The 141,644-nt window shown below is 46.3% G+C and overlaps 3 protein-coding genes across 9 annotated transcripts; 2 read left to right on the top strand and 1 right to left on the bottom strand.

The window, feature by feature from the left end:
• Positions 1-222: 222 nt before the first annotated feature.
• NF2 (NF2, moesin-ezrin-radixin like (MERLIN) tumor suppressor) lies at positions 223-76,197 on the bottom strand. 4 transcript variants are annotated; one of them, XM_078060797.1, is made up of 17 exons: positions 75,614-76,196; positions 51,447-51,572; positions 49,405-49,527; positions 47,320-47,403; positions 38,456-38,524; positions 37,531-37,613; positions 35,560-35,635; positions 31,799-31,933; positions 27,973-28,047; positions 25,310-25,423; positions 22,677-22,799; positions 21,725-21,942; positions 20,252-20,357; positions 17,010-17,137; positions 15,109-15,274; positions 13,428-13,487; positions 223-3,013 (listed from the first exon to the last, which is right to left on the bottom strand). In XM_078060797.1, exons 1-16 carry the CDS (start codon positions 75,725-75,727, stop codon positions 13,452-13,454), a joined length of 1,776 nt encoding a protein of 591 aa, XP_077916923.1. In that variant the 5' UTR covers positions 75,728-76,196; the 3' UTR covers positions 223-3,013; positions 13,428-13,451. The 4 variants fall into 4 exon arrangements, with proteins under 4 accessions (XP_077916923.1, XP_035979043.1, XP_035979041.1 ...); XM_036123150.2 differs by having other exon boundaries at positions 13,443-13,487; positions 75,614-76,195; XM_036123148.2 differs by lacking the exon at positions 13,428-13,487 and having other exon boundaries at positions 75,614-76,195.
• A 12,733-nt stretch (positions 76,198-88,930) lies between these two features.
• On the top strand, positions 88,931-103,284 carry NIPSNAP1 (nipsnap homolog 1). The gene is made up of 10 exons (XM_036123154.2): positions 88,931-89,081; positions 95,718-95,845; positions 96,040-96,085; positions 96,347-96,441; positions 98,400-98,470; positions 98,618-98,758; positions 99,071-99,102; positions 99,466-99,560; positions 100,714-100,797; positions 102,097-103,284. The coding sequence occupies exons 1-10, from the start codon at positions 88,990-88,992 to the stop codon at positions 102,159-102,161; spliced, it is 849 nt and encodes a 282-aa protein (XP_035979047.1). The 5' UTR covers positions 88,931-88,989; the 3' UTR covers positions 102,162-103,284.
• Positions 103,285-104,072: 788 nt separating this feature from the next.
• Positions 104,073-141,220, top strand: THOC5 (THO complex subunit 5). Of its 4 annotated transcripts, XM_078060800.1 has the most exons (22): positions 104,080-104,136; positions 105,066-105,181; positions 106,670-106,800; positions 111,404-111,547; positions 112,456-112,569; positions 112,711-112,808; positions 115,061-115,207; positions 116,624-116,738; positions 120,628-120,760; positions 121,477-121,509; positions 122,767-122,844; positions 123,520-123,560; positions 123,797-123,896; positions 125,293-125,401; positions 129,936-130,037; positions 130,624-130,720; positions 131,300-131,414; positions 132,678-132,781; positions 132,908-132,995; positions 136,517-136,632; positions 137,289-137,479; positions 141,012-141,220. In XM_078060800.1, exons 3-22 carry the CDS (start codon positions 106,705-106,707, stop codon positions 141,073-141,075), a joined length of 2,085 nt encoding a protein of 694 aa, XP_077916926.1. In that variant the 5' UTR covers positions 104,080-104,136; positions 105,066-105,181; positions 106,670-106,704; the 3' UTR covers positions 141,076-141,220. The 4 variants fall into 4 exon arrangements, with proteins under 4 accessions (XP_077916924.1, XP_077916925.1, XP_077916926.1 ...); XM_078060798.1 differs by lacking the exon at positions 105,066-105,181 and having other exon boundaries at positions 104,073-104,136; XM_078060801.1 differs by lacking the exons at positions 104,080-104,136; positions 105,066-105,181 and adding an exon at positions 104,234-104,307.
• The last annotated feature ends 424 nt before the right edge of the window (positions 141,221-141,644 follow it).

A 141,644-nucleotide genomic window follows, 5' to 3' on the forward strand; every position in this document is an offset into this window, starting at 1 on the left:
GGAAGGGCGTTCCCAGGGGAAAGTGTAGTAAGGGGTGCTGTCATCGGCCTGGAAAAGGTGATCCTTCTGTTACTGGTGACATGGGGCTGGAGTTGAGGTCCCGGGGCAGTTAGGGAGGGCGGAGGCCCCGTCTCCTCAGCGCCCGCAAGAGTGAGCCCTACCACCCAGCCCATCCTGCTGCCTCCCTGGCTGGGGCAGCAAGCAAACCAAAGAAGCCCGAGATACTCTTGACGGCTTAGAATTTTTATTAAAACAATCATTTAAATTACAACAATCCCCCGGAATAGAAAATAGCCTTGGAACAAATGCGGTTTGACATCTTGGAAAGGGATGGAGCTTCCCTGGAAGCCCACGAGGGGCCGGCCTGGCCCCCAGGCAGCCGGGAGGGGCTGTCTCCCCACTGAGGCGGCCCCTCCGGGGGCTGCAAGGCCCCAGCCCTGTCAGCGAGCAGCACTCCGTCCCCGTCCTGGTTGTCAGCCTCTGGATTTGCTGTTTTGATTTGTAAGAGAAAAGAGAGGGAGAGAGAAGCCTGTCCCCAAGATTACAAAACACAGTCACCTAAGAAGTGTTACGTAATGCCACGGGGTGTTGTCTAGCGTGGCCTGGCAGGTACATGGATAACTGAGCAGACGCCACAGGTCAGAGCGTGGCTGGGGCTGAGGCAGGGCCCCAGTCAGGATGAACGAGGTGGTCTGTGCGCCACAGCGAAGGGCCAACAGCGCGGCCGCACGGGGTGTCACCAGCTGGGCAGCCCGAGAACCCTCAGAAGTGCCCGTAATGAAATCGCTGTGGCTAGGGCCCTGCTCTCAGGGGGGCACAGAGGCTTCCTTACCTAATAAGCTCCCGTGCCCCCAAAATGTTCACTTGAAAAGAGCACGGTCACCTGAGCCACAGGCACGAGTCCCTGAAAACTGAGCTCCTCTTTCATTCCTTTTCCTTCCACTGTGGCTCAAGGCCTTTCTGAGGGCCACCACCCTCTCCAGCCTCCAAGGAGAGCTGAAGTGTTCCTGGGTGAGCGAGGCTCTGCTGCCCCCCTCCGAGTCTGCTCTCGGGCCCCAGGGTGCTCCTGCCACAGCTCAGATGCTAGCTGGCTCCCTTGTGGCCACATGGCTCGGCAGTTCCCGGACTTGGAACACACACACAGCAGTTAAATAATAAAAACAACAAAGCCCGACAACATTTATATAAACCACTACCATGCTCCTGTGCCCACAGCCACTGTTACAGATTCAATTTACAGGTCAGGAGAGTAACTCGTCATGGAAATTCAGGGATGACTGGTGAGCCTGGGGAGACAGAGCCTCAGCACAAGAGCCAGGCCCTACATTACAAACGCCTCCCTGGGACCACATCTCGGGGAAAGAAGCTTTTGAGGGACGGGGAGACACAAGGAAGCTCTTTCAGCCACAGCCATCCCACCCTGCATGCTCTAAGGGGCCCTAAGGGGCTTGGGTACCCACAGGGCTGCCTTCCTCAGGGCAAGGTGGCCCCAAATAGCAGGGTGGCCAGCCTGGGACACTGTCAGGTCGGCCTGAGTGTGGAAAGAAGGCAGGATCTTTATGAGTTTCTCAAAACCACACAGGACAGCCAGAGCCACCCCCACTCTCAGGAAATCTCCAGGCCTTCACATGTCTTCACTTAGTAAGCCTCTTTTCGCTGGTTCAGACTTAACTCCTGCTCTGTATACCAGCCCCGTTGGAAGGATCTGAATGGCCAGTGGGTCACAGAAGCACCACCAAACCACAGAGCAAACAAAGTAGCCCAAACTAAGGCGGCTGGTGCCATGGGGGTGGCTCTGTGGCCTGCTGCTGCCCGAGTGGCAGAGCACCAACAGGGAGGGGACACCTGGCTTGTGCCGGGAGGGGCACGAGGGACCCCACGTGGGCCAAGGGGGCATATAAAATAAAGGGCCGGCTGGGGTACAAGGGCAACACCAGGAGGAGGCCCAATACAATCAAGGCTTAGGAAGGGCTTGCTGGCACGTGGCCAGAGGGAGAGGGGATTCAGGTCAGCCACACAGACGGAAGCCTCAGCAAGAAGAAGTACCTGAGGGGCCTCAGAGCCCTAACAGAGCCTGGCGGGGCTCAGGTGCTGACTACAGGAGCCCGGGGAGTTCCCCAGCCCGCCACAGGCAGGAAAGACTAAGGCTGAGGGGGTGAGGAAGACGCAGCTCCTGCCTGCCACTTGGACCCTGGTCTGAGGCAGCAGAAGAAGGGGAGTGAGCGTTCTGTGTGGAGCAGATTCCTACACAGCTCTGCTGGCCTCCCTGCCCCTCTGCTGGCAGCCAGCCCGTCATCACAGCTTCTGCCTAGAGTCTTCCCCCTTCACAGCTGCCTTTCCCATTCCCCACCAGCCGGCAGCCAGCGCGCGGCCTCGGGGGCGCCTGGGCTGAAGACCCATCGCGTGGCCTGTCATGAGCCACAGGCCAGCTCAGCAATGATGTGCAGCAGGCAGGCCGGCAGGCAGGCCGCTCCGGGCCTGGGCTTGGGTGGGCCACACTTCTTCGCATGCCAGTTCCTCACCAGTGGAGATGAATGTTCTGGGACCCAGCGTAGGGCGGGGGCAGTGGCGCCAGCCTCCCTGTCTCCAGGGCTCCTGTGCACTTCACTCCCTACAACCACTTCCCTGGGCTGGGAAGGTCAGCACTGGACAGTGAGACACACACCCCAGGGGTGCCTTTGACAAAGGAAGTATGAAACCCCACGTCAGATGAGGAAAGACAAATACTTCTTTTAAAAATTTTAAAAAGAACTAGAACCCCACGAGAGAGCTCTCTGCAGGTCACAGTTCAAGGCAATTGCACATGAAGGGGGTTGGGCTCTCCACTCAGCTGGGGAAAGTTCCAGAGCTCCCACGGAAGCTCCCAGCCAGCCCACCTACGATGACTCCCACGGTGTCTGACCCATCCCTCTGGTGCCAGGAAGCAGCAGATGTGACAGATCCTGGGGTGGCTGGGCACCTGCTAGAGCTCTTCAAAGAAGGCCACTCGGGACTTGGCGCTCTGCAAGGTGAGCTGCAAAGAAGCAGAGAAGAAGTTAAAAGGGGGCTGGATTTCTGCTTTCGCGACAGGTGCCGTCCTGCCTTGGGAACTAACCTCAGGGCTGGTTTGGAGTGGAAGGGAAGACTGCTCAGACAGATGCTGAAGAAGCTGGCGGCCAATCCTAAGTAAGTTTCCAGATTTGCCCAGGAACTCAAATTAGGAAGTGACAAATGAGGATATGCCAGGAGGGATGGCTGGTGGACAGAAGCATGTCAGCAGGAAAATGTCATCAATGTCATCTTTTCGAAGAGGGCAGGAGATCCCCAGACACTGTAATAGAGTCTCACATTCCCATCTACAAGAGTCTCTAATGTGCCTCTGTAGGGCCCTGCCTGTGGTCGAGTCAGCCTGGGATGCTCATCCTCTCCAGGGCTCAGAGGACCAGCTTGGTAGTACAAGCCCCAGGCAAGGCAGGCCTGTGTCGGACGAGGAGGAGTGTGTCCCTTCCACTACTGGTTCTCCCGGTGGCCCCAAAGCAGACTTGCCGGTGACCTGGCAGCTCAGAGGGGGTTTCCATCTACAAGCTGGGAGGCAATGAGCTTTCTAGTTGGGGCCGGCTCGGGCAAGGAGGATGGTGCCGGCGGGGCAGTGCTCTGTCTGGAAACAACCAGGCCTTCCCAGGAAGGCTGCTCCCCTGAGAAGCACAGGGCGGGGAAGCAGTAGAAGGGAGGGCAGAGGATCAGGGGTTGAGCTCCTGGCGTGGTGGCAAAGGCACTAGAATTTGTGATGCCCTGAACTGCTGAGCCCCAATCCCCTGACTCAGGAGGCCACTTCCCAGGATCTCCCCCAACAGAAGCATCCGGCTCGGGCCTCTTGCAGTGCCCTGCTCCCGGCTCCCCTCCTGACATCACCCACTTGGGGGAGACTGTGTGTTCTAAATCCAGCTCCTGGACTTCGCAAAGGAGGGTCTTCAGGGAAGGGGGACACAGGGTACATACCGTCCATCTTCATATCCCCCAAACCCACTTAGCTTACTGCTTCATACCTAGTAGCAGCTCTGACAATGTTTGTTGAGTGAATCAGATGTAGGCTAGAGAGAAATGGTGGGATGCATGGAAAAGGCAGGAGCTCCACATGGGGCTGAGAAGGTCCAGGCACTAATTCTGCTCTCACCAGCTTGCTGTGTGGCTTCAGTGGACACCCTTGACCTCTCTGAGCCTCTTCCCTCTGGAGTTAAACCACGGAAGCCGGCTGGACGGTCCAGCTCATTTCCTCGACCCCCTGGCAGTCTCTAAATGTAAAAAGCCCTTGGTACTATCTCAGCTCCCTAAAGGGTGGGGGAGGGAGGCTGGAAACCCATCGCTTCTCCATCAAACACAAGCAGCGGCAGTGTGCTCAAATGAGACAGCTTGAGAGCCGGCTCTTTAAACCCTGCCAAGTCTCGTGGCCTTGAAGTTCCTCACTAACAAGCTGAGTGTAGGGAGGCGTCTGAGCTGTCTTCTTCAGTGGAACCAATTTCAGAAGCCCTCTGGAAGACCCAGCTCTAATAGGAATGGAGAGAGCTTTCATTTCTTTGCTTAAATGGAACTCCCTCTAGAAGGGAGCCAAGTTTGGATGGGTTTCTCCCTAAATGCAGTCAGAGGAGAACATCCAGGAGTTATGTGCTCTGTGATAATGGGACTCACAATGGTAACCGGGAAAGAAGAAAGAGAACCCGAGAATCACTGGGACAAAATCCTTTTGGGGGAGAATTTAAATCAAAAGCTGTGAAACCCAGGGGCACCTGGATAGCACAGTTGGTGAAGAGTCCAACTTGGTTTCAGCCTGGGTCATGATCTGTGTCCTGGGATCAAGCCCCGTGTTAGACTCTGCTTGAGATTCTCTCTCCCTCTGCCTCTGCCCCCCCACCCCCACTCATGTTCGCTAACACGCGCTCTCTCTCTCAAATAAATAATTTCTCTAAAATAAATAAATAAATCTTTTTTTTTTTTAGAAAGGTCTTCACTCAGGTTTCCTCCACGCTCCCAGGGAAGACCTAGGTGGGCTCCTCAGGGGGGCAGGGAGATGCCCACAGCCCTTCCCCACACTGAGTCACACACAGGCACAGCCAGGCTGCCTGATCCAAAGCCACTGACCGGCTGGGTGGCCCTGGGCAGGTCATTTACTCGCTGTGGCCCCAGCTGCCCACCGTGAAGTGGGGGTGGTGGCACCCCTTCCTCACAGGGGGACACGCAGAGTTACTGGGAAGCACTGTGAGGCACTCAGCACCATGCGTGATGTGCGCGGAGAACTCAACAGCTGTTATTAGTAATCACAGCACCATGTTCTCCCCCCTGGCCCCAGCTCTGGCTCCTCTCCTTCCAGTGGGGGAGTGGGCAGAATGCAGGTTAGAGGCAGTGCAGGAGAAGGCAGGGTCACGCGCCGTGCTGGCCTTCACGGCCTCCGAGGCAGGGCAAGAGGATGCCCCCGAGAGGCCTGGCCACTTCCCCAGGCAGGAAGCCCAGGCTGTGGGGGCCTCCGAGAGCCTTCCGCCCATTTGTACAATGTTGGCTCCAAGAATTCCTGGATCCTCTACCCGAGCTGCGTGCTGGCTGTCCCCTCGAGGTGCCAGAGGAAGGTTTGGCAGCTCCGGCAGCGCCAGATTCCAGTTACTCAAGCATGTGTTTGTTGGGATGCAAAGCCCTCTTCGGGTGGGCAAGATGCTTCCCTGGATCCCCACCCGACACTGCACGCCTGAGGAAAGGTTCAGAGCAGAGTCCAATCCTCTGGCCAGACAGAAGTAGGAAAGCACTGTAGACACGTGGCCCCGGCAAGAGGAGAGTGCACCACGGTCTCCCATAAGGCACTAGGCTGCTACAGGGACAGGCGGACCCGCCAGACGGAGGCGGCTGACAGGACTGCTGCCACTGAGGACACTGGGAGCCTCCAGCATCGGCCCACAGGCAGACCTGACTGTTGTGTGATTCCTGGCGGCCCTAATTCCATTAGGGACCCCGCCGTCTGAGGAAATTACCTCCACAAGCGCACTTATCTGCTGCTGGAACCCGTCCAGTCACCACCCCGGCCTCTGCCTGCTCCCCCTTCAGCAGCAGCCTTTAGCTTAGACATCAGAATGTCCTCCTCCGGAGCCAGGCAGCTCTCCCTGTGCTCGTGCAGGAAAGCAGGTGATGAGAGGAGGGTCTGCAAGGAGAAGCCTTGGGCTTCTTTCCTCTGGGCGGGGACTCAGACGCCCAGGGGCAGAGGTCAGGAGGGCCTCCCGGGCACCGCCAACAGCAGCTCCCAGCTGCGCTCCGGCCTGGTTCCTCTCACCTGGGATCTGTCACCACCTGCTGTTTCTAGAAAGCTCACTGCCTGTCACGTTCACTGTTAGGCTACAGGCAGGAGGTATTCATAAGAGAGGAGGGGAGGGCTCAGAGGGTCATGGCACAAAGCAAGCCCTTCAGAAAACAGACTGCCTCTGTGGATCTTTGTGTGCTCATGAGAACTGGCGACCAAGCGTCCTGGTTCCCCGCCACCCGCCCACGCCCTAAGGTGTCCGAGCCCATGTCAGTATTCGGTCGGCCTTCACGCTCAGCGACTGGCCCGGCTCTCTCCTCACAGTGCCACGGAAATGGCCTGAAGAAGGCCCTCACCTCCCTCTCGCGGGTCACACTGTGAGAACTGAAGCCAGTCTCGCGAGCCCCCCACTGCCACCCTGCACTCTCTTTGCGGCCCAGCAATACCCCTCCTCGCCCTCCAGCCTGACCTGCTGGGGGAGGGGGGCCACTGCCTCTAGGAGCAAGGGGACTCCCCAAGTCCTCGGGGTGTGGGCTCAATGACCACACTGCCATGGCTTATCTCCGCGCTTGACCAGGAAGAGGTCTCCTCCGAACTTCAGTAGGTGGTGAAGCAGAAAAGCCTCAGGATGCCTCAAGGCCAACGGCTGCATCATTCTGGGACCTGCTGAATCTGGTCCGCCTTCTCAGAGTCCTTCTGAGGACAAGCGGCTAGAGCTCTGCCTGAACACAACTAGTGACCGTGTCTGCCACGCACCGTTCAAAAGTCACATTGAATCCAGACAAGGGCCAGCCCTGGGGCTCCCAGAGGTCATTCCCAGCTCCTTTGGGAAGCTGTAAACCACAGAGGCCCTGCACAAGGCCCCCAACCCGCAGTGCTCTTGCCAGTTCCCTAAAGATGACTAAAAGAACATGAAGGTTCCTCACCAGGCACTGGGCTGACCCGCTTCTCTCTTCCAGCTGTCTCTTCACATCTGATTAAAATCAGCCGCGTGAATAATACAGGAGGAATTAAGTTCTCTCTTGACTGAACCGGCTGTTCAAGTCTGTCACTAATCCAATTCCATTCTGAGGAGACAAAGTTCCTTTGCTTTCCCTGCTGCAGATCTATACGGCTTGGTTTTTATCTTACAGGGGCTCTGATCCACCTGTTGGGCCTGGACCCTTCTTCCTGCTCAGCCTCGACAGCCTGGCAGAGTCCCCTCTCCTCCTGCCCATTTGTCCGTCAAACTGCCAGTTGTCTGTGCCAGCCACCAGGCTGTGAAAGGGCAGGAGAAGGAGCCACTTGGAGAGCTACACCTCTTCAAGCAATCACAACCGTGTGTGGTATCACCACATGGACACATCCATCTAATCTCAACAACTTCAGATTCGGGAGACATATATGTCTCCTGAAAAAGACAGAGGAGGCTGGCTCCTCTCAAGCCTCAGCAGGACCAGGTGCCCAGCAGGTTCTCCCTAACCCAGGCATGCACGTCAGATGCAGACTCAACTGGTTCCTGCTCACTGGGTAAGCATTTCAGGCAGCCCATCAAGATACAGTGATCTGGCACTTGCCCACTTCTGAGAAATGGCTCCGGGGTCTGGGGACAGCAAGCCTGGAAAGGCACCTGTGACAAGCACCAGGCTCACCAACCCTTCCCAGCCTGCCCCACCCCCCCACCCCCCCCCACCCTGGAAGGCGGCCTGCTACAAAGGATCCTCTGGCATCATTCCCAAGAGTGCCCCCTGCTGGAAAAACACAACATGAGGCGGGCTGCCAACTCTCCTTCCAGCTCTCCTCTAAAAGTCCTTTTGGGGGAATCATTTCCCAAAGTGATGGGAGGGTAACGAAATGTATTCCGGCACGGAGCCTGCAGCAGCAAGGCTGCTTGATTAAGAATGAATTACACTTTCATCAGCACATGGAGAAAATTGATTCACAAGGCCACATTGTGATAATCTTGTTCCTAAAGCAAAAAGGGGTGGCGTGCGGGTGGGCAGGACACAGAGCCACTTCGGCTATCAGTGACGAGAGAAAGGAAGCTCTACAATTAAGCTGGGAGAACAAAACTAATCAGAGCGCCAGGATTCCTCCAACTAGTCTCTGGAGGCCTTGCCTCGATCCACTCATCCCCAGGGAGGAGAGAGGAAGGTGGGAGGGGGACCGTCTAATTCATTTTAAACAATAAGACAATAAAACTAAAATGAACCCATTTTAGATACTAACCTAATAACTCTAGGCTCAGAGACTCTGCTTGTCCCATAAAAATGCAGTGGAATTGAAATGCAAGCCCTAAAATCATGTTATACTTCCTCTCCGCCACTACATATTGAAAAGGAAGGAGTGGGGGAAGGCACAGATTCAAAAGGACATGCAGATTCTCTGGCGCTGGGATCTACCAGGAGAAAGCCAACTCTGGAGCAGAAAGGTGACAGCCAAATCCAGCAGCGGCAATTCCAACATCATCTTTGGTTTTGGGTGTAATCAACATTCCCCCTTCCAAATCAGAGGCGAGGGGGCAGGGCCAGGGAAGGGGGACAGTTGCTGTAAAGTGGCCAGATTAAGCATTTCTGCCATCTTGCTAGTGACGGCTTGCACCCAAATGCCATCTGGTGATGTACGCGGGGAGAGAGCTGTGCGCACATTTATCCCTAAGCAGAGGTGGGATGAAAGGCCAAGTCCATCCCAATTAACACATTCATTCTTTATCTGCTCTTGAAATAAAATGGCCAGGGAAAACCCAGAGGGTCTCTTTCGTAACATTAATCCTTCAGGGACCTAAAGCAGGAAGATGCCTGGAAACTGATGTGTGCCTGTGTCTTGAGGTGCCCGTGTGATGCTGGAAGGGCCCTTTGCTACCCCGTTCCTCCGCCTGGAAAATGGACTAATCAGCCTGATTCACCCCACTGGGCAGGTAGAAGCTAACTCACAGCTACGGCGTGCTCTGAGCGCCGAGGACCTCAGCAAAAAGGTGCAGATATACTGATGTTATTTTCAAATTACCAATATCAGAAGGGAAATCACAGCAAGGACCGTAAGAACAGAACCTCCAGCCCGCAGAATGAGTTTGCATCTCGTCTCTTCCCTCCCACTGTTGCAGTAACAAATCAGGTGCCGGAGGAAAGCTGCACTGAAACACATCTTCAGTGCTGAGGGACCAAATGGGATGTTTTACTGCATCAAATAAGGCCCGATAATGTCCTCAGGCACTTCCAAATGGTTGTAAAATATCCTAGGAGGGCAAAGCAGCTTTCGGAGGCTCCTCAACGCCTCCCCAAAGGGCAACTGCTTGACTGGGTAAAGTCTCCCAACCAAAAAGAGGAACTAGGTCGTGGTCTTTCGGAAAAGAGGCTGACAGAACCTCCTATCTAGAGAGCTACCAGAAACAAGCAAGAGAACAGTAAGCCCTCCCCAGTGGAGAGGCCCGTGGCGTATGGGAGGTAGGAGTGGCCTTCGGGGATGAGCCCAGGCGTCAGGTCCAGGAAGACCACGCTCCCTGAGACCAGCCTCCCAACGCCTTCCCTGGGCTTCCCACAGAGCGGGGAAGAGTTCGCCACTGCCCTCTCTCTCTTCCCTGTGTTTTCTAGCCACACCTGCCTTGCTGTCGTTCCTTGCTAATCCTTGCTCCCACCCTGTGCCCATCCCCCTTTCTTCTCTGGCCCCCCTCCGGCCTCTGCCACCTTTCAACAACAACAAAAGAAAGGTTCTGGAGCTGGGGAGCCAGAGGATGCTGCACCAGGCAGCGCCCAGTTTCCAAAGCAGACTGAGCCACTCGGATCGAGCAACCGGGGTCACCAAAGGCTGAACACATGAACCACACACAAGCGACAGAAATTGTTCAGAGGCAGAGGACCAGAGGTCACCAGGGAGGCTCTGGCCGTTTGTTTTAATTGTGGGAGACGCCTTTCACGCATATTCAATCTCGCCTGGTGATTTATCACTCCCCCGGGTGTTTTAAGTGTTCTACTTCACTTCGCCAGCCCTGCATCTCCAACGGGAGTCTGCACAAAATTGAAGATGACATTGGACTTTTATGTCTTCCTGATCCAAGAGGCGGCTACGGCTTCAGAGAACTGTCAAGACTCCATTCCTATTCCTCCACCAGCGTAAACCACAGCTGGACCTTGATGGCTCAAACCATTTACTAATAAAACAAGCTCTCTAAGCTCTACGACCCCCATGATTTCTCATCTGTCGATTTCCTTTGAAATCCCGTGCTTCCTTGGAGATCAGGGGTACTCAGACCAGCTCAGGATTGGGGAGTGAAACCTGTCCCTTGAGAGGGGATGAAAGCAAGACCCTGAAATGTGCAAGCTCCCAGACTGGATTTTCACCTCCCAAGTGTGCGGCACAGCTGGCCACTGCTCCCCTCATCAGCACTACGGCTCTGAAGCCCAGGACACCCCAGCCTCACTGTCGGACCTCACGCCCTCACTCGAAAGACTCAGAGGCCAGGAGTATGTGTCACTGTCGCTCTCCCTGAGAATGAAATGAATCTAGGTTCTTAGGGGCGGCTTTTGATCACTAGGTGCCACTCTGAGTCAGTACAAATGCCAATCCAGTTGCACTGATTATCAATTGGGGGGAAAAATGTGGGGAGCTAAGATTAGCAGGAGCAAAATATACCCTTGCAAACTCAAATCAGATAGTAAAAGAACCAGGGAAGTTAATTCTGGCTTTTTCAGTTTTAAACTCCAAACACATGGAAATTAATTGCTGAGCTCTTACGGTGAACTATTTCCTGTGTATTACCTCATTTAATCCTCATAACAATCCTGGGGGTTAAGGACTGTTTTATTCACTTTTTACAGGTGAGGACACTGGGCTTTAAGAGAAAGTAAGAATTATGGAGAAAGTAAGTGGCAGAGCAGTGGTAAACTCAGTTAACCAGACCAGACAGCCTCTTGGCATTTCCAAGGGAATATGGTAACCCCTAAACCGAAGGGTAAACCCCCGGAATTAGCTTAAGTGCTCCTCAGCCTCCAAGGGTACTATGTAGACAGTGTCAGGCGCAGAGGCCTCACGGTCAGGCAGAAGAGTACCAAAGGCGAGGAGGAGAAGGAACACGCCCGGGTCATGGTAGGTAGGTAGACCCATTCTTTTCTTGAAGAAATCTATGATCAGAAAATATTAAAAACAAAATAAAAAGCAGGGCAGGCTGGTTTGAACCAAGACTAATGAGTGAAACTGTCCAGTTCACCATCAGCCTTCCCATATCTCGTCCGGGACTTTGTAGATGGAGCTCTGCCCTTCACATTCTGGGTGGCCACACTTGCAAAGCCCACCGTGGTGTTTCTCTTCAGTTAGGCTGACGTTGGCCCAGACAGGAGCAGGCACAACCCCAGAGCGACCCCCACACAGGCAGGTGGCTGCCTGGCAAGCGTGGTCACTGGCCCCAGCGACCACACAAAGTCCAGACAATGCAAAGGGTATCAAACTTCATGTGTAGCAAAAACTCCATGATTTCATCTAGTGATCCTGGGATGAGTCCAGCTATATTAAAAGCCAAGTCCATGCTTTTATTAAACCTCCAGTAATCAGAATTCTTGATTAACTGGAACATGGCAGCCTGCTTTGAGAACAAGTTCACATCAAGATGCTTAAAAAAAAAAAAAAAAGGCTTCTGTGAATGTCCTAGGAGCAGTACAAATTTGACTACAAATCAAACCTCATTTGTCTATAATAAGAGCTCAGTGAGAACTGACGGTCAAAATCAGGCCCCCGAAGAACCTAAACATTCTGAATCATTACAGAAAGAAGAAAGATGAAATCCTCTTGAGGTGGAATGGTATGGTCATATGCAGGCAGAGCTGAGAGGGCAGGCTGAGACAAAAAGGGACTTTCTGCTGGACCCTGTGCTGGCCACAAAGTCCAGGAACCCACAATGGATCCACCCCACAGTCTTCTGGGCACCCTGGGGTCACTACTTGAACAGATGATCCACCTGGCCTGCCCAATTCTGGGGTTGGTCATACTGCCCTGCTCAGAACGTGCACTGCTTGGTGTTGGGCCATTCGATGCCAACGTGTGGTATGAAAACTGAAGAAATAGGAGCCTGCTAACTCAAACACACAAATCGGGGTTCATGCTATGGGTTCTTGGAACCACTGACAGATAGAATCCATCTTGTAATGAGACCCATCTGGGACTTTAATAGCTAACCTCTCTTGCTTGGATAATAACTGCAAATAAGATCTATCTTATGCCAGATCTCACTTTTTGGTAGAGGGCTTCCAATGAGCTTATTTTATTCTAATAGCAGAAACTGTGCTGAGGACACCAAAGGACACATCCCACATGACCGTCAGGTGTCGGTGGGCTCACTGGCTTGTGTACCACTGGGGATCAGCTGAGGAGCAGAGGGAGGATGCTGTTATTACTGGGCATAATAAATTCTCCCCACTGCCGAGGCATGTTGGGAGGATGATGAACTGTTGCAGAAGGAAAGCAGCAATCATTCCATTAATTCACTCAACAACCACTGACTGCTCCTCTACCGGGTGCCGGCGACTGTCCCAATGTGAGTTCACGCTGACCACAACTCTGCCCCAGGCTGTGACAGAGCTTAAGCAATAGACAGCCTTTAGAGCGCCAACGGACAGACGGTGCACTTAGACGGACTACAAATCAGACCGCTGTGCTAGTGGTTTGCTTTACTTGGAAAGAAAACGGATGTGTACAGAAAGGGGAGGATCTAAAGGAAAACAAGGGAGTGCGGGCAGCCCCTTCATTCCACCAGCAGAAGTGGCTGGGTATGACCATGGGTCTTCAGAGGCTGTCACCACATGAAAGGTCTTGATCTTGAGTTAAGGACACCCAAATTTATCCCGTTTCCATGCTAGGGCTATTTATCTAAGGACTACACCACTGAGACAAAGGACTTTTAGACAGACTTCACTGGACAAGAAGCCATGACCATCCCCAGCCCAACAATGACACAAGATGTGAAGGACAGCCGGTCCTACAGCCCCATGACATGCTCTTCAGAACGAGGCAGGCTTCTGGACCCCTGGAGGCTGGTCTGGCCCCACAGGGTGGACGCCTGCTCTCAGACTCAAAGCATGCTGCGGCCAGTCCCCAGGCTCCACCTGCCCTCGGGAGGGCTCAGCATGGCCCAGGGACAGAGACAGGCAAGCTCATGCATGGGTTAGTATCACAGAGGGTAGTACCATCACCACAGACAGAGTACCTGGGAATAACCTACTTTCAGGGCTCAAATGCAGATAGGTCTTCTGCCTTGGGCTTGAGGCTAAACCAGCAAAATAAAATGAAGAAAAACAAAAACATACCCTGTGATATCAACAATGCCACATGTGCCATTTGCAAAATGCTCAGACAGGCCTGAAATTGTGACAAGTGACTTCATTTGTTTGTTTTTATGGCTTGGAAACAGGTCTCTCCGGCTCTCAGCACTCCAGGTTCCCGTGGCTGAGGGCCCAGCTCACCGCAGCAGCTGCAAAGATGAGACTGCTTCGGGTGCCCAGATGAGGAACTGGGGGCCGGGGTGGGGGGGTGGTGGGAGGAGGCCTGAGGCAGCTCCTTCAAGGGCTGACTGGCTCACTAGCCCAGTTGTCATTTTACGTCTTGGCTCCTGGCTGAGGCCTCACTTTACCTCCCCTTTTGCTAACGGTTTAGTAATTTCATTTTGGAAGGGAAACCCAGTAAATGACAGGAGCCAGAGGAAAGAAGAATGTGGAATGGGGAAAGGCCTTTCCTCTTCGGTTATGCTAGTAAAAGGAATTCTCTACCGGCTGCCAATACTAAACTGGAGTATGGAGAGAGAGTTTAGGGCTCCCGACTGTACCCATCAACAATGGCAAGGAGCTACGGAGCCCTTGGAGAGCTCAACTACTGAAAACAGATACTCCCGAGGCGCCTGGGTGGCTCAGTCAGTTAAGCGTCTGCCTTCGGCTCAGGTCTTGATCCCAGGGTCCTGGGATTGAGTCCCACGGCGGGATCCCTGCTCAGCGGGGGGCCTGCTTCTCCCTCTTCCCACCCCCTGCTCATGCTCTCTCTCACTCTCTCTCTAATAAATAAATAAAAATTTTTTTAAATAAAATCTTTTAAAAAAAAAAAAGAACAGATACTCTTTAACCTGGAACACCACTTTAAAGACTAAGGTAAAGAATAAAAAATTAAACCTATCTAAACCATCATGATCAAAACTCAATGAACAGTCTAATTTTAATGACACCTCTTTTACAGGTATGAGCCTGACCCTGGGCTATCAGTCAGGAGCAGATGACTGGCGGGACAGGCCATTTCTGCTTTGCCGGACGTGAGAGAAGCGCACTCTTGGGCTGACACGTATATGGGATATAACCTTCTTTAAAATCCTGAAAGCTCAAAATATCAGCAGAGAACGATCTGAAACTGCTAGCAACATAAATGAAATCTCACTTTTTAAAACATTAAGGTTCTTCTAGACACTTCTATGTAAGTATGAAAAAACGTTAAAAATTCAGAATTTGGGTTTCTTTAAAGCAAGAACAGAATTTTTTTTTATAGTCCTTGCCGCTTAAAAACCCAAAAAGACTAGAGGGAGAGTCCATTCTCAACAGCCTCCATTTCATTTTGCTTTCTCATGAAGTAAGGCAGCTCCCTGGGCAGAACTCCCCTTGGCTTAAAAGACAGAATCGCTTTACTGCTAAATGATGGATCAAAACCCATCTTGTAACAGTGATTCATTTCATCAGAGCTTTTAACACAGGCTCCCTTTCTATCAAGCCAGTGGGTTCACAGTCATTTCCTCAACTGAGTACACATAAAAATGTTAACAGTCTAACAACTCAGCTACTCAGGAAACCAGATCCCACCCTCACATTTCATTAATGACTGTCCTGATCAGCGAAGGACAGGAGACTCGGTACCTTTTTGATGGTATTGTGCTTGCTGCTCGTGCCACCCCGGTCGGAGTTTTCGTTGTGCAGAATATCCAAGGCTGTCTCCCTCTCTTTGAGTTTCAGGGCCTCGATCTCAGTCTTGAGTTCATTAAGCTGCTCCTGCAAATGCTTGCTCTTCTCCATGTACTCCACTCTGCCGGCAAGAGGACATCGTGCATCACGGCTATGGCGAAAGTGAGACATGGGATCCAGGGTCTGCAGCCTAGGGTCCACGTCTCTGCCTGGGAGCCTGGGTCTGTCACCTAACAGGTCTGAATCTGTTTCCTCGGGATAACGCTCACAGAGCTATGGTCAGAATTTAGTAAAATAAAGCGTAGGAAAGGCCCCCGGTAAACTCTCATAAAGTGCTCTACAAATACCCATTACCGCAGATAGCTTTTAGTTCTGCACAAGTAATGACATATGAATCAAGACTCCTGGCATCCAAAACAATCTCCTTGTCTCAACCCTTCTTGGATAAGTGATTCTATTCAAGTGACCTCTTCTGCTAGGCCCTGGCCACATCCCTACGCGATGTCATCTCCTAAAGAGGGTGGAAGTTCGCGCAGCCAACACCAGGAAGAAAAAGATCCCCACCATTGCCTGCAAATAGATACTCTGTATCTATGACAGTGAAAATCTGGAAATCATCCTCAAAGTGTCCACCTCTAAGGGCATCAGGCGAACCACGCAACACAAACACCAGGAACATTCTGTAGTGATGCCCATGGCTGCTGGTATGTGGAGTCTGTCACGTGCACAGGTACTAGGAAAACACAAACTAAGAAAACAGGACCCAGATACATACATAACACAAACATAAAAAAGCAGGACCCAGAAACAGGATGTAGCCTCACCCCTGTCACAACCATGAAATGCTCACATGCCTGGTCAATGGAGAAAGGCTGGAAGGGCAACTCGGACAGCAGACACCATAGATAAAGAGGCTCATGGTTGCTCACCCTGGACCCCAAGGAGACACTGTCCCAAGAGAGCTATCCCAAGGATATTGGACAAGGTGAGAGCACAGGGCCTCACATGGGCTTGGAGCTGAATCCTCATTCTGCTCCTCATCAGCCGTGTGATGCTGGGTGAGTCCATCAAACGCTGTAGATTTCATTTATAAATGGCACACTAAAACCCACCTCTGATGTCAGCCTGATGTTAGTTAGTTAGTGGGAATGAAATGAGACAAAGCTAGAAAGCCCTGCCACCCAGGCACTCAGTATATGGTTCTCCATCAAGCCGTGGCACAAGTGGCCAATTTACCTACGGCTGGGAACTGGGGGGACTGCAGTCAGATTTCTTCTGCAGTGAGACTCCCTGCCGCCTCGGTTCCACCAACCATGAAAGGAAGGAGGAGCGCACAGCAGAAGCTGCTATGAACAGGGCATGCGGGGCTCAGCTCAGGGCTGCCCCATGCAGCAGGGCTAGCCTGACCCAGACATTTGCTTTCCACGGCCTTGAGCCCGAGTCTCTCCCTTTACCCTTGCTCTAGACATGGGAAGTGCTGCGGGTCTCAACCGCCAGAGAACACAACCAGGAAACCTGTTCTGTTACTGTGTTTGGACATTATCACAGGCTCTATCCCCATGTGAACCACAGTCTGACTGATTTGGAGATCCCTGACAACCAGTCCTAGACTATAGATGAGGTTTTGAGCCACCGTAAACTCCAGGTCACCAATCAAGAATCATTGTTATCCTGCAAGACTGATTGCCCGTGTCCTTCACTTCTGATGAGGAAATTCTTTCTCCGGAGGGTGGGAACAGAGCAACCCCTGCAGGAGCTAGTGACAGGCTCCCGCGGTGACCCTCCAGTTTCCCCAGGCCCAGATGGCCCCACTCTAGCTCGCCGACTGGGAGCACAAGGTCAGGGGGACTACGTACTTTTCTTTCTCTATCTCCATGGAAAGCCGCTTCATGTCAGTATCCTTGAAGTCGAAAGACAGGCTGTCACCAATGAGGTTGAAGCTTGGTATGTCGGGAGGCAACGGTGCTGGAATTGGGTTCATGGGCTATGAATGAGAAATCTCCAGTTAGGGGGGCCAGGTTCTGTGAGAACGGGGGCACTGCTGTGTTAACCACCCACCCTCCAGCAGCCATAGAGGCAACAGGCACAGCTCGGGCCCTGCCTCCCTCCCAGCACCACCATGGCCTCACGTCACAGCTGTCAGCCCTCTCTCTCCTCCTCCAATCTACCTACGTTGGCTGCTGCCAGATGATCGACCCCAAAGATCTCAAATCCAGGTAAATCATTTCTCTCCCCTCAAACCTTTACTCTTCATGCTCGCCAAATTAAACACAGACCCCCACTCACTTCTTCGTTGAGGAAGCCCTCCGGCTCTGGGCTAGGAGCTGGAGATGCAGAGAACAAGGCAGAGTCCCTAGCTCTGAACAGCTGAAAGTATTATTCAGTAAACAGAGGTGCTCACAGATCATCATGGCTACGTAAGGTAGACACTGTAGCCAGAGAGTAAACAGTGGCCGAGGATGCTGGGAAAGGCATGCTAGAAGGGATGCTGCTTCTGCCGGCATCAGAGGATGTGCCAGAGAAAAAGGCTTGCCAGGCAAGAGGCATGGTACTGGGCAGGGCAGGGCAGAGAAGGCTCAGCGAGAAAGCTGAGGGAGGGGGGTGGGAGACCGGGACCAGACCATAAAGAGCTCTCCTGCATGCTGAGGGGTCTGGATTCAGAAGATGGAGCCAAAGCAGGGCTTGAAGCAGAAGATGAAGAGATTAGATTTGAGGACTTTCTCATCCCAGAACAAAGGGTCACCTAAAATATGGTCCCAATCTAGTCTAGCTTCTCCTACCGTTTGCCCTAACAAATTGTGAACAGTACCATTCCTGTTCCTTTGCTTCAGCCATTCCTCTCCCTATAGGCCATCTCTCTTTCAAGGCCCTTCTCAAATACTAGGATTTCTCACCAAAGCCTTTCTAGATCCCTCTTGGCCAGATGGCAACTCTTTTCTTTGCTATGCATTAACATGGTGTTTCTGGTTCTGTTACGGCACTTCCCTAACTCCACCCTGTAAAAACTCCTTTCTGGCTGTGTCTTCTTTTCCTATTGGCAAGTTTCCTAAGGGCAGGATCTGCCTCTCTTTCACCCTTGGATCCTTGGCTGAGTCTGGGACGGTGTCTGGGAAAGGGGAGAGGCCCAGAGCATTCATCTGACATGACGACAAGGCCTGAGGCAGACTGTCTGCGTGGGCGTTAGAAGGTGGCACTGAGAGGGGGCTTCTGGGGTACTGGAACGTTCTGTTTTCTGATTTGGGTGCTGGGTGCATGGGTGTGTTGAGTTTGTGAGAATTCATCAAGCTGTACAGTTATAGTCTGGGCACTTCTCTGTACGTATGTTATACCTCATCAAAATTTCTGAAAAGATGGGCGCTGAGTGCCGTGCTGCGGGTGAGAACAGATACTGGTACGACCTCTGTGGAGAGCATCTCGATGGAAAACCTGACCCCACGGCTCTATTTATGAGAATTTATTCTACCAGTACATTCACCGTATGTGCGAAGATTTGTGCTCAGGGATATTTTCCACAGTTTTGTTCACAACTGCAGATGAAAGCAGACTAAATACCCATCCATAGGGGACTGCTTAAATGAATTACAATCCATCCATACCACGAAATAGGATTAAAAGGCTGATACGGATGATCTCCTCCAGGACTTATTTATTTATTTACTGTCTGAAGAGCATATAAAGTTTGCTCCAGTGTTATGTTTTATTTTACTTATTTCTATTTTTTTTTTTTTTAAGATTTTATTTATTTATTTGAGAGAGAGAGAATGAGAGACAGAGAGCATGAGAGGGGGGAGGGTCAGAGGGAGAAGCAGACTCCCTGCCAAGCAGGGAGCCCGATGCGGGACTCGATCCCGGGACTCCAGGATCATGACCTGAGCCAAAGGCAGTCGCTTAACCAACTGAGCCACCCAGGCGCCCTATTTTACTTATTTCTATATTTTTAAGGATCTTATTTTTGAGTGATCGCTACACCCAACACGTGACTCGAACCCGCAATCGCGAGATCAAGAGTTGCATGCTCTACCGACTGAGCCAGCCAGGAACCCCGCTCCAGTGTATGTTTTAAAACCACACACATCTCCGGTGCCCAACCCAGATGAGCCCCCAGACGACTCCAGTCCCGGCTGCTCTGCGACCACCGCAGAGATCCTCAGGCAGGACCATCGGCCCACTCAGCCCACCGAGCCATGAGAGAGAAGGAATGGCTGTTTTGAGCTACACGGCTGGCTTGGGGTGGCCTGTCACACAGTCACAGAGGACCGGCACAGATGACGATAGCAAACTGCTCACATTTCCCTCCACCTCAAACCCTGGGCTGCTTCTGTCTCTGTGCCCCGTGCACCTCTTAGCTGCCTCTGCTGTACGAGTGGGCGCTGCGTGTGTTTGCACCAGGCGCACATCTGTGGGTTGGCTGAAAATACCCCACAGTCTCTTTCCCACCTAGCTAGTTCCGACTTACCCTTTAAGAGCCAGCTCAGGTGCCATCCTATGCCTCTCTTGCCCCTGCAGGCTGGGCTACATTCTCCTCTAGGCCCCTGTGCACCCTCTCTGAATACAGACTCTGCATCTGCCTGGTATTACATGGACCAGAACGGTTTGCTGAACTGAATGCACAGAGGAAGGGAAGGAAAGAGACTTTTCTATTCACTGTGTGACCCTATGTAATTGAAGTCTGCCTCCTCGTCCCAAAATTGAGTGTGGAAGCTGGTTCTTCCGTGGCAATAGTTCACTCTAAGGGACACGGGGTACCCCTGCCAGAACTATAATGACGGTATATGGTATACACAGGTAGTTGAAGATTACATTCAGCTTGGCATCAAGAGGCTATCCTCTCTTGAGGATAATTTGGGACTATTATTACTTAGAATAAGAAAAACATTTCAGAGCTGGGAAAGGCCCTGCTGTCTATTATCTAGGCAACCAGAGAAGTGACTTGTCCGAGGCCAAATGGCAGACCAGCATTCTATCCAGTCCCCAGCCGCAGGCCCTAAGCAGCACTCACTCTGCCGTGGCACCACCAAGGGAACGGAAGGGCTGGGAGGGAAGGGAAGGCTATGAGGTCTGAAGCAGCTGCAGGCCAGCAGCCCCCAGCCAGGCTCACCGGGTATGTGGGCTTGGTGGTGATTTCCAGGAGCTTTTGCTTGGCTCTTCGCTCTGCCTCACGGGCTTCCTGCAGGTCCTGCTTCAGCTGATCTGCCTCCTTGGCCCTGCAAGGAAAGGAGGAGCCAGTTAGCTCCACGAAGGTGACAGGTGGAGGAAAGACAGCCCTCTTCCCCACTATCCCCCTAGACAGGAGGGACGTGGGTTAACCCTGAGGATGGCACCAGATCAGGCAAACAAGGCCAGTGGCTGGGGGAGGAATTTATGTGAAAATCAGAACTTCCAAAGCAAGGACACATTCCTGAGTGCTGTTCATTGCAATGGTAAATCTAAACCGGAAGAGCAGGGAAGCCAGTGGGCAGGAGTCAAGTTCAAACCTTTGCAGTTGGTAGATGGGGAGGAGAAGTGGGGGAGGGGCTGGCAGCTTCCTCTGCTTCACTTCTGGGTGAGAGTGGGCTGGGCAGAGGTACAGTACGGTGGATCAAAGGTCTTATATTGGATCATGAAGGGCAGGATGTGAGAGAACTGATTCTTCACAGCCCCCAAGTAAAACAACTGCAGGCCTGGGGCCAACCTCAGGCAAGAAGACCAGCACCAACGCTGAGGGCCTCGCACTTCACCCTGCAAGACACAGGACCCAGGGGGCCTGGCCCAACATGCATCAGTCAGCAGGGGAAGTGACCTGCACACAGAAAGAAAGGGGCCCGAGACAGGGCAGGAAACAAAGAACCATATTTCCAGAATGACATGCAAAAAGCGGAGAGGAAACTATAGTGAATGCACCTTGGTAGCAAAAAGCAAATTCAAGTGTTCTAAATCAACAGAGCCAAATGCTGTGGGGAATGTGCCAGTGTTTATCTGAAGGCTGCAGGACCAGAACAATCCCAAGCCTAGAATAGTCTTTCGAAAGTATAGCCTACAGTTCCATCCTTCAACCTGGTCGTGAGCTGGCCACAAAGAGGATCCTGGCCCTCCCCTCCTATCTGCCTCAGGAGCCTTAGCGCCAAAAAGGACTGCAGGGAAACGGTTCCTCCTTACTTCGTTAAAGGTAAATAGCTGCTGTCTCCCCACATGTCCCCTAAATGAAAAGGGAAAAGAACCATATTTTTTAAACGTAAGAAGAGTCTCCTTATAGCTCCTCAGCTAAGAGCAGTCTGCGGCCGGGCTTGATGGCTTTCCTGCAAACACGGCTATCAGAGGGACGGCGGTTTATCACAGGCACAAGCATGACCAGAGGTCCACTCAACAAGAGAATTGTGTTCCTGAGCTTTTCCACTAATTCCAGCCCCCAAACCCCACACTGGCTTAAGTACCAGTCCTCACCACCAACCTGTCAAAGGAAGAGCCTCCCCGCTGCCCCAGAAGATGGAGAAGAAGCTTGCGGACACATGCAGTCAAGCTCTGCCTCGGAGCCAGGTTACGACTGAACGGCCCCTCGCCTGAGCCCCAGTGCCCAGGACTCCCCACCTCTAACCTCCTCTCTGACTCCTCCGCCATCTTCAGCGCCAGCACCTCGGCCTCCAGCACCTTCTGCTCCATCAGGCGCTTCTCTTCCTCTGTCCGAATGGCTGTGGCCTTGATGCGCTGCATTTCCTGTTCAGCCTCTGCGGCCTTCTGTGCCAGGAGTTTTGCCTCCTCCTCCGTGATTTGGGCCTTTTCTGCCAACAGGTCAGCCGTCTCCTCAGACCGCATCTGCAGAAGAGCGCTGTCAGCTGGGATGGGGATCACATGCCCATCTTCCCACCCAGATCTGGCCTCAGACACTCAGGTCAGCGAGAACCAGAATCTCGGACTCCCTGGGGCCCTGAATGTCCCGTCGGATGACACTCGGGCAAGGGATGACAAGCCACACCCTCAACTTTTTGGAAAGGCCCTTTGGGTTCTGCCCAGGGGAAGCAAGAAGAAAGCACTTTTCTGACTATCCACTTGAGCTGAGGCGAATGCTTTATGAGGGAGAAAACCAACTTTACCTTCTTTCCTTTTAAATCAGTGGTTTAAACCAGCGGAGACTTTGCCCCCCTGGGAGACAGGTAACAATGTCTGGAGACATTTTTGATTGTCACAAATGAGGGGGGAGGTGGTGCTACTGGCATCTAGAGGGTAGGGGTCAGGGACACTGCTAAACATCCTCCGATGCACAGCATGGCTCCCACCACAAAGGGTGATCTGGCCCCAGTGCCAGCTGAGAAGTCCTGCTTTAAAGGCGAGCCCCCGTGAAAGTGGGGCTTGGCTGCACATGAACTCCACCACAGCCTGCCTCCACCAACACAGGTGGAAAGAAAAGGCACTGATTTTTTTTTTTTTTAAGCTGAAATGTCAAAGCATATGTTACTAATCTGAGGTTGTCGGGAGGCCTAAGTCCTGAAACCCATGCGAGTGCCCGTGTAGCCTCAGGGGTCCAGCACCGCCCCCCCCCCAGCAATCACCAGAGCTTCATTGGCCATTGTCGCTTCTTCTTTCATCTGCAGCAGCCTCCTCTCCAGCTCATCCCTCGTGCGCTCTGCCTCCTCCCTCATCTGCTTCTCTCGAGCAAGGCGCTGTCGCTCCATCTGGGGGCAACAACAGCGGCCACTGAGTCATGGGGCCCACGACCTACAGTGCCACGGGAGCCCGAGAACGCCCAGTGTCCTGAGTCCCCCAAGGAGACCCTCTTTTCTCCCCTTTACTTTAGGTTGCCAGTGTCATTCTTGTCACCCGCCTCCCTCTGCCCTTCGAAACCAGCTGTGTCCCGTGAAAAAACATCTAGAGGTGAGGTAACAAACAAAACAACAAAAAAGCAAGCCCTGCCAAGTCTACCTGGATCGAAGGAGGCGTTCTTATACACTGTGTGCTGAAATGGCCACCCTGCCAATAACCCTTTGCGTTGCAAGACCTCACGTGCCTCTGCCCTGCGGCTGACCGCACACAATGCAGGTTCCTTCTCCCTGAGACGCAGCCCCAGAAACAGACAGCTCTCTTCTGCTTGGACGAGCCACCTTGCCATTTCTCATCCACACGGACCCCTCCCACATCTCTACTTTCCTCCACAATTGCTCCTGCCTCTGACCCACGGAGATAGATGGAACGGCTCTCTGCGAGGCATCGGGAGTTCACACATTGTGTATCACGGGGAGGGGGGCTGCAGCACCACTGCACGGGGACCCAGCCTCATGCAGAGGCAACTCCCGGCCAGGCCAGTGACAGGAGGGAGCTGAGCAGGGAACGCAGCCCCCTCCTCCTCCCGTCCTTAAGGCACCAGTACAGAGCCGCCGCCGCCGCCTGCCGTGCCTTCTGGATCACTGTATTAATTGGGCCACATGCAGAGCTTAATAAGGGGAACAAGCATAGGACAAGTGCTATTCTCTGTGATCTTCAGGTATTAACTTAGTTCAGAGAGCAGAAGCCAGAAGTGACCACTGCACTATTTTCTTCCTTAAATAGAGCACATTTAATTACTTCTTGCTTCAATATTCTCCCAAACACAAGATTTTTAAGACTGCTGCCTTTTCTAAATACTGAGCCAAAAAAAAAAAAAAAAAAAAAAGGCATTGGGCCTCGAAGGAATAATGCAAAGACAAGCAATAAAATACTGTAAATTCTTCTCCAATTTTCCTCTTACAGGTCAGTGAAAAGCTTGGCCAATTTGTTCTCTAATTTCCACTGCATTACAATTTCCATTAAGAAGATTACTGTATCTCCATTATTCTCCACTTGAAAAAAGCCCAGGCAACCACCTTCTGTTCCCAGCACTACACTTTCCCCGAGACCTCCACCCACTAAATAAGGGGCCTCCTGTTTGCAAGGTGGTTTCAGTTCACAAAGGCTTTCAGGGCCGATGTGTCCTTTGATCTGAGACAGAGAAGACATACCTATTAGCTCCACTGGACAGATGAGAAAACTGAGGTCTGGAAGGTAAGTCATTTACTAATGTCACATACTAAGTTTCACATCTGGCTCTGAGGTCAGTGTCTGTACTACTGGGCCATGAAGCCACCGGCCTGCCAGATGCCAGGGACACGTCTCCGCTGCCCTACGGGCAGTGCAGGTCTGGGGTGCACGCATGCCATTCTCTGCCACAGCCCCGAGGCTGACGCGCTCATTGCCGTTTTCAGATCTCTCACGTCTAAGTTTTGCTCGGCTGAAAAGAGGTCAAAGAAGGCTCTTCTTGAAGTTGCCACTTAGACTTGTGCTGGCTCAGGAGTATTTCTTTGTCCAAGAAAACCCATTCCATCACCGTGGCCCCCAAAGCAGCCCAAAGAGTCTGCTGTCTCAGAGAGCAAAGGGACAGAACGCTGAAAGCATGCTGGATCAAACGGCATTTCATTCCAAATCTCAGGGAGTCCCCACATCAGAGAGCTGCACACAGACTAATGATTACACCTCTGAGCCTGCAAGTCCTGAGGGCAACTGCTGCTACTCCGTCTAGGAGTAGGTCCAAAACCACAGTGGATAGTCTCAGCAGCGAGGCTCAGATTAGTTGTGTGGGTTTTGGTGAGTCGACATGGTTTATGAGTAGAAAACAACGATGCGGACTGTCCAGTCTGCTGATGAGCGCACGCGGCACCTCCCACCGCAGGCACTGTGCCGCCTGGGCTGACCTGTGCCGGGGAAGTGCGGCCAGAGTCTAATTAGCATTCCCACAGCAAGCACGAGACGCTGCCGTGCATTCTATCACCATCTAATTAGGAAAAGGACAAGGCCAGGCAAAGGAGACAGGCAGGCAAAAAGAAAGCGAGCTAGCTAGGTAGACAGACGGATGGATGGATGGACAGACGGACGGACAGATGGATGGACACAGGCTTGCCTATCTCTTCCCAAGCCTGAATTAATCACACTTCACTTACTTAGATGGGGAAATAACTAGAGATGTTTCTTTTACATATGCTATTGGAGTTTATTACTCATTTCCAGAGCAGACACCCCACCGGCTGGGCATCAGCCAGTAAAGATCCAACGGAGATAAAATAAGAGAAGGTGTATCCATAGCCAAACGACACCTGTCAGCCCACGATCGCTGCTTACCTCCAAGGCCAAGACCACGACTCAGCGACAACGGTGGTTCTGACATGGTCTTGCTCACCTGCTTTCTAGCCTTCTCCTCCCTGGCTTGGGCTTTCATCTGCTGAACTTCCAAAGAATCAGCCTTCCTTCTCCTCATAAAAAGGTCATGGTTCCCGATACAGAGCTGGAGAATCTGTGGTCGGAAGCAGTGGAAATGTTAAACCCACAAATTTACTTCACTGCCTACCAGCTCACCAGCACTACGGCATCTTGGTCTCAGGGCTCTTGGGGGCAGCAGGAAACCTGAGAAGTAAAGCACAGTGTGAAACACCAAGGCCCTCCCTACTAACATCCTCCAGTGCTCCCCCAGAAACAGGCAAAACGAGGTGCCTCAAGTGTGCCGGGGGGCAAAAATTACACGTGAGGAGAGAAACAGATGACACTTCGGCATGTCTTCTGGATGCATCTCATTCTCCTAAGTTAAGATGTGGCTCTGCAGATCAGAGAGGCTAGGAAAGCTCGTTCAATAGGTTAGGCTGGGACGACAGGTTATTCACATGGAAAAAAAGAAACTGAATCCCTCCCTTACACCGTACACAAAAATCAGAAGGATTAAAGATTTAAATGCGAAGATTCAACCCTTGAAATTTTTAGAAGAGAATATAGAAGAATATCTTTATGATCATAGGATTAAAAAAAATGCCAAACAAGACACAAACCGTACAAATGATTAAGGAAAAGATGTATATATTTGCCTATATTAAAATCAAACATTCTTTAAGGCATTAAAAAGGGAGGAAAAATAAGCCACAAGCTGGGAGAAGATATAACCAATAAAGAATACAAACCACCCAGAAAATACTAACCAAAGGAAATGAAACAAGTGTTTGACAAAAGAGACAATAAGTTTCGGGAGGGTATGTGTTGTAATGAGCACTGGGTATTATATAAGACTGATGAATCACAGACCTGTACCCCTGAAACAAATAATACATTTTATGTTAATTAATTGAATTTAAGTTAAAAAAAAAAGAGAGACAATAAGCTTGGTCAAAAATATTCAAAAAGATGTTCAACTTCATTAGTAAATATAAAGATGCACATTAATATGACACTGAGATACCATTTCTTTTTTTTTTAATAAAGATTTTATTTATTTATTTGACAGAGAAAGACACAGCGAGAGAGGGAACACAAGCAGGGGGAGTGGGGGAGGGAGAAGCAGGCTTCCTGTGGAGCAGGGAGCCCGATGCAGGGCTCGATCCCAGGACCCTGGGATCATGACCTGAGCTGAAGGCAGATGCTTAACGACTGAGCCACCCAGGCACCCCGACATACCATTTCATATGCACGAGAGTGACAAAAAATTTTAAAGGCTGATAATAAAAGCGTGGAAGATATCAAACAAAAGGAAGCTGCACCCACTGCGTTGGCTCTGTCAATTAACTTACCTTTTTTTTGGAAAACAACATGGTGTAATCTTGAATCTGGACATACACTACAGCCCTGCACCTGTACTCCTAAGCAGATACTCTCTAGAGAACCTATTACATGTGTGCAGCCGGAGGCAGGTACAAGAATGTTCACAACAGCCTTGTTAAAATGGCAGAGAAGTAGAAAGCACTTAATTATTCATTAATAGGAAAATGACAAGTACACATATACACACACACATATATATCCACAAAAGGAATACTATACAGCAATAAAAATAAAGGGATCATATCTTGAAGCATCAACATAGCTACATCTCAGAAAATAATGTTGTCCTGGGGCGCCTGGATGGCTCAGTCGTTAAGCGTCTGCCTTCGGCTCAGGTCATGATCCCAGGGTCCTGGGATTGAGCTTTCGTTGGGCTCCCTGCTCGGCGGGAACCCTGCTTCTACCTCTCCCACTCCCCCTGCTTGTGTTCCCTCTCTCACTGTGTCTCTCTCTGTCAAATAAATAAATAAAATCTTAAAAAAAAAAAAGAAAAAGAGGGCGCCTGGGTGGCTCAGTTGGTTAAGTGACTGCCTTCGGCTCAGGTCATGATCCTGGAGTCCCAGGATCGAGTCCCGCATCGGGCTCCCTGCTCAGCGGGGAGTCTGCTTCTCCCTCTGACCCTCCCCCCCTCGTGCTCTCTCTCTATCTCATTCTCTCTCTCAAATAAATAAATAAAATCTTTAAAAAAAAAAAGAAAGAAAAAGAAAATAATGTCTTAAAAAAAAAAGAACACAGACAGTTGACAGCACTTGGTAAATTCCAAAAGTTCACAAAACTTAATAGTATATTCATTTTGCTATATATGAAGTCAAGTTCTGAGGAAAAGCAAAGGAATTATAGGCACACAGCTCAGAATGGTGATCACCCTTGGGGAGGCGGGTGGGGGAAGCCAGCAGAATGCTAACATGAGGGGTTCTAATAGTATTGGAAGTGTGCTCTTTCTTAAAGCTGGGTAGTGGGTACGTAGATGTTTATTTTTGCCCTTCTTTATACCTAATACACATTATCCTTATCCTTTTGTATGTATAAGGTACCTCCATAAAAATAATTTTTTTTTAATTCCACATCACAAAATTTAGGTTTGACTCGCTAGGTTAAGCTAAAGGGAAGAGTCTTTCAAGGTCTATTGGCAAAGCGTGTAGCAGGTGAGCTATCATTCTACACCTCACAAGAAATTACTCTGCTACTCTCTCAAAAAAGGCGCTCAGTTTCTCAGGAAAACTACAGTTATCAGTTACAAAAATCAGGATCTCAACTTACCAGCTTATTAACACGAAGCTTTGAAGAGTTGAATTTGAAGACGTCGATTTTCTTATCCAATGGTTTAATAGTAAACTGAAAGAAGGAAGCAGAAAACAGTTTCAGTCTGACAGCCTAGAGTGTGAGCACCAGCTGGGAAATTCCACAAAAGCAGCAACCACACTGACAAAGATCCAGCACGAGGCTGTGCCTTGTCCTGGCTTCCTGGTGCCCGGGCACTAAACCACAGTGAATTATAAGTGGCTGAGAGCGCCAAGTCTCGGGCTGTGGAGGTTCAGGATCCAGGAAGGTGTGTTGTCAGCACCATCTTAGGCTTGGAAACCTGAAATGCCAGCCTTCAATGGGCCCCACAGTGAGGCCAACACTGGGAAGCCCGCTGCAAAGACGCAGGCCCAGTTCTGCCTTCAGGAAGCTCACCAACTAGCCGGAACTAGATTAATGACAGTCAGTTACTTGAGAAATTACATCATCTATTAGTGCCTCACTGGGCGGAACAAATCACAAATGTCATGAGGGTTCAGCATCGATCTACCGTAAGTAGGAGGGGAACTTCAGCTGGTCATAGACAAAGAGTACGACGGGGAAGCTAAAAGGTTGGACGGAGGGCCATTCCGGAGGGCAAGCAACAGAAATGAGCGGGTGTGTGTGTGTGTGTGTGTGTGTGTGACGTTATTAACCCTCTGATTCAGGACAGGGCAAGCAACAGAAATGGGTGTGTGTGTGTGTGTGTGTGTGTGTGTGTGTGTGTGTATTTGACGTTATTAACCCTCTGACGACTAAGATGATATCATGGGCTCAGACTGGGAGGAAGGCAGGGGTGGGCTGGGGGTGGACAGTCAGAGGGGCTGGGGTTTGATGTGGCAGCATATAGATCATCACTCCGGGTTCTGAACATGGGGATTATCAGCTGAAAGCTGTTAATAAAAGGAATAAAGTGTGAAGAAGAACAGACTGTGGTAGAAGAGGGAAACAGTTCCTGAAATCAAAGGGGAGAGAAAGCTGAATAAGGACAGGGTGGTAGCGAAGCAGGAGATCCCAGGGCCAGACCGCTAGGCAGGGAAGCATATAAAGAGCAAATGGAAACTGCTGTTCTCAACCATTCCTGATCAGACCAGACAGATCCTCCATTTCAAAGATGCACTTAAAAAATGGGGTACCCATTCCCGAGAAAGACGTGCTAAGCAGATAAATACATCTGGGAAGATAAATTCTTGGGTATTTCTTTTGCATGTTATCTTGTCCGAGGAGGAGTTAGCACAATGAGGAAAATGATCCTTCGGTTAGCTTTTGGTCAAGCTAACTAAGAAGCACTATTGCTCTTGTGTAGGCTGCTATTTGTGAATTTCATGAACTTATTTTTGGCTCTTAAGTCAAACCCTGGAGCTGTCAGTGGGAAACCACAAGTAGTGGGGAAACCACAAGTAGTGGGGAAACCATAGGCTCTGTGCTGTGCCGGGACGCGCACAAAGAATCAATGGATCACTTAAAATAAACCAACATTTCTGGCTGTCATGCATAACTACTAAGACTACTTCCTATTATGTCAAGTCAGCTTGAGGTCCTCTTACTGCATGAGTTATTGACATGATGGAACATGATGGTGCCCTGCCCCTGGAGAGGGTATATTAAGAGTTTATTGTGTCAGGCCATACTAGGGGAGACTTTAATCCTTGAGTTCTGTGAAAAATGAATGTTTGGGGAGCCTTTAGCACACAAAAATACGCGAATATGCAGTAAACAGACTTTATGAAATTAAAGATGACAAACTACCATGCCACAGCACACCTACTGCTTTAAGTCATGTGGAGCTTTCAACTGAAGTACTTTAAAAAAGAAATACCTAAGTGCTCCTCTTCTGGGCTATAGAAACTTTGAGAGCCAGAATGTTTTGAATTAAGAAGCTCAATCTGTCTCATCAAGCATAGCCAAGGAGATCTCAACCACGTTATTGGAAACCAGGAGCTTGGGGTTCCCTTTCTCAAGCTGCTATTTGGGAAGGGAAAACAGGAAATCTGCTCCAGGTGGGGGCTCTGCAGGCAATCACATGAGCTGTCACTGTTCCTTACTCGACACTCAGCATCCCAACTTTGCGGGCACCAGTACGTCACTGAGCGCCGTCTGGGCCCGCTGCCCTCTGCCCTCTGCCCAGTGCCCTGTGCTCTCAGGACTCACCCTGTGTACCTGCTACCGGAAAAGCTCCCCCCGCCCCACGCCCCAGCTATGACTTCAGGGAACATGGAGCTCCCCTCACCGATCACAGCTAACCTGATTCCTCTGCATCTCCACTTCCTGATGTGGCACAGATACCCCAAACGTGGCCCCTACTCTTGCTGCATGTTCTCGGGAGGAGGGAATCAGAGTTGGGGTGAGAGCACTCGGTAAGTGGAAAAGCGGAAATGCAATGGGTCATCATCACGTGCATCATCAGTCCCTTGCACTGTAGGCTTGTCTTACAGCAGTCGGGGCCTTGCTTGACTATAACTTCCCGGAGGGGTGAGACTGGATTTTCTACATCTTTGTTTCCCCCACGAAACCTAACACAAAGCAGATGCTTGATAATTCCTTTAAAATTAATAAAGAACAGGGGTGCCTGGGTGGCTCAGTCGTTAAGCGTCTGCCTTCGGCTCAGGTCGTGGTCCCAGGGTCCTGGGATCGAGCCCCGCATCGGGCTCCCTGCTCGGCGGGAAGTCTGCTTCTCCCTCTCCCACTCCCCCTGCTTGTGTTCCCTCTCTCACTGTGTCTCTATCAAATAAATAAAATCTTAAAAAAAAAAAAATTAACAAAGAACAAACGAGTGAACGAATGAACATAAGATTAGTGTTTGGGAAAGGTCACCATCCTGTATAGAAATATCTGACTACTTCTTCTTTTTTTTTTTTTAAGATTTTATTTATTTATTTGTCAGAGAGAGAGAGCAAGCACAAGCAGGGGGAGCGGCAGGCAGAGGGAGAAGCAGGCTCCCCCTGGAGCAAGGAGCCCGACGCGGGACTCGATCCCAGGACCCTGGGATCATGACCTGAGCCAAAGGCAGATGCTTAACCGACTGAGCCACCCAGGCATCCCTAGAAATACCTGACTTCTAACTTAGAGTGTTCAGCTAAGTTATTCAAACTTAGTTATTCTCAAATTCTCCCAAGTAGTTAGTTCTGATATCCTTATTTATATCATCACTGTGAGACACACACACACACACACACAGGGAGATAAATAGATAGATATCCCCACCACATGTATCAAGCACTGGATACTGAGAGAGGGCTTAATGTCCACCACACTTAAAAATACAAAGAGAGGGGTGCCTGGGTGGCTCAGTCGTTAGGCATCTGCCTTCGGCTCAGGTCATGATCCCAGGGTCCTGGGATCGAGCCCCACATCGGGCTCCCTGCTCAGCGGGAAGCCTGCTTCTCCCTCTCCCACTCCCCCTGCTTGTGTTCCCTCTCTCGCTGTCTTGCTCTCTCTGTCAAATAAATAAAATCTTTAAAAAAAAAAATACAAAGAGAATTTCTCACTAGAAATAGAAAGGCAAGTAACAGGAAAAGGTTACTTTCTGGTTTGTTTACTATTCTTTGGAGGTTCGTCTGGACAAGCTGAGCTCCCCAGCCTCTTGTTAGTCAGCAGGGGGGGGTTTAGCGATGCCATCTGAAAATAGGCTGCCAATACTGTTCTATAAACAGAAAACAACAACCCCAAACCCAAAGCCTGGGGATTAAAGGATTTTACTGGTAACAAGGAGCAGTCTGGCTGGGGACCACTACAGCAAGGAGGAGAGACAGGGAAAGCCCATAAGCTGCGCTGCTGGTGGGTCTGCATGCGAAGCACGTCCTACCTCCTTGTCGCTGTATGAGATGTTTCGGATTTCATTCCACGGGAAGGAGATCTTGGGGGTCAGCCTGTTCTCAGGGTCATAGATGTGAAGGCCCAGAGCATCCACTCCAAGCAGCAACTCTGTGCCCTTTTTATTCTGTAGATTCAACAAAGATCAGCCACCGTCAGCTCCAGCGGAGGTTTGAGATTTTATTCAACTTCCCAAAGAACCTGGCACACACTATTACATGTGACAAGTTCCAGTAGGTCCCAACAGAAGTCACAGTGGCTATGGAACCCAGGGGGCCTCCAGCTTCCTGAATTGGGGCAGGCAGAGGCAAAATACCATTCTCATGACTCGTGTCCCAGAGGGATCACTGGGGCTTTCTGTTACTGGCTCGATGGCTAAAGTAGCAGCAATCTAAGCACTGTTACCTCCAATTAAATACAGTAGTCGTCCCCCACCCCCCTTATCTGTGGTTTTGCTTTCTATGGTTTCAGTTACCAAGGTCTGGGAGCAGACGATCCTCCTTCTGAACTACTGTCAGGTCCCTAGTGTAGCCTAACCCTACATCACAACACCTAAGTGATTCACCTCACTTCATCTCATCATATAGACATTTTATCATCTCACATCGTTCTAAGAAGGGTGAGTAGTACAATAAGATGTTTTGAGAGAGAAAGAACATGTTCACATGACTCTTATACTGTTACAACTTCTTTTTAATTGTTATTGTTAATCTCTTACAGTGTGCCTAATTTATAAATTAAACGTATCACAGGTACACATATATAAGAAAAAAAACATAGCATATATAGGGTTTGGTACTATTCATGGTTTCAGGCATCCATGGGGGGCCTTGGAAAGGTACTCCTGCAGATAAGAGTTATCATACACGTAGAAAAAAGACCTGTAGAATTAGGGCGCCTGAGTGGCTCAGTCATTAAGCGTCTGCCTTCGGCTCAGGTCATGATCCTAGGGTCCTGGGATCGAGTCCCACATCAGACTCCCTGCTCAGCGGGAAGCCTGCTTCTCCCTCTCCCACTCCCACTGCTTGTGTTCCTGCTCTCGCTCTCTGTCTCTGTCAAATAAATAAATAAAAATCTTAAAAAAAAAAAAAAGAAAGAAAAAAGACCTGTAGAATTAAACATCTCTTACATTAAAAGAAAATGTAGTTGTACTACCAGAAAGTTTTTTTTTTTTTTTTAAGTAGGCTCCACGCCCAGAGTGGAGCCCAACACGGGGCTTGTAACTCATAACCCTGAAATCAAGACCTGAGCTGAGATCAAGAGTCAGATGCTTAACCGACTGAGCCACCAGGTACCCCACCAGAAAGAAAATTCCAAATGCTGCGATCAAATGGTTTTATTTTATGTTAAAATGTATTCTCAGTGTGATAAAGCAAATATAGTAAAATGTTAATTATAGAACTTAGACAGTGGGTATATATGGATATTCACTGTGAAATTCAACTTTCTTATATGTTTGAAATTATTATAATAGGATGTTGGAAAAAATATACCAAAATGAATTGTATATAAATTATAGCTAGGAGTGCCTGGGTGGCTCAGTCAGTTAAGTATCCGACTCTTGGTTTCAGCTCAGGTCATGATCTCAGGGTCCTGGGATCAAGCCACAGTTCGGGCTCTGTGCTCAGTGGGGAGCTGCTTGAGATTCTCTCCCTCTCCCTCTGCCCTCCCCACCCCCCCCCACTCTCTCTCTAATAAATAATCTTTAAAAAAATAAATTATACCTCAATAAAACTGTTTGAAAATTTAATTGATTGCACATATGTTGGTTGGCAGTCAGAGTAGACAGAGGGCAAAGTGCCCTTGGCCCTCAGGTCACTGACCCAGCTAAGGGCCTAGAGCTACATCCTCAGGCTGGAGGCCCATGCACCTGCGCTTGTGTAGTGGTGGAAGGAAACTCCCTGCACAAGGACCTAAAGCACCTGACCCGTTGCTGACAACTAGGAAATCGAACCAGATTCAAGGGCAGCAAAACAGGTCTGCAAACCGAGAAGGTGTTCAGACTGTGATGAGAAGGACCAATCTAACAGCAGGTGTCAGGTGGACAAGTGAGTGCTCCAAGATAAATCTTTTTAGTCCTTTGAACACTTCCCAAGTCAGGCGCTATTACCAAACCCTGAGAGAGATTCCTCTGTCTGCAAAGCTCTTAAAATTACTGCATTAACATAAGTGAGGCTTTGTACTTTTAAGTGCTACAGTACATTTTGGAAAACGAGATATTTCATTATGTTTGTGACTAGTTTAAATTAAAAAAAAAAAAAGAAAGGATTCTACCCTCTGCTTCCTATCATGACTTCTAGAGAATAAACAGAGAGCGGCGGGACTCAAGCAGTCTCTTTTAAATTGTTTTAAGCACATAATTTCCTTAGCTGATGGAACTCGAACACAAAAGACACTAAAATATCCATTATCTGTGTCTACTGTGTAACACAAAACACACACACAATTGTGTATTTTAGTCTGACTGCTGCAGAAATATTTCCTAGTAAGAAACTGTTTTTTAAGGACTGTAAAATACTACTTTTCTAGAATCTAGATGGTGGGCATATGGGCCAAGAGGAGTTATGTTGCCAAAACCACAGAAATGTGTTAAACTAGCCTGACCTTAAACAAACCAGACAATTAGCAAATAGAAATTAATAAAACTTAAGAAAATAACCTTTTGAATTATTATAGAAAATCTTTTTGTTTTTAAAGATTTTATTTATTTGTCAGAGAGAGAGATAGCACAAGCAGGGGGAGCAACAGGAAGAGGGAGAGGGAGAAGCAGGCTCCCAGCTGAGCAGGGAGCTCAATGTAGGGCTTGATCCCAGGACCCTGGGATCATGACCTGGACTGAAGGCAGATGCTTAACCAAATGAGCCACCCAGGTGCCCCTCATACAAAATTTATAGGAACCCAAAAAAGGAAAGCAAACCGTGAAAGGTGGACCACTGAGGCACCTGGGTGGCTCAGTTGGTTAAGCGTCTGACTTTTGTTTTTGGCTCAGGTCATGATCTCAGGGTCCTGGGATCAAGCTCCCCCCTCCCCCCTGTGTCTCTACGCTGGGCGTGGAGTCTGCTTAAGATTCTCTCTCCCCCTCCCACCCCCCCCAAAAAAAGTTGGGCCACTGTGGGTATTGTTTAACATCTACCTATCTGCAGTTTGGAACCAGCAGTGGAATGGCATGAATTCCTTTGGATGGAGCTCCTAGGTGCGGCATCTAGCCGCAGAACCTCAGGAGAAAGATGCTCAAGAGGCCCACCCAGCCAAGACTGAAAACAGAAGCCTCTGGTGCAGAAGCAGTGGGTTCCCAGAGGACAGTGGGACTATTAATGGTCTGAATAGAAAACCAATTAGCCTGCTAGTGAGAACAAGAGACCCAACCAAACAAATCAGGAATCTATAAAAGTAGCTTTATTCTCCTTGTGCCCTGGGGGAAGAGTATTTACATGCACTCCCTGTGGGCCAGATCTCATAGAGCCAGAAATAATCAAACATTACACTCAGAGTATTCGAACAGATTTCTGCTGAGCACAGAACCAGGCCCAAGTCCCCCTGGGGGCTCAACTGACACTTCATTACCAAGGATCTAATTGAAGTCCAAAAATAGAAAATGAGGCTATAAGACCCTCTCCCCTTCCTCTTCTCTTCTCCTCCACTGAACCATTAAAGAGACTGCCAATCTGGAATAAGGAAGTAACCCATTTTAGCAGTCTGCCTCTGATTCAGTCTCTGTTTATACACAGGGAACTCAAAGAGGATTCAACACACCCGGATTGCAAAGTAGTTCACACCGTACATCTCCAGGTCCTGAGCTATCTTCAAATATTCCATTTCAGCTTCATCCCTGTGAGGAGAATGAAAGACACTGTCACCAGAGCTAAGTGAGAAAACAGAGGGCGGGCGCACACCCACCTGCATGTACGAACCCGCCGGAAGTCACCAGCCAGGCAAGATACCAACACGGATCTTCCCAGCCTTGAGTCTATGAAACACTCCGAGGTCAAGCAGAATTTCCCATCCCCACAAAAGCCAGAGAATAGATTCATTACAGTGTATCTTGGCTTCAATTTCACGCTTTGCCCTTGGTAAATAATGACACCCAGCTCAGGGAATTCAAGAAAAGGATGTGATATGTTATCTTCTCCCCTCAAATGGATTTGGATATGCAGATTTAAGTTGTTGCTTTATCTGATTGTGAACTTTCTTCACCTAGGTTTTGGTATTGAAACAATTCTCTCTGCAAGCTACCTGAGAGCTCTACCTTCCTGATTTTATTTCTTTGGGTGTTGTCCGGGGGTTAGGCCAAGAGCTATCTGGGCTGTAAAACCCAAGCCAGGTCACCTACTTCTAAGCTGTGAGTCAAATTTAAAGTAAGCTCTTAAAGCAGCAATGACTTGCAGAAAACTCCCAAATAGATATACTATTGAAATATTTTAACTCGATCTCCCTATGACCTTGCCTCTTCCCTCTCTCCAATCTCAAAATGCTCTCAAATGAATTTTAAAAAATTCAACCTGAGAGAACACACAGTGTTGGCAAGCATGTGGAGTAACTAGAAAACACACACCCTGCTGATGTAAACTAGTACAATTACTCTGAAAAATTGACATTATTTGTAATAGCAAAAACCAAGAGACACCCCGATGCCCTCAATGTCCATCAACAGTGTAATGGATAATTCATGCTTTATTAATATAGTGGAGTTCTGCACAGCAATGAAAATGAAAATTTCACTGCTGTTACATACCACAAACCCCAATCTCACAATATGATGCTGAGTAAAAGAAGTGAGACACAAAAACTAGAGACTGTCGCACTGCATTTATGTAAAGCTTAAAACCGGCACCACTACTCTATGGAATTGGGGATCAGAAGAGTGGTTAGCTTTGGGGAGGAAGGATGGGGAGTTGTGGCAGGCGGGAGTCACATGCTATCTTGTCACCTGGTGTTACACGGTGTTTTCACTTTGTGATAATTCATCGAGCGGTACGTTTATGACTTGTCCACTTTTCAGTATACATATTATTTAAATTTTTAAAAAGCACATGATAGGAAGTTGATGTGAAGAAGAGGACAATATTTTAAAGACTAACGAAAAGATGATTAATTCCTACAGTGATCAGGAAAATGCTAACAAATACTTAAGACACAATATTTCATCTTTTAGATTACAAAAATCAGACTGATAAAAATGAGTGTTGGGGAGAGAAATGGGGGGGAAGACATGTGCATACACTGCTGGTAGGCAGGTAGATAGGTACAACCCTTATGGAGGGCGCTTTAGTGGCACCTGTCAACGCAAAATGCTCACATCCTTTGACTCAGCAACTCTTGCAAAGAATGAATCCTCAGAACTACTCATGTAATTACATAACAATATTAGACTGTATCCTGCAGGAAGCGAAAATCCATAGCTACTCCAAATGTCATCAGTAGAGGAATGGACACAAAAGCTATGGGATATCCATACACTCTAATCCTTAACATGAAACTGAATTACCAATGAATGCAGTGGGGCTGTACATCCGGACAGGCTGGCTCCTGCCTACCTTATACTGCATGCACTGGAAGAAGGATACACGCAAAACTGAAGACCAGCTACTCCCAGCTCTCCCTTTTCCTTCTATCTACCTCAGTACTGCCTTTTGTTCAACAAGCATGTCCTAATTTGTAGTTCTTGAAAAAAAAAAAAAAAAAAAGCCCATACGGAAATGTAAACCGATAATAAAGCAGCCTCACCTGGCTCGGCCCCGGTGCTCTGCGTACCAGGCTGTAATTCTCTCCTCCCACATTTCTGGAGTCATTTGATACAGATTTATTACCTACCAAAAAATAGAGCAAAATAAAAAACCCACACACAAAGAAAGTTTGGATATTGTTTGCCATTTTTATAATTACGCCTCATTTTTACAAAACAGCAAAGCTTAGCTTCCGAGATCAGACTAAAACAACAAAGCTATTTTTAAAAAGTCACATACAGGGAGAGCCAGTCACATTGCAGGGGTTGGCGTGTAAACAAGCACCATTCCATTTGAGTCACAACTTAGAAGGGTGCACCCCTTGCCCAGCTGCGGCCCCTCTTTCCTGGGCTGCATGTCCCAGCGGGAGGAGCTCGGCCAAGCTGCGTGTGCTGCTGCTTCCTCCTGCACAAAAGCCATCAAAGGAGCAGGGGAAGTCAGGCAAAGGTGAGAAGCAGACCTTTATTACACATGACAGATGAGTGGAGCTATAAAATCGGGAGCAGCCAAAGGGAGGGAAGGCCTGCTTCTGTGGCTAATGAACAAGATGAACACCACCAAGGATTAAAAACTACAATGTCCACCCCAATTCATCTCTATCCACCCTGCCCCGCTGCAAACAGCTCAGCTTCCCGGGCTGAACACATGTTGCTCCACACTCTCCTGGGACTCACTGGCGCTCACCCACCTTGAAGGAAACAAACATTCAAGGCCATGCTAGCTCTGGCAACCGCGAACGAATTCCACGTACCTTTGCTTTCTAATATGTTTAACAGAGATTCTACATTCTTTACTCAAGATTGATTACAAATATTTATTCAAATGATTTCACCGTGTACGTCCAATATTCCTTCAAGTCCCTCAGTTAGCTTTTTCGTAGACCACATCTCTGCTGTGTTTTCCCAAACAGGGGATTGATTTCTTACCCTTTTTGGAAGCAATTCCTCTTGGGCCAAAAATCCACGCTTGTGAACAGAGGGGTCGTAGTCACCGTACTGGAAGGAGAAGAAAGGGAGGGCAAGCGATTGAGATTCTAGAGACAACTGCCATTTCTGAACAGAGCTTGACTCTGTCTTCTCCCCTCCCAGCTTGGGGAGCAATTCAGTTCCAATTCAGTTCCGATGACAAGTCAAGATTTCAACCTTGCTAGTTCGTTATCCTTGAATGAAAATACAAAGCTGATTATATCTATGAACAGAGCTGCATAATCCCGTGAGGGATGGATGGGTGATGTGCTAATAAGAATGTGACGTTTGTGGGCACCTAGGTGGCTCAGTCGTTAGGCGTCTGCCTTCGGCTCAGGTCACGGTCCCGGGGTCCTGGCATCGAGCCCCGCGTCGGGCTCCCTGCTCAGCGGGAAGCCTGCTTCTCCCTCTTCCACTCCCCCTGCCTGTGTTCCCTCTCTCGCTGTGTCTCTCTCGGTCAAATAAATGGATAGAATCTTTAAAAAAAAAAAAAGAATGTGACGTTTGTATGGAAACGTAGCTGTGTTTTCTAACCCGCAAAGAAAGCAGTCACTACCAAAACATTAGCTTTTGAAAAGAAATAACAAAACACAACTGTGAAAGTTGTAATTAGCAATGTGTGATAAGAGTCTTACCTACAAATCCTTCTAAGTGGCTGGTAATTGGAGCCAATTGCTAGGTTGGGAGCTGGGAATAATGCAGGCAATAGTTTTAATACCTTTCATTCAGGCTCTGAAAAGTACTTTGGAGAAATCTGATGCCAACGTTGCCATTCCCATTGCACAGACAAAGAAACGAGTAAAAGGTTAACGGATTTTTGCTACAGAGCAAGTGACTAGTGGGGCCAGAAATGGGCCCTGTATTTTAATGTATCCGTTCATGGATAGTAACTTGGAAATTCATTTTCTGATTTAAGAAAAAAATATCCCTTTCTTTCCGAGAAAACTTAAGTCTGACCAGGAAATAATAAAAAATGAAGGCATTTTTATATCTTTTTTTTTTTTCTCAGAGAGAGAATGTGTGCATGAGCGCGAGGTGAGGAGGGGCAGAGGGAGAGGGAGGGAATCTTATGCAGGCTCCACGCCCAGCACTGAGCCCAACACGGGGCTCAATCTAACGACCCTGAGACCATGACCTGAGCCAAAATTCAGAGTCAGATGCTTAACCGACTTAGCTTCCCAGGCACCCCCAAAAATGAAGGCATTTTTTAGAAGAAACTATAAACATATAAAATCAAAGCCTCTCTTGGGATTGAACAATGTTCATCAGCAACTTTAAACTGTGCCTCATTTCCGTACCACCCTACTAAAAAAGTACTATGAATTAATGTTTTTTAAGAATCTCATCATTAGGGGCACCTGGGTGGCTCAGTCGGTTAAGCATCTGCCTTTGGCTCAGGTCATGATCCCGGGGTTCCGGGATGGAGCCCCGTATGGGGTTCCCTGCTCAGCAGGGAGTCTGCTTCTCCCTCTGCCTGCCACTCCCCCTGCTTGTGCTCTCCTGCTCTCTCTGTCTCTGACAAATAAATAAAATCTTTATAATATTTAAAAAAAAATCTCATCATTATTTTTCAAATGGCGGAACTGTACCACATCATTTTTTGTGTTAAAGCAATTAATTCATCAAATTTAAATATTTAAAATATGCCACAGTTTCTATACCCCTGTCTAGGCATGTCTTCATTTAAAAAAGTCTGAAGGAGGGGCGCCTGAGTGGCTCAGTTGGTTAAGCGACTGCCTTCAGCTCAGGTCATGATCCCAGAGTTCTGGGATCGAGCCCCGCATCGGGCTCTCTGCTCAGCCGGAAGCCTGCTTCTTCCTCTCCCACTCTGCCTGCTTGTGTTCCCTCTCACGCTGTCTCTCTCTCTCTCTCTCTCCCTGTCAATTAAATAAATAAATAAATTCTTAAAAAAAAAAAAAATCTGAAGGAACCTGGCCTCTCTTGATCTCCCAAAGGCCTGAGGATGTGAAGAGTCAGTAACTGGACTGAGTTTTTTGGGTTTTTTTAAAGATTTTATTTATTTACTTGAGAGACAGAGCACAAGCAGGGAGAGGGGCAAAAGGAGAGGGAGAAGCAGACTCCCTGCTGAGCAGGGAGCCCTACGACGTGGGGTTCAATCCCAGGACCCTGAGATCATGACCTGAGCCCAAGGCAGACGCTTAACCATCTAAGCCACCCAGGTGCCCCTGGACTGAGTTTTATGGGCACTCTCTCAGGAGGTAGCTGCAGAACACAGGTAGGAGCCTGAGTCTGGAACAGGCTGCTAAAGGTTCAGTCCCAGCTCTTCCACTTATTAGCTGTGACCTTGGAAATTTTTGTGTCTCGGTTTTCTCATCTGTTAAATGGGGGATAATAACAGCATTTGTCTTACAGGACTTTTGGGGGATTAAATGAAATATCCATAAAACCTGTAAAAGTATGCTTGACACATAGCACTCAATACAACCTGATACCAAAAGACAAAAACTCAGATTGTATTACCTCTGAGTCTGTTTCCTAATTTGTCACATGAGAACTTTGGTCTTAGAGGATTTTGAATGGGGGGCCTGCTCTGGTATCCCTCTGAGGCCTTGAGTAAGGATTCCTCTCTCTCAACTTCAGCTTTCTCATCTGGAAAGCCAGGGTCATAAAAGTGCCTGCCTCGTAAGGGGGTGACAAGGATGAAGATGATCTGGAGAAGCATTTTACGTACTGCCTGGCTTACTGTAAATGTCAGTATTAGTGTTATCCTCTGCATTATTTATGACACTGGTTACTGTTTGCATCTGTGATTTCTGAAGGGGTAGGACGCTAAAGCAAGCCCTGTTAGTTGCATTTGCAAACCTCTTAATGGTGCTGACCAAACTCTAAATGCAGAAGTAAGCAGATATGCAAAGTTAAAGTTGTAAATTCAGGTTTCAAAGGCTTAGGAGATTAACGACCCACATTATCATACTGAGCTCCCAGCTACTCCAGTGATCAAATGTTACACATCTGAGCAATGCAGAGGCAGCAAAGACCCTGCTTAAAGAACTTTGCCACTGGACTAACTCCACTTACAACTTTAAAGCCACCTTGTTGTGTGTGTCTGCTCTCAAATGTCTCTTTAAAAAACAAAAGAAGGAGAAAATCCTTTTTTTTTTTTTAAAGATTTTATTTATTTATTTGACAGAGAGAGACACAGCGAGAGAGGGAACACAAGCAGGGGGGAGAGGGAGAGGGAGAAGCAGGCTTCCCGCAGAGCAGGGAGCCTGATGTGGGGCTCGATCCCAGGACCCTGGGATCATGACCTGAGCCGAAGGCAGACGCCCAACGGCTGAACCACCCAGGTGCCCCAAGAAGGAGAAAATCCTTGAGGGGTGGCAGTTGGTTAATATAAAAGAAAGTCATACCACTCCATAGATGGAGATGACTGCTCCTCATCCTCTATGTACAGACGCAGTCTGATAACATAACCAGCACTGAATCTACTTTGAAGCTAACGAAGTTCGGGTTTAGGTCTCTGCACCTGCATGGGCTTGACCCTAATTTTATATTCACAATTTGGTATTCTTGCATTGAAAAGAAGCCCCCTAAGTTATATCAACTTCAGGTCCCACAAAACCTGGATCCACCCCTGATATAAACCAATTGAATTTAAATTCAAGAAGGGAGTTCACCATTTAAAGGATTCTTGAAGTCAATTCTTAGGTTAAACAGAGGCTCTTTCTGGATATGAAATACTATCCTCCGCCAACTACGAGGAAAATTAGACCAAATGCTCTGAACAGGATTTCTCAAAACTTAAAAGATTTGATCAATACATACATAGAATAAATAGATTCCTACTTACACACCAGTCCACTAAATTCCAGGTGGGATTAAAAATTCAAACCTATAAATGAAAATCCACAAAAATACCAGAACAAAATATAGGACATGTGTATAACAACAGTTGGTGAAGCCATTCTAAAATCACTCAAAACATAAAAAGATTGACAAGTCTGGTATGTGTAACAAAAGATAAAAGGTTAACACCCATACTACATGGAGCTCCTATAAATCAATTAGAAAAAGATAAACAATACAGTAGAAAAATGGGCAAGCTGTAAACACTTGATCCACAGAGGAAAGAAATACAAATCACCAGTAAATCTGTGAAAAGATTCTCAGCCGGCACAGTAGTCAGGAAATGAAAACTTAAAAAAACAACAAAAAAAAACCTCTTTTTCTGTCAGATTAGCAAAAATTTTGAAGGACTGATAGCATCCACTGTTGATGAGGATATAGTAAAACAGGTATTCTCACATGTTGTTAAATTAGGACAAAACTTTCAGAGGACAATTTGGCCAAACATAATGTTTTTTATTCCGATAAATTAAAAAATTCACCGTTTTAAGCATACAATTCCGTGGTTTTTAGGATATTCAAAATGTTGTACAACCATCAACACTATCTAATTCCAGAATATTTCCATCACCCCAAAAAGAAATCCCATACCCCTTAACAGTTAAGTCCTGATTTCCTCCTCCTTCCAGCCCCTAGCAACCACTAAATCTACTTTCTGTCTCTATGGATTTGCCTATTCTGGACATTTCATGTAAGTGGAATCACACAATAGGCAGCCTTTTGTGCCTGGCTTCTTTCACTCGGCATTATTTAAATTTTAAAGGTTCTTATCCTTCAGCCCAATTATGCCATTTCTTGGTATTTATCACAACAGAAAGACTGTTCATATGTGCCCAAAGAGGCATATTCAGATGTGCACTGCATTCGTTTAAATAATAGAAAAAAAAAAAACAAACCTACATATCTACCGATAAAGAGACATTTATTTTTTTTTTTTTTAATTTTTTTATTGTTATGTTAATCCCCATACCGATAAAGAGACATTTAAATAATCCACAGTCCCTCCTTTTCAGGAAATACGGTTCGGTAGTTTAAAAATGAAGTGGGACGATCTGTTCTGATAGTTTTAAGTAAAACAGACACGCCGTATGGGAGTTCCTCTGGAGTAACCACCTAGAAGTGGAATTTCGGGGACTCGGGGATGGGGTGTCCCCTCACCTGACGGGCTCTTACCGCATCCATCGCTCTACAAAGGTCATGCCAGTTCATAGTCCTTTTCCACCAGCACATGAACTCAAACAACGCTTCTCTCCTATTTACTACTAATCCTTGTCAACCTTATGGGTTTGAAATGGTACGTCGGTGTTGCTTTAATTTTTCTTTTTCTTGAGCACCAGTGAGATTGAACATCTTTTTGTATTTATTGACCATTCTCACGTTCTCTTCTATAAAGTGCCTGTTATGCATGCCCTTTGTACCCACTTTTTTTTGCTGTCTTTTTCTCATATACTCAAGAGATCTTTATATTCAGGGATATATCCGCAATGCTGCTCATAGAAATCCACCTTAAGTAGAAAAATATTTTGCACATGTACACAAGGACTCACATAAAAGGATTTTCGGTAAAGCACTGTTTCTGATAGGAGGAAAAAGGAGAAACTAAACTTACCTCTCCCTTAAAAGGGGGATGGATCAGTAAATTAGGTTTACTCATCAATGGCCATCACATAGCAATTAGGATCAATGAGCGACATCTACACATACAACATGATACATCTCAAAATCGATGTTGAGTGGGAAAAAATATCAATGTCTAAAAGTATAAGCCAAAAATGGGGGGGTATGCAAAGTACAGCACCATTTATATTCAACTTTTACCCCCTGGATATTTTCAAGTTGGTCTCCTCCCATCCAAATGACCAATGCCCAAGGTGTAACCCTCAGAGCCTCTCACCAAGACTACCACATAGCCCTCAACAGGTCTCCCTGCTTCCAAACCTGCCTCACTCCAATCTGTCCTTCACACAGCCACCAAAGGATCTGTCTAAAATATAAACCCTTCACTGGCTCTGCACCACCCACACAATAAAGTTAAGACCCTTTATGATCTGGCCCCTTATAGACCTCTCCAGCCTCAACACTTGCCACTCTTCACCTATACTTTACATATACCCAACTTCTTAATTGCTTTTTAGCACTCTGTCCCTAACTTGCATCAAAGAGCACCAAGAAACACTAAGCCTCTTCTCCCACCATTCGTTTCTCTCTCTGAAAACTAGGAGTCTATAGGCCAGTGCTGCAAGACTGGTAAATTACATAGCATTCTCTCCCAAAGTCACTTTTAATAAGAACACATTTCAAACACCAAAATCCAACAGGTGGTTTAAAACATTGCAAGATGGTTTGGTATGTCATGTGACTGGACTAAAAAAAAAAAAAACCACCAAACTCAGCTCAGACTTTTGATTCAAACATTCAAACATAACTCAAACTCTAACCAAGAAATATGGTTCTTGTTAACTGAACCATGTGATTAATATTTGTATTTATACTTTGAGGGTAATTGTTTCTTTATGCTTTGGAATTAGCTGTGTCTGTATCATTCGAACAGCTGAAATACTGTAATGAATACATTTGTGCATAATTACATTCCATGTGTTAATGAGCCTGAGTCCCTTTCCATAACCACTCTTCTAAAGTTCCTTTCTGTTTCAGAAGGGTTGTGGAAGAAAACAAACTGAATATGACGGAAGGAAACCAGTATGGTTTGCTGAAAAGTCTGGACTTATGTGACCCTATAAATGAATCTGGAATTTGGTGAAAGGCAGTGCATGCTACCCAGAGATCTCCCTCACACGCTACACAGGGAGGGCAAGAGCAGAGTACTGAGTTAGGCAACCCAGACCCTAGGGTTCTCATCCTGGCTCTACTCTCTCATTCCGTTCTGCTCAAATCCTGTCCATCAAGAAGTGGGCTATAGATTCCATTAAAAAAGAATTAACATAAAGTATTTACGACTTTAGACAAATTACTAATCCTTTCTGAGCCTTAAATTCCTCATCTGCAAAACGGGCATAACAGTCTCAAGCTGTGGCTCATGGAAAAGACTATACTGAGTACCGCACGAAATGTTCATGTGTAACACTTTGTGAAACTGTAAAACATCACCGGTGTGTAAGATCTTATTAATACCGTAATCAGAGATACCCTTTTAATATTAACCAACAGTCCTAGAAACTGGAAGCATGTTATAATAATCCTTAGTTTCTCCAATGCAGACCTGAAGCCATAGATTACCTTTATTTGTAAGATTCTGAAAATTTACACCGGAAAAAACAGTTAGAACATCCTCCTCCATATGAACCACATATGCTGTCTGTGAATCACTTTCATCTCTAAATTTGTAGGATCCAAATTAGTAGGGCTTTCCTACAGTGAAATCTGTTTAAGCAAACATCTGCTGGTTCCCTGAAAAGTTGTTTTTTTTTCCACAGGTGGCCTTTGAATTTGTGGCCCAAAATCCATGCAAAGGAAATGTAGCCTTTGAGACTGAAGCCCTTCAAAGGGAGGTAATGTCCTTGAGAGCTTGGGTCTCCTCTCAGCTGGGGAGAAAGCCTGCTAAAAAGGAACTCGGTTCTGGGCCAGGAAGTGCTCGGATTTGATGAGAGTGACAATGACCGCTTCATCACTGTCAGGGCAATACTGACTGAAAGGACACATTTTTCCTGTTATTAATATTCTTAATCAAGGCATAAAAGGAAGCATATGTTTAGTTGAATCAAGGCCCATTTTCTGTTTTTTTCAATTACTCATTTTTCTGGGCAGTGGAATAGGGGAGGCACAAAACACAATCCCAAAGCCATGAATTCTGCCCTTAGCTTTACCCAAGATTGTCCAAATGACCTTGGGCAAATTGCTAAGAGCAGATACTCACTTTTGTGTCTGTATCTGTGACAGAGTCAACAATCCCTCCTCAGGCCTGATGGATACTCAGCAAATATTAGACGAGTCATCAAATGATAGAATTGATTCTGGTGCTTCTGTTAGTCTAACCAGCATGAACAGACTTTTTCTCCGCCGCCCCCCCCCCCTGCCAAGTGACAGGCCAGTCATTTCCTGGCTTTGATCTGAAATTGTATTAAGCTACCCAAAAAAAGTGGGCTAAGAAGTTCAGAGTATCTTACTAATTTTTATAACACCACAGGGAAATGGCTTTGTGGACACCTCTAACAAAAAGGAAAATAAAAATGGAAAAGATTATGCAAAATCACAAAAGTAAGGAAAGTGCCCCAATTCTGGGGACTTTTCCTTATGCTGCCGTGGGAGGTAGGAAGCAGCAGGACCAAATACAGGGGGGATATCTGAGGGACACGAAGCACCCCTGACTGACCCTGTAGTTGGTCTTTTTTTTTTTATGTTTTATTTACTTTTTTTTTTTTTTAGTTGGTCTTACGAAAACAGAGAGGACAAAACACAAGAGCGGTGGTCTCCTTCACCACCACTCCTAATCCGCAGTGACTTCTCTATGAATGACTCACCGGCAGCTCAACTGGGCTCAGGGTGCCAAAGGGCCTGCCGTACCCAGCCATGAGCACAGCAAGCATGCCCATCAGGGGTGGATGAAGGAAGGCATGCTCTAGGTAGCAATGTGGTTCCCACACACAGGGTGGCTGGTCCTCAGAAGATGAGTTTGGGGCCTTTTTGACCTAAAGGCTATAGTCTGGCTCAAACTGGAGACCATAAGTTCATTTTCCTGGGTTAATAAAAAGTCCAGTGACTGTAATTAACCACATGTGTGTAATGAGATTACAAAGACAGACAATTCACCATAATTCTCACAAGATTATACAGAATCTGGGACAGTGATTATGGTTTCCCCAGCCCACAAGTCCTAAATATCTCCCTCCTGGGGAAAGTCTCTCTGAAGCCTAGAAAACCCAAAGAAACCAAAGACTGGAGTGATTCCCGTGACACACATTAATGCCAAGGAGGAAGGCACTCTCCTTCTTTGAGCTTACCTTGGCCTGGACGGCGTAAGAAGCCAGGAGCACAGAAGCCTCGGGAGGGCAGTAGATCTTTTCATCTAAAATCTGCTTCTTTACCTAAAAGGGGCAACAAGGGAGACATGACACTGTGTGCGCGGAAGTGAGCTGTGCATGCTGGTCACAGCAGATGGCTGCAGGGTGTTCTAATGAGGGCTGCCAAACCAGCCTGTTAATAATTTTCTGACAAAGGGTACAATTTTTTTTATTGTTGCAGACAGGTTGGGAGTACAGGGGCTGAGAAGTTATTGGTAAGATGACTACGCATTAAAAAAAAACCCTTATCTGTTCTGTTCACGATCCTTTTCCTGAAGGGGAAAAACACTTTTCGTGGTTAAAACAGAGACTGCTATCTGGACTGTGACAGAGGGGAGCTGTGAATTCCGGAAGTGTGAGGAGCAGCTCTGCTGGTGATTGGGGCCTCAGCCCCTGCTGAGCACACACAGCACTAGAGGAAATGGAGTCTACTTTAAAGTCTTTACACAAGACAAAAGTCAGCAAGGCCACTGAGTTATGACTGCAGGAAAAAAACCCATCACATTCAAAATGCCTGCTCTAAGGGAAAAGGAAGCAATAAAGTTTGATCGATTAAACTTTTAAGTACATGTGAGGTCCAGGAAATATAATTCTTAAGCCATAATGTCGAATTAACATATCTCATTGCATTTAACTTCTTAGAATGGTGCAGCGTGTGATGTTGCAGACACAGAGGCAAGAGGGCCTCACCAAGCAGGGCACACTGAAATAAACAGAACAGGAAAGCCAACTTTCTTTTCACAGATGTCAACACTGACCAGATTCATAGACGTAGTAAACGTTGCCTTGCTCAGCCACGAAACACTCTAATTTTTCAGTATGAGGGAAAATTAAGCCAAAGTCACATGAGGGATGGGCACTGCTTCTAAGCGCCATCTCGATAACGCTAGCACATTCTGGGGCCTCGGAGATCATTATGCGGTTTTATTCAAAGCAGCGCAACTTTCTAATCCCTTGGTTTCTTTTCAAAGGGGGAAAAAATCCACACTACAGAAAAACTGAGGGGGTTTCCCTTTGAAGGAAAATGTTAGGGATGGGGATGTATACATATATATATATGTAAATATATACATACACTTTTTTGTAAAGTAAATTATTTGGGGGTTTTACTACATTTAACTTAGTATTTACTGAACATACCAATCTGAAGCTCAAACTAATTAGACGAGGACTATGTGACAACATACATACAACTACTTCCGGGAAATCACGTCACTAATGCCCCTGTGCAATCTTCTCTGTTACTGACAGTAAGCACCACTGGGCACACAAGCAGCTCCCGCGCCAGTCACTGCAACTACCCACAAAACTGGGGCAGAACTCTGATCAAGCAATAAGAACACCAGCAAAATTGACCCCGACTCACTGTGCCCCCAGACAGCCAACTAGCGGTCTTTGAACCCACAATTACAGAGCTCCTCATTTCTTCAATTCGGTTGAGCAGTTACTTTTGGAATGCCGACTGGGCACTCAGTGAGCCTTGCCTGTAAGGGGCTTACACTCTAATGAAGGAGCGGGAGATGAATAAGACATTTATAGACAATGGGCAGCATGAAGCACCATGTTTGAAGTTCCACATGTGTAGGATTAGCCACATGGAGTTAAACTCCAACTCACTGGAGTTCTGAAGTCCTGTCTTAATGACAGCAGGTTTCAAACTTTTGGAATAAGTACTCTTTCTAAGACTCTCTCTTTGGACTTCCTTTGTAACTACTAGGTACTTTCCACTCAGCGACAAGAAAACAGGATCCATCTTCAAAGAGGCTTCAAGTCAGGTACCCCTTCTTACACTACCAAAGTTTTGCCATTTCATATGACACCAATTCACATCTCTCAAGTACGGTTCTATTCTGAAGATTTTTCCCCTTCATTACGGGACCAAAGGGACTGACTTCCCAGAGGCAGAACATTTTCACAATGCAAAGGCATCTGTGGTCAACTCCAAGGGGGTCATCCAGGCTGCCTTGGCAACCAGGCCTGGGTGAGTTCTCTCAGAACAAGCGGGGCTAGCACGGACTGGTGTACCTGCAAGAAGAATAAATGTTGCGTGATCTCCTGAACCAGCTCCTCCTCGGCATTCTCAGGGTAAAATTTGGCCAGGAAGTGAAAGGTGACTGGCTCTTCCTTTGAAACATCATGATCCAGCACCTGCACAATTACAGAGCAAAAGAACAAGCTATGTTGGCACCTGTTCCTCCCCTGCCACCATCAAAGAACCTTTTTCAGGGACATATAAATATTTTTCCCTCTCCAAATCCATCACATTTCCCAAAGGTTATGATCTTACAGTTTGAAGCATTCACAAAGCCATCTATAACAAGGGGTAATGTTCACCTCACATGGCGTTTCTGAACCAAATTAATCAATATCCTCAAGGGGTGAGTGGAGCTAAGATTATTAAGGCACAGATGTTCTCAAGGCCACAGAGATAGTTAAAAACTAGAAATTTATAGCTCAAAGGTCTTGGGCACTATCCTTTACAGTAGGCTGAGGTTTTTTTAATTTTCTGAACTTGTGGGAATCCTCCTTTATTCTTTTTTCTTCCTGTCAACCCCCAACGTTTAGGTCCATATTGGGAGGGAGCTTAGAGATGATGAACCTCATCTTTGTGAAATCCTCTAAATATTAATTGAGCAACAAAAGTGAAATGTGTCCATGGTGGCAACCCTTTGTTTCAAGGAACCTCCAGAGATGCCTACAAGATACTTGAGCACAGTCCGTAAACCACACTGTCTTTAATCTTCGAACAATTTCATCCACCCACTGAAAAGCCTGAACCATCTGCTCTCCAGAATGAATTTCATTTCAGGACATAAACATGCCATGTGACAGGCTACAAGGCTCCATTAACATGTGTCATAATTTATTTCCTTTGAGCAGCAAGGTTCCATGGCTCCTGATGCCCCCAATCTAATATCCATTTGGCCAATACTCAGGTATGATTTAAAATTTACTTTGCGGAGAATCACAAAAAGATACAGAAAGTTTTGCTGTCTTAGGCAGATAATTCTTCGTGCTCCTGCCCAAATTCCAGGTGGCAATGTCCAGGAGACCCAAAATAAACCAGATCTAGGACTCTCTCACTGATAACGGCACATGGTGGCACTCTGATGTTCATGACCATTGGGAATTACCATACGAAATTTATAACCAGCGGAGATTCCAACATGAAGATTCAGATTACTGTGTACAGATGGAAACACAATTTGAACACTTGAGCTTAGAGTCAAACTTATAAAAAAAAAAAAAACAGGAGGCGTTCATTGTCTATCACGCCATGCAGCAGATGATAAAATCAATTGCAGAGGGTATTGACTTACTTTGAGATCTAGGGGTCTTTTAGGGGCTACTAACAAAAAAAAATGGCCCTGTTCCCAAACGTCTTCATGGTTAGGTAGGCAGGTAAGTAGGTAAGTGTGCCTTCGTGTGTGTGCACACATAAATCCGTGCAGACAGCAGTTTCCTTAGGTAATATCCATTTCTAAGCCACATTAGAACTGCCGGGAGCCCCAACTTGTCTTCCAAACCTCAGAAGGCCCAGAGAATCATAAAAAAAAAACAGACATTGTTTGTTCACCAAAGGAAGTGGGGCACTCTCTATTCCTTGGATCATGTTAATGACTAAATTGAATTGGGCCACAGTGTTTCTCAAAAAAGACTTAAACATTCCCTAAAGAACATGAGTCCCAGGCAAATCTTTCAAAGACATAAACTATTTAAAAAAAAAAAAAAAGGATAATAATGTAATAGTAATTTTTATTCATAAAGCCTGACTAGTGGTTCAATAAATTGAACAGCATAAAGCCAGAAGCAATCAGCCTGGTGACGATGAGTAAAGAAGCCAGGGAGGGCAACAGCTTCATCCTGGTTGGTTCTGCTGGCCTAGGAGGAGCAGAAAGCCTGTGGCATCTCCGGGACCTGTTCTCTACACGACTTACTTCAGGACTTGCCCCCTTCTCTACTGGGTGTCCCTAGTGCCCCATGATGAGCAAAGTAGCTAGGCACATGCTCAGGGAAAAACCAGAGCACACACCAGCCTCACTGGTCTCATCAAGTTCCAGCCCAACCTTCTTGTCCATTTTGAGCCAGGCCACGGTGTCCTTGATCGTGTACTGCAGTCCAAAGAACCAAGTTTCCCGAAGCCCCAGGGTCCGGCACACCAAGTCAAACAGGTCCTTCCCTTTCCACTTCATCTGCAATATAACAGACCAACAGGGAGGGTATTGTGAGCAAAAGTCATAATCCGCTTGAACAAAAACCTTTTCTTTGCACTTCCTGCTCTCAGGTTCTAAAATGTGGGGATGACACTAAGATGGCTGATGAGCACAGAATTCCTAAATAATTTTAAAGCTTCCTACACAAACCGTGAGTGGGAAAATACCAATTAGAGCTTAATGGCTTAATCACTGCAAAGCATACACAATACCTCCCTTGGACAGTTCCTTACAGATCTTAATATCCCCAAAGCTGCTAATTTAGGAAAGCTGGTAAATAAGCATCCTCATTTAGGAGAGTCTAGCCTCTTGAGTTAACCCAGGGAGATGGCTAGCTTCTAGGACATTAATTTCTTTGAGACTTTGTCGTTGATTTTTTTTTTTTTTTAATCATGACACTGTCCTTTGATAAAAAGCTACTGGGTTTTTGTTTTGTTTTGTTTTGTTTTAAAGACTAGTTTTACTGGAAGTTTTTTTTAAAAAGCAACAGAGGGGAGTAACTTGTAACTGAAGTCATAAATCACGCACAAAAAGAACCATTAGCTACCAGTCAGCCCAACCACACATCTCTCCTATCCTGATGCGTAACTGAGGCCAAAGGAGAGGTGACTCAGCCACAGTCACACGGAGCAATTTCAAACTCTTGGTATCTAAACCCAGGGGATGAACAGACACCAATATACGGCAGCACACTTATCCTACAGTTTCACTTTCTGAAAGGACCTAAAGCAATGGCTGCTAAACCCTTTTCTCAGCTTTTCAATCTGAGAAAATGGAAAAGCAAGTTCAACATCTTAATGAGAGAAGAAAATGCCCAGCCGCTTAGTAAATGTTGCCACCTTGTGGCTTCCAATTTAAATCACTCAGGATGTCCCACACTAGCCCCCTTGCTGGGCTCACCCCCCAGCCTCATCACCCCCCCCAATCTGGTGGACATTCAGATATACACCGGGTACAGCTGTGAGCACATGAGACACATCCCAGAGATGGAGGTCAAAGTAAGAATAATTTGGGGATTCAAATGCAAAGTCGCCAAACACAGGAAGGGCAAGACCACTCGACTGCAGAAGCATCTGTCCTTCTCCTGCCCTCATTAGAAATCTTCTCCCAATGTCCTGGCACACGGAAGATGCATAATGAAAAGGAAAAGGAGAAAATTTAGGGTTCAGAGACATGTTATAAAAGCAAGAAGGAAAAAATAAGTTAGACCTCTGATAACTGATTGGCTTTTGCTAAAACCTGATTGTACAGAGGATTTTTCAACTAGGCCTTCTATTTTTAATATATATGAATGAACAGTGTGTTCTCTACGAGGTACTCAACAGGAAAGCCCAACCCTTCTCTGTGTTTACAGTCAAAGAGCAAAGTAGCAAGCTAGATGGAAGGGCACCAAAACTGCAGCAGACAAGTGGCTGAGATATGAATTGGCTTTTGTCCTTTACTGGGGCCATTTCTTCTGTCTACCCTTCCAGCTCTGCCCCATCACCTCTCCGGGACTTTAGTGAGGCCCCTGGAACACTCCAAAGGTTGAGGTCTTCAGAAAGGATTTTGAGTAGAATAAAATTAAATGACAAGTTTTATTAAAAAAAAAAAAAACAAAAAAAAAACATGATGATCTTCCCCTTCTGTAAGGCTTACTAAATGTTTGTCGGCACACGCATTTCTCCAGTCTGACAATAGCATAAAGGGTTTTTTATTTTATTTTTTTTTAAGATTTTATTTATTTATTTGAGAGAGAGAGACACAGTGAGAGAGGGAACACAAGCAGGGGGAGTGGGAGAGGGAGAAGCAGGCCTCCCGCGGAGCAGGGAGCCCGATGCGGGGCTCGATCCCTGGACCCTGGGATCATGACCTGAGCCGAAGGCAGACGCTTAACAACTGAGCCACCCAGGCGCCCCACAAAGGGTTTTTTAATTCAAGGCAGGTTTTTAATTCCTACAGGCAGACTTCACTGAAGAAATATTACTTTGGAAAACTAGAAGCTTCGGGATGCTGATTATCCTCTTGTCTCTATTTTAAGCCAGTACACAGTATATAAATTATAAATGACTACCTTTCTACGAGATAATGTAACGCTAAAGAACAGATATTAACTTGGAGAAGTGAAATACCCAAGGGCCAGGAAGATCACAGCATCGATTCCCAGGCTGCCATAACTCCCGGCCACAGTGGGGCTGGGCCCGGCCACGGAGGGGCCGTCCACAAGCTGGATGTGCAGTGCATCTGAACCAAAGCTGCGAAGAGGATGATGAGCGAATTTCTTGACTTTGGGGGAGTTTAAATTCTCAAGCATAGTATCATATTAATGCAGTTTTCCTGTATTCCTTTCTACTTCTTTGTTTTTAAAATGCAAAACGATCCTTGCCAAATGGGAATAGACAATGTCTTTGTTCCCAAGAAGCTTGCAATAAAGTGGGGGGGGGGGGAAAGTCTCACACCAATTCAGAATGCCCTATTCAAGATTCTTAACTTTGACTGTAAGGATCATAGAATGTCAGAGTCAGATGTGAGCCAGAGTAACTACCTACTGTAGACCCTTCCCTTTAAGTATAAATAAGGAAACTGAGTCACAGATTCTTTGGCAGCTTTCTGAATCAGACACTGGCCTTTTTCCTGGTGATCTAAGGTAGGAAACCCCTTCAGTTCCTCAATGGCCTCTTCTCCTGCTCTGAGGTCTTCCATTTGTCTTGCTCTATACCAGCACTCCCCAACCAACTTTTCCAGTAAGAAACTGATGTCATAATACTTCTCTTGCCCTGAAACCAAACCCATTCTTGGAAGAGCCAGATATTGCTCCTTTACAGCTCAATGTGAATTAAAGCCTCTGCTCCCTCTCTTTCAATAAGCACTACAGAGCACATCCTATGTGCCCAATGTCAGACACGGAGAATGCAAAATGGTGGACTCGTGGTCCCTGTGGGAGACACAAGCAAGGACCTAAGTCAGAAAAGGCTTTAGGGGCGCCTGGGTGGCTCAGTCGTTAAGCGTCTGCCTTCGGCTCAGGTCATGATCCCAGGGTCCTGGGATCGAGCCCCGCATCGGGCTCCCTGCTCAGTGGGGAGCCTGCTTCTCCCTCTCCCACTCCCCCTGCTTGTGTTCCCTCTGTGTCTCTCTCTGTCAAATAAATAAATAAAATCTTAAAAAAAAAAGAAAAGGCTTTAGAGAACAAGTGAGAGTTAGATGAAGGAGGGAAAGAAAGAATTCTAAAAAAGAAAATCATGGGCGCCTGGGTGGCTCAGTCGTTGAGCGTCTGCCTTCAGCTCAGGTCATGATCCCAGGGTCCTGGGATCGAGTCCCGCATCGGTCTCCCTGCTTGGCGGGAGGCCTGCTTCTCCCTCTCCCACTCCCCCTGCTTGTGTTCCTGCTCTCACTCTCTCTCTCTGTCAAATAAATAAACAAAATCTTTAAAAAAAAAAAAAAAATCATGATATCTACAGTGAAATGCAAGTCATCTGGTAGAGCTGAGACAAACACCCTGAACTCAAGATGGGGTGTGGTGGGAATGTGGCATCATGTGGGGGCCAGGGGGCTCGCCATGGAGTCCTTGAAGACTCTTGGGAAGAGGAGTGATGGGATCAGATCAATATTCTAGAATATGTTTCCATCAACAGGGCAGAGAATGGGTTGGAGAAAAGGAGCCTGGAATCAAGAAAAGCAGAAAGGAGGCCAACTCCCGCCTTGAAGAAGGCAGTGGGAGAGAGAGAAGACAGCCTGAGAATTGGAAAAGAGGCAGTCGCAGAGCTGACTCCTGAGTGCTGGTAGGGACTGAGGGAGCAAGAATGAAGAGTGCCACCTGCATTTCTGGCTTGAGCACCAGGTGGTTCCACTAGAGGAGAGATGGCAGACAGGAGGAATAGATGAGCAACTAAGTGTTAGGATAAGTTAAAGTGCTGGAGGAAACCAAGTAGAGATGTTCTAAATACATTTGATTTAAACTCTTATTAGCTCTATTTATAAAAGAAGATGCTCTATCATTAAGTAATTAAGAAGTTTTTCTTTTTTTTTTTTTTTTTTATTTTTTTTTTAAGATTTTATTTTATTTATTTGAGAGAGAGAGAGAGAGAGTGAGAGAGAGCGCAAGAGGGGGTAGGGTTAGAGGGAGAAGCAGACTCCCCGCCGAGCAGGGAGCCCGATGTGAGACTCGATCCCGGGACTCCAGGATCATGACCTGAGCCGAAGGCAGTCGCTTAACCAACTGAGCCACCCAGGCGCCCCAAGAAGTTTTTCTTTTGGGTTAAATCTAACCTCCAGCATGTTGTGTACCTACATGAGGTTCTATTTTTCAACATGCCCTTCCCCAAGTGTATGAGGCTTGCTTAGTCCTCCTAATTTGGGCCTCTACTTCTTTACAAACAAGAACCACGGGTCACAGCTGCTCCAGGTGGTTCCCATGACACTCTGTGAAGGGAGGCTTCTCTGGTGCCAGCTGACTCACCAGAATGTGACCGTGCCCATCTTTACAGTTTTATCAGTGACCCACTGCATTGTGCTGATGCTGTGACGTGACCTGAACATCTGAATGTCTCCCAAGATTGTAGGCGCCGCAGAGCAAGAGCGATATCGGTCATCTCTGTTGCCCACAGTGCCCAGGTGACTTTGTACATACAAGACACAGCAAACAATGGCCGTCTAACAGAAGACTTGCCTACTTCAAAAACCCAAGTCTCAAAAACTTTAAGCAAAATTAGCCCCCATTATGGGCGCCTGGGTGATGTAGTCGGTTAGGTGTCCAACTCTTGATTTTGGCTCAGGTCTTGATTTCAGGGTCATGAGATTGAGCCCTATATCGGGCCCCATGCTGGGCGTGGACCTGCTTAGGATTCTCTCTCTCCCTCTCCCCTTGCCCCTCCCCCCCATTCCCCTCCTTCCCAGCTCGCACACGGTCTTGCTCTCAAAAAAAATAATCCGGGACAGGGTGCCTGGGTGGCTCAGCCGTTAACCATCTGCCTTCGGCTCAGGTCATGATCCCAGGGTCCTGGGACCGAGCCCCGCATCGGGCTCCCAGCTCAGCGTGAAGCCTGCTTCTCCCTCACACTCTCCCTGCTTGTGTTCCCTATCTCTCTCTGTCAAATAAATAAATAAAAGCTTTAAAATAATAATAATAATAATCTGGGGCGCCTGGGTGGCTCAGTCGGTTAAGTGTCGCCTTCGGCTCAGGTCATGATCCCAGGGTCCTAGGATCAAGCCCCACATCAGGCTCCCTGCTCAGTGGGGGGCCTGCCTCTCCCTCTCCCTCTGCCCTTCCCCCTGCTTGTGCTGTCAAATAAATAAATAAAATCTTTTTTAAAAAAATGATTTTAAAAAAAATCCTTCAACAAATACTTGGTGAACACACATTGTGTCCAAGCACCACCCAAGGTGCAGGAGATAAAGAGAGAAAGAAGACGGTTTCTGCTCTTACAGAACAGGACTAGGGCATTAGTCAATCAGGAACAGATAATCACCTCCCTCACCCTACACACAATAATCAACTCCAGGTGTGGTTCCAGTGCTACAACACTTGTGAGTGCCACACAGGGACCCTCAGAGGCTGTAGGGACCCCTCAGAAGGGACCCTCTATCCTGGAGGGGTGGGAAATGGTATCTAAATCTACTCTTATGGTGGGAAAGAGGAGCCAAGTGAAGACCAGGCTTGGGGAAGGAGCGAGCAGGGTAGTGTGTTCCAGGCACAGGCAATAGTGTATGCAAAGGTCTAGAGGCAAAAAAGCTCAGATGGGGGTGCCTGGCTGGCTCAGTCAGTGGAGCATGCGACTCTTGATCTCAGGGTTGTGAGTTTGAGCCCCACGTTGGGTGCAGAGATCACTTAAATAAAGGAAAAAAACAACTTAGATGGTCCTTGTAGGAAATGAAAGCATTTATAGTTCAGTTTGGTGAATATCGCCGTGCTTCCAAAAGGACCAAAACTACCACCTAAAACCAATTCTTTGTCAACAAACTCCACCTCTCTCATTTTAACCACAGAAAGTAGTTATCTACCAAAAGGTTATTCAGGTGATTGTTTTCTCCTTTTTTCTTCCCAAGGATGGAATATAACCATATCTATTCTAGATACAAGGGAGAGAAGTTAAATAATTACCTAAGGTGGCTACCTCTGTACACTAGGGTTTAATTCTTTCCAGGAACCAGTCTAAGAGGCATAGGTAGGTGACAGTTACCTAAACATCAGTATGAATCTCAGCACTGTCACTGTGTGACCTTGGGCAAGTTATTGAATTTCCTTGTGCTTTGCAAAGGGGATGATAAACAGACCCTGTCTTAGCAGACTGATCTAAGGATTAAGTGCATTAATATATTTTAAAAGCCTAAATACAGGGCGCCTAGGTGGCTCAGTTGGTTAGGCGACTGCCTTCGGCTCAGGTCATGATCCTGGAGTCCCGGGATCAAGTCCCACGTCGGGCTCCCTGCTCAGCAGGGCGTCTGCTTCTCCCTCTGACCCTCTCATGCTCTCTATCATTCTCTCTCTCTCAATAAATAAAAATCTTTAATAAAAATAAAATAAAATAAAATCCTAAATACTTTAGTAAATATAGTGCCCAGCCCACGGTAAATACTCAATAAAGGGTGGTTATTATTCATTCGAACCCCTCCTCCTCTCCTTACATTCTCAAGTGGTGCCGTGTAAAGCCTCCCGGTCCTGTTTCACTCCATGGATGATGGATGACAGATCAGAAAGGACACCATCAATTCTCATCGAGCTAACCATGCTATCACTCATTTGACAAACATTTATTGAGCACCCACTACGTCCTAGTCATTGTGCTCGGCACAAGAGATAAATGATGAGTTCAGGACAAGACACTGTCCCCATTCATGTCTGACAGGGAAGACAGGTAGGTAAATGGATCACGAAAACGCACCCTGGTAAATGCTAACAGAATAGAGTGCTGCAGGAACACAGCTCAGGCCTGGGGGGTGGGGTCAGGGGCTTCATAGAGGAGACACTGTCTGAGCCGGGTTTTGGGAGCCAGGCAGCAGTTGGTACCCTGGTGAAGGGGCTAAAGAAAGGGAGGTCATGCCAGCCGGAGGGAACAGCATGTCTGCCGCTTGGGTCCAAGCTGTTGCAAAGTGAAGGAATGTTCTTTGCACTTTTCTAGTATCTGACAAGCAGCATAATTACCCTATCTGCAATACTGAATGTTCAATGCGGTACTGAAAACGCAGCTTCAGCCCGATGCATGTGACGCTTCGGACTCTCCACAAGTTGATGGGGAACCACGCCGCTCGGTCCCAGCTTCCGAGCGGTCATGCATCCCCTGACAACACCTGCCAGATCTCCAAGGAGCCAGGCCAGGGGGATGAGTCTCATGTTTATTTTTTTATTAAAATATTTCCTTTTCTGATACCTGTTAGCACGTAAGCCTTTCGGGCTTGGCACTTAAACTACTTAAAGGCCTTTTTGTTAGGGTTTGTCATTTTTCCTGAACAGACTGCCAAAAATAGAACCACTCCTGGTTCTGCTTAAGTGTCACTGAGGCCCATGTCTCTCCACCTGGCCCGAGTGTTCAAACTGCTCCGTGCACACCACCACGGCTCCGCGCCTCATCTCAACCTACTGGAGAGGAGGGATGCTCACAGGCAGATGATCATTTTGCAGACAGGAAAAGAGAGGTGCCGGGAGTGAGAAAGGTGATTTGTGGGAAGAAGAAAAGCAGGAGGGGGCGCAAATCTGGACTCCACGGTGTGTAAGCTCCTGCTCTGCAGGCCTCGTCCTCGAGGTGCCCTTCAAGCGGGAGGGGGCTAATGGTGGGGAGCCTGGAAGTACAATGCTTCTCGCTTTGTGGCTCTTACTTTTAACAGGCTGCAGTGCCATTTCATAGATACATACTCGAGCCTCTATCAAAGATAGATGCGTCTGAACTTTATAAACAGGACTAAGTGTTGTCAGCTTGTTATTTTTCGTAGGGGCTGGATTTATGAGCTTTACCCAAAGTGAAGTGCTTGTAATTTATCAACCTAGAATGTTTTAAGTAAATAGCACTAAGGACTCACCGTCCGCGGCAGGAACAGAGCACTTTTCTGTTGTAGGAAGCAACTGGCACCAATAAACTAGAGCGCTGATTGGGGTCTATTAACCGGGGAAACGTTATGAATAACATCCACAACAGTCATCTTACAGTTGGCCACGTTTAGACTCACAGCCCTAAAACTACCATTTGTTTTTTTTTTTTACTTCCGAGCCTTCACACTGCAGTTCTCCCACTGCTTTCCTTGGGCCATGCAGCCATCAACAATCGAATCCCTCTCCCTTACTGATAGAACCAGGGAGGGTCAGTAGGAAACCAGCCAGCCACATGACGGGAAAAGGCCATAGCTAGAACAACTAGACTAAATGACAACGTTCTTGAAAAAAGAGAATCACCTTTGGCCACCATATGTGAAATGCCCACGAATTAGACCACAGAGAAACTTCGACTTTACAGAGGAGACTCAAATCTGGAAAAAGCTACCAGAGAAACAACATTCCATTTCATAGAGGTCTGGGGGACTAGATTTTTCAGCCACACAAGGAATGCTATTCGATTAGCTGTCTACTCCACAGAAGATGAAAGAGAACAGACAAACCCAGCATTCACTTATTAGCATTTAGCTCACAAGCTGCCCTAGCATTTGCCATAAAAATTGTCAAGAGGTTAGCCCCCTTACAGATACAGCAATGAAGGAACAGTGTCTCTCTGGGCTCAGGACATGTGCCACGTGTTTACCACTATGTCAGAAACGGAAAACCAAGGATGACTGTGATTTCCCTTCTCAATATTTATCCCTGACTGACTTCTACAGTCATGGCTGGCCTACAAGAACCGGTTTACAAAAGTCTAGAAAATTTAAGATGTTAACCTAAATACAACTTTTATTTAACCATTTTGGGGAAAAAAACAAAAAACAAAAAACCTAGATGCCAAATACTTCTATTTACAAGATAAACACAATGGAAAAAGTTACAAAAAGGATTTTGCTGTGCAGTAAGTGAATAATGAGCTCCATTAAAATCTATTCTGGTAATCAAAGAGGATAAAAAAGTATAGTAACGCAGGGGTAAAACCGACACGCCCCAACTCAGGGTGTGGTATCCCCACACCACAGAAGTGGGGTCTTATGTCTCATGAGCCAAAATTGCAAAACTATCAAGCCGTGTCCTGTCACAGGTAAAGGACACCCCAAGCCTAGTCAGCCATTATTTCCCAACACAGGGGAAAAGGGGATCCTCCAAAAAAAGAGATTAACTTTTCTACTCTACCAATCACAACCCCTACATCCCTCATCTAAATCTGGGCAAAAACCTTCTCTTTGCAAAAAACCCCACCTCCAACCTCTTGCCTGTCAGTTTCTGCCTTAATCAACCACAGCCAGTAAATTTCCTCTCCCAGTCCTCCAATCATCTGTTGTTTGCCAAATCTATTTAAATTACTGGTTTCAAGGCCCTCCACCAATTACTTCCTCCCTCCAACCAATTACCCTGCTTGTCACAACCCAGCCTGTGCCCTCCCAAGTCAGCAAACCATCGTGCTTCCATTTATCCAGAACCAGATCCTTCTAAAGTCCGTTCCTTTACCTCACCACTGTCCCCTTCCCCCGTCCAAATCCAGGTAAGTGAGTCAATAGGTACTTTACATACACAGGAAATGTGTTTGTCTTTCCCCAAGATTCCTGTCTTTCCTCCAATCTTGCAGATCACAAACTCCTTGAAGGCAAGGATTACTACGCACACACCACACAGACACACACACTTTTAAGTCTCCCAGAATCCGAGCAGGTGCTGCATAACCTGTGGCCACTCTGTAAGTGCTTCTGGTTGGCTGATGATGTTGATGGTGATGATGATGATGATGATGACCAGATGAGGATTCTGAGTAGCTTCTAGTCTTCTAAGTAACGATTGCAATGAAGAAGGAAGAATATATGACACTCCGTATTAAAATTCTAATTGCATAATTGGGTCTTAAGGTATGTATTTTCCCCCTTTGGTGACACACACTGATTTTTTCTCTCTAAAAATTCCTTGGCAAGGAAATCCAAATCTCAGGGAACCAACCAAGAAAAACTTCCACAGAACAAAAGAAACTAGTAAGAAACAAATCACAACACCTCAGGAAGCCACAAAATGGAGGTTTTAAACTCTCAGTCTTTCAAAACTAAATGAATGATAGTTTTCTAGGGGGAAAAAAGAAGTCCTTATTTTTGTAGCTTCTGGCATGTTTTCTGCCACAGTGGAGAGAGCAGTGAATCCAGAGAGGGGATCTGGATCCTAAACTCCCTCCCTCTACCGCACACACAAGCCTATATATAACCCTGAGTGAGCCACACAACTCCACTGGGCCTCGGTTTCTTCTTCTGTCAATCTCTTATGCCCCGTGCAAGGCCCCGATTTTATGATGCTATGAAAAAAGATAAGGCGTTTCAAAATCAGCTGACAGATGACAGAGCAAAAAGAAACCATACAGTTACGGAGCTATAAAAGCAATACAGTCCCCCAAAAGCAAAGAAGACAATCTCTGTCTTTGGAATTTAGCTCACAACATGAGAGCAATCATAGCCTTGTCAAATAGCTATAAAACACCCAAACCTGCTGTGTTGGGAAAGTCACTTAACCTCTCTGGGTCTCAGCTTCCACAATCATCAAGTGGTCTTTGAGGATTAACACCCTCTGAGTCTATGAGCTTGAGATGGTTTTGTATAAGCCATGTAGCACTTTTTCTACTGCTATAATAATTTTCTCTTTTAAGATTTTATTCATATATTTGAGAGAGAGAGAGCAAGTGAGAGAGAAAGCAAAAGCAGGGGGAGGGGGAGAGGGAGAAGCAGATTCCCCGCTGAGCAGGGAGCCTGATGTGGGGCTGGATCCCAGGACATGACCTGAGCCGAAGGCAGACGCTTAACCGACTGAGCCACCCAGGCGCCCCAATAATTTTCTTTTAATCCTTTAACATTCCATTCTATATCTTAAAATCATTTTCAGGCATGTAAATAACACTTAACATCTAATTTATGTGTGCTTTCTACCTGCTTCTTCCTTACTCAGGTCCTGCTACTGCTACTGTGTTCCTTACTCCCAATAATCAGGAGCTGACTGTATTAATAATAAACTCTCTAATGTAACAAAAGTGGTCATTGTAATGTTGCTGAGAAATAATCTTTTTTAGCACCTAGCACACTGTTGATATTCAGCAAATAACAATAATCACAAATGTTGAAATAATAATTCTGCAGAGAGCTACAAATAGGAAACAACTGTAAATTCAGTGCAGGTAGACAGAGAGCTAAATTTTAAATGTCTAAATATGAGGTAACTAGCAGACCGAAATACAACCCATGACTAAGTATTATCCAATTGATTAACTCCTCCTGCCCTGGACATCACAAAAATTACAGTTTGTATTTAAAAGCACATTGTTTCAAAAAAATTCCCAGCAAAACGGAGCTAGAGCATTACTCCATTCATGCAAACCAGCTCATGAAGAACCCCAACTCTAGCCTGGAAGGAAATAAACATTAGGGTTCTGTTTCTAGCCTGACCTTTTAATTCAGTTTCACAGTCATCAGTGATGATGACACTGGTTTAACAACACTGGAAGGATTAAGTATGAGTGAACAGGGCTGGTAAACATGTCTGCAGATGGATGAGAACTACTGTGGGTTGTAGATTTAACATATTTATGAGACTGATTTAATCTCCAGTCAATCTCCAGTCAATACACTAGATAAAGACACTGTTGCTGAATTTAAAACTCCAGATCAGTTCAGATAAGTTTAGTAATGACTCTGGGCTTCAGTTTTAAGTTTTATCTGAAAGTCAAATTATCAAAACAACTAAAACCAGGAGATTAAAACTGGCAAGGTGGACCGGGAAACCATAAGTAACGTAACTCCCTAAAAGAGAACTTTTGTGAATTTTCCAACGCTCAGTCCAAATTTGGCAAAGAAGCAAAAAGTCGAACGGTAGTGAGGGCTGGAAGAGGAAAAGGACCCAGTGCCTTTAGAAATGATGTGCTCTGACCCCACCTAGTGGCGGCTGGAGTGATTTCTAAACACCTTGAGTCCGCACTAGTGACTGAAGATTTCATTCGAGATTTTTTTCACCTGAGGTCAGCACTAGTTTGGTAATAAATTTTTACGTGCTAAAAATGTACTAAAACATGTGGATTTAGAATCTAAATTAGACAAAGCACAGACAGGAGGATGGAACACATCATCCTGTAACAAACCAGAGAAGCCTCATCACCAGCTGGCTAAAAAGATTAGCAGCTCTGAGAAAACTCAATTCTGGGTTTTTAAGACCTCAAATGCCTTTAACTTCTAAAATTAAAAATAAACAAGCACCAAAAATGTTCTTGGACAAGAATGCAAAACTAGCATGAATAATTGGAGAAGTCATCAAAAACAAAGAAAAGAGAAAAATGACACACTGGGGACAAAAGAATAGGGAATGAAAATGGCAGAACTCAGAAGAAAATCCTGCTGTCACAGTGGACATCAAGCTAAACAGACATCAATTACAAAGAAGATCCTTAAACAGAAATATGGTGTAAGATACAGCTCATTATATTTAGACTAACTAGAGAGTCCAAGAGCCTACAATTGCAAAGGCATGGATAAACTGAAGAGAAATCAAAGAAAATGAAGATGATTAAAGAAGAAAATTCATAGTGCCTTCTAGCATGAGACCCTTCTGCTTTACTCCCATACTCCCATCTCATGATAACATGAGAAGATAGTATTTACCAAGTGCTCACTAGGGTTAGGCCCTGGGCTAAATGCCCATTAAAGGTCCACTTCATTCACACCTTAAAACAATTCTATATGAAAAATACTATTATTCTCCTTATTTTATAGATGTGGCAACTGAGGCTTCGAGAAGTAAGTCCAAGATCACTCAGGCCACAGGTGGCAGCGGTAGGACTTTCACCCACACCAACTTACCCCTTCTACTGGAGTACCAGCTCTTGTTCCCTAAGCAATATCCTTCCTGTCCTCGAGCAGATTTTTTTCACACCTAAAAGCTCAAATCCTGAGATGGTTTCTTACCTAAGAAGGAAATATGAAAGGGGGAGTTGTGCAATGAGCTGCTTCTGCCCAGATCACCTAAAATAGGATGTTAATGCAGAGGGCCTTTGAAATCAAGTTCTTTCCTCTCATTTTTCAGACTAAGAACTGAGGCCTGGAGTGGGGGAAAGAAGAGACATGCCCAAGATCACACAGAGGAGCTCTGCCTAGAAGCCAGGGGTTGTTCAAACACCAGCTCAGGGCTCTCAATGGTTTTATACAAGTAACACCCTGACTATACACCTGGACCAGACACAGGAAAGTGCGCTGACCTCCTGAGCCCAATGCTGGCCAGGCTTGACCCAAACTGCTGCTTGGCTGGCCTTGCGGCCTGAGGACTGGCTCTAGACCTTGGTACCTCCTGAATCTTAGGCCTAGTAGTTCCCTGCTCATTCTTTGTCACAGAAGACCCTGATCCCTGGCCTCATCCTCCTAGTGCCCAGGCCTTTGGATTCAGTCTAGTTTTGTCCCAGGCCCCAGCTAATTCAAGTTTCGGCAAGATACCTGGCCGAGAGTGGTTAAGATTTTTTTTATTTATTTATTTGACAAAGAGAGACACAGCGAGAGAGGGAACACGGGGAGTGGGAGAGGGAGAAGCAAGCTTCCCACCAAGCAGGGAGCCCGATGTGGGGCTCAACCCCAGGACCCTGGGATCATGACCTGAGCCGAAGGCAGACGCTTAACAACTGAGCCACCCAGGCCCCTGAGAGTGGTTGTCTTCTAATCGGGCTCCTTGTTTCCAAACTCTTCCAAACCCCACTCCCACACATTTCAAATCATTCTGCATGGAGACCACTTTAAATCACTCTCCTAATAATGAACCTCAAAGCTCCCCACTGCATTTGATGAATACAAGCTCCTTAATCTGGCCTTCAAAGGCCTCCAGTATCTGTCCTGAACCTATGAATTCAAACACATCTCTCTCTCCCTTCTCAAACCACAGGATTCCCATCCACTGCCTTTGCTCAGGCCACGTCCATTGATCCACTGACAGGAACACTATTCCCCTTCATCTGTGGACACAAACCTGCCTTTAAATCCTGGAGGCAGGTGTTCCCCATTCACCCCACTGCATGGTTTTTCCTCTCTCTCTCTCTCAACAGGAACACACCCTCATTTGATATAGATAGACTGCTAGATAGATACAGATAGACAGACTCCTTTGCATTATCTTTTCATGTATATCCTATTTCTCTAACCAGATTATGAGCATCCTGGAAATCTGGGACCTTCCCTCTTAAACATCTTTCTGTGTGCTCTAATGCCTTAAATATTGGCTGTTCCAAACCTGAACTGCAGGGGGGGACGGGGGATGGAAAAGGAGGTGGATTTCAAAGAAGTTAGATCACTAACTTTTCAAAGTACACGAAAAGGCCGCAGAATAGAGAGGTTAATCAATTGCTATTTATGTGGACACACCAAATATTAAGAGAATATCAGGCTGAATATAGGGAAGAATATTCAGAACACAAAGCTTATTAAATATGCAACTAGAAAATACTTAACCGTTGCAAAATAAGCTTCATTTTAAGCCAAAGGCAAGGAATTCCAAGTAGGATCATGGCAAGTGAAAAGGATTCACTTACGGAAAATGTCCATTTGATTCAAAGGCAAACCAGACACCGAGGCAATGCATCAGAGGTCATCAGTCACATCATCCACCAGCCAAAATTTAAGCCCACTAGCAAGTTCACAAAATGGTTTTGAAATGGTATCTTACACCAAATGCAATAAATAAAATAATGCCATAGACAAATGGCTGAGTTAGGAAGTTCTTTGTAAGATCTCTTATTTCTACTTTCTTTTTGTAGTTTACCAAGTACCAAATTTCTCTCCAGGTTTCTGTTTCTTTCCTTTTTTCTACTTGGAGCTTCCCAAGTGGGTAGCATAGCTTAACAGAAAGAGAGCCAGGCTGGAAGACAGATGACCTGGGTTTGAATCTCAGCCCTATCACTTGGTAGCTATGTGGTAGTCTTGGGCACAAAGAGAGGGGAACACTTGAGCAGAGCCTAGACAGAGAATGAGAACATCTGTGCCAACAGACAAGTGAGAAAGGCATGCTATGCAAAGGCACAACAGTATGAAAAGAACTTGGTAGTTTCCAGGAAGAGCAACCAGGACAATAGACCCAGAGAAAAAAGGGAAAGTGAGGAAGTGCAGGAGAGCCTGGAAAAGGGAGCCAAATGATGAGAGGCCCTGGATTTACTTCCTTTTATGTAACAACCTGTACCTGGAACTTACCCGTGTCAGATGCTAGTCTAAGTACTTTACCAATAATGACTCAGTTTTAATCCCTGTAACAACCCCTTGCAGGAAGAATTATTACACTCCCCATTTTACAGATGAGAAAACAGGCACCTGAAGAGGATTAAGGAACCTGTCTAAGGTCGCTGAGCTGGTTAGGGCAGAGCCAGGGATCAAGCTCCCAAGACCAAGCTCTCCCAAGACGCTCATAACCTCTAGGCTGTGCTGCTTCAGAGCCCAGACAGTAAACTGGAACTTGAGCTAAGACCTCTCCAACTGACTTGAAAGCCTCGTTGTGAGGTTCAAATAAGCAACTGCTAGCCTCATTGGTCATTATTGAGATTCTCCCACTGTCTAACAGTCCCTGTCCTCTTCTTTCTCTTTCAGAATAGACAGTGGCTCTGCTGGGACTTTAAGCAGGCTATGTACCCTGCTGGAGCCTCCAATTCCCACTCTGAAAATGAAGCCAATGACAAGACCTCCGTCCTAAGTACGTCTTGATCGCTTCTAGGTCCACGTGGGTACTCAGTAAATACCTGTTGAGTGAATAAGTTAATGAGTCTCTGTTAAGTACCGAATGAGATAGTACATTTAAAGCATTTAGCATGGTACCTGGCACACAGTAACTGTTCCTCCCTAATCCTTCCTCCTACAAAAGAGCAGACATGGGGGCCAGCAGATGGCAGCACAACCCAGTATATGCCCTGCTTCCTTCTCCCTTCACCAGCACAACTGCATCCAGCATTCACCCGACTGCCCACGTCCTAGATCTGCAGACCTAGGCCATCAACGGGCACTGCTTAAACCCCATGGGAGAACCCAAAGATAAGGCAGAAACAATCTTTCTTCTGAAATAAGAAAAGAAGTTTCTCAGTGCCCTCATATAGAGTCCCATTACCATATACAACTAGCAATGAAAAGACCACCACTGCCCTCTGGAACTGTGCATCCTAGAAGGGAGGCATTTGCCTAAATCTTGAGGTGTCTGGGCTGTAAGATCTTACTGAAAACACCAGGGTCGTTCTTTCTGCTTTCCCCTTTCAAAAGGTTCTACTTTATGTCCACTTGTATGTTGGAATGATCTGTAATATTGGTGTTTAACCCAATCATAATCCCACTTGGGCATGTGAAAACATTTGGGATATTAATCAACAGAAGGAGGCTTTGTTTCCAATATAAGATGGTATTAGAATCTCTCACAACTCAATTTTGAGAAATTTTTCATATTTGGCTCTTCTCACCGATAGATTGAATTATTAGAGTAAAATTCCAGCCCAGATAAGAAATGACATAACCGTTTAGCCTCCTGGCAAATTACGTTCAGCACCCACTTTCTCAAAATGACAAATATCAAATCTTTCAAGTGGAAAAATCCTCTGAAACAGCAAGCCAATTGTGCAATGCAGCAAGTAGTGCAAGAAAGAGATTTATTCCCCATCTCTGCAGCAAAACGGCCTGAACTTATTAGCATAAGGTAACATGATTCATATGTTAACTACCACTCATTCTGAAATTGAGCCCTTGGTCCACCTACCTTTAACCTCAAAAAAGTCAAGAATTCCTCAAGTACCAACTCTCCTTTTTTTCTTCCTCTTTTTTTTTTCAAAATGCATCACCATCTCCTTGCATTAGCACCTTTCTCAGTTAATGTACAACATAAAAATAGCAAGAAAAACTGATAGTTTCTCAGAGCTCTATCATCATAAATCAAACTACTATTACTTTTTTAACAGATTATTTGAACATACTCGTTTACAAACAGGTATTTACACTGAAAAGTCAATGAAATGCAACGACTTGACAAATCACAACAGGGCAGTAACCATGGTGACCTGAGCCTCCTACTTTAGGCCAACTATAGCTCCTTCTAGTTCTTCCTTTCTGCCTGGCACTATGTATTCCATGAATCCTTATAAAACCTTGCAGGGCCAAATAAATAAGTAAATAAAAAAAATAAATAAAACCTTGCAGGGTATTATTAGTTCCGTTTTACTGATGTGGAAACTGAGGTCCGAAGAACTTAGGTATCTTATCCAAGCCAGAAGTAAGTTAGCTGGAATTCAAGCCCAGGTCTATTTTATTTCAAAGCCTATGCACTTTCTACTAATGCTTTGCTACTCAAAGTGTGGTCCCTGAACCAGCAGCACTGACATCATTTGAGATTTGAGAATGTGTTAGAAATGCAGAATTCTCAGTCCTACCATAGAAGACCAGAAGCAGAATTCTCATTTTATCAAGATCCTAGGTCATTTACCGACACATTTAAGTTTGACAGACTCTATGCTATACCATTCTGCCTCTCTGAATATCACTACTCTTATCTTCTTCTATAAATCAGGTTCTCAATACGGTGGCAGGGAGAGGGGGAGAAGGAAGGGTGCTCCCCCCCAGGGACACTTGACAACGTCTAAAGACATTTTTGGTTGTCTCAACTGGGAAGGTGGGGAGGTGCTACTGGCATCTAATGGATACCGAGTCCAGAGATGCCTCTAAACATCCTACAATAGGCCGGCCAGCCGCCACCCTAACAAAGAATTATCCAGCCAAAATGTCAATAGTGCCAAGGTTGAGAAACCCTGCTATAGCTGATTATATTGTACATCCTCTTTAGGTCTGGGGTCTGTTTAAAGAAAAAAGAAGAGATTTTCATGGTAGAATTACGGCTGAAGAAATCTCATACAAAATCCCTTTATGTACCAGTCAGTCTCTCATAATCTCTCACAACATTTACCAAATAGAAAAACTTAGATCAGGGTGGGCACCTGGGCTGGCGCAGTCTTGATCTCAGGGTTATGAGTTCGAGCCCCACATTGGGTGTAGAGATTACCTTAAGAATAAATACATACATACATACATACATACATAAATAACTTTGATAGGGGATCAGCAAACTACGGCCCACAATACAAACCTAATTCACCCCCTATTATTGTGCGATCTGAGAGTAATTTTTCCATTTTTAAATGTAAATTTTAAGTTTTTTATTTTTTAATTTTTTTTTTCAAGATTTTATTTATTTGAGAAAGAGCGAGAGAGAGAGAGAAAGAGAGAGACAGCCCAAGCATGGGGAACAGGCAGAGGGAGAGGGAGAAGCAGACTCCCAGCTGAGCAGGGAGCCCAACTTGGGGCTGGATCCCAGGACCCTGGGATCATGATCTGGGCCAAAGGCAGATGCTTAACCGACTGAGCCATCCAGGCGCCCCTTAAATGTCAATTTTTAAATAACATTTCATCACTTCTAAAAATTGTATGACATTCAAATTCCAATGTTCACAGTTTTATTGGAACAAAGTCATGTCTTTTGTTCCCATTTCATCAAAGGCTGCATCTTCCTTAATATAGCCTGAGGTATAATTCACATACTTTAAAATTCACCTATTTAAAGTGCACAATTCGGGGCACCTGGGTCACTCAGTCAGTTAGGTGTCTGCCTTCAGCTCAGGTCATGATCCCAGGGTCCTGGGATAGAGCCCCACATCAGGCTCCCTGCTCAGTGGGGAGTCTGCTTCTCCCTCTCCCTCTGCCTCTCCCCCTGCTCATGCTCTCTCTGTTTCAAATGAATAAATAAAATCTTTTAAAAAGATTTTATTTTTAGATAATCTCTATATCCAACATGGACCTTGAACTCACAACCCCAAGATCAAGAGTCAAATGCTCCACTGACTGAGCCAGCAGGTGCCACCCCTCCTTTATTTTTTTCAAGATTTTATATTTTGAAGTAATTTTAAATTTACTGAAAAGTTGCAAACACAGGATATATTTCTTTTTATTTCTTCCTTTCCAATATGAACACCTTTTATTTCATTTTCTTGCCTAATTGTCCTGGCTAGAACTTCTAGCACATTGTTAAATAGAAGGGGCAAGATAGGGGCACCTGGATGGCTCAGTAGGTTAAGCATCTGCCTTTGGCTCAGGTCGAGATCCCAGGGTCCTGGGATCGAGTCCCACAGTCCCATGTTGGGCTCCCTGCTCAGCAGGGAGTCTGCTTCTCCCTATGCCCCCTGCCCAGCTCGTGCTCTTTCTCTCGCTCTCTCTCAAATAAAATTTAAAAAAATAAGTATTTTTGCTACCATATTTTTTTAAGTAATCTCTATACCCAGTGTGGGTCTGGAACTCACAACTCTGAGATCAAGAGTCACATGACCTACCAACTGAGCCAGCCAGGCACCCTGTTTTGCTTCCATATTCATAAGAGATCTTAGTCTCTAGTTTTCTTGTGATAGTTTTGTTTGGTTGTGGTATCAGGGTAATGCCAGCCTCATAAAATGAGTTGGGAAGTGTTCCCTCCTCTCCTATTCTTTTGGAAGATTATGTGAAGAATTAGTATTAATTGTTTTTGAAATGTTTAGTAGAATTCAGTAGTAAAGCCATTTGGGCCTCTGGTATGTAGAGCCTAGACATTTCTTTGAGGGTATTTTTATTTTTTTATTTTTTTATTTTATTTTTATTTTAAAGATTTTATTTATTTATTTGAGAGAGAGAGAATGAGAGAGAGCGAGTACATGAGAGGGGGGAGGGTCAGAGAGAGAAGCAGACTCCCTGCTGAGCAGGGAGCCCGATGCGGGACTCGATCCAGGGACTCCAGGATCATGACCTGAGCCGAAGGCAGTCGCTTAACCAACTGAGCCACCCAGGCGCCCTGAGGGTATTTTTATTACTGATTTAATCTCTTTACTGGTTATAGGTCTGTTCAGATTGTCTGTTTCTTCTTGAGTCAATTTTGGTAGTTGGTGTCTTTCCAGGCATTTGTCCATCTCATTTATCTAATTATTTGGTGTACAACTGTCATTTTACTTTTTTTCTATGTGCTTCATGTCTTTTTTGTTTCTCCATTCCTCCTTTACTACTTGTTTTTACATTAGGTGAATATTTTCTAATGAAGCATTTACATTTATTTAATGATTTCTTCATCATATTTTTTAAGTGTTTTGGGGGATTTTTTTAGTGGTTGCTCTAGGGTTTACCAGATAATCGTATCAGAATTAGCTTCAGATTTACACTAGCTTAATTCCAGTGATACATACATCCTATATATCTATATATATATATAGATCCTATATCTATATATACCCACATATCCTTTCCCTTTCCACCTTTTTTGTAGACTATTTTATATATATATATCAAAATTATATATATATTAAAATTACAAACCCAACAATACATTGTTGTTATTACTTTACCACCTGTGGTCATTTCCTCAGCCCATTACAGCTTTGCTTCCATCCACCTCCTTTGTGCTGTTATTGGCAAGTATACTACACATAGATTACGTTTGTATGTTATAGGCCCAACAGTACATTATATACGTTATTTTATACAATTGCTTTTTAAATCAGTTATAAGAAGAGAAAAATACTCATTTCTGTCTTTTATAATTGTATAATTACCTTTCCCAGTGCTCTTTTTTTTTTTTCATGTAGATTTGATTAGTGTCTGAGGCCATTTGCTTTCGGCCTGAAGAACTTTCTTTAGTATTTCTTGTAAGGCAGGTCTTTGAACAACATCTCCAATTTGCATGTACCTGGGAAAGTCTTTATTTCACCTTCATATTTGAAATAGCCACTTTGAAATACCCAGCTGTGCTGGATACAGGATTCTTAATTGACAAGTTTTTTCTTTGAGCACTTAGTATGTTATCCCACAGCCTCTGGCCTTCACAGTTTCTGCAGAGAAGACAGCTGTTAATCTTATTGGAGTTTCCTTGTATAAGTCCTTTTTCTCTTGCAGCTTTCAAGATTTTCTCCTTGTCTTCGAATTTCAGCATCTTTACTGTTTCTATTTGTGGATCTCTGTATTTATCTTCCTTGAAGTTTATTGAGCTTCCTGAATGTCCAGGCTATTGTTTTTCAACAAATCCAGAAAGTTTCAGCTACTATTTTTTTTAAATATTTTTTCTCTCTCCTCTCCTGGTATTCCCATTACACCTGTACACTTAATGATTTCCCACATTTTTCTGAGGCTCTGTACATTTTTCTTTCTATTCTTCAGCTTGCATCATTTCTATTATTCTATCTTCAAGCAGGCTAATTCTTTCTTCTGCCGGTTTGAATCTACTCTGAGCCGCTCTAGTGAATTTATTTCAGTTATGGTACTTTCCAATTCCAGGATTTTCATTCTGTTCTTTTCTATAATTCCTATCTCTTTACTGATCTTCTCTACTTGATGTGAAAATGTCATTATACCTTCATTCTTTAATCATGTTTTCCTTTAGTTCTGTGAACGTATTTGTAATGGCTATTTGAAACCTTTTCTGCTAAATCTGACATCTGCTCGCTCTCACAGGCAATTTCTACTGCTAGCCTTTTTTCCATCGGATGGGTCATTTCCCTGTTTCTTTACATGCCTCATAATTTTTTTTTTTAAGATTTTATTTATTTATTTGACAGAGAGAGAGACAGTGAGAGAGGGAACACAAGAAGGGGGAGTGGGAGAGGGAGAAGCAGGCTTCCTGCTGAGCAGGGAGCCCGATGTGGGGCTCGATCCCAGGACCCTGGGATCATGACCTGAGCCGAAGGCAGATGCTTAACAACTGAACCACCCAGGCGCCCCACATGCCTCATAATTTTTTGCTGGAAACTGGACATTTTAGGTAATACATTATCTAAATAATATAGATACCGGATTGGTTCTCCCCACCCCAGCCCCAGGGCTTGTTATTGGTATTTGCTTGTTTATTTAGTGATGGGCTGGAATGTTTTAGCGAAATCTATTTCTTTCACACAGTGTTAAGGCCTATGATGTTGTTCCTCAGAGAGGCACAAATTTGGTTATGGCCACAGTCATCCTGGAGTGACAGTGGTTTTAGTAGGAGGGCTCTTTCTCTTCCCCTGATCACACCCAGCTGTTAAACTCCATTAACTGTGTTTTACTGTTCTATTATTTTCAACCATGCCCTGGGGCATAACATGCTCTACAAAATAATCCAATCAAAGGTGGCTCTTTTGAGGGAACAGTTTATTCAATCCCATGAGGGCTCTTCCCAGCCGTCTTTACTTTGATTCTCTCCTGCCAACTAGCTGGCCTACAATTTAGGCTGTATCTTCACTAAATTCATAATCTCCTCCCAATTGCCCTTCACCAAATCCTCCAGTTTTTAAAAGTTCCCTTAGGCATAAACTTCACATTTTGTTGCAAATGAATTAACTGCCTTTGGGAAGAGAGCAGGAGCTACAGGTTTTAAAGCCGCCTTCTCCCTCCAGGTAAAATCTCTGAGTCCTTGGTGGAAGGGGGGGGCGGGGGGGGCCGGCAGGGGACACCAGCCTGGGATTTTCTCAGTTTGCCTCCTCTGGCATGGAACCACCATTGCACAAGCTGTGTCTGGGACGAGAGCAACCGGGGCCCCAGTAGTCTCAGTGTGCCATACCCAAGGCACAGCTCCCATTCTGTGAGTAGGAGCTGGATAGAAGAAGAAGACTCAGTATTTCAACTATACACACCTGGGACTGTCTGAGCAACAAGTAGGCTTGAGACAGGATAAGAAACACTGACGTCCTGCTCCTCCTGGGAAGAAAGTAGTCTGACAGGGAGCTAGGGGTAGAGGGAGCCCTGTGTTCTGGCTTGCAGCAGTCTTGAGTGGAATCTCCACCTTGGGGAGTTTGGAAGTGGGGAGGGAGGTAGTAGCCTTAATTCAAATACTATAGACTTGCCTTTCTTAGCAAATTTTCACAGATTTTCTTGAATGGATGTTTATTCATTTGATGAATGTTTGCCCTTGGGACCATTTCCAGAGGGTTTAAATAGTTAAGAGTTTTTTGAAGTAATTTTCACCAGCCTTACAGGCGAGCACAGTCAATGACACTCCTCACGCTGTCATGCTGGCAGTGAATCCTAAGGCTGCTTTTGTGCTATAATAGTTGAGCTGAAGAGCTAAGTGGGTGTAACAGAGATCCTATGGCCTGCAAAGCTGAAAATATTTACTATGTGGCCCTTTACAGAAAAAGTTTGTCAACCCCTGACTTAGGTCACTGCTCCCAATGCTGCTGTTTCACAGACCACACTTTGGACTAGCAAGGACTTAAATTACTTGAGAGGCAGTACTATTTTGGCTAAAAGCTTGACTTAAAACCCCACTTTGCCACTTACTGGATATATGGTTTGGCGTACCTACCTCATTGGGTCGTTGTGAGAATTAAATGCATGAGCGTCTGACACTTAGAATATATTCAACAAATAATAACTGTTATCATCATGATGTAAACTGCATGAAAAGTAAGTGTTAGTCATCAACTCTTTCTTTAAAGGCTTTTCTTCCAGAAAACGAAAGCTTTTGGAAAAGGGAAGGAAGTATAGCCTTTCCAATATACAAGATGCAACTTTTAATACCTGGGGCACATAATACTATCTAATAAAGTAAAAAAAAAAAAAAAAAAAAAAGCCCATAGAGCCTGACACTGAAAACCAGAATTCGCCACCACGGATGCTTCCAGCCTCTTGCAGTAACAATGAATGAAAACCTTCAGGAAGTGCTTCCAAACCCAAAAGCCCTATGAAGAAAGGGCAGCAATTATCTTTAACATGAGGATTTGGGCCTAGATGGCTCCTTCCGGTTCTGGTCGGCTCTGTCTATACTCAGGGACGGTAGAAGCTGAATCCCTCAAGCTTCCACCTTGACTGTCACCGCGGCAGGGGCGCCCCAGTTGGTGCCCGACCCACAGCAGGACCCGGAGAGCGGGGATTCCGCCGGATTCCGCCCGGCTCCCCCTTGCCACAGCCCGTCGGGGCTGCCAGCCGGTTACCTCGCAGTTGAACTCCATCTCGGCGTCCATGGTGACGATCCGCACGGTGAACGTCTTGGGCTGCTTCCTCTTGAGCGAGCTGAAGCTCATACGGGAAGCGATGGCCCCGGCCATGGCGCGGGGCTCAGGCCCGGGACCCTCGCGCCCCGAGGCCTGCGCTCTGGACCTGTTAGCCCCCCTGGAGGAGCCGCACAGGCCTCAGGGCCACCATGGTAGCCAACTGGCCGGCCTGGGAGCTCTCTGGTCGGCGCAGGCCCCCAGCGGCCAGCATGGGCCGTGAGGACCCTGCCCCGGGAGCGTAAAGGGGAGTTGGGGGACGGGCCCTTACGGCCACGGGGACGAAACACTAGACAAGACCGACGGGGTGGGCTCGGCCCGGTGCTCACGGACTCGGGCCGGGGACGCTGGGGACGCCGGGGACGCCCCGGGACGGGGCCCCTCGACGGCAGCGGCCCAGCCCCCGCGCGCCTCTCAGCGGCCGATGGAGGTCTCGGGGCCGCGCTGCGGCCAGGCGCGCACGTGCGCGCGTGGCTGTCACCGTCCTCTCTCCGCGCGCCCGCGGGAATCGTCCCCTCCCCACAGACCCCGGCCTGCTCCCCGCCCCGCCCTCAGGCCCCCAGATCATCACACATAGCGCAACCGAACCGGCGGCTGCCGCCCGGACTCTGCCATTGGCTAAGAACCCCTAGGGAGGCGGGACTTTCCCCTCCCTCCGCCCTACTTCAGAAAGACCCCACCAATTGGAAGTTCCGCTGTGATTGGAGGCGCGGGCCTGGGCTCGGCGTTGAGTGGCCAAAGCGGCAGTCACTCCGAACGCTTTTGTTCGCATGGAGTACGCCTACTCTAGCAAGACTGGTTGAGGAATCGGAACCCGGCGCTCCTTCTTCGGGGAACCACGTAGAGGCTGGTACCCAGTTGCGGGTGGGTCAGTGGGGGACTGAGCTTCGGGCCAAATACGCGCCGAGGTGTGGCGCCCCAGGTGTTCGGACACCCGGCGGATAATCCTCCTTGACACTTAATTGCGTATACTGACCTCTGTGTTTCTCAAACTTTTAAATCACGTGGAGGCTGCTTAGGTTGCCGGCGCTCTCCCCCAGATCCTTCTGCTTCTCTTGGGGAGAAATTGTATTATTACCAAGGAAGGATAATAATTGTACCTACCTCGTGGGGTTGTTGAGGAATTTAAGGAAGTTAATACATATAAAGCTTTAGAACGGTGGCTGGCACATACTAAATTGAATCCTATGAAATTGCTGTTTTTGTAGGTAAAAAATGGTCGAAAAATGAAAGCTTTTCTCATTTTGTACTCTGACTTCCATTTTCAAACCATATATGTTTTTTCTTTATTTTTTAAGTGTCATCAAGCTATAGTGGATGTGTTGTGAGGTGGGGGAGTATATAGCTTTCTGTATTTAAAAAATAAATCCTACTTTTAAATAACTCTTAATGGTTGAGTAGAGACAATTTCCTCTGTTTTGACTGAAGAGTAAGCAGTCCTTAAATGTTAACCATCGTTAGCATCACCTCCCCTACAGATGGGAAAAATGAGAAGCTCAGCAGGAGAGAGCCACCTACTATTATGTAGATAGCGAGAAGCAAAGATGGGACTCAAAACCCAGATTTATCCCACCCAGAGCTTGCTGGCATTACCATTTCACTGCCCTGCTTCCCTAAGTGTGGCTGCCAAGTTGCTCCCTGTGTAGCCCTCCCAAACCACGAACTGTCATTCTGGAGCACTCAGCAGACACTGTTGCTGTAACTATACCATAGTATAAATCTAGATCTCCACAGGCCCCTGTGGTGCCATGAATCACCAGCATATGCTGGCCCATCCAGCAAAGGTGCTGTGGGGGAACTTTATATCCTGTCTACTGACTGCTAGCAAATTCTCCCCACCAAAATGATTGTTCAGGGTAGTGTGGGCTTGGAGTGAGAATGTCTTCATTTTAATTGCTTCAGTTCTTCCCCGTAGGTGGGAGAATCAGGGTGGATTCTCCTAAGGGCCCCCCACAGGGACAACAAATCAGGGCTTTAAACCAGGGCCAGGACTGCTGACAAAAAATAAGTGATTCTGGGATCCTACTGAGGAGTAGAAAAGGCTGTAGATCAGACAGCAGGGGTAAAAATGACATTGATGGCCAGTAATAGCTCCTTTTTATGGAAGGCTTACTAGGTGCTAGGCACTGGGCTAATTGGCCAAAGATGCCAAATTTAAACATTCTTGGGGAGACACACACGTAGATATATGGGTCTGGATCTCAGAAGGGAGGCCTGGACGAGGACTAAAAATAGATGTAATGGAATATTATGCTGGCATTAAAAGCGCCATTCACAAAAAACAAACACAAATGATAATAGTACCTACCAGATAAGGGCTTGAGAAGGAATAATTCAAGCAGAGCTCATTAAGAAAGATCTGGGGGTTCCTGACTGGCTCAGTCAGTAGAGCATGCAACTCTTTTTTTTTTTTTTTTTTTTAAGATTTTATTTATTTATTTGAGAGAGGAGAGAGAGAGCACAAGTGAGGTGAGGGGCAAAGGGAGAAGCAGACTCCCCGCTGAGCAGGGAGCCTGATGCGAGGCAGATCCTGGGACTCCAGGGTCATGACTTGAGCTGATGGCAGGTGCTTAACCAACCAAGCCACCCAGGCGCCGTGAGCATATAACTCTTGATCTTGGGGTTGTGAGTTTGAACCCCACATTGGGAGATAGAGTGTACTTAAAAATATATATGTTTTTTTTTTAAATAATTAAGGGGCCCCTGGATGGCTCAGTGGGTGGAGCATGTGACTTTTGATCTCGGGGTCATGAGTTCAAGCTCCAAGTTGGGGTTAGAAATTACATAAAAAAATAAAATATCAAAAAAAAAGAAAGTTCTGGACACACAGACACCAGTTAGTAAATACTTGTTGAATGAAGAAATAAAGGACACGAGGAAATACTGAATGGTCTCACCTATGGGAACGGTATGAATAGCTACAATATATTATGTGCTTACCATATAAGGTACTCTGCAAAGGGCTTTGCATGCTTTATTTCTTTTGATCTTTATCAAAACCCTACTTGGTAGGTACTATATCCCCAGTTTACACATGAGGAAACTGGCTAAGGCTGAAAGAAGGTAATTTACCCAAGATCATAACCGGAAGAGATGAAATTTGCATCCAGCATGTTTTTTATCTAGATTTCACCTTAGTTACATTTTTGTTCCTCCATTCTTCCTGAAGATCAGTGGCTCTCAAAGTGAGGTCCATTCCCTCCAGGAGACATTTGGCAATATCCAAAGATTTCTTTTGGTTGTCACAAGTAGGGGATGTTCCTGTACTCCATGGTAAAGGCTGAGGATGCTGTTAAACATCTCACAATGCACAAGACAACCTCCCACAACAAAGAATTATGCAGCCCAAAGTATCAATAGTGCCCAGCTAAAGAAATCCTTCTTAGAGCAATTATTCTTTTTTTTTTTAAGGATTTATTTATTTATTTGAAAGAGAGGGAGAGAGTACAAGCGGGCGGGGTAGAGGAAGAGGGAGAGAGAATCTCAAGCAGATTCCATGCTCAGCTAACCCTAAGATCACAACCTGAGCTGAAACCAAGAGTGGGTGCTTAACTGACTATGCCACCAAGGTGCCCCTAGGGCAATGATTCTTTAACTGCTTTTGTGGATTTTTTTTTTTTAAGTCAAAAACACTCTATCAAGAATCTGATGAAACCAGTGGACTTTCTCCACATAGGAATACACACACACATACACATGCACAAAATTTTAGAAGGTTCATGAAAAGACTCCTCCAAAGCATATGGTAAGCCCCAGATTAAATCAGCTCATCACCAAGACTGAATCAACTCATACCAGATACTGCATGTGAATGCTAGATTATAACCTGTCTGCCAAAAATTGGACTTTGTTGTTTCTGGAATTACTTTTACTGTATTTGGCATGAAGCCAGTGTCCTGCACAAGGGTGTTATAAGAAAAAGCCCTGTGGAACTCTGTCTTTAGTAGAGATTTAGCCGACAGAGATACACACAGCATCCTTTCTATGAAGACTCACAAGAGAAGTATCTCTTAACTCTAGCATTTATATTTCTCATGGGAGACTGGTTTGCTTTTTATTTTTTTAATAACGTTCATTGTGTTTTCCTTATCTCATAAGTAATCCTATGCGTTACAAAAAAGAAATAGAAAGTGCAGATAAGCAGTGTGGTAGGCATAATTCTAAAATGTCCCCCATGGGTAGCTCAGTCGTTAAGTGTCTGCCTTCAGCTCAGGTCATGATCTCGGGACCCTGGGGCTGAGCCCGGAGTCAGGCTCCCTGCTCAGTGGGCAGTCTGCTTCTCCCTCTCCCTCTGCCCCTCCCCCTGTTCATGCTCTCTCTAGCTCTCTCACTCAAATAAATAAATAAAATCTTTTAAAAAAATTAAAAATTTTTTTAAAAAGTAAAAAATAAAATGTCCCCCATTGATCTACAGACTTGTACAATCCTCCCCCTTGGCCATGGGCAAGACCAATGGATATGATGGGATATTATTCCTGTGATTATGTTGCTTTATACGGCAAAGGGGATTTTTGCAGATGAAACGCCTTAATCAGTTGTGTTCATCAAAAGAGAGATTATCCCAGGAGGATACTGAACTAATCAGGTGAACTCTTTTTTTTTGTTTTTAATTCCAGTATAGTTAACATATAGTGTTATATTAGTTTCAGGTGTACAATATAGTGCCAGGTGAACTCTTTTTTTTTTATTCAAAAGAGAGAAAACAGAGAGGGGAGGGTGGGTGGGCAGACGGACAGGGACAAGTAGACTGTGCACTGAGCACAGAGCCCGATGAGGGTCTCGATGCGGAGTTCAATTCCATGACCCTGAGATTATGACCTGAGCCGAAATCAAGAGTCGGACACTTAACTGACTGAGCCACTCAGGTGCCCCTCAGGTGGACTCTTAAAAGGAGATTTAGGGGGGCGCCTGGGTGGCTCAGTCGTTAGGCATCTGCCTTCGGCTCAGGTCATGATCACGGGGTCCTGGGATCGAGCCCCACATCGGGCTCCCTGCTCAGCGGGAAGCCTGCTTCTCCCTCTCCCACTCCCCCTGCTTGTGTTCCCTCTCTCACTGTGTCTCTCTCTGTCAAATGAATGGATAAAATCTTTAAAAAAAAAAAAGGAGATTTAGGGTTCAAAGATAAAGGAAGTCTGAGACATGAGTTCCTCTTGACCTGGAAAAAAGCAAACATCCATGCTGTGAGCTGCTTATAGGACCTCATAGCAAGAAACTCTGGGTGGCCTCAGGGAGTGGAGAGTGGTCCCATCTGACAGCTAGCAAGAAAACAAGGACTTCAGTCCCACAACCACAAGGAGCTTAGTTCTGCCAACAACCGAGTAAGCTAGGAAGAAGGATCCTGAGCTCCAGGGGAGAACCATGGAATGGCTGACAATTTGATTGCAGCCTTGTGAAACCCTGCACAGAAGATCATGCTAAGCCATGCCTGGATTCCAGACCCATGAACACCGTCAGATAAAAAATGTAATTACCACTAAATGTGTGGTAATTTGTAAATACAGCAGTAGGAAATCGATATGGGCAGAGAGAAACAAACAAAATTTAATGAAATGTTTTATTTCAAAATAAAAAAATAGGGGCACCTGGGTGGCTCAGTCGGTTAAGTGGCTACCTTCGGCTCAGGTCATGATCCCAGGGTCCTGGGATTGAGCCCCACATCGGGCTCCCTGCTCGGCGGAGAGCCTGCTTCTCCCTCTCCCTCTGTCTGCCACTCTGCCTACTTGTGCTCTCTATCTCTGTTAAATAAATTAAAATCTTTAAAAAAATAAAAATAAAAAAATAGGGGCACCGGGGTGGCTCAGTCATTAAGTGTCTGCCTTCGGCTCAGGTCATGATCCCAGGTTCCTGGGATCAAGCCCCACATCGGGCTCCCTGCTCAGCGGGAAGCCTGCTTCTCCCTCTCCCCCTCCCCCTGCTGTGTTCCCTCTCTCACTGTGTCTCTCTCTGTCAAGTGGATAAATAAAATCTTAAAACACACACACACACACACACACACACACACACACACACACGAAGAATGGAGATTTAAATAAAATATTTTTTTAAATAAATAAATAAATAAATAAATAATTTAATTTAATATTTTTTTTAAAAAGAAACTGAGCAAACTAAGAGGTTCTGGCCTGTCTTGGTCACCTGGCCCAGGTGATCTGGGACCTAAGACTTCTGAGGCCATGGGCAGGAACCAGTGTTCCAAGGTGCCATCCTGAGGCACTGAACCTGAAGGCAGGCAGCCTGCAGGGAACAACTCCTATCTGAAATAACAGCAGGAAAGGAATAGAGAACAGCTTAGGAAATCACTAGTACTCATCCTGCTCTCTTTGGGCCTGGAACTGAAGATCTTTGGATTTTCCCAGGACGTCCCTTGTGCTGTTAGAGAGGCAGGCAGACCTGAGTTGGAATTTCTACTTTTCTGTGACCTTGGGCAACTTAGCTTCTCTGAGCTTCAGTTACCTCATCTGTAAAAATGGGCATTAATAATAAATGCTTTGACGTGTTTAAGAGCCCTTTTAAAAATAAGAATTGATATTTATTGAGCACCCTTTATGTCTAAGGTGCTGTGTGGCCTTGAAAAGGTTTTTATCATCTCTGGACCTCCATTTTATCATCACTTAAAATGGAAGAATAGAAAATGGGATTGCAAGTAGCAAAACCTCAGAGCACACATTTATTGCACTTTTACTGAGTGATCATTTCTGTACCCATGCATTCTCATTGAGTTCTCATGGTTAAATAGGTTATTATGCCCATGAGACAGTTAAGACAACTGAAGTACCCAAAGCTAACTTACTGGCCAAAGCCACACAGCCTAACAGAGAGACCAGCCAGGTTTCTAGCTCTGGGCCCATAGTCTTCCAATGATAGCATGCTGCTGGTAGCAAACATGCCTTTGTCTACAGCAGATACTGACAAATGACTGTTTTCTGGCCTAAAATTTATAATCTTGCTTAACTGGCCTTTGATGCTGTTTCTGTGTTCCTCACTGCGGTAGATACTTTTGAATCTCAAGCTAACAGTATGTATTAGCTTCCTAGAGCTGCTGTAACAAAATAACACAAACCAGGTGGCTTGGAACAACAGAAACGTATTGTCTCACAGCTCTGGAGGCTAGAAATCCAAGATCCAGAAGTCAGCAGGGCCCAGCTCCCTCTGAAACCTGGAGGGGAGGCTCCTTCTTTGCCTCTTCCAGCTCCCAGTGTCCCCAGATGTTCACTGGCTGGTGGCGACATCACTCCAGCCTGTACACAGCCTCTCCTTGTGTCTGTACATCATCTTCCCTCTGTGCATGCCTGTCCTGTGTCCAGATTTCCCTTTTCTATGCGACACTGGTCTTGTTGGATTGGGACCCACCCTAATGACCTCATTTTAACCTGATTACCTCTGTAAAGACCTTATTTCCAAATAAGGTCACATTTTGAGGGACTGAGATTGGGACTTCGGTATCTCCTATTTAGGGGACATGAATGGGCAAAACACTCTTGTTTCTTCTTTACTGTCACACTCTCTATGCTTCTGACACTATATCTGGGGCTTTTTCACACCAAACAATTCTCTGGGACACCAGCTGGATGGCCTACAATTCAACTCAATTCTGGCACTAACTAGAGTTAGTGCAGATCCTACAGGTTAAGGACACAGTCCCATGAGACTACTCCTCCTTCAGACACCAATCATAAGTCCTGGTTGTCATCTGTACTTCTAACTTACTGGCTACAAATTGGGGTTCCTGTGACCTCCTCCTTAGACTTGGTAATTTGTTAGAATGGCTTGCAGAATTCAGAGGAACACTTGGGCTGTTTTATTATATAATAAAGGATACAGATGAACAGCAAAATGAAGAGGAATATAGGACAAAGTCAGGAAGGATCCAGGGAGCAAGAATTTCTGCTTCCGTAGAGTTGGGGATACACCACTTTCCAAACATATGGATATGTTCACCAACCTGGAAGCTCTCCGAACCCACTACTTTTGGAATTTTTATGGCAGCTTCATCTTGTAAGTAGGCATGATTGGTCATTAAGTCAACCCCCAGTCCCTCTCCCCTTCCAGGAGGAAGGGGGTTGGGGCTCAAAGTTCCAAGCTTCTAATGATGGCTTCATCTTTCTGATGACCCACCCCATCCAGTATCCCACAAAAGGCATTGCCTCATTAGAACAAAAGATGTTCCTATCACCCTGGAAATTCCAAGGGATTTAAAGAGCTCTGCGTCAGGAACCAGGGTCAAAGGCCAAATATTTGAACAAAAGGTGCTGGTAGCACTCTTATCACTTAGGAAATAACACGGGTTCTAGGAGCTTTGTGCCAGGAACAGATGAAATATATACTTTTCTATAATTTCACAGGACACAATTCAACCCGTAAGAATTCCCTTCCAAGAGCAGGTTCGAGGAGCATCATTTATGCCAGTATAGCCAGGGAGGTCCAGGAAAGTCACATTTTTCAGGAAGGATGCCTTCTATAAACTTCACATGATTCAAAACTTCATATTCCAAGACCAGTTTTCCCCCAGGAATGAATGTAAAGTTGGTGATGGAATGGGCTTGCACAGCTCATAAATCTACAACCGTCTTACTGTATTTTTGCTTTTGATGCTGCTTTGTATCTTTGCAGCATTACCTCTACCTGTGGGGACTCTTCTAAATTAACAGCACCACCTCTCGAGGAGGTGATTCAGTCTTCTTTGTACTGTTTTATCACATCCGGTATCTACTCCAAAGGTATTGATTTGGGGTGTGTTTTTCAGCACTAGTATCTCTACTTGGTAAATGTTTGAATGATGTTGTTATAGCTTTTTAAAGTGGTTTGTAATGACAGTTAATGTCAAAATAACAGCTTAATGGGCACAAAAAGCAGTTGCTAGGGTCCAAAGCACGTCAACAACAGCGTGATTTGCTCCATAAGGATGCAGAAGGTGGTCATTTGCTTTCCCCACTGAAGTGGTGCCACCGTGTGGCAGTGGCATAAACAGGTTTTCATTCATTCTATCCCCGGTGGCTTTGAAGTTGTTCAACACCTAAGGAGTAAAAATGTTTTCTTTTTCTGGCATTTGTGTGAATTCCAGTTTACACATGGAGTGGCATTCTGTTAACATTTTTGTGTACTGTGTCAGAGTCACATAATTCATATCTGCAGATGATGCCTACTACAGAATGGCTGGAACTTGGCAGTGTGGCTCGTGCCCTAGCTGAAACATAAAAGCTTTCTTGTCCCTGTCCCTCTTGTTTGGGGTCTCAAGGAGCTAGGGGATGCATTTCTCAGAGAGGAGTTGGGCCTGAGCATAAAAGCCCATCAATAAGGAACAGGCGACACTGTCACAGCTGGGTAATTTGTCTCTTTGCTCTTCTGCAGCCCATTTGGTGATGATGTATTTGTCCCAGAGAATAGATGATGGCAGGTTTGTTCATATTTTACACTTATGAACCTGCCTGTTCCTCTCCACCTGGCTCTGGCCATTTGTCTTTGTCCCTGGCTCCTCTCATTTCATTTCACAGATTGGGCAGCAGGCCTTGGCCATGAGTTATGAAGGTGGATGCTGTGCAGGCAACTTTGGGAAAGGAGAAGAGATGGGTCAGCTCTCTGCAGAAAGGGGAGGGATGGACAGTCTGGGAGAAAGAGCGGTCACAGACTCAGTGGTGGGCAGGAAGGGAGCTCGAGAGGAAGGGGAGGGAGAGATCTTCGGACAGAAGACAATGATGCTGGGGAGGCCTGCTCACAGAAGATGGTTTGGAATGCTAAGTCCAATCCCAATAATTAAGCTGGGCCTAGTACAAAACCTAATCATGGTAGCCGTCCTCCCAGGTGGCCCCCATGACTCTTGAATCTTGGTATTTACACCCTTGCAAAGCCCCCTCCCACGCTGAGCAGGGCCGACATATGTAACCCATGGGACATGCAGAAATGACAAAGTGTGACTTCCAAGGTCACAAGAGTCCTTGAAGTTTCCACTTTACTCTCCCTTGGATCACTTGGTTGGGGGGAAGCCCGCTGCTATGTGGTAAAGACACCCAAGCAATGCCTGGAGAAGTCCATGGAGAAGGAACTGAGGCCCCTGGCCAACAACCAGCACTCACTTGCCAGGTGTGTGAGCAACCTACTTGGAAGCAGATCCCACAGCCCCACTCAAGCCTTCAGATGACCACAGCCCAAGCTGACATATATATCTATATATTAATAAATATATATTTTGATAAATATATATTTTAATAAATATATAGATATATATGTCTAATATATATATTAGTTTATTTATTTATTTAAATAATCTCTACACCCAATGTGGGGATCAAACTCACAAACCCAAGATGAAGAGTCCATGCTCTTCCAACTGAGCAAGCCAGGTGCCCCACCAAGCTGACATCCTGATTGCAGCATTGTGGGAGACCCTGAGCCAGAACCAGTCCAGTTAACTACTCACTCCTGAATTTCTGACCCATTTGGAACCATGTGAGATAATGATTGTTTGTTGTTTCAAACTGCTAGATTTTGAGGGTAATTTACTCCAGAGTAATTGGAAATGGTCTAATTCCTTATTTGTAGAATTGTTGTCCAACATCTACCTGGTTTGCTGCCCAGAATGCACAGTCCATGGGTCAGGGACACACTCATACCAGATGCTCAGTTAACCAGGATTGCATGTCACTGAATGCCACAAAGAGAGCCCCTGTGCCCTACTCCTTCAAGCAAGGTAAGTGGAGTTAGTTAAGCAAGGAAAAGATTCTGCGATGAAGTGGATATGTGTTGTGAGGAGAGGGACAGGGCCACATTTAGGATGACCAAATCTCCTGGTTTCCCTGGGATAGATGGGTTTCCTGAATGGGAGGTCTTCCAGTGCAAAAACTGGGAAAGTCTAGGGTAAACTGGAATGAGTTGGTCACCCTAGCTAGGGTTGGGTTTGGGGTCTCGAAGCTGCACTTCCAGTAAGCTGCCATACTGTGGTTCATATGACATGGGGAAGAAGATCCATCTCCCATCTCTCCTGGTCAGGGGTGGGAGCATGCTCCTGGAACCACCCAGTGTTATCCTCTTGCCCCACTTAAGTGGGTGGAGATGGGGAAACCCTCTTGGAAATGTCAGCCCGAGGAGGCTGCAGGTCAGCCCTCCCTCCTTTTCCCAGCAGAGGTGGCCAGAAACATCTGGAATTTGGTGAAGACGCTCACCCTAGACTAGGAGGGCTAGCCCCTTCCTAGAATTACCCTCAAAATCTAGCAGTTTGAAACAATAAACAATCATTATCTCACATGGTTCCAAATGGGTCAGAAATTCAGGAGTGAGTAGTTAACTGGACTGGTTCTGGCTCAGGGTCTCCCACAATGCTGCAATCAGGATGTCAGCTTGGTGGGGCACCTGGCTTGCTCAGTTGGAAGAGCATGGACTCTTCATCTTAGGTTTGTGAGTTTGATCCCCACATTGGGTGTAGAGATTATATAATTAATTAATTAATTAATTAATTAATAAGCCAGTCCACGGGTTCTGGCTTCCCATGGTTTCATTACCAAATGCCCTCTACCACATGGTCAATGTATTGTTCTGCAGCCTCTGTTGGCATAATTCAGTCACAGGTCACCAAGCCTGCCTGCTCCATTGTTGGAGAGGTATTCTTTGTACTGAGAAGCTGCCTCAACAGCTTTGATTATGCTAAACATTTCTAACCTGTTTCTTCCTGGCTGCCTTCTCACATACTAGGCACACATTGCTTTCTCTGCCTAAGGTTCCCCTTGCCTTTCTCTTCTTCTTCTTTTTTTTTTTTTTAAAGATTTTATTTATTTATTTGGCAGAGAGAGAGAGAGAGAGAGAGCACTTGCACAAGCCAGGGGAATGGCAGGCAGAGGCAGAGGGAGAAGCGGGGCACAATCCCAGGACCCTGGATCATGACCTAAGCCAAAGGCAGACACTTAACCAACTGAGCCTCCCAGGTGCCCCTTGTGCTCTTCTTTGTTAACACAGAGAGCAGGCCTCAGGCTCACAGCCTTCTGCCTTAGCTGCAAGGCAGTGGCCACAGTGTTGTGTCCACCACATTTATTTTGATGGTTCTGCCTATTTACGACAATTGATCCAGGTTTTCCATTTATCATGAGGATAGAGTTTCCTTTTTAAATAAATCACACATATAATACATGTTCCTTTAGAAAACAGAGGGAAAAAAATCATAGTGCAAGCTTTACTTCCTTACAGAAGTCATTACTGACCCTCAAGTGTATATAGGATCTCCCTTTTTCTCTTCCCCACGCATTGTAAGTCCTCACACCTCCCCATATTTCTTCATAGTCTGCACTGTAATTGGCAAAATACTTTTGTGTACATTTTTCACTTATTCAGTAAATATTTAATGTATCAGGCAGGAGAAGTGAGGGGAGAGCAGCCTAAAGCATCTGTCTGAAAGGGCTCAAAGTCAGTGTTGATTTGATTTTGTTTCCCTTACCAGACCTCAAGTCCCAAAAGGGCTGGGGGCTTGTCCTGTCCACCTTTAATGTCTCAGAGCTTAACACAGGTGATAGCCAGGCTGACTCAGTATTTGCTGAAGGATTAACAAAATTAATGCCTGCCCTCCGCTCCCCGCTGCCAAGCATACCAGGAGGGGGCCACCGGTCAGTGGTCAGTGGGTGGATATTCCTTTGGGGGTGTGCATGCAAGTATCTATGCATGCACCCAGGGACCTGGGCCCCTCGTGGAGTCTGCAAACTCCCTGCTCTTGCTGAGGTGTGTGACGTGGGGGATTGTGGACTGAGAGGGGATTAGTTTGGAAGGCAGGCAAAGGAGTCAGGGCAGGGCCAGGAGAAGGCATGGGGCCCAGGATGCCCAGGTAGAGATGGTAAAACGGTATAAAGATAGAAAAGGAGATGGAGAGGAAATGTACTGGTGGCCCAGAGCCTGGTCCAACTGTATTCAATTGTTAGGGGTTTGTTCCTTTGATAATGTGCTAAATACTGCCTGTGGATCCTTCCTCCCCAGAAAAAAGCACAATTTCAGGGGGCCTACTGACTGACCCTCTGCCAACTAATCTTGAGTGCCCAATTAAGAACCCTAGTATCAATGTTCGACGCTCCCATTTTACCGAGGTGGACACTGGGGCCCAGAGTGGGCAAAGGCCTTGGTCAAGGTGACAGAGCAAGTGAGTACCGGAGCTGCAGGGACTCTGAGGACAGGAAACTGTGTTCAGCTCAGCCTTTGTGGAGTTGGGGGATGCCCGGCGGCAACGCCCACCTGAATGCTTGCGGGAGGAGGCGGGCCAGCCGGGTGGGGCGGGGCGTGGGGCTTACTCAGGCCCCGCCCTGCCGCCGGGTTCGGGGGCGGGACCTTTCTCCAACCTGCGCCGCTCCAACATGGCTCCGCGGCTGTGCAGCATCTCTGCGGCGGCGCGGCGGCTGCTGGGGGGCCCAAGGCCCGGCGCCGCGGACATTGCGGCTGCTGCGCGGTGAGAGCCGGGCCGAGGGTGGGGGGAGCGGCGCGCGCGCGCGGGGGGTGCGGGTGCGGGGGCCAGGGTCTGGGTCTGGGGATGGGCAGACTCCGGCTTGGAATCTATGGGTTAGAGGCGGGGGCAAGATCTAGGCCTGGGGAGGAGCTCTCGGCAAAGAATGGGAGAGATGGTAAGATATGCGTAGGGTCTTTGTCCTAGTGGGTACTTGGCTCTGGGCACAGAATGAAAGATGGGGTGAATGAGAGGGGCATGTCCTGGGCCCTGGAGAGTGGGAACGGGGCAGAGGGCAGGAGTGGCTCCTTCTTTAGGCCTTTGGGACGATTGTGAAATAGCACCCACTGGGGGCTTCTAGGAGGGGCAGCTCCTCCCTTGGGAAGTTCTGGGAGGAAGAGATACGGGGAGCAGTGCGGGACCCCCAAAGGCCATGGCTGCAGAGATCCTTTGTGCCCCAATCCTGAACAGTGCAAGTGGGGCAAAGGAGGCCTGGGAAGGGATGGGAGTTGCCCAAGGTCACTCCCTTTGGTGTCTCCAGGTGGCATTGGGTCTGGACACAGTTCTCCTGACAACCAGTGCTCTTTGCACCACAACTGGTGGCCTCCTGAGAGGCGGAGGCTGGCTTGGCCAGGCACTCAGCCTGGGCTTTTTTGGGGCGCTGCTCTGGACTGAGGCAGGGCTTTGCTTCCCTGACCAGGCCTGGGAGGCCCCTCCCTCCTCCGTCTCCAGGGCCCTCTACTTTCCCCATCTCCCCATCACCCTCTAGACACACTTGCCTGTCTCCCCGACTAGCATGTCGCATCATTTTTCTGTTAATCCAGCCCTTACCACAGGGTTCAGGACAGTATGCTCAAGAACATATTGCTAATGAAGTAAGACACCTGTCTCCCCACCTGTGGAAAGGAAGCAGGGGGCCCTCCTGTCCAGCAGCCCAGGCATGAAGCTGCGGAGTTCTGTTTGACCTTGCCATGGGATCCCAGAGCACTGTGCAGCGAGGCTCTTGGGCTGTTGGGAAAGAGGAGCCAGACATGTGCCCCCACCCCGACTGCCCAATAATTGGGGAGAACCCTCCTATCATGAAAAGACCCTGGAGTTTGTCTGGCACCGGCAAATCTAACTCAGCCTTTCTTAGTGGGGTGGCCTTGGGCAAGTCATTTGGCCTCTTAAAGTATCAGATTCCTCATTTATAAAATAGGAATGATAAAATAGTATGTATCTCCTAGAGTTGTTGAGGGTTAAAAGGCCACATCTGGTATGTGAGGCTTCTAGCCCCTGGTGAACATGCAACAGATGTTGCCCTCGTTCAGACAATTTCTGCATAAACCCCTTATAATATCAGGGCTGAAATGGCCTTGGGGAGATCATCTTCTATGAGCCCCTTGTTTTCCAGATGAGAAAATTGAGGCTGGGGGTGAGACCTCACTTCCCCCACGGTAACAGAATCAGTAGGTGGTAGAGCCATTTGTGTGGCAAATATCCAGAGACCACAAAAGGAGCATGGGACATAGAGGCCACCTGATGCTCCTCACTTAACTCACTTGGATGAGGTGCATGGGACATAGAGGCCACCTGATGCTCGTCACTTAACTCACTTGGATGAGGCGCTGAACCTTTGTGAACCTTGGTTTCCTTTTCTGTAAAGTGGGGATGATAATCTCTGCTGGGCATTTTTGTAGGATTGCTGTGAGGGCACTTGGATTAATACTTATCAAGTCACTCAAGAACTGCTTCATAGTTACTTATGCCCTGGTCTCTCTTTAGGTACCTGGGAACATCCCTGCCTGTTGACCTTTAGCCCATCCCATATCTCTCTCAAGTCACTAGAGGGGCAGGCAGCAGCCTTTCTGACCTCTGAGGTTTGGGGGCTGCTGGGGTAGAGACAGAGTGTGGGCTTTGAAGTCAGATGGATGTGGATTGGAATCCTCTTGGCCATTAATTAACCATCCTTGAATAAGGCATGAAAAACCTCTGAGCCTCATTTTTCTCAAAAACATATTGTGAAGATTAGTTCTTAGCACATAGTAATTGCTCAATAAATAGCAGTTGTTACTGTTGCACCAGTAATCCTGTTAACAGAACTTTAGTTCTTTTATTTTTATTATTATTAAGTAAGCTCTATGCCCAGCATGGGGCTTGAACTCACGACCCTGAGATCAAGAGTCACATGCTCTATCGACTGAGCCAGCCAGGCGCTCCAGAACTCCAGTTATTTTAGTTCTCCTGGTGTGTCTTCTCAATATACACTTCTGGAACAGTAAGCAGAAACATGGTCCCTTTCTGTAGTCAGCCAACTCAAAACAGAAGTGTATTTCAGAATGTGCATAGAGCTGAGCTTCCTAGCATATAAATCTAGAGAACATTCTGGAGCAATTTCATGTTGGGGAGGGGGCATCAGACTGTTGACTCCTATCGAGAGTGCAAATGTGACATCTACTGAAAAGTTCTCATCCGGGACAAATATTTGTTGAGCAACTCCCATGCCAAAAGCACTGTGCTGTGTACCATGGGGGGATGGGAGGACATTGGCTAATGACTTCCCATGTGGCTGGGGAGACAAGACAGATGAAAACTATGAGAAGGCTGATGGGGAAATGTGAGAGGTGTTTTTGTGGAAGGGGCTAAACTGGTCCATCTGGGGCAGCTCCTTCCCATAGATTGGACAAAGCTGCATTGTGTTTTTCTAGGCCCAAGAGGCATTCTTAATATAGTTGAGATACCAGAATCTTTGGCATTCCTGAGATGACATGAAGAAGAAAAAAAGGAAAGAAATTGGGGACTGCTCTAGAGCAGTGATTCTTAAACTTGAGCAGGAATCAGAATCCTGTGGTGGGCTTGTTAAAACCCAGATTGCTAGGCCCACCCCCAGAATTTCTGCTGCCATAGGTCTAGGATGGGGCCTGAGAATTTCTCAGGTGACATTAATGCTGTGGGTTTCAGAACCACTGGGATAGTGAATCCTGGCTCTGGCTTGGCAAAGTACATGAGAGCTAGAATTCCAAGTGGAGACATCCAGCCTTCGTTTTGTACACAATGCGGAGCCGTAGAAGACTTTTGAGCAGAGCAATAGCATCACCAAAATGGTGCTTTACAAAGATGGATGGGCGGATTAGGAAAAGTGGGGAAAGAGTAGGAGCCGGGAGATCAGTTAGGAAGTTTGGTAGGAACAGTGATATTGGCTGCCCTGCCATGTCAGGCCCTTTCTCTAGAAGACCCATCCTAATGCCCCTATTTTACAGATAAGGAATATAAGTCTCAGAGAGATGAAGCTGAGCTGAGATCAGAACCTGGATTCATCCAGAATCTGTGCTCTTAAGCACTAATTCTGCTGCTGATAGTAGGGAGCGTAAGGGCTCCTGAGCCCTGCATCCACACTCTGAGCCACCCTTTCTCTAATTTCTTACCTTCCAGCTTTTATTGTCTTTAAGCAGCTCTGTCTTAGCTTCCCCCGCCCCGCCCCATTTATTTCCCAGATGCAGACTGAGCACGTGCTGGGTGCCCAGCACTGTTCTAGGCCCTGGGATACAAGGGGCAGACAAGATCCCTATCCCTGTGGGGCTACTTCTAGTGGGGAGACAATAAACAAGGCACATAATCAAAGAAAAAAACAAGGTATAATGTGGGAGAAGGAGCTACGGAAAAATAGAGGACAGGGTGAGAGGGGTTGGGGAGTTCAAGGGTAGGAGAATGTTGTGATTTCACTGTGAAAGTGAAATTTGAGTTCGTGAGAATGTGAGCCTATGGACACTGGCTTGGAGTTCAGACCCTGACCTGGGATTTTGGACAGGTCTTATCTTGGGTTTTACCTGGAGAAAAGATCTTTAGAGATAGGTTATACTCCAGCTTGCTCGTTTGACACACGGGGAAACTGAGGCCTGTAAGCATGAAAGATTAGAGAGTGGGGAGCAGAGATGGGAACCCATCAGAGCTCCTGGATTCCCCTGCCATTCCCCCAGAGTGGAGAGCATTCTAGCCCCCCACTCTCTCTCCAAGGGCTGGCCTCCTGGCTCTTTATCTTGGTCAGTACTGATGTTAATAAATTACTCAAAGCCCAGTCCTGGAGCACAAAGGTCTTGGCTGACAGTAAGTAGGAGCCACTGTTTTCCCTGCCACTACCCCTTCCAAGGGAAGCATCCCCTCTACATTCAAACCAAAGGTCAAATCTCTCTGCCAGTGGCTTTGTTGAAACACCTGGTTCTTCCCAGTGTGTGCCTGATGCTCCCCCAAGTCAGTGCTCAAACCCGAGGCGGGGGCTGGCTTTGGAGGAAAGAACTCTGGGTTGGTTCTTTTTTTTTTTTTTTTTAAGATTTTATTTATTTATTCGACAGAGAGAGACACAGTGAGAGAGGGAACACAAGCAGGGGGAGTGGGAGAGGGAGAAGCAGGCTTCCTGCTGAGCAGGGAGCCCAATGCGCAGGGAGCCCGATGCGGGGCTCGATTCCAGGACCCTGGGATCATGACCTGAGCCGAAGGCAGACGCCCAACGACTGAGCCATCTGGGTTGGTTCTTGCCTCAGCTCTGCCCCTGATTTACTATGTGACCTTGGGCAGGTTCCTTAAAACTCCTGACTATTTTCTTATCTCAAAAATGGGGATACTAATAGTTATCAACACTACATAGATGCAGCAGGATCACTCTTCTGAAAAGCTGATCATGGATCCCTGACACAGAGGATGTCCTCAGCTGAAGTATCTGTAGCGAAGCTCCCTTATTCTGGTCACCAAATTTCATAGAACCACACTGATGATCTGATGATAATCGTCTTTTTGGTTTGTTAGTGAAACAAATACATGCATAATGACAGAAAGCCTATGAATTCAGGAACACTTAAAACAATTTTTTTTTAGCTTTACAAAAAAACTATAGTGAATAAATAAAAACTTAACCATCTCCCTCTCCCCTCTCCCAGGTTAGCAGTATTAGGTTTGGGATAAATCTTTACTCATCTTTCTCTGTGTTCATACAAATGTTTTACTACTTTAAGATGCTTTTATTTAATTTCCTCAGTCCCAGTGGGCTGCTCCATATTTTGGAAAAAAAATAATACTTTGATTTGCAAGACAATTATTTTTATTTTAGTCATAGAAAAGGATTGAAAAGGGAGAGGGCTTGCTGGCATTTAAGGACCCCACTGCCAGGCTCCCTGGCTAGAAATCATCCAGCAGGAGACTGGCTTTTCAGGCCTGACTACAAATTGTATCCCTGCTGCTAAGCAAGAAGATTTGTAGCCTCTGGCAGCCTAAAAATAAGCCCCGCCCCTGCTGGGACCTTGTGTGGGAAGTATAGTTAGGTCTGGCAGGACCTGGTGGCAGGTCCCCTGCTCTGAACAGAATTCTTTCTTTCTTTCTTTCTTTCTTTCTTTCTTTCTTTCTTTTCTTTCTTTTCTTTCTTTCTTTCTTTTCTTTCTTTCTTTCTTCTTTCTTTCTCTCTTTCTTCCTTTCTTCCTTCCTTCTTTTCCCTTTCCTTTCCTTTCCTTTCTTTTCTTTTCTTTCTTTCTTCTTTCCACCTTATCCAGGTTCACAGGGTGGATATTTGTCAATTAAGTGTTGCCTGGATGAATGAATCTTGCCTTGTATGCCTTTTCACCCCTTCTATCTGCTTTGATCTGCTAAATCAGCCCTGGAGATTCAGAGACTGGTCAGATCACCTCCTCTGGAGAGTTTGCCCAGATTGCCAAAGGCTTGCTCACCTAGGCTCTCCCAAATACCTCTGGCTACAATTATGTTCCAAAGCCTGCTTCTTCCAGTGGACTATGACTTCCTCAAGGACAAAGTTTATTTTTCTTTGGCTTTTTTTTTTTTTTAAAGATTTTATTTATTTATTTGACAGAGAGACACAGTGAGAGAGGGAACACAAACAGGGGGAGTGGGAGAGGGAGAAGCAGGCTTCCCATGGAGCAGGGAGCCTGATGTGGGGCTCGATCCCAGGACCCTGGGATCATGACCTGAGCCGAAGGCAGACGCGTAACGACTGAGCCACCCAGGCACCCCTATTTTTCTTTGGCTTTACATTTGTGGGGGCTGGGAAGGGGCACAGGCCAAGTGTAGTGTGAGCACTGGAGAGGATGATGAGTATAGGCTTCTGTCAGAGGAGACAGAAATTGCAAATAAAGCATTGAGGAAAAGAGCCTGGCATGTTCGGGGAGGAGCAGATCTGGAGAGTAGGGTACACAGGTTGGGCGGAGGGGACAACAAGGAGGCTGGCAAGATAGGTTGGGCTGTTAGGGGTTTTGGACATCAGGCAAGGTGGGTTTGGGGTTGATCCTCTTGGCAGAGGGCTGCAGATATATGCCCCAAGTGGAGCAGATGTGTGCCGCAAAGAGCCCGTTGGAAGGGGGATAAGTAGAGGCAGGGAGGCTGGAGAGAGGTGGGAGGTGGGGCTGCTTCTCCCAGCCTCCCAAGGCCCTGCAAAGCTTCAAGAAAAAGACTGGGCAGCCATGATCTCGAAAAGGGACCAGGTCTGCTCAGCTGGCTCCAGTGATGTTTTACACTCTGGAGCCGCCACTGGATTCCATGGCCCCTTTCCTAGAGATGTGGGTCATCAGGATATCTGAGGGACGGGGGAGCAGGATATCTGAGCAGATGGAAGAGCCAGGGCTATCCCCACTTCTTTTTGTCCTCCTGAATTCCTCTGCCCGGCAGCTTCTATTCCAAGGACAATGAAGGTAGCTGGTTCCGCTCCCTCTTTGTGCACAAGGTGGATCCCCGGAAGGATGCCCACTCCACCCTGCTATCCAAGAAGGAAACCAGCAACCTCTACAAGATCCAGTGTGAGTGGCTTCTGAGCCAGCCTGCCCTCCCGGAGCCTCTGGGGGCCTGCGAGGCTTCAGCTGGGACATGAGAGGGGCTGGGACATCCTGAGCTGTCCTGGGAGCCCTGGCCCTGTGGGATGACCCCCCATCCCAGCTTCCCACAGATACACACACCCTTTGCTTCACTTCCCACTCTCTTTCCTCTATTGCAGTTCACAATGTGAAGCCTGAGTGTCTGGATGCCTACAACAGCCTGACGTGAGCATCCTCCTCCATCTGCTTGTCCCATCCCCTGCTTGGGCGCGAGACTCCATCCCAGCCTCGTTCTCCTTGCAGAAATCTAGGAGATGTAGATTTCAGAGCCAAAAGTCCTAAGGATGAATTGTCCAGCCTCTGCATCTTAGAGATGGGGAGACTGAAGCCCAGCCCTGAGGGCCTGAGTTGGAACCCTTATCTCAGGGGCCCTGGTGGCTGGTGTGAGCCCTCCCCCATCTCTCTGTCCCCCTCCCCCCACCCCAGGGAGGCTGTGCTACCCAAACTGCACCTGGATGAGGACTACCCCTGCTCGCTCGTGGGCAACTGGAACACATGGTACGGGGAGCAGGACCAGGCAGGTGAGGTGCCCACCTCCCCAGTGCCATTGCCACCCAGCCCAGGTCTCTGGCATCCCTCATGCCTGGCCACCCTCCTCTCCCTCTCTCCAGCGGCACTTAGAGGGATCTTTCTAAATGGAGTCTTCATCAGCTTACTCTGCTGCTCTTTCTTCTCGAGGGCCTGGGATGCCCTGCCTGTAACTTTTCCCTCTTGGTCCTCAGTATGAGATTTATCCCTTTTCTACTGGCCAGCATTCCTGGTCTTGGTAGACTTCCATCCATACAGTATTTTTGCTGTTTCCCTTGGGAAAGAGGCCTTTCTTTTCTTTTTTTTTTTTTTTTAAAGTAAAGGCTTTTTTTTTTTTTTTTAAGATTTTATTTATTTATTTGACAGAGAGAGACACAGCGAGAGAGGGAACACAAGCAGGGGGAGTGGGAGAGGGAGAAGCAGGCTTCCCACGGAGCAGGGAGCCCGATGTGGGGCTCGATCCCAGGACCTTGGGATCATGACCTGAGCTGAAGGCAGACACTTAACGACTGAGCCACCCAGGCGCCCGGGAAAGAGGCCTTTAAACTCTAGGGTCAGACCATTTTGCAGATAGGAAAATCAAGGCACAGATGGAGTCAGAAGGCAGGTAAGGAATAGGCCAAGGATGGGAAAGATCAAAAGTCTGAGCTTCCAAATTGCTGGTCAGCCAACTGCCCTCAGCTCTAGCCTGCCTGACTTACCCTTTGGAAACCTTCCTCCCTCAATCCCAGCCATGCTTCCAGGGTTGGCAAGACTGTTTCCTTTCTTCTCTTCCACCTTTATTATTGGAAGGAGTAGTATTTTACTGGGACTGCCGTAACAAAGTGCCAACTGCTGGGTGGCTAAAACAAGAGAATCGATTCTCTCAAGTTCTGGAGCCCAGGAGCCTGAAATCTAGGTGTTGGCAGGGCCATGCTCTCTCCAAAGACTCTAGGGGAGAATCTTATCTTGCCTTTTCCAGCTTCTGGCAGTTGCTGGAAATCCTTGACTTTCCTGGGCTTGTAGATGCATCCCTCTCATCTCTGCCTCTGTTGTCACAGAGCATTCTCCCTGTGTGCCTCTGTCTTCACATGGTGTCCTCTTGGTGTCTGTGTCCAAATCTCCCTCTTCATATGAGGACACCAGTCATTGAATTTTGGGCCCACCCAGTATGATGGCATCTGAGCTTGATAGCATCTGTGAAGACCCTATTTCCAAATAAGGTCCTATTCTGAGGTTCTGGGTAGGCATGAACTTTGGGGGAAGGGGGACACCATTTGACCCAGCATAGGGGCTATGATAAAAAATTCAAACAGTACAAAGAGTTTTCAGTGAAAAGCAAGCCTCCCTTCTGCCCCAGGCCTCAGTTCTCTGCCCCAGAGGCATCTCCTGTCACAATCTCTTGGGTCTCCATTGAGAGATGGTACATAGCCCAGCATCTCTGGATATGTCCCCATACCCCTAAACAGATGTGCTAGCACACTGTGCATGCTGTTCTGGTCCTTGTTTGTTTTTCTTTTTTTTTTTTTAGTTCACTGTCTTAGAATATTCCATTTTAGCCTATCAGACCTACTCTCCTTTTGTCCAGCCTATCCATTATAAGCCTGGTGTTCATGTGTGCTCATGTGCCTTGGATACAAGGACACGTCTGATCCTCTTGTGCTATTTAAGGAAGGTTGGGTGCAATTATTATTCCCGTTTTCAAGTTGAGGACATTGAGGCCTGGAGGGGGTCAAAGGCCACCTGGCAGACCTGGAGCTCAAACCTAGGCCTCCTGGGCTTGTGTCTGGGGTTATCCCCTGCCCAGCGCTACCCCCCACCAAGGCAAAGGGAACTCAGAGAGTCCTGGTGCTAAGGGGACTCAGCTGGAGACTGCCCCATTTCATATATCCTTAGCCAGCCTTGGGGAAAGCAGGGCAGAGTCCCAGCAGCCCTTTGACCTGTACCTCCCATTTTCTCCCCCACACAACAGTACACCTGTGGCGATTCTCAGGCGGCTACCCAGCCCTCATGGACTGCATGAACAAGCTCAAAAGCAATAAGGTATGTCGGTATCTGCTCCACAAACCTCTCTGAACATTGGCTCTAGCTCAGCCCTATGCGGGGAGCTGCCACCACTCCCCCATGGGGACACAGTGCTAGGGTGGGGGGCTCTTTATGGCCACCATGCCCAGACTGCCGTGCCCACAGGAGTACCTGGAGTTCCGAAAGGAGCGGAGCCAGATGCTGCTGTCCAGGAGAAACCAGATGCTCCTTGAGTTCAGCTTCTGGAACGAGCCACAGCCCAGAGCAGGCCCCAACATCTATGAGCTGAGGACATACAAGCTCAAGGTGCCTCCCCCTCACCGGTTGCCTGCCTGCCCCCCGCTTTCCCTGCTGTGGTGCTGCTTTACAGATACCCTGACATGGGGGGATGGGAGGGGGTCCTGTGCCTCAGCACCTAGATGGGGCTTCTGGCCTCTCCCTGCCTATGGGCTCAGAACGTGTGCACCCGTGCACACCCAGTGTGAGTCAGGGCCCCTGAGTGAGGCCAAGTGGCCCCTGGGGCTGGGGAGGCAGGACGGTTTCCCATCTCCACCTAGCTGTGACATTGGAATCTGAGATGGGGGCTCATTTCCATTCTTTCCTCTGGTTCTCTTTCAGCCAGGAACCATGATTGAGTGGGGGAACAACTGGTGAGTGGTGGTGCCAGGGGTTGGGGGGACCCTGCCTACCTGCCCTGCCTAGTTCCCTGGCATGCCACCTTTCCCAGGGCCATATGGCAGGGAGCCTGGCATCCTCTGCCCCTCATGGATCCAGGAGAAGGATCCAGCTAGGAGGTGAGGATCTCCTAGAGGATTGTGAAGCCTCCCCTCGTAGTAGAATGCCCAGCCCCTGGCTGTATCTCTGTCACCCCCTTCCCTGACCATCTCTGAGAGCTGAGGGTCCTACCTCTGGCTCCTCCCTTGAGGTGTGGCTGAGAAATCAGCCTGGGGACACCGCAGAGGGCCTTTTGCACTGGTCCTGGCCTTGTTCCACACTCTTCTTGCCATCCCTAGGGCTCGGGCCATCAAGTACCGGCAAGAGAACCAGGAGGCGGTGGGCGGCTTCTTCTCGCAGATAGGAGAGCTCTACGTTGTGCATCACCTCTGGGGTAGGCTGGGGACCCTCCAGGGCCCCTCTGCTAGTCCCCTTTCCCCACTGTCACTCTTTATAGGTAGTGCGAATACATTAGTGCCCTTCTGGAGTTTACGTTCTAGCAGGGAGAGATACTACCTCTGACATAAACTAACACAAAAACATTATTTCCAATTATTACAAATAATAAAGAGGCAGGGAAAAATGATAAAGAAACACATGGGAATGGCTTGGATAGACAAAGAAGGCCTCTCTGAGGAGGTAAAATATTAACTAAGCTAAAGGATGAGAAAGAGCCAGCTTGTGAATTGCCAGGGAAGGGCATTCTAAGTAGAGGGTACAACATGTGCAAAGGTTCTGCGGTGGGGAAAAGGCCTTTGAAGAGTGCAGAGGAGGCCAGTGTGGAGAGAGTGAAGAGCGGGAGGAGACAGGGACATACCAGATCAGGCTGGGCCTTGCAGGCTGTGGGATTGGGATTTATCCTAAATGCAATGGGAGACTGATGCAGCATTTTAAGCAGCATGACATGACCTGATTTGTGTTCCAGTAGGATTCCTCTGGTTGCCATGTGCTTTGCCGAGGGTGCTTTGTAGGGGAGCAAGAGAGGAAGTGAGGCATCAGGAGATGGTTAAACTAGTTCCGGCAGATGAGTTCAGGAGGATGGTAGCCTGGCCTAATGTGGTGGCAGTGAGGATGCTGAAAAGGCCACAGATAGATTCATTAGTCTGGAGGTGGCCAGTGGGCCTTGTGGATGAATTGTCTGCGTGGGGTGAGGCAGGGAGAGGAGAACTCCAGATTCTTGCTTGAGCAGCTGTGTGTCTCTTACTGAGACCCTAGGCAGAGCAGGTTGAAGGGGTCAGGAGTGTAATTTTGGCCCTTGGAAATGTTGCATTTGAGATGCTGACACATCCAAGTGGAGACATGAAGTGGGCACCGGATACATGGGTGTGGAGCCCGAGGGAGAGTTCTGGGCTGGAAATAGAAAGTTGGGAGTTGTCAACAAATGTACTAATGGGATGAGATTGTCAAAGCAGACAGTGTTTGCTAACAGTTCGAGACATTGGGAAGAGACAGCAGGACAGGGTTTGGGGCAATGACAGGAGGGCCCTGTGCTAGGTATAGGATCAGATCCTCTGTTCCCACGGAATGAGCCAATGCCTTTCCCACAGCCTATAAGGACCTACAGTCTCGGGAGGAGACTCGAAACGCTGCCTGGAGGAAGAGGGGCTGGGACGAAAATGTCTACTACACAGGTGAGTGCTTCCTCTAGGGGGTCAGCCTAGCCCTTGGAGGTCATCTGCCAAGAGCCCAATGTGAGGATGGAATCCCCTTTGCAAGGAGGTCAAGTCTCACTCGATTACCTCCAGTGATGGGGAACTTACTTTTAAGACAGTGAGTGGGGTTCTGTCCTGGTGGCACACTCCACGTGATCTAAGCAGTGGGTCTAGGTGAGTGCTCCAGGCGATGAAAACACAGATGGTCCCTATGCACTGTGACCTCAGGCATGGTTCTTCACCACGGTGAGGCTGTTTCCTCATCTGTAAGATGGTGACAGTGATAGTGCCTCCCTCAGAGGGCTGGAAGGAAAATTCTAGGAGCTAAGTTAGGAAAAGTGCTTCACCCAGACTGGCACAGAGGAAGCACACAGCAAATTTTTTGAGGAAGTTTTTTGTTCTCTGTGTTTGCCACATTGCTGGGACCCCTGAGAACCACTTGGAGTCGACAGGTGTTGATTGAGCGAGCCCTCACCGTGTGCCAGGGACTGCAGTGGGTGGGTGGCTAGGGGCCACAGAATGAACAGGAGCCTTTCCCTCCCCTTGAGGAGCTTACAGTTAAGTGTCCACACTTACCAGCTGATGTGGGGGAAAATGCGCTTCCTGAAGGAGTTAGCGGGAGCCTCACTCTTGAAAGTGTGATATTGAATGATCGTATCAGGATCTCCTGGAAGCTCGTTAGAAATGCCAAATCTCAACTCCCGCCCCCATCTGCTGAATCAGAATCTGCACTTTAACAAGAACTATAGGTAATTTGTATGCATAGTAATGTTTGAACATCTCTGAGCAAGAGCAAAGTGGCTGACCTCCTGGGTGACCTTGGGCTGACCTCCTATGGGCTGCAGTCTCCCTATCTGTAAAGTGAATCATTTGAACTAAATCAGTGTTTTTCAAATCTTAGCCACTCGAGGACACCCTCATAGCTTTTGTCCTACCGGTATACTAGGGCTATAATTATTTTCTTGATATTTTCCTTTAAATCCCCCTACTTTCTTCTACACCTAGCTTTGTCCTAAGCATTATTATCTGTGAAGTCACTTTTTGCTATGCTACTTGTTCTTTCACATCACAGGAACATAGATATATCATTATGAAAATAAAAAAATGTTGTATCTCGGCACCAAGTCCCCTCTTAAGCCACAATTGGGCGCTTTCCATTCCAGGAGGGCAGTGGGGCTTTCCCTGTCTCAGCATCCCAGGCCTCCTCCTCCTTCAAAGTCCACTTGTGGGGTTGGCTTGCCTCTGCACCCTCTGTGACCTCTGCCTCTCTTTCCACAGTCCCACTGGTGCGACACATGGAGTCTCGGATCATGATCCCATTGAAGATCTCGCCTCTCCAGTGATGCTGCCTCTGCCCCTGCCTCCTTCCCCTTCTCCCTCAGGGCAGCCATGGACAGAGGAGCTCCCAGTCCTGCTGTCTTGGTTTTCTCTTGGATCTGGGAGGACTCTGGGTGTTCGTGCTCAGCTCAGACAAGGGGAAGCTGAAGGATGACAGGGTTCTGAGGACTTGCAGCCCTGCCCAGACCCTTCCCACCTTCCCCGCTCACCCCTTCCCCTGTGCCAGAAGCAGTTTTTAATTTCTCTGAATGAAGAACAGCAGCCTTTTATGTCTTCTCACATTTCCCCCTGAGATTCCTCATCTCAAGGCCACCAGTCCCCAGTTACCACCATGGAAGCCCTCTGTTTAGCTTTAGTTGTACAAAAGGTAGTGTGTCAAGTGGTTAGAGAGGAGGTGGGAAGGGAGGAGGTCAGACCAGGCCTGGCTCTCTGGAATTCCCTGGTCTCCACTGGGCCACGCACTTGCTGGATCGTCTGAGCCAAGTCCCTCCTGAGCCAAGTCCCTCCTGTCAGGGAAAAGCCTAAAACTGCCTCAAGAAGAAAAGGGGAAAACCTTCAAGTTAGCACAGAGTGAGGTCCTACATATTCCACTCAGAAAGTCTGGGAAAAGGGATGGGAGCTGGGAAGGATCTGGGTCACAGAATGGGGCATAAACCTAGAAGGTAGAACAGAATTCAGAACTTGGATTTGAACTGCAGAATTTGGAATATGGAATCAGGAATATAGAACAGAGGTAATAGAAGACCACCTGGGAAGGGGTTCTTAATACAAGACAGTTGGAAAGAGGCTCATCTCTTTCTCCCTACATGATATTGAGACCTTGACTGTTCAGTTTCAGCCCTTCTGTGTTGGGAGAATCTCCTGCCCTTTCTATTTCATTCCTGCAGGTGAAGTAAAGGGCCAGGGCCTGTATTTCCCTCACCCTGCATTCCTTTTCTCTCTTCATATTCTATCAGCCCAACCCCCATTCTACTGGGCCACTGGGTATGTGGATTGGGGTCAGTGACTTTGGGAGCCTCCTGGGTGATCTCTACACCTCATGAACCTCTAGGTGGCTTGATTCTATCTCCCTTTGAGGAAAACTTGTGCTGTCACTAATGGAACCAATTAAATATTTACTATAAATCATGATGTTTTTTCTTCATCTGTGAGGAACTTAAGCAGGTGCTAGAGGCAGGGCCAGTTTCCTAGTTCCACCTTGCTGATTTACTTCCCCTGCCCTGTATTGTGTTCCCTGAGCTATAATCAGGGAGGGCCTTCCCCCATGGCAGAAGGCATTCAGGACATCAGCGTTTCTACCTCCAGATAAGTAGAATTTACACCAAAAGTCCTGAACTCTGTAGAATTCGTACCAGGGGTAGAAAACACCTGAGGCTGTCAAATGCTGCATTAGAGTTGTGACTCTGCCCTAGGCAAATGGGGAAACTATTGATGCATCCGTGGAAAAAACAAGCGTAAGGGAATTAATGCCTTCCCTGACTTGCTGCCCTCACTAGTGTGGGATGTTTGGGTGAATAAGACAATGGTTAAATATAGAAGTTATGAAGGCAAATCCACAGGGGTTCGAATCTTGACACTACCACGCTCTCGTGTTATCTTGGGCATATGACACTCCTTCAACTATTAATAGAGCGCCTACTAGCTGCTGGACGTTGCTTTAGGCGCTGAGGAAAGAGTAAACGAGGCAAAGAATCGGCCCTTGCAGCCTCAGTTTCCTGGTTTTGGAGGGCAGCGTGAGGGTGTTGGCTGCTGGTTCTCGCCCTGACAACCCCAGAGCCGCGGCCGCTGCTCCCACGCCGCCCAATCACCACTTGCCCCACGCGCCCGCTGCCATGCCGGACCTCTGCGCTTCGCTTCCGGCCTCCGCGCCTCGCTTCCGGCCAGCCGCTCTTTCCTTCCGCTTCTCTATGGTATGCGGGAATACGTCTCCCCGCCGCCGGAAGTGGCTAGGTTGCCGCGACCGGTTCGGGGCTCGGAGCGGTGAGGAGGGCGCGGGGACAGCGGGGCAGGTCGGAGGGGCGGGGCTGGGCGCTCGGGGACCGAGGTGCAGACCTCCGGGAGGGCGTCCCCAGGCTGGGGGCCAACCCGAGTTCTCCGTGCTCACTCTCCGGGGTCCCCAGCCGCTCGGCGCCGCGCGCTCAGTCTCTTCAGGTGAAAATGATGTTGGCTGCAGCAGCGTCGGGCCCCACATGGTAGCCTCTAGGTGACGACGATGATGTCGATGTCGAAGGTGGTGGTAATAATAGCTCACATTTATTGTGTGCTTACGTGTGCCAGTGTGCCAGGCTGTCTTTACTGGGTTTCCGAAGTCAGGATTTCCCACATTTCAGCCTTTCGCGTCCCAACTTTGTGGGTTGTGCCCAATTTACTGTTTAAGACTTTGCTAAAGGTTTTTTTTTTTTTTTTTAAGATTTTATTTATTTATTTGACAGAGAGAGACACAGGGAGAAAAGGAACAGAAGCAGGGGAGTGGGGGAGGGAGAAGCAGGCTTCCCGTGGAGCAGGGAGCCTGATGCCGCTCGATCCCAGGACTCTGGGATCATGACCTGAGCCAAAGGCAGATGCTTAACAACTGAGCCACCCAGGCGCCCCTTTGCTAAAGGTTTTTAATCGAGTCACCTTTTACTTCTTAAACATAAATATTCTTTAAGAGGAAATTTTAAGTCTCTCCCCTGAATGGAGACTTGTCCTATGTAGAAGATAGTGATAAGAACTAATATATTTAACATGAAAACATTCTTAATTCTGGCTAGATTTCATTGTCTAAGGCTCTGAGACAGAGTCCTTTTGTTAACAAAGGAACATTGGTGTTCACAGATGTTAAAGACAAACTAGGGAAATGAGATGTTCTCCTTGAAGCAATCAGAAGTTTCTAAAAAGAATTGAAAGGGGATTAACTCTCTCCTTAGGTGTTCAGCATTATTTCAGATCATCCATGTACCATCTAAAGCCCCAGTCCTAGGTCATCTCCATCACCTTCACCAGCGGAGTGCCTCCTGTGTCAATGTCCACAGCAACCCCTGAGGTAGGGACTGTTACTCTCATTTGATCTGTGAGGAAGCAGGCCCAGAGAACAGTGAAGCAACTTGTCCCAGGATTCATAGCAGTAAAATAGTAGAGTGGAGACTGCAACTCAGGGCTTCTCTGACTCACTACCATGAGCTGTTAGTTCCTTCAGTAATTGTTGGTGACAGATTTGTTGTGGTGAGGGGGTAGTGCTGTCCTCCTCAGGGCTGTGGTGACAACCAGGAGAGGTAGCAGAGGGAGGATGCTTTGTGACTCGAGTCCCATGAAATGTAGGTTCTATTCTTTTAAATTTTAGGACCAACCAAAGAGTTGATGGCATTGCCAAGTGAGATGGTAGCAAGACACACTGGTGTCACAATAATGTAGTTGTCAAGAGCACTGATGTGGCATCAGATGGACCCAAGCTTTAGCATATTCTTTGTGACCTTCGGCACCTCATTCACCTTTCTGAACCTCAATGTTCTCATCCATAAAATGGTACTTGTTCGTATCTGGAAGGTTTCTTATAAGGATCTAGTGAGAACATACCCTTAAAGTGCTTAGATCAGGTCCAGCATGCAGTGATCAATCAATAATATTGGGAACGGGTATATATGCTAGGCTGAGTTTAGTCAGGGATGTGGTTGTGGTGCCTTTAAAGGAGGTGGAGCTGGAAAAGATGAGTTTTTTTTGGACAGGCTGAGGGTTGATTCCCCCCTTAGAGAGTGTGCTCACGGTGCGCGGGGTGGGGGGGTGGGGGCGCGGCAGAGCAGAGGGAGAGAGAATCTTGAGCAGGCTCCACACCTAACACAGAGCCCGATGCAGGGCTTGAACTCACAACCCTGAGATCAAGACCTGGCTGAGATCAAGAGTCAGCCGCTTAACCAATGAGCCACCCAGGCGCCTCATTCCCTCTTTTTATTTTTTTATTTTTAAAAAGATTTTATTCATTTGAGAGAGAGGGAGAGAGTACGAGCAGGGGGGAGAGGGAGAAGCAGTCTCCTCGCTGAGCGGGGAGCCCAACAAGGGGCTGGATCCCAGGACCCTGGGATCATGGGATCATGACCGGAGCCGAAGGCAGCGGCTTAACTGACTGGGACACCCAGGCACCCCTCCCCACTTTTACAGAGGATTAAAATGAGGCTTTAGAGGGTTGAGTGACATTTTTTTTGAGTTGACAAGGGTATAAGTGGCCAGAACTACTAGTTAGACTTCAGTATTCTGACTCCAGGAAAATCTCCCAATTCCAACTCTGAAAAATCTTTTTTTTTTTTTTTTTTTTTAAAGATTTTGTCTATTTGACAGAGAGAGACACAGCGAGAGAGGGAACACAAGCAGGGGGAGTGGGAGAGGGAGAAGCAGGCTCCCCACAGAACAGGGAGCCCCATGTGGGTCTCGATCCCAGGACGCTGGGATCATGACCTGAGCCGAAGGCTGACACTTAACCAACTGAACCACCCAGGCCCCCCAACTCTGAAAAATCTTAAAAGTTTCCTCCTCTTAACAGGTCTCTGCTTTTTCCTCCTGACCTCACCAAACAACATGTCATCAGAATCAAGCAAAAAACGGAAGCCCAAAGTGATCCGAAGTGATGGAGCTCCAGCTGAAGGGAAGCGTAACCGTTCTGACACAGAGCAGGTGAGATCAGCCAGGGCTGCCACATTGCTGAGAAATTACAGCTCGTGACCAAGCACCTAGCTGTGAGTTTGCAGCAGCTGAGGGTCACAGGGACAACCTCCCAGGTGTCCTCTGCTTGACCAGGTGCCTGGACTTCCCTTGGTTCTACAAACCTGAGTATTTACATCTGGTTTAGCTGCAGCATCCCAAGAACCAACAAGCCTATGTTAGACATAAATAGTGCCTGAACAGAGACTGCGTTCTAGTATGGTGTAGGTCTCCATTTTTCCTGATGGTCAGAAGAAGCCAGTATCTGCAGCATACCACCGGTGATTGGAGATGTGGCATCCCTGGTCTGCTACTGAGATAGTATCAGAACGACATCCCCACAGAATCTCTTCTGTGGCCTGAGAGCTCATGTGGTCAGCAGGTTCTTCCTTTTACTGTTTCTGTGTTCTTGAATCTGTCAAGCTAATTGATGACTTAATTGTTTTGATTGTTTGGTTACTTTATTTTTTATTTATTTATTTTTAAGATTTTATTTATTTATTTGAGAGAGAGCAAGCACAAATGAGGGGAGGGGCAGAGGGAGAGGGAGAAGCAGGCTCCCTGATGCAGGGCTCTGTCCCAGGACCCGGGGATCATGACCTGAGCTGAAGGCAGATGCTTAACTGACTGAGCTACCCAAGCACCCTACTTTTTTTTTTTTTTAAAGCTAGAATAGAGGGGTGCCTTGGTGGCTTAGTTGTTAAGCGTCTGCCTTCGGCTCAGGTCATGATCCCAGGGTCCTGGGATCGAGCCCTGCATTGGGCTCCCTGCTCTGTGGGAGGCCTCCTTCTCCCTCTCCCACTCCCCCTGCTTATGTTCCTGCTCTCGCCACCTCTCTCTGTCAAATAAATAAATAAAATCTTTAAAAAGAAAAAAAAAAAGCTACAATAGAGAAACATAAGAGCTTGAATTTAAGTAGAAAATGATGTTTTCCTCAGATTTAGGAAATCTAGATTAACAAAAACCTTACCCATTGCAGGCACTGGTTCTTTTTTTATTGGGATATAATTGACATATAACGTTATATTAATTTAAGGTGCACAACATTTGATATCTGTATATATTGTGAAACGATCACCACAAAAATCTAGTTAACATCCATCCCCGTGTGTAGTTAAAATTTTTATTTCCTCTGATAAGAACTTTTTTTTTTTAATTAAGTAGGCTCCACGCCTAGTATGGAACCTGACATGGGGCTTGAACTCACAACCCTGAGATAAAGACCTGAGTTGAAATCAAGAGTTGGACACTTAACTCACTGAGCCACTCAGGCACCCTTGTTATGATAATTTTTAAGACCTACTATCTTAGCGACTTTTAAATATGCAATGCAGTATTATTAACTATAGTGGACTCTCTCTTCAAGAAATGTGTTCCATTCACTCCAAAGGCTAAGTGACCAATTATGATATTTTAGCCTCTGCTAAAGCTTGATTTGACCATCTAAACACTCATCAGTAGGAATTTAGTTAAATGAATCCTGGTTCATCGATGTAGTGGATTATCACGTAGCCATTGTGATGGGTTTTTAAATTTATTGGGATGACACTTTTTTCAAAGAAATGGAACAAATAATCCTAAAATTTGTATGGAACCAGAAAAGACCCCGCATAGCCAGAGGAATGTTGAAAAAGAAAAGCAAAGCTGGCGGCATCACAATTCCGGACTTCCAGCTCTACTACAAAGCTGTCATCATCAAGACAGTATGGTACTGGCACAAAAACAGGCACATAGATCAATGGAACAGAATAGAGAGCCCAGAAATGGACCCTATATGGTCAACTATATGGTCAACTAATCTTTGACAAAGCAGGAAAGAATGTCCAATGGAAAAAAGACAGTCTCTTCAACAAATGGTATTGGGAAAATTGGACAACCACATGCAGAAGAATGAAACTGGACCATTTCCTTACACCACACACAAAAATAGACTCCAAATGGTTGAAAGACCTCAGTGTGAGACAGGAGTCCATCAAAATCCTAAAGGAGAACACAGGCAGCAACCTCTTTGACCTCAGCCGCAGCAACTTCTTCCTAGAAACATCGCCAAAGGCAAGGGAAGCAAGGGCAAAAATGAACTATTGGGACTTCATCAAGATAAAAAGCTTTTGCAAAGCAAAGGAAACAGTCAACAAAACCAAAAGACAACTGACAGAATGGGAGAAGATATTTGCAAATGACATATCAGATAAAGGGCTAGTATCCAAAATCTATAAAGAACTCATCAGACTCAACACCAAAAGAACAAAGAATCCAGTCAAGAAATGGGCAGAAGACATGAACAGACATTTTTCCAAAGAAGACATCCAAATGGCCAACAGACACATGAAAAAGTGTTCAGTATCGCTCGGCATCAGGGAAATCCAAATCAAAACCTCAATGAGATACCACCTCACACCAGTCAGAATGGCTAAAATTAACAAGTCAGGAAATGACAGATGTTGGCGGGGATGCAGAGAAAGGGGAACCCTCCTACACTGTTGGTGGGAATGCAAGCTGGTGCAGCCACTCTGGAAAACAGTGTGGAGGTTCCTCAAAAAGTTGAAAATAGAGCTACCATATGATCCAGCAATTGCACTACTGGGTATTTACCCCAAAGATACAAAAGTAGGGATCCGAAAGGGTACGTGCACCCCGATGTTTATAGCAGCAATGTCCACAATAGCCAAACTGTGGAAAGAGCCAAGATGTCCATCGACAGATGAATGGATAAAGAAGATGTGGTATATATTTACAATGGAATATTATGCAGCCATCAAAAGGAATGAGATCTTGCCATTTGCAACGATGTGGATGGAACTGGAGGGTATTATGCTGAGCGAAATAAGTCAAACAGAGAAAGACATGTATCATATGACCTCACTGATATGAGGAATTCTTAATCTCAGGAAACAAACTGAGGGTTGCTGGAGTGGGGGTTGGGCTGGGAGGGATGGGGTGACTGGGTGATGGACACTGGGGAGGGTATGTGCTCTGGTAAGCGCTGTGAATTGTGCAAGACTGTTGAATCTCAGATCTGTACCTCTGAAACAAATAATGCAATCTATGTTAAGAAAGAAAAAAAGAAGAAGAAGAATGTAGCAGGAGGGGAAGAATGAAGGGGGGGAAATTGGAGGGGGAGATGAACCATGAGAGACAATGGACTCTGAAAAACAAACTGAGGGTTCTAGAGGGGAGGGGGGTGGGAGGATGGGTTAGCCTGGTGATGGGTATTGAGGAGGGCACGTTCTGCATGGAGCACTGGGTGTTATGCACAAACAATGAATCATGGAACACTATATTTAAAACTAATGATGTAATGTATGGGGATTAACATAACAATAAAAAATTAAAAAAAAAATTGAGAGAAAGACGCAGAGATTTCCCAAATACCCCTTGCCCCCATGCATACATAGCCTTCCCCCTTATGAACATCACTCACCAAAATGGGACATTTTTTTTCGCCAAGGATGAACATATACTGACACATCACAATTATCCAAAGTCTGTAGTTTAACTTAACGAGTGAATGAGGGTTCAGTCGTGGTGGTGTACACTTCATGGGTTTGGACAAAAGTATAATAACATGTATCCATCATTATAATACTATACAGAGTATTTTCTCTGCTCTAAAAAATCCTCGTGCTCTGCCTTTTCATTCCTCCTACCACGCCCACCCCAGAACCATGGATCTTTTATTGTCTCCACAGTTTTGTCTTTTCCAGAACATCATACAGTTAAAATCATACAGTATGCAGCCTTCTCAGTTTGGCTTCTTTCACTTGTAATATGTATTTAAGGTTCTTCCATATCTTTTCATGGCTTCATAGCTCATTTCCTTTTAGCACTGAATAATATTCTATTCTCTGAATGTATCACAGTTGATGTATTCACTCACCTATTGAAGAACATGTTTATTGCTTCCAAGTTTGGGAAATTATGAATAAAGCTACTACAAACATAAAAAAAAAAAAATTTATTGGGATGAGAAATTGCAAAAATTAGCATGGACAGTATGATCCCATTTTGTTTAAAAATAAAACTTGTGTTTATCCACAGTATTAAAAATAGTTATTTCAGGATGGGAGGTGAGATTACAGGCAACTTTTCATTTTGTTTTTGATACTTTTATGTTCTGAGTCTCTGACACCAAGCATTCATTACTTTATAATTAGAAAGAAGAAAAGAGGGCGCCTGGGTGGCTCAGTTGGTTAGGCGGCTGCCTTCGGCTCAGGTCATGATCCTGGAGTCCCGGGATCGAGTCCCGCATCGGGCTCCCTGCTCGGCGGGGAGTCTGCTTCTCCCTCTGACCCTCCTCCCTCTCATGCTTTCTGTCTCTCATTCTCTCTCTCTCAAATAAATAAATAAAAAAAATCTTTAAAAATAAAAAAAATAAAAATAAAATAAAAAAAAAGAAAGAAGAAAAGAGGAATGAATTCTTTTCCGTTTTGAAAAGAAGAAAAACATTTGATTTGAGGACCAGATTTTTTAGAGACCTGATTTGGGGTTTCATTGTTACCGATTTCAGCCCAGTGTCCCTGGTCCCAACAGGGAGACTCTTATTCCCCACCCAAAGCCTGTATCCTTGCCTCCACAGGAAGGTAAATACTACAGTGAGGAGGCTGAAGTGGACCTGCGGGACCCTGGCAGAGACTATGAACTGTACAAGTACACATGCCAGGAGTTACAGAGGCTCATGGCTGAGATCCAGGACCTGAAGAGCAGAGGAGGCAAGGATGTGGTAAGGAGTGGGACTGGGATTGGGCAGACACGAACCTGGTGGGTTTGCATGGATGGACTTGTTTTGCACCCATCAGAGCCCTTCCTCATCTTGGTCTTCTGTCCTAGCCATGATCAGGTGGTTGGAGTCTGGGAGCTCCAGAGATGTGCCCATTAACCTATGGGAACATGTCATCACCACCCAACCACCAATTACAGTAACAAAAGTACAGGACAATTTTTCTCATAACTGTAATTTGATAATTCATCTAACTGATATTACATGCTAGGCATTTTGCTAGGTTTTGAGAAATGATGGTACGTGTAAATTCCTTTGTTGTTTTAAGGATGAACATGTACAAGTATGTCATAGAGACCAGAAATGAAATTATTAACTTTAAATGAATGAACCAGACTTTGGGACAAAGGAACTAAACAGTGACTAAAAACAAAACCTATATATTTCCAAGAATCTCACTTATTTGTGCTTATACTGTCCAATATTGTTATGATTATTACATTGTATTTTACTGTAGCCAAGCTTTACAGCTGTAATTCTGCCATTTTCATTTAAGTCATTCTGTAATGTTATTCACAGAGATCTAATTGTATGGCAGGGTGTTGCTATCGTTAGGATCTCTGTATACAGTACGTAGGGACAGATATTAATTGTGCATTGGCTGCACTTGCTCCATCTTCAATCCCTGTTACTTTAATCCAAGTAGAAATTGTTTTTTTGTTTTTTTTTTTGCCTGGGAACTGTAAGCATTTTCCTTATACAGTCATTCTTCCATTTCCCACTGACATGTCTCTTGGTTCTGAGCTCCTTCCAGTATTTGTTTTTGGTTGTGGTTGGGGATGGGTGAGGGGCTGAAGGAAGCTGAGCCAGCACCTGTTGACAAGATCTTCACCGGTTTTCTTTGCCTGCAGGCAGTTGAGATAGAAGATCGGAGGATCCAGAGCTGTGTGCATTTCATGACTCTAAAGAAGCTTAATCGATTAGCCCACATCAGGTTGAAGAAAGGAAGAGATCAGACCCATGAGGTAGAAATTGAGAAGTTTAATCCTCTTCTCCAACTCTTCCGCACATTCCCTTCTTAATCCCCTTTACCTCTTCCCTGCGTTTGCTTCTGCTCTGTCTGACCTGACTTGCCCCACTTACCTCTGACCTTGTCCTCCTTTCAGGCCAAGCAGAAAGTAGACGCCTATCACCTGCAGCTGCAGAACCTGTTGTATGAGGTGATGCACCTGCAGAAAGAGATCACCAAATGTCTGGAGTTTAAGTGAGTTTTGGAGAACAGCCTTTGGCAAAATAGTGTGTTGCTGACTGCTTTTTCCTACATAGTTCAGTGTGAGTTAGGCTCCTAAAAAAAAAAAAATCAGATGGGCTTGGAGACTGCAGGATCTGGGACGAAGGTGAATAGATCACTTTGAGTGGGAGAATTGGAAACAGTGTTTTCAGGCTACACAAAGAACCTCAGAAGCCTGTCTGACTTCTTTAAATTTTGAGCTCTGCACCTGGTCAAAAGCAGTTTTTCTCTAGCAAGGGCCTTTACATTACCAGTTTGATTCCTGGGCACCTTGCATGGGAGCAATTCCCTTCCAGTCAAATCTTTTTAACCTTTTGGCCCAGTTTTTCCTCTCTAAAGTTGCAGCCATTCATTTTTACAACTGGATTTTATTCTTTGGAAGCTGAACTTCTTGCCACTTAGCTGCCTTTGGGTGAACAAACTGTAGTTTTTCAGTGTCCATCTTAAAATGTAATGCCTCTTAGCAAATCCAAGCTGAGAGATGAGAAGGAAGAAAGAAGTAGACAGAGGAAGAGAAGGGAATGTATTCTTGCTTGGTAAGACCTACTTGTGCAGGCTGAGAAGAGGGAGGTGTTTTGTTGTTGTTTGGTTTTTGGTTTTGTTTTTTGTTTTATTTTGTTTTTGAGAGAGATTGAGAGAGAGGGGCGCCTGGGTGGCTTAGTCGGTTAAGCAGCTGCCTTCGGCTCAGGTCATGGTCCCAGAGTCCTGGGATCGAGCCCCGAGTCGGGCTCCCTGCTCAGCGGAGAGCCTGCTTCTCCCTTTCCCTCTGCCTGCTGCTCTGCCTACTCGTGCTCTCTCTGTCTGTCAAATAAATAAATAAAATCTTAAAAAAAGAGAGAACACGCACGAGTCGGGGGGTGGGGGGAGGAGCAGAGGAAGAGGGAGAAACAGACTCTCTGCTGATCAAGGAGCCCGATGCGGAACTTGATTCCAGGACCTTGAGATCATGACCCGAGCTGAAGGAAGATGCTTAGCTGTTTGAGCCACCCAGGCCCCCGAGGCAGGTTTTATTTGTAATAAACTTGGGATGAGAGGGGCATATCAGTCATTGAGTCTGGTGTATTTTTGATAATTATGCTGATTTTTGAGAGGTATCTTTATCTGCTTTACAAATTCATCATGTCATAATAGTTAAATACTAATAGAGGTGAGATCTGTATCAGGTTTGTACCTGAGTTAATAGTATTGTGTCATTGTCAGTTTCCTGGTTTTGACAATGTACTATGTGTAGATACTATCACTGGAGGAACCCAGGGGAAGGATACACAGAGGAAATAAACTCTAAGTACTATTTCTGAAAGTTCCTGTGTATCTTAAACTACTTAAAAATAAAAAGGTATTAAAAACAAAAGAAGTGATGCCCCAAGCTATAACCATTACTCAGATGAAAGCTGACAAATGCAGAATACAATAGAACCCTGGCCTTTGGAGAGGCGGGTGACCACTCTTGGCCCTGGTCAGACAGCCTGGATTCAAATCCCAGCTCTGCCACTCACTAGCTGTGTGACCTTGGGCAAGTTCCTCAACTGTGGAAGTCTCCATCTCATTTGAGATATGGAGATAGAAATCCCCATTTGGTGAGTTATCGTGAGAAATAAGTGAGGTGAGGCTGGCATACAGTAGGCGCTTAATACCTGGTAGCTGCTGTTATTACCATCATTTGTCCACAACTTGTGCACTACTATGTTAACACAGGAAAAAGAATCGGGTTTCTTTTCTTAGGAGTCACTATGTATTCAACAGATGAAGCCTCTAGATCATTATGCTGGCTTTTCCCCATCCCATGCTCATGCAGTTAATATTTTGAAGTTCCGTGCAGACCGTTACTTTTTTTTCCTGTTTCCAATTCTTGGTTTCAACCTGGCAGCCTAGGTCTAGACTGTAGTGTTTTTATTGACTTTTTCAGTTACCTCTTTTGCTAAGCTTGGAGACATCTGTAAATTTGAGACATCTGTAAATTTGAAAAGCATCCCTTCCAGGTCTTCAGCTAATTCATGGATAAAAAGGTTGGATACCATCGATAAGGATCCTATGGTATGTCACCAACTACCTCTCTTCAAAATGAAACATTTACTAATGAGCATTTGCTGAGAAGACTGGATTCCAGGTTCCTGGGTAGTTGTAGAGCAGGGCTAAGTAAGCAACATGGAGGGATCTGTGGGCCCACTTAATCCACGGTTTGGGATCCTGAGAACAGCAACTTGACATCTAGTTTTTCCCTGTAGGTCAAAGCATGAAGAAATTGATCTGGTCAGTTTAGAGGAATTTTATAAGGAGGCTCCTCCAGATATTAGCAAGGCTGAAGTCACCATGGGAGACCCTCACCAGCAAACCCTTGCACGTCTGGACTGGGAGCTGGAACAGCGGAAAAGGTTGTGTATCTTTCCTGACCTTGTTAGCCTATGCAGACACAGACCTTTAACCATGAGGACAGTGCTTTGTCGTGCACGACCCACAATCATACAGCAAAGTTCTGGAACCAGTAGAATGGTTTAAGACCAAATCCCATTTTGTGATTAATTCACACCTGATAATTCAAACTTGACCAACAGCATTATGGGTGGGGCTGGAATTGCTTATGGCTGTTGAAAGAAAATTGGAGTAACTTTTTCTTTAAAATTTTAACACCTGAGATCTAAATACCTTTTGAATTGTAAATTTAATTTTTTTCTTTTGCTTTTTCCTCTGCCTCTAAGACTGTCCCTGTGGTACTTTAAAGGTTTGCAGACATTATTTTAGAAGGTTCTGCACGGCATTCCTGTGTATAGACAAATTACAATTCACATAATCTTTCCTCTATTGGATTGGACTTTTAGTTATCACTTTTTTGCTATCATATTTTATGCTTCAAGGAGCACCTTTACGTATAAAAATTTCCCATACTAATAAAGATCTTTTATTTATTAATTGTAAGTAGAACATCTATACTGTGTAATTTAATCTAGGTCTTTTTAAGGGGGTAGTGTATTTTTCATACTGGATCTTTCATGGCTGCATCCCTTTCGTTATAGTGACTTTCTTCCCCATATTGGTACGTTTTCGTACCAATTCTAGGGCTTTTGGTTGACACATTTGCTCTGTTTTCCACTGGAGAAGCAGGTGTTTTTATTCCTTTTTTTTTTTTTCCTGTTATAGAATGTATTCTATGCCTTCGGTCCATGTTACGAATTTAATAAGCACTAAGTGTGGTGCTTATGGAATTGGTGTCAGGTTGTTAACAGATGGGGCTGGCCCGTCACCCCCCTGTCCAGTACATGGCTTGCCTTGGCACAGGCTAAGCCATGAGTGTTGTATTCCTGTGGTCCAGAATCCATCACCACCTGTCCCACTCAGGCCAGTCTGTGGGCCTCATTTGGGTACTATAGTTGCTAGATCCACATGTTTGTGAAAGTTTTGGTTCTAGACCTTAGAGGTAAGAAAGGGAACAGGAAATGACACAGATATTCCCTAGTGGTTAATGAGCAGAGCCTCTGGAGCCAGACAGGCATGGATTCAAAGCCCAGCTCTGTACTTGCTTTTAGCTGGATGACCTTGGGCAAGTTACCTACCTCCTTAAGCCTTCATTTCTTCTTTTGGGGAAAAGAAGATTCCCTATCTTCCAGGATTTTTATAAGCATTAAATGCAATAATGCTTATAAAGAGTTCTCCAAGTGCTTGACACATAGTAAGTACTAGGTAAACATTAGTTAATCATGACTGCTGTCATTAGGTGGATTGTGACAGTCAGTAGGTGTGTTGGGAGATCTCTGAGGAGCTTCGAGTGACAGTGGTCTGTCCTTTCCCAATAGGCTGGCAGAGAAGTACCGGGAGTGCCTGTCCAACAAGGAGAAGATCCTTAAGGAGATTGAGGTGAAGAAGGAGTACCTAAGCAGCCTCCAGCCTCGCCTCAATAGCATCATGCAGGTGAGACTCTCCCCCATATACTCCCCAACATTGGCCTTTTGCTTTGCCTTCAGCACCCAGTGAGACCTTGCTGACCTGAGGCCTCCAGCAGCCATGTATCCCTTTGGGTTTTGCCAGGTGTGTTACACTAGTGGGTGTCAGAGCCCAGTGCAAGGATTGTCCTGTTAGCAGTTTCTACCCAGCCAGTACGGTAAGGTTGTGTACTGGGTGGAAGAGATGCTGCCCAGTGGGCTCAGGAACATAGACACACATTTACCTGGGATGTTTTCTTTTTCTCCCAGAGCTTCTTCCAGGTAAAATACTTTTGCAAACTCTAGGTTTAATTTACTCCCAGAATGGTTTCCACCAGCCCCACAGCCTCCAGACATCTAAGCCTGCTTCTGTGGATGTCTGTTAGACTCCCTGACTGCACCTTGGGGGCAGATGTTCAGCAGATGTACTCTCTCTGAAGAGAACTTCACTAGTATTTGAAAGCTGTTAGGTACCTTCAGAGGAAAAGTCCCCACTTTACAATGTAATGTAAATGTAATGTCTTTCTGTGTAGGTGACCTGATTTTTATTTGTGAGGCCAGATTTGCTCTAAATCCTTATGGTTTTGTTTTTTTTTTAAGGCTTTGTGTTTTGTTTTTTTTTAAGTAAACACTATGCCCAACATGGGGCATGAACTCAAGACCCCAAGACCAAGAGTCACATGCTCTACCAGCTGAGCCAACCAGGCAGCCCTCTAAATTCTCATAGTTTTATGTAGTAGAGTAAATGGTTAACATGGAGGAACTTTGCAAAAGGACCCTAGAGAAATAAAAAATTCCCTTTTCTAGGATTTGGCAAGATCTACATTTCCTCCCTTCAACTCTAGGCATAGAATTAGAATTGTTAACAAATATTCTCAGTAGCACTTCATAATAGGACAGAAAGAAAACAAGCTAAAAGTTTGGGTTGTACTTAATTTTTCCCGTTTTTTTTTTTTTTTTTTTAAGATTTTGTTTGTTTATTTATCTGAGAGAGAGAGTGTGGGAAGAGGAGCAGATGGAGGGAGACACCCAGGCTCTACTCCCAGTGCAGAGCCCAATGCAGGGCTCGATCTCACGACCCTGAGATCATGACCTGAGCCCAAATCAAGAGTTGGACGCTTAATGGACTGAGCCACCCAGGCACGCCTTAATTTTTCCTATTAACTGCAGTCTCTCTAAACATGCCTAAGTAGGGTACAGGTTAAATAAATTCTTGTACGGCACAGCCTTATGGCTGTACTGGAAATACAGAACATTACACTGATAAAATAATTGGACAGAATAAAGATTTATCATATAATTAAACAAAACAGTGCCCATTGTAGGACATAAAGTACTATTTCATTGTATACCTTTGTTTATAAAGTATCCATATGAATATATACATGTGTGAGTCCAGTGTATGCTTGGAAGAGTTACTGTTCACACCAAATCTTTAACAATTACTTTGGGGTTTGGGGACTGGGAGGTTTGTTTGTTTTGTTTTTAAAGTAGTCTACGCCCATTGTGGGGCATTGACCCCGAAATCAAGAGTCACATATTCTACCAATTGAGCCCGTCAGGTGCCCCTGGGAGTTTTTGCTTTATAAACTTGAATACAACTTTTTTTTTTTTTTTTTAAGCAGGCGCCACACTCAGCGTGGAGCCCATGCAGGTCTTGAACTCACGACCCTGAGATCAAGACCTGAGCTGAGATCAAGAGTTGAATACTTACTGACTGAGCCACCCAGGCGCCCCGAATACAACTTTTTAAAACAATGCACATATATTACACTTAAAAGAATAATGTTATGTATAGAAAAGCATACATTTCGTAAGTGTATAGCTCAGTGATTATTCACAAGTGAACACATCTCTGTAACTGGCACCCAAATCAAGAAAAATAACAGTATTGATTTTTTAGAAGCAATTTTATTTCCCCTTCCAGTCACTGTATCCTCCCCCCCCCCCCCCCCCGTAACCATTATCTTGACTTCTAACATCATAAGTTAGTTTGGCCCGTTTTTGAATTTACACAAACGGAATCATATACACTTGAGTCTGGCTTCTTTTGCTCAACATTGTGTTTGTGAGATTTGTCTGTATTGTCGTGAACACCAGTTCATTTGTTTTCATTGATACTTAGTATTTGATTGTGGGTTCTTCTAGTTTAGGGCTAATGAATAATGCTGCTATGAGCATTCTTTGTCCTTTGGTGCCTGTGTGTACATATTTCTGTTGAATATATTCCTAGGAATGAAATTGCTGGGTTGTAGAGTATGCTAGGCATATATTTAGTTTTGGCACATACTGAAACAGTTTTCTAAAATGATTGCACTGATTTACAAAATTCCCCTAGCACCATATGAAAGTTCTTTTTTTTTTTTTTTAAGATTTTATTTATTTATTTGAGAGAGAGAATGAGATAGAGAGAGCATGAGAGGGGGGAGGGTCAGAGGGAGAAGCAGGCTTTCTGCTGAGCAGGGAGCCCAATGCGGGACTCGATCCCGGGACTCCAGGATCATGACCTGAGCCGAAGGCAGTCGCCTAACCAACTGAGCCACCCAGGCACCCGCACCATATGAAAGTTCTAATTGCTCCACATCCTCACCAACACTTGATATTGTCAGTCTTCTTAATTTTAGCCATTCTGGAGGGCATTGCTTATGGTTTTAAATTCCTTTTCCCTGAGGACCAGTGATGTTGCACACAGCCCCTTTTATATGCTTATTAGCTTTTGGATTACCTCATTTGTGAAAGGCATGTTTAAGTCTTTTGCTTGTACTTCTTTATATTTTCTGAAGATGAATCTTTTGCAGATATTTTGTGACTTTCTTTTTCACTCTCATAATGGTATCTTTTAATGAGCAGATTTCTTAATTTTTATATGGTCTAATTAGTGTTTTCCTTTATGGTTAGTGCTTTGGTGTCCTATTTAAGAAATTTATCTCTGTTCCCAAGGTCATGGAGATATTCTCTTGTTTTCTTATAGAAGCTCTATTGTTTGTCTTTCACATTTAGATTTCTAGGCTTCCTGGAAGGGAATTTTGTACCTAGTGTGAGGTAAGGGTCAGATTCTTTTTTTTTCACATGTTGGTATTCAGCTGGGCCATTTATTGAAAAGACCATTCTTTCCCCACCCTGCTGTGCCACTTTTGTCTTAAATGTCTGTGTAGGTTTGTGAATGGTCTATTCGTCTATCCAGGCACCAGTACCATACTGGCTTATTTACTGTAGCTTTTTTTTTTTTAAGATTTCATTTATTTATTTGACAGAGCAAGTGTGAGAGAGAGAGCACAGGCGGGGGGAGAGGCAGAGGGAGAGGGTGAAGCAGGCTCCTCGCTGAACAGGGAGCCCAATGTGGGGCTCAATCCCAGGACCCCGGGATCATGATCTGAGCCGAAGGCAGACGCTTATACGACTGAGCCACCCAGGCACCCTGGTCCTTTGCATTTAACATAATAAATTTTAGAATCAGCTAATCGATTTTCACCTGCTGGGATTTAGACTTGGATTGCATTGAATCTGTAGATCGCTTTGGGGTGAATTGATTTCAAGATAATATTGAGTTTTCCAGACCATTAACATGGTATATATCTCCATTCGTTTAGATCTTTTGTTTCTCAGATCTTTGTGTAGAGGCTTACATACCTTTCACTTAATAGCTAGTTGATGTTTTCTTGATGCTATTGGAAATGGCTCTTTTTATAAGTTCATTTTCTTACTGTTTGCTGCTTGTATAAATTGATCTTTTTGTATTGACTTTTTGTCTACCTATTCTGTTACCTTATCGTGTATTTTTAGTAAATAAAAAGCTATTATGGTAACTCAGCAGCCACCTCTTCATATGTGGACTGCCTAAAAAGAGAAAACAAAAACCCTTCTTTTGTTGCATGCAGGCTTCCCTCCCCGTGCAAGAGTACCTGTTCATGCCGTTCGACCAGGCTCACAAGCAATATGAGACAGCTAGACACCTGCCACCTCCCCTCTATGTCCTCTTTGTCCAAGCCACTGCATATGGGCAGGCCTGTGGTGAGTATGGGGGGTGGGTGAGGAAGAGGGGCTGTGGGAGCAGCAGCCTTGGCCGTTTGAGTCATTTGGAAGCCCTGCCCGCTGAGGAAAGCTCCCTGGTCCTGCCAGAAGCCTGCAGGTGACAGATGCTGCCCCCCGCCGCACCACCCAGCATGGCTGCTTTGACCAGCTGGCCTGAGGCTAGACTAACCTGGTGGGCATTTCAGAATGGATGGCTTTGAATCTTTGATGAGCCTGGCTGGTCAGCTGTTGAGTGCAGTGCCCAGGCAGCCTGTCTGGGCTCCCAGACACTCACCTCATCAAGGCACGCTTGGCAGGTGGATCGGCACCTCTTGCTCCGCTTCAGAGAGAGGAGTTGGTCAACACAGGTCCCAGGCAGCTTTCCCAGGCTTTCACCAAGCCCAAACAAGCTGCATGTCATTATAGTGAATTACCAAGTGGGAAGATGTCTCTGCTTTAAGCTTAAGGGCAGCCCTTTACTTCACTAGGATTTTGAAAAGTTTTTGGAGACCCTAACCTTTGCCTTCCTGCAGCTTTTACCCAGCACCTAAACTTTTCTTCTTCACCCCATCGCATCAGACAGATATGTATCGCACCAGTGCATGCCTCTCTTCCCAGCCATGGGCACCGACACATTACTGTCTTTCTTCTTGTGTTTTCCTGGTCCTTCTGGTCCTCTCCCTCCCTTTTGTTCTCCTTCTTGTTTCCATCATCAGCTCATATGAAATCCTCCCAGCCCCCTAGACAGGGTGAGTAATTTTCTTTTCTTTTGTGTTTAACCCCATCCTATTTCCTTTCCCATTTTACTGAAGAATTTCAGGATTAAGTTACCCAAAAGAATAGTTTGGCATTTGCCAGTGGTTGGTGGGGGCATCCAGCTTGTTTGGGGTGAGGTATGTTAGTTCATGCAGGGCTGTCAGAGCAGTGGCCAGCCTCCTGGGAGTATTATCTCAGTGGCCTGCCAGGTCGATGAAGTTTGCTGTTCCTCCTTAGTACAGTTGGGCAAACCATTTTGGGCTCCTGTGACTATCTGTAATCTGTATACCCTTTTGAATGGAGCAAGAGGGTGGTGGCCTGTTTTGACCTCTCAGCACTAGACCTCTGGAGTTCCACAAAGGCAGGCCAGGTGTGACCCAGGGAAGTGTCAGTCCCGGTGCATGGACCGGCCCACTTATATTTGTGCTTGAGACAGTGGGCTCAAGTTGAATAGACCTGGTCTTGAATCCTCGCTTAGCTACTCTGGCTATTGTATCTAACTTCTGTGAGCCTTAATTTTCTCATTTCATGACTATAATAATGGTATGGCTCTCAAAGCGTTGTTGCAAAAGTTAAACATTAATTTGAAAAAAATAATTTTATAATTATAAGCATCAGCTCATTTGGTCCTCACCACCCAACTGGGCAGCTACTATTTGTCAAGACAGGATTTCATTGATGCAGAAAGTGGGGCTCAGAGCAGTGACATAACTTTCCAGGTGTTTAGGAATTGGTGGGGCAGGAACTCAGATCTGGGACTAGGCTACAGAGTCCAACCTATCCACTGTCCTGTCTCCCAGTTAAATGTGGTGGTGCCAGCCAGATGCTTAGTGTAGTACAGAATAGAGAGTAAGCACTCAGATGAGAGAGGTCATTTCCATGATGTGGACAGTTATGGGTTCTGGATGAGAACCTTTAAGACAGTTGGCATAAGAGTATTTTGTGGCTTTAGGCCCTGGGTTGGGATTGTGCGTTGGTATAAGCTTGAAAAGAGAGGCATTCACCATAGTCTCAGCTGGTGCTTGTCCAAAAGTCTGCACTTTGGGTTGTTCTGAGTAAACAATGGAAAAAAGACTTAAGTTTCCTACCGTGTTCCTCTTCATCTGGAAAAAGAGCTTTTGCCCTCTCATCCCCCAGTCAGTAAGAACCTGCGACAAAGGCAGAAGAAATGCAGTCCCAGAGTTAGCCTGTTTGTATAGCTTAGCTTCTTCCCTCAGCAGCTGTCATACAAAGCTTTTTCTTGCTCACAGATAAGACCTTGTCTGTGGCAATTGAAGGCAGTGTGGACGAAGCCAAGGCTCTGTTTAAGCCTCCTGAAGACTCCCAAGGTAATGTAGTCAGGATCCTCCCCCCAGTCTTCCATAGTTGGTTCCAGGGGCACTGGATCGCCACCCAGGGGCAGTGCTGGGCCTTTGGAAATTAGCTGTACTAGTTCTGAGTATCAGGGAGCTTGACTTTAATGTCCTAATGCTCAAGGTAGACAGGAAAAAGCACTGCTTATGGATTTCAGCCCTGCCACTCACTAGCTTACTGATCCTGGGAAAGCTCTTTAACATTTCTGAGCTTCAGTTTACTTGTCAAAATAGGATAGTAATACCTCATGTAGAATTATCATGTGGATTAAGTGAGGTCGTGCATGCAAAGTCCTTAGCATCATTCTGGGCACATAGTGACTGCTCAAATTATATGAACTGCTGCTATTGTTGTTATTTATATTACTGTTACTGCTACCACTACCAGTGGAAGGGCTTGTGGTCCATAGGATGACATTAAAAAGCACTTTCAGAAATGGGGGGGGAATTATGAGGCATTCCTCTTTTTATTTTCTCACATCACCACGTTTTCTATACCAAATAAGCAGGAGCAAATTCGTTTATTATGTATTCTAAAGAAACCTATTTACAAATGACACAGTCTCGGCCCCTTTATGCCCCATGGGTTGAGGCACGTTAGGGAACATTGGGAGCCCCCTCACCTCTAGATGACTGTCCTTGTGGTTGCAGATGACGAGAGCGACTCGGATGCTGAGGAGGAACAGACCACGGTGAGAGCTGTTGCCCCTCATGAATGTGCCACACAGCCGCACTTGGGCCTGCTAGTTGGCAGGTGCTATTCTCCCTAGAAGCAGAAGAAAGAGGTTGGAAAGAAAGGGCTGCTGGGGGCCTGGCAGCTGGGATAGTTGAAGCAGCAGGTCCCAGGCAGCAGTCCCTGGCCTATATGGAGAAGGAAGGGGGAAATTGTATGACCGGTGCTTACCCGCTTTGATTTTCCTTCATCCAGAAACGCCGGCGACCCACACTGGGAGTTCAGTTGGATGACAAACGCAAGGAGATGCTGAAGAGGCACCCGCTATCTGTCATGCTGGACCTGAAGTGCAAAGGTCTGGCTTCCCTTGTTCTGGGGGATCCCGTATCTCCAGGTGCCCAACATCCAGCAAGCCAAAGCCCTGTTTGACCAAAAAAAGATTCTGGTTTCATATTTCTCTGTTTTTCCTCATGGTTTGGCATGGAGTTTGTTTGATTTTTTTTTTTTTCCCCTCTAAGTCCTAACCATAACAACAAAGCAACAAAACTAGACACATAATGGATGCTCGGTAAAATTACACCAATTTCTGAATTTGTTAAGTCAGATACACAGAACAAGTTGCAAGAGTATGCAAGTTTTGGGTAATAAGACCAACGTGCTTAATATAACAAATGTAAGTAGATGTTTGTATTCTGTAGAGAATACATGTTTTGAAACTGGTTTTGTATGGATAAAGAAGCATATGATAAAGCATTCTAGCAGTATAAGAGTTAACAGTTACATGTAATTTTCCCTCTCACCTGAAACTCCCAGACTCTTGTCCTTGGTCTTACCTCCAAGGACAACCATTGTGACAGATTTCTGATGTATTTTCTAGACCTATTCTATGCATTTAGAAGCTTTTATACAAGTGTTTATTTATCCCCTTCTTTTACTTTTTACACAAATGGAAACATACTCCATACACTGGTCCTCTCTTTATTTTTCTTTTTTAAATTTGTTATTTTGAGATAATTTTAGACTCAGAAGAGTTGCAGTAATAGAGTTTTCATGCTCTTCATCCAGCTTCCCCTAATGTCAGCATTTAACCACAGTACAGTGATCCAAACCAATGTTAATTTTATTGGTATAATGTTATTAACTAAACTACAGAATTTATGCACATTTCCCTGGTTTTTCCACTAATGTCCTTTGTTCCAGGTTCCATTGCATTTAGTTGTCCTGCCCCTCAGTCTCTCCAGGCAGTGATAGTTCCTCAGTCTTTGCTTGTCTTTCATGACCTTGACATCTTTGAAGACAAGGTTTATTATGTGGAAAGACTCAATTTGGGTTTGTCTGGTCCTTTCTCCTGACTAGGCTGAGGTTATGGGTTTGGGGGAGGAATACCATAGACATGGTGTTCATCATCACATCACATCAGGGGTAAATGGTGTCACTGTGTCTTATCACCGATGACAGGAACCTGGATCCACTTGGTGATCACTTGATCGCTCCCTTTCCATATCGTAGTTGTTAGAAGCAGCTAAGTCCAGGCCACGCTCAAGAGGAGGGAAATGAAGCTCCCCCCCTTGGAGAGAGGAGTTGCAAGGAATTTGTAGACATTCTTTTTTAACTCAGTATAAAATTGACATTGAGTTCTTACTTTTACAGTAAAAGCTCTTAAAAGCCTTGCTGACTTTCTGTTCCCTAACACTATAAACTTTTCTCTCATGTTCAAATTGTACATGGTCTTCGTTTCCTTCCCCCCTCAGATGACAGCGTGCTTCACCTGACTTTCTACTACCTCATGAACCTCAACATCATGACGGTAAAAGCCAAAGTGACAACCGCCACGGAGCTGATCACCCCCATCAGTGCAGGGTATTGGGCAGGCGCGGTGGAGAGTGGGGCGTGGGGGTGGGTGTGAGAAGAGCCTCAGTATGGGCTGCTCTGGGTTCCTCACGCTCTGAGGAGGTGCATGGCTGTGTTGATTTCTGTTGTCATGTCCACGTGCTAGAAGTCCTGGCACATCACTGGTATTTAGGAAGTACTCACTGATTTTAGTTGGTCCTCTTACTACATAGCAGATGATAAAACGACTTCAATGTATGGCAAATTGAGTGGGCGGGGCAGAGCACCAGCTTTTTATGAACAGTGGAAAGGCATGAATGGAGGAATGGAGTTTGGCAGACATTACTAGGTTGACAAATTTAGGCCACCCTCGTCCTTTACTTTTTCTCTCCCAAGGTGCTGGGATTTTTGCTTCACAGCTCAGCTCAGTCCCAGGTTGTGAGAGGAGGTTTTGAGGAGGGTGAGCAGAAGCTCAGTAATCAAGGCCACAGGTCGGGCATCTCCAGGAAGCCCCTGACACTGGCAGTCTTATTCCACAGCTAGGAGTGGAAAGAAGGGAGGAGGACCCAAGAGAGCCTGGGGGTGAAATAGCCTCACTTACAAAAGCACTAGGCTGGCCTGGCACTCAAGCACAGTGAGTCATCATGTTGGCTGTACAAAGACCACTGAGGAAGGCATAGGTCTGCTGCCTCGTGGGCTGGGGCTCTTCCCATGGCTGCCTGGTGGTGCGGTGTCCCTGGGTTCTCTACCCTGCACTTACAGTCCACACCCCCTTCAGGCTGCAGCCGTGGTCCCTGTACTTGAGAGTATCGTGTGGTTACCCTAGGGCACTCTGGATGAAATTGACCCTATTCTCTCCTGACCCCAGCAGAGGGAGCCCAGGCTTGCTTCTTCAGAGCATCCAGTTACACTGCTCAGCCAGAGCTCTCTGGCAGTTGAGGCCATGGTGGAGCTCCCTGTCACCAGCATTCTGCCAGCTTGCCTCTTGATGCCATACCTACTAAGAACAGGGCTGCCTGCTGGCCTTAGTGCACACTTAACTCCAGCTCCTCATGTGCAACGATGGGGACAGTGCTGCGGACTGGTTACCAGCTGGGCTCAGAACTCCAGCATGTCCCCAGTCTGCCACTTAGAGCTGTGTCTGCACGTTGAGCCAAGTTTCCTGGCCTCTGAGTCTGCCTCCTCACTCTGGTCGTTAATTATAATATCTCCTTCAAGGGTGTTTGTGAAGGACCAGGTCCAGTGCTTAGCATAGGTGAAGCGCTTGATAAATGACAGCTGTGTGGGGCGCCTGGGTGGCTCAGTTGGTTAAGCGACTGCCTTCGGCTCAGGTCATGATCCTGGAGTCCCGGGATCGAGTCCCGCATCGGGCTCCCTGCTCGGCAGGGAGTCTGCTTCTCCCTCTGACCCTCCCCCCTCTCATGTGCTCTCTCTCTCAAATAAATAAATAAAATCTTTAAAAAAAAAAATAAAAAAAAAAAAATAAAAAAATAAATGACAGCTGTGTTTATCATCATGAATTTGCTCTTCACAATAACTTTACAAGGGGAGGAGACTGAGGCCTGTATACCTCTGTACTGTATGACTGTCAATGATAGGTGGGCTGTGGCCCCGGAAGGAGGAGGAGATGCAAAAGGAAATACCGCCCTGAAACCAGGATTATATCTTTATGGGCCTTCAGGTGGTGTCTAGCTCATCCCCCTATTTTCTAGATGGAGAAACTGAGGTCCAAAGGGTATGTGGCCAGTTATGGAAGCCCCAAGCCTTAGAGCTCCAGACTCCCAGCCCAATGGCCTTTGCTCAAGTACAGGCTGCTTTGGCTCCTGGGGATACACCAGCCTGGTCTGTGGTTCTATTTATTTATCTATGAAAACATAAGGATACTTTTTTTCCCCCAATATAATCACAGTCTCACACTAATTTCTTAATACCATCTGGTATCCACAGTTCAAATTACCTTGATTTTCTCATAAGTGTTTTTTGTTTTTTTGTTTTTATATTAGGTTTTGGATCTGGATCTCTATAAGGTCCAAATGTTGCAATTGGGTGAGGCTTCTGTCCAGCTTCTTTTCATCCGAATGTCCTGCCATCTGTTTATTTGTTGAGGGGAATGGGTTGTTTGTAGGTTTCCCTGGTCTGGATTTTGATGATTACATCCCTGCAGCACAATTTAATGAGTTACTTTCTCTCTGTGTATTTCATGTAAATTAGATTTAGAGGCTTGATCAGATTCCATTTTGATTTTTTTGGTTGGGGGGACAGGGGAGCAAGATGACATCATAGATGTCAAGTACTTCCATCAGGAGGCATAGGAGGTTCTCTGTTTTTGTGGCATTAGCAGCATTGACAACCGTTGCCAGGATCTATTTCATTAGGGAATTGATGTTCTTAATACAATTTAACATTTAACCAGCCTTGCTGAATGTTCTTTAAGAAATTATTTTCCAGAATGATCTCCGTTAGGGCATTTTGACTAATCAGTTTTTCATTAAGCCATTAAACTATTTTTAATTATTTTACACTTTTACTTTACCAAATTTTTAATCCTTTATTATTATTTTATAACAAAGATTTGACTAATTGAGTAGCTTTTTGTTTCGGTGTTGTGTTTTTTTGTTTTGTTTTGTTTTGTTTTTTTTCTCAGAGAGAGATAGAGCCCACAAGCAGGGGAAGCAGCAGGCAGATGGAGAAGGGGAAGCAGGCTTCCCACTGAGTAAGGAGCCTAATGTGGGACTTGATCCCAGGACACTGGGATCATGACCTGAGCAGAAAGCAAATGCTTAACTGACTGAGCCACCCAGGCATCCCAGTGTTTTTTTTGTTTATTTTTTTAAGTAGGCTCCACGCCTGGCATGGAGCCCATTGCAGGGCACTAACTTGCTACCCTGAGATCAAGACCTGAGCTGAGATCAAGAGTCGGATGCCCAACTGACTGAGCCACCCAGGAGCCTCTTGGTGTTGTAGTTTTATGACTATATATAACCTCTTCTTTGATGTTCATTATTTTTACCAAATTGAGTTGTCCTGAACCACATATTACGATGTAAATTTTATCAAGAAGATTTGATTCTTCCATCAGGTTCTGTTAATTAGAAACCTTTATTGTGCAGTTTTAGCTGTTCTGCTTTATTTTTGTTGATTCATTCTATTAGTAATAGTCACCAAATATTGGCCAGAAGACTGACAATTTTTTTAAAAGATGTATTTATTTATTTGAGAGGGGTCAGGGGCAGAGGGAGACCGAGAGAGAGAATGTCAGGCAGACTCCCCACTAAGTGTAGAGCCCGATGTGGGGCTCAGTCTCATGACCTGAGACCATGACCTGAGTTGAAACCAAGAGTTAGACACTCAACCAACTGAGCCACCCAGGCGCACGGCAATTTTTTTTTAAAGATTTTATTTATTTGAGAGAGAGAGCATGAGTAGAGGGAGGGACAGAGGGAGAGGGAGAAGCAGATACCCCGCAGAGCAGGGAGCCTGATGCGGGGCTCAATTCCAGGACCCCAAGATCATGACCTGAGCCGGAGCGAGACATTTAACCAACTGAGCCACCAAGGTGCCCGAAAAGACTGACAATTCTTATTTATTTTCTGGCCAGTTCTCCATGAAAGGCAGTGAAGGGGCAGAGACCTTGAGGGGGGCAGAGAGACTATAGGAGAGACAGAGAACAGGGAAGAGTCAGAAGCTGCCACTGCCCCATTGCTAAGTTCTTGAAGGCGTGCCGGGGCTCTGAGCAGCAGGATTAGCCCATTCTGCCTGAGTTGCTCCTGATGCCGTACCTGGAAAGGTGAAGGAGAACCCCCCCCCCCCCCACTGGTTGAGGGAAAGAACGAACCTTGTCCTTTGCAATTAGATTACTCCATTATCTTCCTCCTCTCCCCTTCCATTCTTTCTCCACTTGTCATGTTTAATTACAGGCTGTGCCCTAACCATTCCAGGTGGGTAGCAGTGGTGCTCTCTCTCTGCTTATAGCCCTGGGTCACCTTGTCTCCGGCGCATGTGATAATGTCTTTTTCTGGGAACATAAAAGGGACCTTTCTCTGTGAGTAGCATGAGATTTGGTCAAAATGAATAGACACACCATCAAAGCTGCACACTTGTTCTTTTGGGGTAGAAAGGAATCTCTTCTGCTCTTATGAAAATTGTGATTATTTTATCTCCAGTGTCACAGGGCTTTGCTGCCTTGAGGTAAGGCCCTGGTCACCATATACCTCTTGAAGGGATAGGGTTTTCAAAAAATTTGGTGCTTAGGACTACTACTGTCTTGGATCAGACAGTGCAAATCCCAGCTCCGGCACTTTACTAGTAGTGTGACCTAAGACAAGCCGTATCTTTCAAAGCTTTGAGTTTCTCCTCTGTAAAATGGAAATGGTTATACTCCCTCCCTCATAGGGTTGTAAGGATCCGGTGACCTCAAGTATAAAGGGTCTGGTCCACGGGAAGCATTCTAGAAATGGTAGCATGATCATCAGTGATAGGTGGCATTACCATCCCCAGATGACCAAGTCTGCCTTGAGGCAAGGAGTTGGCCAGCGTTCTCACTGCGGTCTTTTCCCTTTGCCAGTGACTTGCTGTCTCCTGACTCAGTCCTGAGCTGTTTGTATCCAGGGGACCATGGAAAGAAAACTCCAAATCCAGCCAATCAGTATCAGTTTGATAAAGTTGGGTGAGTCAGCAGTGTTTCCTCCTCTCCCAGCCTCTCTGCTTTGGAGTGTCTCCGGCAGCTCACACCCAGCGTCGGAGACCTGTTAGGGCCAGAGACCTCTCAGTGGGGAGGAGAGACTCTGGGGGCAGGAGGGAGTGTGGTATCAAGAGAAGGGAATGCAGGGGCAAATGGAGGTCATGGAGGGTGAGGAAGGGTGGAAGGATCAAACTTGAAGGACGTGATAACACGTGATACAATAACATGGTTTATCATTTTAATTCTCTGAGAATTAAAAACTTTAAAAACATTTTAAAAATTGGTAGGCTGGTGAAGAGATCAAGGGCACTGCCTTTGTATTGAGATTTGCTTATGAGTTGGTGGGGGGGGCGCTGGGAAGAGAAAAGCAAACATGGGAGAGGTGAAGTTCACAGTAGGGAGATGATGAAGTTTAGAGGCTTTGCTGGCAGTCTGGCTTTGAGTGTGGCTGAACCTGCAGGACCAGCCCATTTGGGGCGGTGGGGAGAGGGGGAGGATAGGAAAGGCTGTATCCTGGAACCACCGCAGAAAAGACTTATAAAATCATTTTACGCTGTGTTCTTTTCTGCAGCATCCTGACTTTGAGAGACTACGTACTTGACCTAGGTCACCCCTATTTGTGGGTACAAAAGCTGGGTGGCCTCCACTTCCCCAAAGAGCAGCCCCAGGTGTGTACACTGATCATTCTCCTTGGCTGAGGATCTCTACTTCCTCATTTCCTGTACAGACTCCAGAAAGGCTTCTGATGGCCTTTGGGGGCTTTAAATTATCAGAATGCTTTCCCTCCAGGCTATGATCTGTCCTCCCTCCACTCAGGATACTAAAATGTCTGAGGCCTACAAGTGTTTAGGTACCTTTTGCCTTCGCCCTGAGCCTAATAGCTCTCTTGATCAAAGTCACTTGGGTCCTTGCTCTGGGTGCAGCATGGCTCCAGGCTCTGCCATCCCCCCGTTTTATGTACAAAGATGACAAAAATGATGTGTCAGCAGAACCCCAGGGGATCTGGCATCTTAGCAGAAGCCTTTCTGAGGAGCTGGCCAGCCTCTCAAGAACCCAATGGCTTGTATTGTTCCTGCTGGAACTCAGCATCAGGCCTGTCATGGCAGGCAAACTCTGCCATTTCCATAAGATACACATCCCAGGGTGTGGGTAGTCCCAGCTGCCATAGGCACGCAGGGCATAGGAGAGAGGAAGTGCCTGGAGGAAGGGACGGAGCACTCAGGTGTGCTGCTCACTGTCGTCCACAGCACACGGTGATTGCTGACCACTCGCTGAGCGCCAGCCACATGGAGACCACTATGAAACTGCTGAAGACCAGGGTGCAGTCCCGCCTGGCCCTTCACAAACAGTTTGCGTCCCTGGGTAAGCTGGTGTTAGGACTGTGGCTTAAGGGCCACTTGGACAACAGAGACAAAGATGACTTATCCTTCCCTCAGATTTCTTAAATCCTGATGACACATCAAAGAGGACTTGGTTCCTGGCTCTTGCTGAGCAGAGGTGTTGGCAGGGCCACTGGGGAGAGCTACAAGCCCTTCCAGGCAGAGATCTGAGCTCCCCTCAGGGCCATCAGCGTTGTCCTAGCTCACAAAAGAGGCCCAAAGCCTTCTGGGTGGTCCAAGTTAGTGGACTGGTCAGGAACAGCTTATTCTAGGTTAGCGCATGTCAGCCTTTGGTGTCCATTCTACAGATACTTAGTAGAAGCCCAGTTCATGCTTTGTAGAGCTTACATTTAGCTTATTTGAGTACAGCTGTTCAGGGATCCACCCCCTCATCCCTCCCCTGAGACCTACTGAGCTACCATCCTCCATGGTGAGGCTGAACCCCAGTGTTTTTCATAAGTTCCCAGGTGATTCTGATGAGCCATTGACCACGGAGGTGGCCAGTTGGGTGTTTCTCTTCATTCAGTAAATACCTGTCAAGGGTTTACCATGCATAAGGCAATTGTAGGGTAGTGAGAGTTAGGATTTTTCTGATCTAAAATAGTCACTGTCAGGAAAGGCATTGGGTTTCCGGGACCCATCTAGAGACCGTTCCCCTTTGGGGCAGTTCTTGCATTCCACGTGGACCCAGATGTCTCCAGGGCAGCATTGCTGTCGGGCTTGCTCCCCAACAGCATTGCTCAACCTATTTTGTTGGATGATTGTCATCTTGTACAGGGTTTACTGTGTTGGCATGTTTGCGGATTGAAGCGCCAGCAAGAATTTGCCCTGGAGCAGTTCTCTAGCTCTTCTCCCTTAGAGAAACCGACACAGAACACTTCAGTCATTTCCTCTGTCAAGGTCAGCTGTGCAAACAGCCCTCTCGGCTATTTGATCTAATTAACAGTCATTGCTGCAGAGGCACTGTCACTGGTTCTGGCTGCCAGGGGGCTTTTGTTTTGCTGGCTGTCATTTGCATTAAAGATAACGCACCATGAAAGCTGGTGCTAGGTCTGGCCACAAGCACATAGCACCGGGGGAAGGTCAGATTGGTGTGCCTGCATTCCTAGCATGTGTTGACCAGGGCCCCTATGGAATGCCTCCTGTACCTGAACAGCTGGTAGGGCCATCTGAGCCCTCCAGATACTGGTTACCCAGTGTGGCACCTGATTGCTACCTGTATACCACATATCTTGCTCTCTTTTAGAACATGGCATTGTACCAGTTACCAGTGATTGCCAGTGCCTCTTCCCTGCAAAGGTTGTCTCCCGCCTGGTGAAGTGGGTGACGATTGCCCATGAGGATTACATGGTAAGTGGAGGAGTGACAGGTCACCCTTGCGGTCCCAAAAACCCATATCACCCTTTAGCTCCTGCCCTTCCAGCAGGGGATTTGACCGGAGAATCCAGGAGTTCACTCCTCTGTGGTGACTTCTAGGAGCTGCATTTCACCAAGGACATCGTGGAGGCGGGACTGGCTGAGGACACCAATCTCTACTACATGGCACTCGTGGAAAGGGGCACAGGTAATTGTTCTTCTGATCATAGTGGTAGGCAAGGGGAGCTAGTAAGAATAAAACATTCCTGGATGCCTGGGTGGCTCAGTCGGTTAAGCGTCTGCCTTTGGCTCAGGTCGTGATCCCAGGCTCCTGGGATTGAGTCCCACGTCGGGCTCCTTGCTCAGCGGGGAGCCTGCTTCTCCCTCTCGCTCTGCCTCTCCCCCCGCCTGTGCTCTCTCGCTCTCCCTCTGACAAATAAAACCTTAAAAAAAAAAAAAAAAAAAGGAATAAAACATTCCCGAGGGTTGTCCAAAGAAAGCAAAAGATCCTAGAATCCTGCTGGGGTGACTTAGCAAATAGTAATGATTGTAAGAACCACCGTTCAGTGAGGACTTGTTCTGTAACACAGCTGCATACATGTTTTATCTCATTTAATCCTCATCACAGTGCGTGCTGGGAGTGGTAATACAGGTATCCCCGTTTTCCTGAAGTTTGCATTCCACCGCTTTGCTTTTCCAAAAAACCTACATTAATATCTGTTTTCATTAACCGAAAGAAAGGAGAATTTTCACTTTTACAAAAAGAGTCATTACTAATGTAGGTCTTTTGTAAAAGTAAAGTGGCATTAATGCTCAGAATGTGGGGGATGCCCCTTGTTTTATGCCCTTTTGGCTTATGAAAGGTTTCATAGCAACGCTCTACTTTTGGATAACGGGAAACCTGTATGCCCAGTTTATAGGTGAGCACATTGAGGCTTAGTCACAAGTGCAGCCTGACCTCTGAGCCTGAGCTCTTAGCTCTTTGCTTTATCATTTTATCATTCTCTAAAAGCAGATACCTGTTCTTTCTCCTCTTCACAGAAGGGCTGACTTGTTGTTCTCAGGTTGTGAAGTGCAGGGTGGCAGGACCTTCCTCCCTGTCTGCTGTTCCTATACTCACTTCGGAGGCATCAAAAACTATGATTTCTCACAGCTGTTCTGGCGTCCGATTTGCCGAGGCTTCCTGTGGAGCCAGCCAGGTGCTGCTTACGGAGCTGTTTTCTGGCTCCTGCCTCGGCAAGCCTGGCACTGCCCACAGGATCCGACCCCTGGGGCTTGGTGCTGTGGCTGCAGAGCTGAGGGATTGTCTGTGATTCTAAGACACTGCGAGAAATACAAGGAAAGGGTGCACTGTCTGATGTTAGAGTTTCTTTGTCCTGTGGTTTCTTCCCTTCTTTTTTTCTTTGTGTGGTTTTAAAATACTCTGAGGAAATTAACTATTTTAGATATAGTTGAGGTCCCCTGAGGTCATTCTCTCCCTCAGGATAGGTGACTGCTACTTGGAATTTGTACATTTGTTTCCCATCCTTTTCCCTTTAAAAAATTTTTTACCTTGTCCCTAAATAACATAGAATACTGTTTTGAAAGGGCACGAAATATGTAGTCCAAGAAATTTATAAAGCCCCAAGTGGGGGAAGTCACTGGAAGACATCGTTCTGCTTCTTGGTTGAGGAGATGAAAGCTTGTAAAGATAGTAAGTGTTCTAGATCCATCAGAGCGAATGTGATAAATAAAATTTTTGTAAGATGCGTTGTAGAATTTGAAAATTTAAGAGTGAAATTTAAATGAATAAGTGAGCAGCAATTCCAGAAAATATGTCATTTTACAACAGATCAGTTTGAAAACTGATGGATTAAAAAAATTGGTGAATAGAGATAAATGCAGGAATATATGCCAACTGTTAACAACACAAATAATACAGCAGCAGAGAAAGGACTCACTTTTTAATTTTTTTTAATTTTATTTTACTTAAATTCCGTTAATTAACTATAGTGTATTAGTTTCAGAGGTAGAGTTCAGTGATTCATCAGTTGCATATAATATCCATTGCTCCTTACCTCATGTGCCCTCCTTAATGTCCATCACCCAGTTACCCCATCCCCCCACCTGCCTTCCCTCCAGCAACCCTCAGTTTGTTTCCTATACTTGAGTCTCTTATTGTTTGTCTCCCTCTCTGATTTCATTTTACTTTATATTTCCCTCCCTTCCCCTATGATCCTCTCTTTTGTTTCTCAAATTCCACATATGAGTGAAATCATATAATTTTTTTTCTCTGATTGACTTATTTCACTTTGCATTATACCCTCCACTTCCATCCACATCATTGCAAATGGTAAGATTTCATCTTTCTGATGGCTGAGTAATATTCCATTGCATATATATATTATATATATATATACACACATATTATATATATATATACACACCACATCTTCTTTATTCATCTGTCGACTGACATCTGGGCTCTTTCCATAGTTTGGCTGTTGTGGACATTGCTGCTATAAACATTGGGATGCAGGTGCCCCTTTGGATCACTATGTATCCTTTGGGTAGGACTCACTTTTTTTTTTTTTTTTAGGACTCACTTTTTAATAAATGTGGTTGCAGCTGTCAGGGAAGAATTGTCTTAATCTATACTCTCTTGTCCTCTGTTGTTTGAATTACTAGTGTGTCACAGTTCTTTTTCTTCCCCATAAATAATGAAAAAGGAATGGCATACTTCACCCCTTGGTAGAAAGGGTAAATATCATCCTGTGGAGAAAGGCAGAGGCTGGCACCAGAGATAAAATGAATATGTTAAAAAAATACAACTATTTTCAGGGGCACCTGGTGGCTTAGTCAGTTAAGCGTCTGCCTTCAGCTCAGGTCATGATCTCGGTCCTGGAATCGAGCCCCGAGTTGGGCTCCCTGCTCAGCGAGGAGTCTGCTTCTCCCTCTCCCTCTTCCCATCCCCACTGCTCGTGCGTGCTCTCTCTCTCTCTCAAATAATAAAGTCTTTAAAAAAAAATACAACTATTTTCTATAAGGAGTATGAATTTATAGCTTTGATATCAGACAGTTCTAGTTAAACTCAGCACTGCTGCTTTGCAACTGATTGATCCTAAGGAAGTTTCTGTCAGAGTCTCAATTTCTTTATATATAAAATTGGGATGGTAATAATTGTACCCATCTCATAGAATCATTTCTAGGATGAAATATAATGTGTAAAGAGGAGTTTAACACAGTGCTTGGAATACAGTAAGTACTCAATATATGTTGGCTATTTAAAAGTTTCACATGACAAAGTACATAAAAAGAAAAGGAACAGAATGGAGAGAATATATTTGATATAATAGCTAATACACAATATTGTTGGAAAGAAAAAACAGATAGCCTTCACGTGGGAAAATCCTTAACTTGCTGGCAAAGAAAGAAATGCCAATTAAAACAAATTTCTGTCAAAGGAGCAAATAGAACTCTTGGGCAGACCCAGTGTGGACCAGGCTCTGGGGAGTCCACACACCTCTGCATCCTTGAAGGGTACCAGAGTCACAGGACCTCACATTCTGCAACCTGACAGTTCTGCTTCAGAGATTGTAGAACAAAAATAAAAGTCATTTAGTACCAGAATGTGCTGCCCAATACTCAAATTAATACAAGACAAAGAGCTAGCCTTGGGTCTAGTGGGGAAGGTCCATGGCTGGCAAACTCGGTCTCAGAACTGATTTTTCCTCCTTACTCCCTTCCCAGCCAAACTCCAGGCTGCTGTGGTGCTGAATCCTGGCTACTCCTCCATCCCACCCATTTTCCAGCTGTGTCTGAACTGGAAAGGGGAGAAAACCAATAGCAACGATGACAACATTCGGGTAAGACCCTGCTGGGGTGAAGGAAAGAGCGGGGAGAGCCTCCTTGGGAGGCGGAGGGAAGTGGCAGAACCTACAGCAGCTGAGAGCTTGGCCACTGGCATAATTCCAGGGACAGAGGGGCCTGCCAGGATTTGTAGAATTTGCTGGAGGCTGTATGGTATAGTTGAAGAAAAAGTCTAGCCCCATATTAACCACTTACTTAGCTTGGGGTCACCCCATTTTACAATGAGGATAATATAAAGCCTTGCCTTGAAAGGTTGTTGTCTTGGGCTTCTGTGGAAATGTGAATAAACTCAGAAGCATGGAAGTCCTGGAATGAGATGGGGTGTGAGATCATTGTAACTATTATCATACCTGTTGATTTGATTCCATCGTGGCCTTCTGGCCATGAATCATGTTTTTAATGCTGATACTTTCTGACTTAGATGTTGAGATTTCTTCTCTACACACCTCCATCTTGGCTGTGAGAATGTTGGGCAAGGAAAGTTACGGGTCACAATCAGGAAGACCCTGTTGTCCTGAGCTTCAGGACAAACCTATCCGGTTTGATCTGGTGTGACCTAGCTCTTACAGAGGCCCGGCTACAGTTCTTGTAGAGCTGTCAGACCCAGCCAGTCTGAAGGTAGTGCTGAGTTTCTGGCTTTCCCACTCCTTAGGCCATGGAGAGTGAGGTCAACGTGTGCTACAAGGAGCTGTGCGGCCCCCGGCCCAGCCATCAGCTCTTGACCAACCAGCTGCAGCGCCTGTGTGTGCTGTTGGATGTTTACCTGGAGACTGACAGCCACGACGACAGTGTGGAGGGGCCCAAGGAGTTTCCCCAGGAGAAGATGTGTCTGCGGCTTTTCAGGTGAGGGGAGGGGTGGGAACGCTGGGGCTCTGGAGGTCTCCAGTCCTGCCTCTTTCAGGGACTTGGGGCAGAGATCAGAGCCTGGCATGGAGGGCATGCTTGTTCTTAGGTGTACTTGTCTCTGTTCACAGTGGAAATAAAAATTCTGTAGCCAGATTTTCTGGGGAGGGCTTGCTCCCTCTTTCCTGACACTTTCCCTGCAGCCTACTTCCTACCGTCCTGGTCCAGTTGTTCTTCTTTTTTTTTTTTTAAATTTTTTTTTTAAGATTTTATTTATTTGTGAGAGAGACAATGAGAGACAGAGAGCATGAGAGGGAGGAGGGTCAGAGGGAGAAGCAGACTCCCCGCTGAGCAGGGAGCCTGATGTGGGACTCGATCCCGGGACTCCAGGATCATGACCTGAGCCGAAGGCAGTCGCTTAACCAACTGAGCCACCCAGGCGCCCCCAGTTGTTCTTCTTGAGCACCTCTGAAGGTCGGCCGCCCACTGAGTGAGCAGCACCAGACCACGAACCAAAAGGATTTAGCTGAACTTCCTGTGTTTTTTTTTTGGAAAACAACAGGGTTTGCTTTTTACTGTCCAAATAAGCTTTTAAAGCTAGGTGGAAAGCCCCACCAGTCCCAGAGTCTGCCATATTCTTCCTAGGATGCTCATGAGTCTATGAGAATGGCAGCTCTAGGCAGTCGGGCATCACGGAAGGAACCAGCGCTGAAGTAAGACAAATACAAGTACAGATTGCTGCTTTGCTGCTCACCAGCTGTGTGACCTTGGCAGAGTCACTTTAGCTCGGGACCTATTTCCTAAAGGCTGACATGGAAGTATACTGTCTGGTTATAATTCATGTAAGCTATGAGAATGGTTCCTGGCACAGACAGGGGCTCACAAAATGCCATTAGGTCATCACAACCTGGTGTTTAGTGTGTCTGTGCTTATGGCACTTCTAGCTACTTTTCCATTCACTTTGGTCAGGTCCTTTCTCTCCCTTTTATCAGCTAACACATGTTCTTGTTCCTTTTCTTTTTTTCTTTTTTTTTTTTTAAGATTTTATTTATTTATTTATTTGACAGAGCACAAGCAAGGGGAGCGACAGGGAGAGGGAGAAGCAGGCTCCCCGCTGAGCAGGGACCCCGACACGGGACTCGATCCCGGGACCCTGGGATCACGACCCGAGCCAAAGGCAGATGCTTACCTGACTGAGCCACCCAGGCGCCCCACATATTCTTATTCTTAAAGAGTCAGTTTCAAAACTCGAGTCCACACTATTAGGCATCCCTTCCCTTTTGAGCAAGCAGCTAGGGAGGAATGGTATCTGGGAGAGGGGAAGGGCTATAATCTGTTCCTAATTTGGACATCCCCTTTTTCCCTGTCAGTCTAAAGGTGCCTTACCTGCCCCTCACCTTCTCGGACAGCCAGTACCAGCCCCTGGAAGCTGTGCCAGCATCCTCCCACCTCCATCTGGCACCTGCACCTGGCCTGGTTCTTCATGTTATCTGAGAATAACCAGTTCCAGCCCCCAGGTGGCTGCTGGGAGGCAGAGCTGGCGGCTAGGTGTTGATAGCTTCTAGGACTTGCTCTCCCTAGTGGGTCTGTGTGAGAACTCAGTTCTTCCCACCCTCCCAGCCTGCTGTAACACATTTCCAGTGTGGAATCTCTCACACGGCCAGTGTTTATTTTCTGTTATCTAATGGTTCCCAAAGGATCTGTTTCCTGAAGTGCTTTGTGTGTCACCCAGGCTGAGCTCCTCTATCAGGGCATTCTGGGATGGTGCTCCTTTGGCTACTCAGATCCAATTAACTCCATGACTGGTGAGATGTGTTTCTAGGCCTGGAGTCCAGCTGACCACTGGTATCAGGCCAAGGGGCTGGGCTGCAGAGTACTGGCCTGGCAGCAGGAGACGGGAGGTCTGGTTCTGCCTGTGGCTGGCTACTTTCAGGCTGTGGGTTCTCCATTAGCCACATGCCTAGACTTGCCCAGGTGATTCTGTGCCCTTCTGATGTTGGGAGGTATATATCATTATGGTTATGAGCAAGGGCTTTGGGGCCAGAAAGACGTGGGTTCAAATTGCAGCTCCTACCTATGTGATGAGGGTCTACACTTAGCCCCCTGAACTTCAGATTCCTCATTGGTGAAAAAACAGCATCCACCTCAGGTACTGTTGGGAGGATGAAATTAAACCAGATGTAGGGGGCGCCTGGGTGGCTCAGTCGTTAAGCATCTGCCTTCGGCTCAGGTCATGATCCCAGGGTCCTGGGATCGAGCCCCGCATTGGGCTCCCTGCTCAGCGGGAAGCCTGCTTCTCCCCCTCCCACTCCCCCTGCTTGTGTTCCCTCTCTCGCTGTGTCTCTTTCTGTCAAATAAATAAATAAAATCTTTAAAAAAAAACCAAACAAAAAAACCAGATGTAGTGTGTAAAGTGCCAAATACAATGCACACAGAGTAAACCCTCACTTAAGTTAGTGGTTGCATTGGTGTTGGAATAAAAACCTTTCTCTCATCTCTATAATCACACACACACACATCCCTCCTTCACACTGAGATCCAGGGTGTCACCTTTCAAGTTACCACTGAATGTCAATCATAGCAGACAAAAGAGGCCCTTTAGATGGACATCATTCACTGTGGGTAGAAGAAGCCCCTGTGTGAAGTTTTGCCTGGGGGCCCAGGATTATAGCTGAAGCACCTTAGCTTCAGAGGGTTGAGGTTTTGGCCATGATTGTCAGCCTGCCTGTGGCCAGTACGCTTTGATGTTAGTCCTGGTTTTGAAGTTGAGCCCTGTACTTTCTGACCATAAAATCTCGGGCAGTTTACCTCCCCGAGCCTGTTTCTTCATCTGTAAAATCTATAAAATGGTAGGAACTAAGAGGTAGTAAGTATAAAGTAAGTATAAAGCACATAGCTCTTGACAGGCATTTAGTGCAGATTCTTTTCACTCCTGTTTACATGGGAATCTCCCTGCAAAGGAGGATTTTAAGATTTTTTTCTTTTCTTTTTATAGAAATAAAATAGGGACACCTGGGTGGCTCAGTCAGTGAAGCGTCTGCCTTTGGCTCAGGTCATGATCCCGGGGTCCTGGAATCGAACCCCTCATTGGGCTCCCTGCTCAGCAGGGTGTCTGTTTCTCCCTCTGCTCCACCCCCCTGCTCCTGTGCGCTTCTTCACTCTCTTTCTTCTCTCTCTCTCTCTCTCCTCTCTTTCCTTCTCAAATAAAAGCTTAAAAAAAAAAGAAAGAAATATGTTTATTGTTATACAAACAACAATGAACAGTTCTGTAAAAACACTAAAAAGTGAGGGTCTCCAGAAGTGCCTTTTGTCAGTGAGGCCCTTTCCAGGTTTGCGTTCATGCATTTGCAAGCATACATTTTCACCAAAACAGTATCACACCTTACATGTGGTTTTACAGTCTGCTTTTCTCACAATGTTCATTTTTCACCCCCCAACAGCTGCAGTTTTCCCTTGTGTGGATGAATTATAATTTATTTTGTCAGCCCACAGGGCACAGTATTAACTGATCTCCCTTCTCCTGTTTCTTTAGGGGTCCCAGCAGGATGAAGCCATTTAAATATAACCATCCTCAAGGATTCTTCAGCCATCGCTGACCTCCCACTCAGCCTGTTGTTTCCCCCTATGCCCGAAGTGCTGTGCCTCTATTTTCTGCTTTGGCCCACATGTGGCTCTTGATATTCTCCAAAGACAGGTTTTTTTATTTTTATTTCTAGCCTATTAAAGTGTCACTTGACCAGGTGGCCTTTGTCTTGTGGCTCCCTGAGGATGAGGGGGGGTGGTTTTGCAGTCTGGAAGGGCAGTTGGGGGCCATGGCACAGTGTGAAAGAGTTTTTGTGGATAGGCTTTCTTTAGGTGGCCAAGAAAAGCAGAATGCAGAAGATTCTGAGTCTGTAGAAAGATGCTGCCCTCTTATCCCCACTCATCTTTCTTATTCCTACTTTGGGAGAGCCTCATTATTTTGGTGTTTATTACCCTAAGTCCCTGCTGTTAGGAGGTGGCAGGAAAACCCAAGTGAGCGTAGCCCAAAAAACAAAAGTTCTATCCCCTCCCCTCATTCCCTCCACTAACTTTGTCAGTGCCCTCATTGGCCAGATTCTCTCTGATTCTTGGATTTTATAAACATCTGACAGTCCAGCACAAAGAGAAGACAGATATAAGGAAT

The sequence above is a fragment of the Halichoerus grypus genome, chromosome 13, assembly GCF_964656455.1.
Source record: "Halichoerus grypus chromosome 13, mHalGry1.hap1.1, whole genome shotgun sequence".
Classification (NCBI taxonomy): Eukaryota; Metazoa; Chordata; class Mammalia; order Carnivora; family Phocidae; genus Halichoerus; species Halichoerus grypus.

Coding starts and splice junctions, on each gene's coding strand:
- NIPSNAP1 (XM_036123154.2), top strand. CDS start 88,990: ATGGCTCCGCGGCTGTGCAGCATCTCTGCGGCGGCGCGGCGGCTGCTG. Junction 89,082..95,717: donor GACATTGCGGCTGCTGCGCG/GTGAGAGCCGGG, acceptor TCTGCCCGGCAG/CTTCTATTCCAAGGACAATG. Junction 96,086..96,346: donor GATGCCTACAACAGCCTGAC/GTGAGCATCCTC, acceptor CCCCCACCCCAG/GGAGGCTGTGCTACCCAAAC.
- NF2 (XM_036123152.2), bottom strand. CDS start 75,727: ATGGCCGGGGCCATCGCTTCCCGTATGAGCTTCAGCTCGCTCAAGAGG. Junction 38,525..47,319: donor CTTACGCCGTCCAGGCCAAG/GTAAGCTCAAAG, acceptor TTCTCCTTCCAG/TACGGTGACTACGACCCCTC. Junction 28,048..31,798: donor TCTCATACAGCGACAAGGAG/GTAGGACGTGCT, acceptor TCCTTCTTTCAG/TTTACTATTAAACCATTGGA.
- THOC5 (XM_078060798.1), top strand. CDS start 106,705: ATGTCATCAGAATCAAGCAAAAAACGGAAGCCCAAAGTGATCCGAAGT. Junction 125,402..129,935: donor ATCACCCCCATCAGTGCAGG/GTATTGGGCAGG, acceptor TCCCTTTGCCAG/TGACTTGCTGTCTCCTGACT. Junction 132,996..136,516: donor ACTCGTGGAAAGGGGCACAG/GTAATTGTTCTT, acceptor CTCCCTTCCCAG/CCAAACTCCAGGCTGCTGTG.